This window comes from Oncorhynchus keta, chromosome 35 (genome assembly GCF_023373465.1).
Source record: "Oncorhynchus keta strain PuntledgeMale-10-30-2019 chromosome 35, Oket_V2, whole genome shotgun sequence".
NCBI lineage: Eukaryota > Metazoa > Chordata > Actinopteri > Salmoniformes > Salmonidae > Oncorhynchus > Oncorhynchus keta.
The window spans coordinates 27067480-27211658 of NC_068455.1; the positions used below are offsets into that span (position 1 = coordinate 27067480).

At 43.6% G+C, this 144179-nt stretch overlaps 3 protein-coding genes across 7 annotated transcripts; 2 read left to right on the forward strand and 1 right to left on the reverse strand.

The window, feature by feature from the left end:
* Positions 1–3386: 3386 nt before the first annotated feature.
* zfyve21 (zinc finger, FYVE domain containing 21) lies at positions 3387–13189 on the forward strand. 3 transcript variants are annotated; one of them, XM_035752122.2, is made up of 8 exons: positions 3400–3592; positions 6949–6999; positions 8339–8507; positions 9026–9101; positions 9294–9385; positions 9745–9798; positions 10951–11081; positions 11237–13189. In XM_035752122.2, exons 1-8 carry the CDS (start codon positions 3467–3469, stop codon positions 11270–11272), a joined length of 735 nt encoding a protein of 244 aa, XP_035608015.1. In that variant the 5' UTR covers positions 3400–3466; the 3' UTR covers positions 11273–13189. The 3 variants fall into 3 exon arrangements, with proteins under 3 accessions (XP_035608016.1, XP_035608015.1, XP_035608017.1); XM_035752123.2 differs by lacking the exon at positions 6949–6999 and having other exon boundaries at positions 3387–3592; XM_035752124.2 differs by lacking the exon at positions 9745–9798 and having other exon boundaries at positions 3403–3592.
* A 9521-nt stretch (positions 13190–22710) lies between these two features.
* On the forward strand, positions 22711–93941 carry brf1a (BRF1 RNA polymerase III transcription initiation factor subunit a). The gene is made up of 19 exons (XM_035752126.2): positions 22711–22933; positions 23553–23781; positions 29744–29824; positions 33906–34079; positions 39465–39496; positions 40429–40501; positions 46700–46849; positions 47769–47862; positions 47980–48106; positions 48233–48272; positions 48395–48487; positions 49233–49496; positions 66343–66404; positions 66534–66615; positions 71354–71409; positions 72288–72556; positions 89434–89485; positions 91860–92010; positions 92180–93941. Exons 2-19 carry the CDS (start codon positions 23598–23600, stop codon positions 92209–92211), a joined length of 2016 nt encoding a protein of 671 aa, XP_035608019.1. The 5' UTR covers positions 22711–22933; positions 23553–23597; the 3' UTR covers positions 92212–93941.
* Positions 39646–43985, reverse strand: LOC118368221 (BTB/POZ domain-containing protein 6-B-like). Of its 3 annotated transcripts, none has more exons than XM_035752129.2 (5): positions 43630–43984; positions 43108–43381; positions 42822–42912; positions 42606–42724; positions 39646–42196 (listed from the first exon to the last, which is right to left on the reverse strand). In XM_035752129.2, the coding sequence occupies exons 2-5, from the start codon at positions 43290–43292 to the stop codon at positions 41164–41166; spliced, it is 1428 nt and encodes a 475-aa protein (XP_035608022.1). In that variant the 5' UTR covers positions 43293–43381; positions 43630–43984; the 3' UTR covers positions 39646–41163. The 3 variants fall into 3 exon arrangements, with proteins under 3 accessions (XP_035608022.1, XP_035608021.1, XP_035608020.1); XM_035752128.2 differs by having other exon boundaries at positions 43603–43984; XM_035752127.2 differs by having other exon boundaries at positions 43108–43985.
* Positions 93942–144179: the final 50238 nt, after the last annotated feature.

Below are 144179 nucleotides of genomic sequence, written 5' to 3' on the forward strand. Positions count from 1 at the left end.
TTTTAAAAGATAGATTAGAAGTCATATAGGTGGAGAAATTGTTTGTTTGTTGCAATGTCATATCAAAATAATCTGTAGTGTTATCCATTGCAAATCAATGTTATTATTCCTACTTTTTCCTAAATGTAAGCAGGTTTCCATCCAACCTTTTTATGCGAGTAAGTGTCGGATAAAACATGTAATGACAGGCCGAATGGAAACAAATGTTTCGATAAACTTTAAAAATGTCGACAAAACTAAATTCGCTAGATGGACAATGTGGATCTACTTTTGTGTCGGTATATTGAATTATGCGGGAAATATCGGTGGAAACGCTTTTATGCGTAAATATTGATATAATAACCATATCGAAATAAACGTGGAGTCACGCGATGACGTGTGTGGTCCTCCCACTACGACACGTAGGGAAAGAATGCAGTTATTAGGCTACAGATGAAATAAATGAATGATAATGAATTTAACAGGAGATCGCGCTCTTGGTTAGAGTGCACGTGCTAATACCAGAGTGGGCACACTTGCTATTTGGTGAGAAAACCATTAGCTGAGTTGAAAATGCGATGGAAACCCATTTAACTTGTTTTTTTATTCGGTACATGAGAACTTAACATCAAAATGTATGTTAATGTAGTATGTCATCACTCACGTAAATTGAGTATATAGTTTGCTTATTGGTCATAGTATAGATATAGTTATTATGCCAAAGATTCTAACATCTTTGTTGTTGGTAGAGTATTTAATTGTATTAAAATAGTTACATTTATTTTTGTAAGGTAAGAAAATGTGGTGTTTTGTTTGTAAATGTACATTTTTTTAATATGAAATTTGGCCAAAATAATTAAATTATTTTCATAACATCGTTTCAACCTATTTCTATCGTAGGTAAATAATCCAAGCAGTACATCTCTCCATAATAGTGTAAAATCTTTATAAATGTGTTCAATTATAAATCTACTGATGTCTTGCCACAGATTCCTTACATGAAAACAATGACAAAAAAGATGCAACACCATTTCTGGGTGGTCATTACAAAAGGTACAATTTGAATGTATGTTTTTCTTAAAACTTCTTCATATAGTGGTTGGCAGGATAATAATAATAATAATTTTAAAAGACACTTCCTTAATTTTGTTAATAAGTAGGTATGTGTGTGGCAACATCCCAACTTTTTCCCCCAACAGATATCAATAAAACCGTTCCAGTAAGGCATGACATAAGGTATAGATAGATACAACATCCTGCTTAAATTGCTCTATTGTTGTTGAATGGACCTAAAGAAAAACACATTTTCCTTCTGATGAGTCAACAGGATTAATTGTAGGTATGTTCTAAGGGTCAGGTCTTGACACGTTCCTGAATAATAAATCAACACATGAGGGAATGGTATCTAAAACAATTGCAAAATATTTACGTGTAGTGATAAGAATTCCTTATAAAAAGTTGGCTCACCAATAGGATATTATTTCTGAACCAATATTCTTAAAAACAAAGAAGTGTCTAGATTATTCCATATATAATATGTGTGGAGAAAAAAACATGCTTATAATTGGAGATCCATGACAAGAAACCCTGCCGATTAAAGGCCAAAATACGAAGTATAAAAGAGGAGACTATTTCCGTGCTTTTAGGGCCGATAATGCAATTATTTCAGGAAATGGGCGTGGCTTCATAGCTTTGAAGAAAAAGGCGGAAAATATGCAGCTGAAGTCCAACGAAAGCGGATACAAATTCATTGCTTGAACTATTTATGACAAATGTTAAGCAATGTAATAAAGTCAGGACTTTTCAAATAAGTTACCTTACACGTTATGTTGTCTGACAATTTGTTAGCGACGCTATCCTTACGAACCACATACCTTATCATTACAGAAGTATGTACCGGTATGTTAGCTAGCTAACGTTACCTGGCTACTAATACATCAAAATTGCCAGTATATTAACTATATGTTTACTAACTATCCAACGTTTATTGACATTATTCCCGTCATTCTTAGCTAAGTGGTAAAGTGCCTTCTGCGTTGTCAATGGACATTTGGGTGGTTTCATAAATTCGCTCTGCTATCTACTCCGATTTCAGAACACTCGTCAATGTTCATTTATTTATTTCACCTTTATTTAACCAGGTAGGCAAGTTGAGAACAAGTTCTCATTTACAATTGCGACCTGAACTAATGTACCAGAGCGCAGAACAACTGATGGATTTACAAACCCGTTGAATATGGCCGGTGTCAGTAAACCTCGGCAAAATGAGTAATTAAGTTGTTGCCAGTAGTAGTTACAGTCACCAACGCTCTGGATAACATGAAAACTGCCAAACCAGCTCTGCCAGGGCGAGCAGAATGGTCAGAGTGGTGTTCTCATTTGTGTCTTCTGTAAGTAGCTAGCAAGTTAGCTTGGGTGCGTGACTGTGGTTTTAAGGTCAGAACGCTGGAATCAACCCTACTCCCCGGCCAGAGCGTCCAGCGTGCGCTCTGACACTCCAGATTGTATTTAAGAACACACCCGTCATAAAATGTCTAGCTAGTAATTTGTTATGCTAACAATCTAGGAAGAGGTTCCATATAAACAGTATCAACTTCCGGTTGACAGGCAAAGCGCTCAACTGAAAGGATACCGTTCGTTTACAGTGCACTAAAATGAACTAATAGTCTTCTTCTGTGAGGTTTAACGGCGGTTGGCATCCAATTTGTTGCATTACCGCCACCTACTAGACCGGAGTACAACTCCCTTATACTTTGCTTGATAAATAAAAATGTACTAAATAAATACCCTACCATCTAACACTACATTCACTAATTTCAAAATTATATAAAATTAACTCCACCAATTAAATGTATTTATTTCTACCTCATGCCATCATTCTGAAAGAATGGGACATCACCACACCCTTGAACTCTTCTGATGTCGAAGTCTCGCACACCCAAATACCTCTCTGCAGCTGCCACCGCAACCTCCATTTTCTGCGATTTCCGTTTCATCCCTGTAGTACAGCTGATAACCATTTCTATAAATGCTAAAAATCCAATTTTGCTGAAACGTATAACACTTTTTGGCCTATCCTTCTGTACGGGTATATCTATGCTACTCTCACCACTCCTACCCCTTAAACCCTTCTTCCTCTACCTTCTTCACTGCCTCAGCATATGACAGCTTCAGCACTACCCTAACCCTGGAAAACTCAACTTGCCTCTCTCGCACGGCTGAACTAATAGTATGTAGTATATACTATACAGTATGTTAGTATGGGTGTTCCAACACAGCTCTAGTTTGTGCTGATGTTTTTCCTAAAATGTCATGAAAAAATGTGGGTGGGATCAGAAAACCAAAACAACATTGCTTTTCGTTTGCTGCGGTTCATCACATGACATCAGTGATTATAATCCACGCATTTATATTGGACAACGGCTCTGTCCATCAAATACGATATGAATGTTTTTCAGTATGAGCTAAAAAAAGAGGTCCTGGAAAAATGTCTACAGTGCCTGATGGCAAGAAATTGGTCCGAAGCCCAAGTGGACTTCGAATGGTCCCGGAGAATGGAGCGTTTAACAGCCCTTTTTCGTTAGATGAACCCCAGTGGGTCCCGGACAAAGAGGTAAGAGACTATTGGAGAGGAAATTACAATAGGGCAACGCCGCTCGGACTTGATACTGGGACAGTAGCCAGCTAACGTTACTTATCCCACGATTGAATACCAAAAGGCGTATGATTATTAGTATAAAAAAAATATACGTGTGCTTTTTTAAAAAAAACATTGTTTTATAACTGCCTAGCTACTTCATTTGGTATGTGTTGGTTTTAACAATGTTCAGCAGTTTGCTAGCTGTAAATGTGATTCCCTAAAAACACGCCTCTTCCTTCGATACAACTACGTCGCGAAGTGACTTTTCACTAGGTTAGGAAAGCATTTTCACTAACCCTTTTCCTAAAGTACTAGGTTAGTTCTCATAACCTGTTACGAAAAAAATACATTCGGGTCGTAGTTGTATCGAAGTGGCGTGTTCAGCTATAAATGCCAAAGCTGCCTGTCGTGTTCTAGCTAGTGACGTGAAGTAAGTTAGACAACATGGAGCCGCCAATACAGTAACTAGTTAGTTAACTCCGTTGTCAAGTAGCTAACGTTAGCTGCTTTGCATCAGGTGCCACCAAAATACAGAACCAAAGTTGCCTCAGCAAGTCATTGCTGATAATTAGAAGTTGTTTTTTTCTCTCCGTCTCTTCGAGATGTTCACATGCATCATGATCTAGTCTGGGCAGCCACCATTGGGCTCGATGTGCACAACCGGATGAAACGCTTATGCCCACCGGCATCCGGTTCATACGTAAAACATTTTTCATTCAGGCTCCAAAGGCTTCGATTTCCTCCTTAACTAGATTTAATGAAGAGAAGGCAAAAAAACGTGGAAAATATGCACACTTTATTGACGTTCATCCATGACTGTGTGGCTATGCACATCTACTCAATCATCAAGTTTGCAGATGACACAACAGTGGTAGGCCTGATTACTGATGAGACTGCCAACAGGGAGGAGGTGAGGGCCCTGGCGGAGTGGTGTCAGGAAAGTAACCTCTCCCTCAACGTAAACAAAACGAAGGAGCTGATCGTGGACTTCAGGAGACAGCAGAGGGAGCACCCCCCATCCACATCAAAGGGGCTGTAGGGGAAAAGTTCCTTGGCGTGCACATCACTGACAACGTGAAATGGTCCATCCACACCGCCAACTTCAACTTCAGGAGGCTGAAGAAATTTGGCTTGGCCCCTAAGACCCTCTACGGATGCACCATTGAGAGCATTCTGTCGGGCTGTATCACCGCCTGGTACGGCAACTGCACCATCCGCAACCACAGGGGTGGTGCAGTCAGCCCATCACATCACCGGGGGCTGACTGCCTGTCCTTCAGGACATCTACAGCACCCGGTGTCACAGGAAGACCAAGAATATCATCAAGGACCTTCCCCACCTGAGCCATACTGTTTTACCCACTTCATATGTGTATATATTGTATTCTTGTCAAGGCTCATCCTATATAACTACTGCTTTTCTATATAGTATACAAATGTTTCTATTCATATAATATCAATAATGTTTATACACGTGATATACTTAGAACAAAAAATATAAACGCAATATGTGAAGTGTGGGTTTCATGAGCTGAAATAAAAGATCCCAGAAATGTTCCAAATGCACAAAAAGCTTATTTCTCTGAAATGTTGTGCACACATTTGTTTACCACTCTGTTAGTGAGCATTTCCAAGATAATCCATCCACCTGACATGTGTGGCATATCATGAAGCGGATATTACACAGGTGCAGCTTGTGCTGGGGACAATAAAAGGCCACTGAAATGTGCCATTTTTTTCACACAACACAATACCAAAGATGTCTCAAGTTTTGGAAGAGCATGCAATTGACATGCTGGAATGTCCAACATCGCTGTTTCAGATCATTAAATGTTCATTTCTCTACCATAAGCTGCCTCCAATGTAACTTTAGAGAATTTGTCAGTACTTCCAACTGGCCTCACCACCACAGACTATGTGTAACCATGCCAGCCCAGGACCTCCACAGGCCACAATCAACAGCCTGATCAACTCTATGCGAAGGAGATGTTGTGCTGCATTAGGCAAATAGTAGTCACACTAGATACTGACTGGTTTTCTGATCCACACCTCTACCTTTCTTTTTTAAGGTATCTGTGACCAACAGATGCATATCTATATTCTGAGTCATGAAGTCCATACATTTTCCTTATATGAACTGTGTTTAATTCAGTAAAATCTTTAAAATTGTTGCATTTTATATTTTTATTTAGTATACATATTTCATTTTTAATATTTGGGATTTGCATGTATTGTTAGGGATTACTGCACTTTTGGATCTAGGAGCATAAGCATTTCGTAACACTTGCGAAATATGTATGCGTGACCAATACATTTTTGGGGGGGGATTTGATTATCCACCACCATGCTAGTGTCTAATGCGTATGAATGCTACTTCTTGATGTTGCGCCCTGCATTCAGCCAGGGGTAAACAACAGACTGATGGCACCTTAATTGGGGAGGAAGGTCTCATGGTAAGGGCTGGAGTGGATTTAATTAAATGCTCCACTCCAGCCATTTATTATGAGCTGTCCTCCCCCAAGCAGCCTCCACTGGTCTGATGCAACCTGACTTGCCTAGTTAATGCAACATCAGAAAGTATCATTCCTATAATTCTAGTTATTAATTAGCCACTCTGGTATGGTGGTGGAAAATGTGTTTCATAAAGAAAGTACACTTTTTAATTTAAAAAAATCAAGTTGAGGTAATCAAAGCCTTTGCTGCCTTAATGGAGAATGTTTTATGTACAAACCGGTCGCTGTGCACATCAAGCCCAGACGATAGTCGAGATCCATAAAGACCACGAGCGGCTACCCAGGCTAATCATGATTATGACATGGGTCCACTTTGGAAAACACTTGAGTGGGGGATGGCCATGAGTCATAGCTGTGTGTGAACCTTACAGTAAACCTGTCCAGCAGCTTGTCACACCACTGCCTCTTCACCCATGTATTTGAATGGTACACTGATCTTTAAGATGCTGTGACATGTGGTGGCATTAAAACAGTCAGTGTTAGGCTAACTTTTACTTGGGTCTCTCTTTATGTAGCATCTCTCTTGTTGTGCTGTGTGTTGTCCTATATTTTTATTTTATATTTAATCCCAGCCCCTGTCCCCGCAAGTGGTCTTTTGCCTTCTGTTAGGCCGTCATTTGTAAATAAGAACTTGTTCTTAACTGACTTGCCTAGTTAAATAAATCAAGTCTGTGGGTATGTTACTGTAAGCCTTAGGTTTGTGATCATCTTAGTGTAAAGGAGAGGTCTTTTGGTAATCAATTTAAACTGTGAATCAAATTGTTGTGTCCATGTTTGAAATTGAGTGAACCAAAATTATGTCCTTTTCCTCTTTCAGTGCCCAAGCTGTATGCAGTGTGACAAAAAATATGACTTCCTTACAAGAAAGGTTTGATTTACTATGATCCCATAATATACATAAGTATGTGGACACTCCTTCAAATTAGTGTATTTGGCTAGTTCAGGCACACCTGTTGCTGACAGGTGTATAAAATTGAGCACACAGCCATGCAATCTCCGTAGACAAACATTGGCAGTAGAATGGACTTACTGAAGAGCTCAGTGACTTTCAAAGTGGCACGATTCATAGGATTGCCACCTTTCAAACAAGTCAGTTTGTGAAATCTCTGGCCTGCTAGAGCTGCCCCGTTCAACTATAAGTGCTGTTATTGTGAAGTGGAACCTCTAGGAGCAACAACTGCTCAGCCGTGAACTGGTAGGCCACATAAGCTCACAGAACGGGACCATCGAGTGCTGAAGCGCTTAGCGCATAAAAATAGTCTGTCCTTGGTTGCAACACTCACTACGGAGTTCCAAACTGCCTCTTGAAGCAACGTTAGCACAATAACTGTTCATCGGTAGCTTCATGAAATGTGTTTGCCAAGCAGCCGTACACAAGCCTAAGGTCACAATGCCAAGCGTCGGCTGGAATGGTGTAAAGCTCGCCGCCACTGGAGTCTGGAGCAGTGGAAAGCGTTCTCTGGAGTGATGAAGTCCAAAGAACAAATATGGGTTTGGTGGATGCCAAGAGAACGCTACCTGCCCGACTGCATAGTGCCAACTAAAGTTTGGTGGAGGAGGAATAGTGCTCTAGGGCTGTTTTTCGTAGTTCGGTCTAGGCCCCTTAGTTCCATTGAAGGGAAATCTTAGCGCACAGCATACAGTGACATTCTAGACAATTCTGTGCTTCCAATTGTGGCAAAAGTTTGGGAAAGGCCCTTTCCTGTTCCAGCATGACAATTCCCTTGTGCACAAAGTGAGGTCCATACAGAAATTGTTTTCTAAGATCGGTGTGGAAGAACTTGACTGGCCTGCACAGAGCCCTGACCTCAACTCCATCGAACACCTTTGGGATTAAGTTGAACACTGACTGTGAGCCAGGCTTAATCGCCCAACATCAGTGCCCCACCTCATTAATGCCGTTGTGGCTGAATGATGCGGGGTCTTGCTTCCAATCTTCCAACATCTAGTTTAAAGTATTTACAGAAGAATGGAGGCTGTTATAGAAGCAAAGGGGGGACCAACTCCATATTAATGCTCATCATTTTGGAATGAGATATTCGACACGCTGGTGTCCACATACTTTTGGTCATGTATTGTGTCAGATAACTGTATTTACATTTTTTTTTACTTGACTTTGAGCCAAAATGTTACTTTTGCCAATAGGATACATTGTTTTGCCTGTTATGATATTTTGCTTCCCTTCCTCTTGTTCTGTTGATGTTTAGCACCACTGTCGGCGGTGTGGCCGGTGTTTCTGTGATAAGTGCTGCAGTAAGAAGGTGGCTCTGCCCAGGATGTGCTTCGTCGACCCAGTCCGTCAATGCGGTGAGTGCAGCCTGGTCTCCCAGAAGGAAATGGAGTTCTACGACAAACAGCTCAAAGTGCTTATGGGAGGTGAGTTCAAAGGAATGAATTATTTATATTTATATATATATATATATATAAGGGCTGTTAGTGAGCAGGGCTAGGTCTGAGGTGATGCTGTCCTGCCCCGCTCTACCCCCTCCTGGCTAGTGAAGAGTGTTGGTGCAGACCAGTGTGGTTATAAATAGGCCCCTTCCACTCAGCCAGGCCCATAATTAAAAATCCATTTGCAGCATGGTGAGCTCCAGGGCAAGGGCCTGCTGCAGTGGCAGGGACCTGGAGAGAAAGCCTTGTAGCATTTTGGACTAATGGGGTCATGTTAGCCAGATAGCATGGTCAAACAATGCTGTATCATTTGTCTGTCCACGAGAGATTATACTATGTAAACAACCAAATTAAGATAGATTTTAGTGTTAACCAAGATGATCCTTTAGTACAACACCAGTGGACTGGGAGGTATCTACAGTTGTATGAATTTAAAGAGGGATTTTTGATTGGTATACTTTTTAAATTGTACTCACTGGTAATGACTTCTCTGTCATACTCAGGTGGTTCTTTTATTGTCACTTTGGGCACCTCAAAGACGTCTGAGACCATGATGTGTCGTCTCTCCAACAACCACAGGTATCGTGAGTGTTTTACATTTTACACAAAGGGAAAGTATCTAGAATGGAGTTATTTAGGTTAATGCTGGAAGTACATATACTGTATCTGTGCTTTGATAGAACCACTTTAGAAAATGTACATTTTCCAGTTGAATGACTTTCAGTACATCACTCTCACCTCTCTTGGTCTCTTATCTCCCTCTCCACTCAGGTATCTTTTCTTTGATGGGGAGAGCCATTTTGAGGTGGAACTGTCTCGGATCTCCAGTATGCAGGTGTTGACGGAGGAGTCCACTCCTGAAGGTAAAGCTCTGGATCAGATGTTCTCTGGCTGGATTGCTCTCAGTACAGAGGGCAGTATGACCGTACAGCAGCGATACTGTGCAGCTCCTTGAACACTTATTGATTTAAGAGACATGGATTCCTGTGGGTGGAGGAACTAGCTCCATCTCCGGAATGACCGGAAGTATAACCATAAATCCACAGTAAAATTCTGTTGACTGTCTTTTCATTGTATTGATTTGAAAACCCTTAACTGATCTAACAGCATGGTAAGTATACTGAGGTGGTGGTTGTGCCTGACTGTTTCCTCTCTGCTTCAATATTAAAACACTCTCTCCCTCTCTCCCTGGGCGGCCTGGCCTTTCTCCTTATGACTTTAGAGAATGACATTCACACTTACACAAGTCTGCTGGACAGTCAGTATATCTCTGAAGGTTAGCACTGTTATACTCCCTCGTCCCCCTCTCCCTTATTCCTCCCCATCTTAAATTCACCTGCCTCCAGAGTTTGTGGCCCTGCTTTTGATAAGGCTGCCTTTGTTATCATTGTACATGCATTTTATATCAGTGGTAGAACAAAGGCAACGTCCTTAAAATCCGTGTCCCATGCATGCTTCCATGGGGGGGGGTTGTGTCTAACTAAACACCCAGAGTGAGTCTCATTGCCCCTCTAACTGTGTCCAGGCTTGTGTTCATAAGGCAACACCAAAACACTTGATTTGACCGTTGCCATGTGGCACCTTCCTGTTTGGGCTGTTTTCTTCCGCTTTGTGCCTACTGAACACAACCCAGTTCACAGCTCAAGACATCCAAACATATTCCCTCATTCCTATCAACTTCTTCTGTGAACGTCTGATATTTTTATTTTTTCAAGTCTATAGATTTCTTAGTGATTTATGGCACATGCCAGTCGTTAACAAAGAAGCACTTGCATGTTTTCTTTAATCAATGTTTGTTATTGTGTCCTTTTGAGATATGTTGTAAGGTTACTTTTTTTTTTTCTTCTCACCAAGGTCATTAGTTTGAACACCAGCCAGATAGCCGTTTTGGTTTACAAAGTCTGAGCTGAAGCTTTTAGAGTACATCCCAAGATAGTGAGTGTCGTTACTGTACCTTACTTAACAACCTGGTCTTATAGCATTTTGTATTATTCTGTACGAAAATCCGAGACGCTCCATTTAGTGTTATATGTTGTGTTTCGTATGGTAAATATTTGTGGATGTCCATCACCCATTTCATATGATACGTTACGAATTATAATTTGTATTATATTTTACAAATTTGCAAAATGTGGAATATGTTACGAATTCTAGCTAGGTGGCGAATGTTAGCTAGGGGTTGGGGTTAAGTTCAGGAGATCGGTTAAAGGGTTAGCCAACATGCTAAAAAGTAGTCAGTAGTTGCTAAAATGCTAAAGTTGTACGTGATGAGATTTGGGTTGGTAGATGTTTGTGTTATATGCTCTCCCACCCCGACCAACCACCCTAAGTAACCATCTGTCTTATGTAACCATACATAACATATTTACATTTACTATGTTACGTATGGTCTGAGACCAGGCTGTGCTTAACTGTGTGTTGTGTCCAGGGGGAAACTCCAGGGCCAGTGGCATGTTGCTCCACTACAAACCCACTGGCTCTCAGGACCCTCAGCAGTTACGCATGGAGGCAGCAGACGACAAGAAGACTGCCTCCTCATGGCTGGCTGCCATGCACAAGGTACACCACATTAACATGCTGGCTTGTGTTTTAAAAGGAAAATTATATTTGATACTACTGGAATTTATGTTGTGATATCCAAGCTTCAGACCTGCCATTACGTACTGTGTATGTGGTTGAATAGTTCTGCCTGTACTATGTCTATTCTCTGACAGGCTGCCAAACTGCTGTATGAAGCTCGGGACCGGTGACTCATTGCTAAGATGCCCAGAGCCTGAGAGTGATGGCACAGACCAAGTGTTTTCTTTCCTACCCTTCCGTCTCACATTCTCTAAATGCTGACAGTGCATTTCAGTAACAATCCATTGAACTATTTGGCCAACCACCCATCTAATGCTGCTATTCTTAATGTTATCATAGACATAAGCCATTTGGCATAACCATTTCCCTTCACGTAATGCTTTTAAGGTCATTTTTTTATGTGATCTGTGACATAGCTAAGTTTCTTTGTTCATGCTGTCTATACTCTACTTTCAGTGCTGGCAGATTTGGATCCTTACCCCTTCCTTAGGGATCCGCAGATTAGTCACTGATTCTAGTGGTATATACACACACACACGTATGTGAACACCCCTTCAAATAAGTGGATTCGGCTATTACGTCCACACCCATTGCTGACAGGTGTATAAAATCGAGCGCACAGCCATACAATCGCCATAGACAAACATTGGCAGTAGAATGGCCTTACTAAAGCCCAGTAACTTTCAACGTGGCACTGTCATACGATTGCCACCTTTCCAAAAAGTCAGTTTGTCAAATTTCTGCCCTGCTAGAGCAGCCCCAGTCAACTGCAAGTGCTGTTGTGAAACGTCTAGGAGCAACAGCGGCTCAGCCACAAAGTGGTAGGCCACACAAGCTCACAGAACTGGACCGATGAGTGCTGAAGCGCATAAAAATCATCTGCCCTCTGTTGCAACATTCACTATCGAGTTCCAAACTGCCTCTGGAAGCAACGTCAGCACAACAACTGTTCGTCGGCAGCTTCATGAAATGGTTGTCCGAACAGATCACCATGCGCAATGCCAAGCGTTGGCTGGAGTGGTGTAAAGCTTGCTACCATTGAACTCTGGAGCAGTGGAAAGCGTTGTCTGGAATAATGAATCACGCTTCACCATCTGGCAGTCCGTTGGACAAATCTGGGTTTGGCAAATGCCAGGAGCACTCTACCTTCCCCAATGCATAGTGCCAACTGTGAAGTTTGGTTGAGGAGGAATAATGGTCTGGGGCTGTTTTTCATGGTTCTGGCTAGGCCCCTTAGTTCCAGTGAAGGGAAATCTTAACACGACAGCATACAAGGACATTCTAGACTATTCTGTGCTTCTGACTTTGTGGCAACAGTTTGGAGAAGGCCCTTTCCTGTTTCAGCATGACAATGCCCTCATGCACAAAGCGAGGTCCATACAGAAATGGTTTGTTGAGATCGGTGTGGAAGAACTTGACTGACTTGCAGAGAGCCCTGACCTCAACCCCATCGAACACCTTTGGGATGAATTGGAACGCCAACTGCGAGCCAGGCCAAATCGCCGAACTTCAGTGCCTGACATCGCTAATGCTTGTGGCTAAATGGAAACGAGTTCCCCCAGCAATGTTCCAACATCTAGTTGAAAGCCTTCCCAGAAGAGTAGAGGCTGTTATAGGAGCAAAGGGAGGACCAACTCCATATTAATGCCTGATTTTGGAATGAGATGTTTGACGAGCAGGTTTCCACATAAGTGTGTGTGTGTGTGTGTGTGTGTACACACAGTTTATTAAATTCTTTAAATGTAGTCCCATACATAGAATTTTTGTATAAACTATTTTGTTAAATATTCCTATTTTAACACAATGCGGTGTATGTACTTTTTACAGCTAAAATATTTAGTATAGTTTTTGTAGCACTTGTATAACAAAAAGTTTATTCCTACACTACAAGATGACTTAAGCATTTTGTTTTCATGTTGGGTTGCTTTAGTTTTTATAAATGAATTGCACAGCCACAACACCAACAATCTAACCCTTAACCTAAGGGTACAATATGCTGTTTAATGTAACACTTTTACTCTTCTGTTTTGTTGGCTTATATCCAACGTATTATGCTTCACATACCAAATAAAATACTTAAGACAGGTTTTCATTTTTGACCAAATATTATTTGTATTATCAAACCAGAGAATTGTGGACATTTAGCCGGAATCTAGAAGGTTGCTGATATTCCTTTTTATTATGTAAAAAAAAAAATCAGGACTGCTCCCAAGTAGGCTACACTCTAATCAATTGTATTAATATGGTAACAGGCATGTTGACATGGTGTTTGCGATGCATTGTGTCAAGAAAAATGCTTACTATGGCTATTCACTTTGAGGACCTTTTAATAGTCCTTGCTTAGTTCACAAGAATGTTGTCTAATGCCCGATGTCCAGAAGCGTTTTGTTTTTCCGGAAGTCTTGCCTGTATTTACCGTACTTATTAAAAAAAAAAAGTATTTTACCTTTATTTAACCAGGCAAGTCAGTTAAGAACAAATTCTTATTTTCAATGACGGCCTGGGAACAGTGGGTTAACTGCCTGTTCAGGGGCAGAACAACAGATTTGTACCTTGTCAGCTGGGGGGTTTGAACTCACAACCTTTCGGTTACTAGTCCAACGCTCTAACCACTAGGCTACTCTGCCGCCCCACACACATGTACTTTGCTTTTCACAGACTCTAACTATCTAGCTTTTATCTAGTTGTACTTCCGTTTGTACAACCGCACTGTAAAGCCACGAACGAGTTGAAAATATTAAACGCATGTGGTACACAGAACTCACCGCAGCCTAGTGTGGTACCCCCCAACGTAGCATTGGGGACTGCTCCGTTGACAATGAATCACTTCTGCCCGAACTCAGTAATGCATCTTATGCCTCATGTCCACTATCTGAATTCACTCAATTTTGTATATATCCTTGCCCTACGGTTCAGGCTTATTTTAATGCCCCGATGCTGGGCATATAAACTGTTTCTGCATGATGCATCAGTATTTGTGATGGCCAGACTCAATTATTTATGTTATCTACATTCAGTATTCACTCAAGTTGAAATTGGTAGTTTTGCACTAGATGGCATTGTCAAATTGACACATTTAGCAGCTATGGTAAGTATCACTGCTCTTTGTGGTCTCCCCTTTTACATCACTGTCCTAATAGTAATCATATTACAATATCTAATATGTGTCAAATGTCCATTATTTTAACTCATTAAATTGTAACTTTTCTCATAAATTGTATTTACAAATCATGACAATGATTGTTGCATTATTAAATGAAAGGTCAATAATAATTTTAACCCTAGGATGCACAGTAAACATGGCGGCCCAAGAATGCATAGGCTGGGTCAAAATGACCCCCTACTGTTATATCTGTTTTATTTATATGGCTCTGAAATATTATACATTTTGTGAGATGTTATTTTGAGTGTTTTTGACCTTTTTCAATAAGTATTTCGTTTGAAATGTTTTTAATCTCAATGGTTTGATACACATTTCAATCAAATGTATTGGTCACATACATGGTTAGCAGATGTTAATGCGAGTGTAGTGAAATACTACACTCGCATGAATGATAACATGAATTCATAACGGCTATTAAAATAAATAGCATTTTTCTTACAATCAATATTACAGTTTCACATTAAACCTTTGTGTGAACAACAAAATAAATCCACCTTAAGCATGTTTTATAATATTTAAAAACATTTTTGAAAATCCAAAGTTCATCATCAATATAAATGACAATGCTAACAATTGAGTTTGCCAAAACGCACCTAAAGGACTCTCACGACCATGAGAAACAAGATTCTCTGGTCTGATGAAACCAAGATTGAACTCCTTGGTCTGAATGGCAAGTGTCAGGTCCGTAGGAAAATCTGCTCATCCACTGTGACACAGTCGCTGGAAGGCTGCCAGGTGGTCTGTTGCCTTTCTGAACACTGGTCGTCTTGTCATCAAGCCTCAGGTAGCGATAGATATCTTCCGACCGACATGGTGTCCTTATATATTGAATGGACTGTAAGATGGCGCTGGCGAGGATGGCTGCCATTTCATGGGCTCTTAACCAACCGTGCTATTTAGTTGTTTTAAAGAATTTATTTTGTACATAATGTTGCTGCTACCGTCTCTTATCACCGAAAAGAGCTTCTGGAAATCATAACAGCGATTACTCACCTTGAACTGGATGAAGAATTTCTCTTTAATGAGTCGAAAGAGGGGGATTTACTCCAGACACCTGAACAGGCCCTCATCCCTGTCATTTGCAGGAGAAAAAGACGCAAGGGGTATTGCAGAAAGAGATCGGGTGCCTTTGTGAGGATCTGTCGATGAGTGGCTAATCTGCCCTTGCCATCCATACTACTGGCCAATGTACAATCGCTGGATAATAAATTGGACAAACTAAAAGCACGTATATCCTACCAACGGGGCATAAATTGTAATATCTTATGTTGCACCGAGTCGTGGCTGAACGACGGCATGAATAACATACAGCTGGCGGGTTATACACTGTATCACCAGGATGGAACAGCAGCCTCTGGTAAGACAAGGGGTGGCGGTCTATGTATATTTGTAAACACCAGCTAGTGAACGATATCTTAGGCAGTCTCAAGGTTTTGCTCGTCAGAGTGTGGTCTACAGCTTTTCATGAGATACTATATCTAGAGAGTTTTCATCTGTATTTTTCATAGCTGTCTACATATCACCACAGACCGATGCTGGCACTACGACTGCATTCAATGAGCTGCATACCACCATAAGCAAATGGGAAAACGCTCATTCAGAGGGAGGGAAACTTCTGTTTTACTGAATTTCTATCAGTATGTTAAATGTGCAACCAGAGGGATAAAAAAACTCGGGACCACCTTTACTCCACACACATATGCATACAAAGCTCTCCCTTCCCCCTCATTTGGCAAATCTGACCCTCATTTGGCAAATCTGACCCTCATTTTATCCTTCTGATTCCTGCTTACAAGCAAAAATTAAAGCAGGAAGCACCAGTGACTCGCTCAATAAAAAAGTGGTAAAATGAAGCAGATGCTAAGCTACAGGACTGTTTTGCTAGCACAGACTGGAATATGTTCCGCGATTCTTCCGATGGCATTGAGGAGTACACCACATCAGTCATTGGCTTCATCAATAAGTGCTTTGATTTTCTTTGAACATCCGCACTGAGCTAAAGGGTAGGGCTGCCGCTTTCAAGGAGTGGGACTCTAACCCGGAAGCTTATAAGAAATCCCGCTATGCCCTCCAACGAACCATCAAACAGGCAAAGCGCCAATATAGAACTAAGATCAAATCGTACAACACTGGCGCCGACGCTCGTCGGATGTGGCAGGGCTTGCAAACTATTATAGACTGCAAAGGGAAGCACAGCCGAGAGCTGCCCACTGACATGAGCCTACCAGACGAGCTAAATTACTTCTATGCTCGCTTCGAGGCAAGTAACACTGAAACATGTATGAGAGCACCAGCTGTTCTGGGTGACTGTGTATTCACGCTCTCCGCAGCTGATGCGAGTAAGACCTTTTAAACAGGCCAACATTCACAAGGCCGCAGGGCCAGACTGATTACCAGGAAGTGTACTCTCTGAGCTTGTGCTGACCAACTGGCAAGTGTCTACACTGACATTTTCAAACTCTCCCTGTCCGGGTCTGTAATAGCGTCATGTTTCAAGCAGACCACCATTGTCCCTGTGCTCAAGAACACTAAGGTAACCTGCCTAAATGACTACCGACCCGTAGCACTCACGTCTGTAGCCATGACAACCCTGATGTCCTTGCCGTGTCTGAATCCTGGCATAGAAAGGCCACCAAAAATTCTGAGATTTCCATACCCAACTAACATTTTCCATCAAGATAGAACTGCCAAAGGGGGCAGAGTTGCAGTCTACTGCAGAGATAGCCTGCAAAGTAATGTCATACTTTCCAGGTCCATACCCAAATAGTTCAAACTACTAATTTTTAGAAATAAGTCTCTCATGGTTGCCGCCTGCTTACCCCCCCAGCTCCCAGCTGTGCCCTGGACACCATTTGCGAATTGATCGCCCCCCCGTCTAGCTTCAGAGTTTGTTCTGTTAGGTGACCTAAACTGGGATATGCTTAACACCCCGGCAGTCCTACAATCTAAGATAGATGCCCTTAATCTCACACACATCGTCAAGGAACCCACCGGGTACAACCCTAAATCTGTAAACAAGGGCACCCTCATAGATGTTATCCTGACCAACTGGCCCTCCAAATACACCTCCGCTGTCTTCAATCAGGATCTCAGCGATCACTGCCTCATTGCCTGTATCCGCGTACGGGCCCGCAGTCAAACGACCACCCCTCATCACTGTCAAACGCTCCCTAAAACACTTCTGCGAGCAGGCCTTTCTAATCAACCTGGCCCGGGTATCCTGGAAGGATATTGACCTCATCCCGTCAGTTGAGGATGCCTGGTGAATCTTTTAAAAGTAACTTCCTCACCATCTTAGATAAGCATGCTCCGTTCAAAAAATGCAGAACTAAGAACAGATATAGCCCTTGGTTCACTCCAGACCTGACTGCCCTCGACCAGCGAATAGTCCCCGCGATATGCAACTGTTCAGGGAAGTCAGGAACCAATACACGCAGTCAGTCAGGAAAGCAAAGGCCAGCTTTTTCAAACAGAGATTTGCATCCTGTAGCTCTAACTCCAAAAAGTACTGGGACACTGTAAAGTCCATGGAGAACAAGAGCACCTCCTCCCAGCTGCCCACTGCACTGAGGCTAGGTAACACGGACACCACTGATAAATCCATGATAATCGAAAACTTCAACAAGCAATTCTCAACGGCTGGCCATGCCTTCCTCCTGGTCCTCTGTCTAACCAATGCTGGCTATCCTGTAAGCTCCAACCTCGGCCAACAGCTCCACCCCCCTCCCCCCCCGCAGCTACTCGCCCAAGCCTCCCCAGCTTCCCTTTACCCAAATCCAGGTAGCAGATGTTCTGAAAGAGCTGCAAAACCTGGACCTGTACAAATCAGCTGGTCTTGAAAATCTGGACCCTCTATTTCTGAAACTATCCACCGCCATTGTCGCAACCCCTATTGCCAGCCTGTTCAACCTTTCTTTCATATCGTCTGAGATCCCCAAGGATTGGAAAGCTGCCGCAGTCATCCCCCTCTTCAAAGTGGGAGACACCCTGGACTCAAACTGTTACAGACCTATATCCATCCTGCCCTGCCTATCTAAGGTCTTCGAAAGCCTAGTCAACAAGCAGATCACTGACCATCTCGAATCCCACCGTACCTTCTCTGCTGTGCAATCTGGTTTCCGAGCCGGTCACGGGTGCACCTCAGCCACGCTCAAGGTACTAAATGATATCATAACCGCCATCGATAAAAGACAGTACTGTGCAGCCGTCTTCATCGACCTGGCCAAGGCTTTCGACTGTCAATCACCATATTCTTATCGGCAGACTCAGTAACCTCGGTTTTTCTAATGACTGCCTTGCCTGGTTCACCAACTACTTTGCAGACAGAGTTCAGTGTGTCAAATCGGAGGGCATGTTGTCCGGTCCTCTGGCAGTCTCTATGGGGGTGCCACAGGGTTCAATTCTTAGGCCGACTCTTTTCTCTGTATATATCACTGATGTTGCTCTTGCTGTGGGTGATTCCCTGATCCACCTCTACGCAGAGGACATCATATCTGTTTACTTCTGGCCCTTCCTTGGACACTGCGCTATCTAACCTCCAAACGAGCTTCAATGCCATACAACACTCCTTCCGTGGCTTCTAACTGCTCTTAAACGCTAGTAAAACCAAATGCATGCTTTTCAACCGTTCGCTGCCTGCACCCGCACGCCCGACTAGCATCACCACCCTGGATGGTTCCGACCTAGAATATGTGGACATCTATAAGTGCTAGGTGTCTGGCTAGACTGTAAACTCTCCTTCCAGACTCATATCAAACATATCAAATCTAGAGTCTGCTTTCTATTTTGCATCAAAGCCTCCTTCACTCACGCTGCCAAACTTACCCTAGTAAAACTGACTATCCTACCGATCCCCGACTTCGGCGACGTCATCTACAAAATAGCTTCCAATACTCTACTCAGCAAACTGGATGCAGTTTATCACAGTGCCATCCTTTTTGTTACTAAAGCACCTTATACCACCCACCACTGCGACCTGTATGCTCTAGTCGGCTGGTCCTCGCTACATATTCGTCGCCAGACCCACAGGTTCCAGCTCATCTACAAGTCCATGCTAGGTAAAGTTCTGCCTTATCTCAGTTCACTGGTCACAATGGCAACACCCACCCGTAGCACGCGCTCCAGCAGATGTATCTCACTGATCATCCCTAAAGCCAACACCTCATTTGGCCGCCTATCCTTCCAGTTCTCTGCTGCCTGTGACTGGAACGAATTGCAAAAATTGCTGAAGTTGGAGACTTTTATCTCCCTCACCAACTTTAAACATCTGCTATCTGAGCAGCTAACTGATCGCTGCAGCAGTACATAGTCCATCTGTAAATAGCCCACCCATTTTTACCTCATCCCCATACTGTTTTTATTTATTTACTTTTCTGCTCTTTTGCACATCAGTATCTCTACCTGTACATGACCATCTGATCATTTATCACTCTAGTGTTAATCTGCTAAATTGTAATTATTCGCCTACCTCATGCCTTTTGCACACAATGTATATAGACTCTCTTTTTTTTTTCTTTTTTCTACTGTGTTATTGACTTGTTTATTGTTTACTCCATGTGTAACTCTGTGTTGCTGTCTGTTCACACTGCTATGCTTTATCTTGGCCAGGTCGCAGTTGTAAATGAGAACTGGTTAAATAAAATAAAATAATATAAACAATATTTAAAAAGGGAAGTGCTTTGAAAGGCTGGTCATGGCTCACATCAACACCATTATCCCAGAAATCCTAGACCCACTTCAATTTGCATACTACCCCAACAGATCCACAGATTATGCAATCTCTACACACTGCCCTTTCCCACCAGGACAAAAGGAACACCTATGTGAGAATGCTATTCATTGACTACAGCCCAGCATTCAACAACATAGTGCCCTCAAAGTTCATCACTAAGCTATGTACCCTGGGACTAAACACCTCCCTCTGCAACTGGATCCTGGACTTCCTGACGGGCCGCACCCCAGGTGGTAAGGGTAGGTAACAACACATCTGCCACTCTGATCCTCAATACGGGGGGCCCCTCAGGGATGCGTGCTCAGTCCCCTCCTGTACTCCCTGTTCACTCATGACTGCACGGCAAGGCATGACTCTAACACCATCACTAAGTTTGCCGATGACACAACAGTGGTAGGCCTGATCACCAACAACGATGAGACCGCATATAGGGAGGAGGTCAGGCACCTTGGCCGTGTGATGTTAGGACAACAACCTCTCCCTCAACATGATCAAGACAAAGGAGATGATTGTGGACTACAGGAAAAGGAGAACTGAGCACACCCCCATTCTCTTTGACGGGGCTGTAGTGGAGCAGATTGAGAGCTTCAAGTTTCTTGGTGTCCACATCACCAACAAACTAACATGGTCCAAACACACCAAACAGTTGTGAAGAGGGCACGGCAAAACCTATACCCCTCAGGAGACTGAAAAATTTGACATGGGTCTTCAGATCCTCAAAAGGTTTTACAGCTGCACCATCGAGAGCAGCCTGACTGGTTACATCAGTGCCTGGTATGGCAACTGCTTTGCTTCTGACCGCAAGGCACTACAGATGGTATTGCGTACGGCCTAGTACATCACTGAGGCCAAGATTCCTGCCATCCAGGACCTATATACCAGGTGGTGTCAGAGGAAGGCCCTAAAAATTGTCAAAGGCTCCAGTCTTTGACAATTCTACCCCCAAGCCATAAGACTACTGAACATCTAATCAAATGGCTACCCAGACTACTTGCAAATAGAAAGGTCAGTTTGACGATTGCAATGCAGTGAATTCCATAGGAAATACATACAGGTCATATTTGGCCCACATATGAAAACTTGGGGTAATGATGCCAAAACTAGTTTTTTAATGAATTATTTTTTAAGTTAAAAAAAAACTAGGATGATAACTTTAAAGACACATTATTTAAGGAATTGATGGAATATTAGATGCTGATATGTTTTTTTTGGGGAAACCAATACAGCATATGCATCCTATGGTTAAAACACCAATTTAAACAGCCCACAGGTAATTTGGACTACAGTTTGAAAGGTCAGAGCAATACAGAATTGTAAACCACACTTTGAACAAATAAATACATATTGGATTTTTTGGGATCCCATTAGCCGATGCCGACAGCAAGTTGTACTGGGGTCGACGCATAATGAAAAGACTACAGACAAAAGACTACAATTGACATACATTTAAAAATATGAACATGTAGTGTGTGTGCCTCTATCAGTTACAGTTACAGTATATACACACAACAAGTAGGTCACATGGAGGAGAGGCGTTGTGTCGTGAGGTGTTCCTTTATTTGTTTTTTGAAACTAGGTTTGCTGTTCACTTGTTATAAGATGGGAGTTCCATGCACTCATGGCTCTGTATAATACTGTACGTTTCCTTGAAATTGTTCTTATCCTGGGGACTGTGAAAAGACCCCAGGTGGCATGTCTGGTGGGGTAAGTGTGTGTGTCAGTGCTGTGTGCAAGTTGACTATGCAAACAATTTGGAATTTCCAACACATTAATGTTTCTCATTAAAACAAGAAGTGACGCAGTCAGTCTTTCCTCAACTCTTAGCAAAAGAGAGACTTGCATGCATAGTATTAAAATTAGCCCTCTGATTACAATGAAGTCAGATCAATACAGAAATATAAACCACACTTTGAACAAATAAATACATAGACTTGTGGCTCTGTTATGGGCCAGCCTCAGTTCTGAGCTCCTGAGTGGCGTAGCGGTCTAAGGCACTGCATTTCAGTGCTAGAGACAACTACAGACGTCACTACAGACAACCTGTTTCGAATCCAGGCTGTATCACAACCGGCTGTTATTGGGAGTCCCATAGGGCGGCGTACAATTGGCCCAGCGTCGTCCGGGTTTGACCAGGGTGGGCGGAATTCTAAATAAGAATTTGTTCTTTACTGACTTGCCTAATTAAAGAAAGGTTCATTTTTAAATAAATGTAAATACAAGATCATTATTTTCAGCACTTGTCCCTATGACTGGATAATAATCAATAAAAAAATATATAAAACTGGAGCCTGCAAGACTTGATTTGTGGAGTGTGGTGTCAAAAAAGTATATCTTATGTTTAGAATGAGGTTATGATGACACTGAAAAGAAAGATGTCAAGTCACAAGACAAGGATTTAGGGTCGTGTCTCTTTAAAAATGTCAGTCCATTGCATTCAGTGATATAACTGTGTACATGGGTCGCTATCATGTGGAGCTAAAAGGGTGTGTTTGTAGTAGCAGTTTGATATTTTTTTTAAAGATTTTGAGTATTTTTTTCTTCATATACTGGATCAACAAATATCATTACTAATCACGTACGAGGCAGGAACATTCTCTGGTGGCACATTTCTATTAAAAAGGGATAGAGAATTATCACTACTGGGCATATCACCCTCGAAAATCAGTTTGGACCAATCCATTTCCCAAGCATGAAAACGCACATGTGGGCTTGGCAATGCATGGTAGTCTGTCTATCTTGTTACCTCATTGCAGTAAATAATGTGTGGTTTAGAATCCAAATAACAGTACATTTAGGCTATATACATTGTCTATTCACTACAAAACATTTAAATAGATTTAGCTGACGCACTGGCTTGGAAATCTACTCGGGAGACTTGCTATCAGCTAAAGTTTGCTAGCCACATCGCTGTCAGCAGCATCGCCTTTGAATTGGCTGGTGCGTATTCATTATCCAGTATTTTCTCAACAATTCATCACCACCTTTTGGAAACCATGTTACCCATTAGGCTACACAGAATTATGTTTAAAACCAAAACCTAACCTAGTAGATTGTAGAAAGTTTGCGGTCAGTGATTCCAACCCTCACGGCTATTGAAGATTTAGGACGGGGTCGTTATTTCATTTATCTAGGTACGATATTAAACATGCGGAACAATCATTGACGGAAATGTCAAGCACATTAGACCAGTACAAGCGCATTTGACAGAATGACACTTAAATGTACAGCAAACTAGTTAGATAAATGATCACCACGCTTTGCCACGTAACGTTAGCTAAGGGTGTAGTGGCGCATTTATACCCCAAGCGTCCAGGGTCAGGTTACAGAGGATTTATGAAAGTGTTAGTTAGGCTATCATATTATTGTGATAGTAATTATTTCCAAACGTGATATGCAGTCACTCATGCAGTTTCAGTTGATTTAATTGTTGTTGGCAGTAGGTTATGCTTGTAGGCCACCACCTTTTGGTTGGAAGAATACATGACATGTGTAGATTTTTATGTAGCCAATAAATGCAACTCTTACAAAATGGGACTTCCACAAAAATGTGGCCCAGTTTCTTCTCTGTTCCCCAGGCTGAGCAGTGTGAGCAGACTTCACCATGAGTTCAAGAGTGTGTAAGAACTGTGGGGGCACAGACATCGATGTGGACCAGGCCAGAGGCGATGCGGTGTGCGTGGGCTGTGGCTCAGTCCTGGAGGACAACATTATCGTCTCCGAGGTCCAGTTCATGGAGACAGGAGGGGGCGGCTCCTCTGCTGTGGGACAGTTTGTAGCTGGAGATGGTATGTGCAGATGGATTGTAGGTTGGTTATAATGACAAGAGCTACATTATTCTGAGAGGTAGCCCATTCATAGATAACTACCTTTTAGTGCCTATTGATGACGGTATCTTATTTTTTTAAGAGCCCTGATGCTTGCTCTAGACGTTAACACGCATCACTCCTCGGTCCCTTTTGGAGGCATAAGGAACATGTCTTTCAAATCAGCACAAAATAATTACTACACACCTTTTATAGGGTTAGTGTTCCCACATGGCCAGATCTCCATGTTACAGCACTTGTTTATGAAAAACAGCCAGTGACCACCTGTGCTAATGCTCTGAACACCTGTGTGTTAGCTTGACTCTGGAGGAAGTGTAGTTTGTCAACTGGAGGCACACACAGCGTATGGATCTGTGCAAATCAGATACAGTTAGCATGTCTTTTTTTATTTCAAATAATATTTATTGCTGATATGAAAGAAGGGTTATGTTTCAAAAGCGTTTAGCAAGCAATGATTATTGAAGTTTCTAAACGTTAAAATACAGCATTGGAATTGTAGTTCACACAGAGCCAGCCGTGGAATCTTATGGAGAGAAGGGTTTTCGAGAGCTAAGAGACATTACTTATAAGAAGTATAAAAAACTTTTATATCACTTTATTCCTGCAGTTTTTCATGACATTAAGTTAGTCACTTGGATTGCAGAATGGTATTTTTGCAGAATACATGGCCCTGGCTAGTCTTTCCAGTAGCTGTGCGTGGGTGATATCTCTGAGGAAGCTAAGCCAGTAAGAAAGCCATATTACAACCGTTGTTGTCATATTTGCATTGTTTGCTCTAACCCATTCGTTCATACGCCACCGTGGTAAATTCAACTACATATTTGTTTAATCACAAAACCGAATAGCGATATCTGTCATGTGAAGTCCACAAAGCAAATATTGCATGTTCCAAACAGTTATGACCTGCAGCATGTTTAAGTTAATGTTTTCGACAGTTTACTAAACAACTACTGATTTAGAACCACTGAGTTGGCAAGTCGGCACAAAGACAACAGGAGCACTGCATCCGCTATTCCACCACTATTTCAACTTAAACATTTAAACATCATGAAAACAAAGCTATATATACTAAGTGTAATACACTGAAAACAAACTTAAAGATGCCAATTACCAAAAACAATTTATTCCAATCAATTTAGCTAAATATCATGTGGTTGTCCATGGTACTTATTTCTGTGTGCATGCGCAAAATGTTTTTGGACTCACCCTACGCCAATGCCATCCTCCTCTTTCATGTTGGCAAAACGGTCTATGCCTCATACGGTACACTTACATTTTTTTGTCATAGGCTACCTAGCTAAAATGCTTGCTAGCCTAACTTCCTCGCATGGGCAACAATGGACCAGCTGAGTTAGCTAGCTATACTGAACAAAAATATAAACAAAACATGTAATGTTGGTCTCATGAGCTGAAATAACAGATCCCAGAAATGTTCTATACGGATAGATTATTTATCTCAAATTTAGTGTACAAATTTGTCTACATCCCTGTTAGTGAGCAATTCTTCTTTGCCAAGATAATCCATCCACATGACAGGTGTAGCATATCAAGAAGCTGATATTATAGGTGCATCTTGTGCTGGAACAATATAAAGCCACTCTAAATTGTGCAGTTTTGTCACACAACACAATGCCACAGATGTCTCATGTTTTGAGGGAGTGTGCAATTGCCATGCTGACTGCAGGAATGTTCACCAGAGCTGTTGTCAGATAATTGAATGTTCATTTCTCTCCCATAAGCTGCCTCCAATGTCTTTTTAGAGAATTTGGCAGTACGTCCAACCGGCCTCACAACCCCAGACCACGTGTAACCACGCCAGCTCGGGATCACCTGTGGGATTGTCTGAGGGGGAAGGAGGTTTATTTCTGTCTGTAATAAAGCCATTTTGTGCGGAAAAACTAATTCTGATTGGCTGGGCCTGCCTCCCCAGTGGGTGGGCCTTCCCTCCCAGACCTACCCATGGCAGTGCCCCTGCCCAGTCATGTGAAATCCATAAATTGGAGCCTAATTTATTTCAATTGACTGATTTCCTTCCATGAACTGTAACTCAGAAAAATCTTTGAAATTGTTGCGCGTTGGGTTTATATTTTTGTTCAGTATAGTTAACGTGAGCCTACTAGACTAATTCTAGGCTAGATATTGAACTTCAATCATCTCAGGCCAGTTGTCATCAGATCAGATCAGATCAGAATCGTTGTCATAATCATTGGCCTGTACAGAGAATTAAGTAAAAACCAGAAGTCCGATCTCAATCCATGACTTGACTTTTTCCACATTTTGTTGTTACAGCCTGAATTTAAAATAGATTGGTGGCAAGGCCCTGCGATAGACTAGCGTCCTTTCCAGGTGGTGTACTTGTACATCAAGCTGCCTCGCACTGCAGAAACAGGCATCCTGCCCTATGAGCTGTTCTGGCTCTCGCAAGCCAATGCTCGAAGTCTACTTACTACACAGAATACCCTATAATGTCAAAGTGGAATTATGGTTTGCATTTTTTTTTTAATGAATAAAAAATTAAAAGCTTTAATGTCTTTAGTCAAGTATTCAACCCCTTTTGTTATGGTAAACCTAAATAAGTTCAGGAGTAAATATGTGCTTGAGTCACAAGTTCCATGGACTTGCTCTGTGTGCAATAATAGTGTTTAACGTGATTTCTTTAATGACCACCTCATATCTGTACCTCACACATACAATTATCTGTAAGGTCCCTTAGTCGAGCAGTGAATTTCAAGCACAGATTCAACCACAAAGACCAGGGATGTTTTCAAATGTTTCGCGAAGAAGGCACCTATTGGTAGATTGGGGGGATAATAAAAATAAAAAGCAGTCATTGAATATCCCTTTGAGTATTTTAGGCCGTCATTGTAAATAAGAATTTGTTTTTAAAACCTGTTAGGGATGTTGGTTCCTGCACAGGAACCAAATCAGCGGAAATTTCAGAGTGCCACCTATAGTTTTTTCGATAAAACTCAAACTTTCATTAAAACACACGCAAGATACTCAATTAAAGCTACACTCGTTGTGAATCTAGCCAACATGTCAGATTTGTAAAATGCTTTTCGGCGAAAGCATGAGAAGCTATTATCTGATAGCATGCACCCCCCAAAATACCCGAACGAGACCTAAACAAGATTTTGCGGTAGCCAGCGCTACACAAAACGCAGAAATAAAATATAAAACATTCATTATCTTTGACGAGCTTCTTTGTTGGCACTCCTATATGTCCCATAAACATCACAATTGGGTATTTTTCCCGATTAAATCTGTCATTGTATACCCAAAATGTCATTTTATGAAGGCCGGTCTGATCCAGGAAAATTCACCTTTACAAGACGCAACGTCACTTTTTAAAATTAAAAACGTTGCCTATAAACTTATACAAATCACTTCAAACTACTTTTCTAAACAAACTTTAGGTATTAATAAACGTTAATAATCTATCAAATTGATCACGGGGCGATCTGTATTCGATAGCAGCAAGTCTTGAAATCATCGTCCATGTTTTCATTTTCATAACTTCCTCCGGTGCGCCCCAAGACAGGAAGTGCCTATACTTCATCTCACCAAGGATAAACCAGCCATGAAATGCCAGTACTGGCGACATCGTGTGGAAGCTGTAGGCATTGTAATCGGATCCTCATCTATTTTCTATCGCCTTAGACAATACATTGACTGGCAGATGAATATTTTTTGTGTGTTTTTGGTGAACAGTTTTCCCAGGGATTTTTACTCCTAAACATGTTCTGTTATAGCCACAGACACGATTTAACCAGTTTTAGAGACTTCAGAGTGTTTTCTATACACACATACTTATCATATGCATATACTATATTCCTGGCATGAGTAGCAGGACTTTGAAATGTTGCATGATTTTTAACAAAAAGCTGCGAAAATTCGCAACATCCCTAACTGACTTGCCTAGTTTAATAAATATAAATAATGAAGTTATTAATTACACTTTGGATGGTGTATCAGTACAGCCAGTCACTACATAGATGCAGGCGTCCTTCCTTACTCAGTTGCCGGAGAGGAAGGAAACTGAAATTTCACCATGAGGCCAATGGTGACTTTAAAACAGCATTTTAATGGCTGCAATAGAGAATTGAGTATGGGTCAACAGCATTATAGTTACTCCACAATACTAACCCAATTAACAGAAGGAAGCCTGTATATAACAAAAAGATTTGAAAACCTGCATCTTGTTTGCAACAAGGCACACGAGTAATACTGCAAAAAATGTGGCAAAGCAATGCTTTGTCCTGAATACAACGTGGTAAGTTTGGGGCAAATACAACACATTACTGTGTACACAAGCATTGTGGTGGCTGCATCATGTTATGTGTGTGCTTGTAATTGTTAACTATTGGAGTTTTTCAGGATAAGATTAATTTGACCTTTATTTTACTAGGCAAGTCAGTTAAGAACATTAAGAACAAATTCTTATTTTCAATGATGGCCTAGGAACAGTGAATCAAATTGATCACGAGGCGAAGTATATTCTTTAGCTGTCCGTCTGGAAATAATGTCCGGGTAAATCTCAACCAAAATATCCGGTCGGAGGCTTGAACAAATGGCTTGTCTCTTCTTCGTTTGACCAAGAAACAAAGCCTAGGCAAATGACAAGACTGTTGACATCGTGTGGAAGCTGTAGGTATTGCAACCTCAGTCCCATTTATTGTGGTTCGCCTTTATCAATGGGTTGAAGTGGCGGATGGATATATTTCCATTTTCAGTGATCAGATTTTCCTGCGCTTTTCGATGAAACGCACGTTCTGTTATAGTCACAGCCGTGATTTAACCAGTTTTATAAACGTCTGAGTGTTTTCTATCCACACATACTAATCATATGCATATACTATATTCCTGGCATGAGCAGCAGGGCGCTGAAATGTTGCGCGATTTTTAACAGAATGTTCGAAAAAATAGGGGGTAGGAGTAACAGGTTAACTGCCTGTTCAGGGGCAGAACGACAGATTGTGTACCTTGTCAGCTCGGGGATTTGAACTTACAACCTTTCGGTTACTAGTCCAATGCTCTAACCACTAGGCTACCCTGCCGCCCCGGAGCTAAGCACGGGAAAAATCCTAGAGGAATGACTGGTTGTCTGCTTTCCACCAGTCATTGGGAGAGGAAATTCAGCTTTCAGCAGGACAATAACCTAAAATACAAGGCCAAATCTACACTGGAGTAGCTTACCAAGAAGCCAGTGAATGTTCCTGAGTGGCCGAGTGACAATTTTGACTTAAATCTGGTTGAAAATCTATGGCAAGACCTGAACGTGGTTGTTTAGCAAGGATCAACAACCAATTTGACAGAGCTTGAAAAATGTTAAATGGAATAATGGGCAAATGTTGCACAATCCAGGAGTGAAGAACTCTTTGAGATTTACCTAGAAAAACTCACAGCTGTAATCGCTGCCAAAGGTGACTCTAACATGTATTGACTCAGAGGGTTGAATAGTTATCTAATCAAGATATTAGTGTTTAATTTTTCATACCCTTTTAACACATTTTTGAATTTATTTTCTATAAATCGTTGACAAAAAAAAGACCATTAAATCCATTTTAATCACAACAAAATGTGGAAAAGGCAAAGGGTTGTGAATACTTTGAAGGCACTGTAAGCATTTTGCTGGACCTGCTATAAGATCTGCTAAATTGTGTGATACCAGTATCGTGAAACTCGCTAGTACCGTGGAAAAGAAACAAAACATGAAGCAGATTTAACTTATTTAGGAAAACAACCCTAATGTCATTATGTCATCCAGTCTCATATGTATTTATTTTCCAAGCTATAGCATACTATCTTACATACAGCAGGATTTTAAAGGAAGTATCATCACAGCCCTACTGTTTTGTAAATGTTAAAGATTGCACTCCTGGTGTCGTGATGTAACGCTTCTCTCTTTCTCCTGTATTTATAGCCTCTGGAAGGAACCCCACTTTTGGGGAAGGGCTCTATACGGGCGTTGGAAGGGAGTCCCGGGCCCAGACCCTGCAGAACGGTGAGTTAACATTAGGGGTCACCACTTGCATTCCTAAAGCATTGGCGTGCATGCATCATAAGAGCTCATTACACTTACAGCAGGCCTAATCCTCAAATGTGGGTGTGCTAGGATATTAACCTTTGTTTTTAATGCTGTGTTTCATGATGTCTTGAAAGTAAAGCATTTAGTCTTATACTAGACAGATTAAACTGATGCCATCTGCTTTACATGGTCCTCATCCCCTCGTAAAGTGGCATCTGTATCGGGACCTTATTTCAGAAGCACAACAAACTTGGTAGGGACAACCCATTTCCTTTAATGTCCAATGAGAGATTAACAGGGTGTGTCTACAGCATTGCTTGGTTGGCACAAGCAAACATCCATCGCATGCTTGAATGCCTCAGGAAAGGGCTGATGTCATACGTTTCCTTTGTCTGGTCGGACACATTCAGTCTGTGTTGCCTAGTTTTGATGATTTCCTGTTTGTTTAGTCACGTTTATTTGGAAGTTACTTTTACTCGGCCGTAAAATGTCCGTTATCTCCCAGTAATCTAATGTGAGTAGTAGTCTGTGGCTCCTGCTACTCCCATGGTACTGATGATCAATATAGTGCTGGCTAACTGCTAAGCAGGTGTGTGTGTGGCTTGCAAACATAGCACTGTCAGTGTGTCTGTAGGGATGAGACAGACGTTAGTCAGACTTTGTGGACGATGACTAATCGATGACTAATATATGTGTGTGAGAAGAACAGACATATAGATACAGCCGGGTGTGAGTTTGTATGGGGTAATAGGTCTGTCATGCTGCGGGGAGATATATAGTGTCTATGGAGCTCTGAGAGAACAAGAGTGGTGCTGTGAGGGAATGCTCTCCTCCATAAACATCCCAAGTGTCTGGCCAGACCACCCTCTGCTCTCCCACCCACCCACACTCTGATTAATGCAATCATCCTTCCCCACCGGCACGGCTCCCGCCTCCCCCGTCCCTACCCCCACTCGAACTCATCACGTCTCCTCACAATGACCAACACAGGTTCCTTTTCCCATTACTGGAGAAATCTCATATGTCCTGCATTTGACCGAAACTGCCTCAATATATCGCTAGTGTGGGGCTTACCAATTGTATCCAGCTGTCACAATAAATGTACCGGATGATGATGATGCTGGTTGGGGTTTGGAAGATGCATAGACAAAGCTGTATAGAAATCAGGATATTTAGTTTGTCACCACTTGAGGAGGAGAGGGGAACGAGGAGGGAGTGGTATGAGTAGGGTTGCAAAGGGTCGGAAACTTTCTGGTAAATTTCTGGACTTTTTCCGGAAATTTGCCATGGGAAGTGAAGGGAATTTTGCTTAAATTTATCAAAGTTAGCTTATAACAGTGAACCTTTGTTGGATACACAAGGCAATTCTAGGTCTTGTGGCATATTTTGGTCAAACTATCCCTAATTCACTGGAATTGCAATCCTCTACATGCACAGTGCATTCTTCCATCACAGCTGATTCTCAAGATCTTTTACACAAATGATATGTTATTGAGCCCACACTACTACACTGTCTGAGCCAAGGACTACATGCTTTCTGGTAAGTTTTGTTTACAATACTGGGTGGGGTTAATATATTTTATGACATGCATGAGTTTTTGTTAACTAGTAAATAGTAGCCTACAGCAAAGTATGTTTAAATCATATCTAACTTGTTAACAATTTCTGCTAGTTAGTTTTGGCTACCATGTGGGTTTTTAGCTTGCTTGAGCCTGCTAACTGAGTGTTAATTCACCTGTTTCCATACATGTTTAATTTTAAAACAGTTATCTTACAAAGGAGTTGTTTAATCTAACTACTTAAAATATAAATAGTTTTCTAATCTTTACAGGAAAATGCCACAGACCCTATCTGATGTGTGGATGCATTTCACTGCAGCTAATGTAGGAGGAAAAGCTGTGTACATTTGAAAATACTTTGCCAAATCATATGTGAAGAATGCAACAAAGATGCAGAATCATCTGGCCAAATGCATAAAGTTCCCTCAGCACTCACAACAAGCAACCTCTGACAAAAGTCACCCAACTTCTATTCGAGGTGAAAAAGATGATTCAGACACCTTATCCATAGCAACAACTCATGATCCTCCTGGTAACAAGTTTTTTTTTTTTTTTTACTCAATGGCGGAACGTAGTCAGAGAAATGCTGATGAATGTCTTGCTCGAGCTGTGTATGCAACTGGTTCACCTCAATGTGTATTGGAAGAGATTTCTGAATGTTCTTCACCCAGCATACACCCCTCCAACCAGACATGCTTGACCTACTCATTTGCTGAATGCAGAGTTGAAGGTGTGAAGGTCAAGCAAATCATAGAGAAAGCAGACAGGATTGCAGTCATCTCTGATGGGTGGTCAATTGTTCTTGGGGAAGAGAAAATTAACTACTATTATCTCCACCCTTCAACCAGTATTCTACAAGGGACAACCGACACACGGGTCTCTACATTGCAGATGAGCTGAATGCAGTCATCAATGACGTTGGACCACAGAAGGTATTAGCACTGGTGACAGACAATGCTGTGAACATGAAGGATGCTCGGTCTAAAGTGGAGTCCTACCCTCACATCACACCCATTGGCTGTGCTGCTCATGCATTGAATCTGTTGTTCAAGGACATCATGGCATTGAAAACAATGGACACACTCTTACAAGAGAGCCTTGGAAATGGTTAGGTATGTGAAGGGTCATCAAGTTATAGCAGCAATCTACCTCACCAAGCAAAGTGAGAAGAATAAGAGCACCACATTGAAGCTGCCCAGCAACACCCATTGGGGTGTTGGAGGGGAAGGAGTCTCTTGGGGGGAAGGAGTCTCTCCAAGAAATGGCCATATCACAGTCTGCCGATATGGACAAGAGGATCCTCCTGGATGATGCATTTCAGGAGGGAGTGGTAAGCAGCCTGAAACTCCTGAAACCATCCTGTCTGATGTTCAGACTCTGCTTGCAGATGTAAGAGAAGACATCCGTACTGCCCACTTCACTGTTGCTCCAAGTAGAGGAAACTGCAGTTCTGAAATGCATCAAAAAGCGTGAAGACTTCTGCCTGACTTCTGCCCTCAGAGAGCAACTGGTCCTTGTTTGGGAACACACACACCAAAGAACACAACAGGCTGACCAATACAAGGGTTGAAAAATTGGTGGCCATCTGGGCAAATTTGAGGCTTTTTGAGCCTGACAACGAGCCATCCTCAAGGTTGGAAAGTGACAGTGAAGATGAAGCCTCAGAGTCTGATGTTCAAGAGGTGGACATTGAGGAGATCCAGGGAGAAGACATGGAAGCCTGAGTGGAAGACAACCAAAGCTTTAGTTTCTAGACTATCATTTTACAGATGTATGTTGAAAACGTTTTTGGGAGATGGGTCATTTGGGATCATTCAATATTCCCTTTTGTTGTTCAGTGAAATCCTCCCATGTGACTTAAATGTAATGTAAATGAAGTCAACTCATTTAAGTTCAGTTTGTAACTAAACATTTTTTATTTCTATTGGCAGGATTTAATCATTTGAAATTGTCTACTTATTAGGTAAATGGTTTATGTTTCTGTCTCCATGTTATATGGTAAATATATCCAATGCAAAAAAAATCTACACTTTAAATGGTAGTAATATTAATTTGCATATATTCCTACAGAAAGTTTCCACCTCTGAATATTCCCCAAAATGTGCAACCCTAGGTATGAGTAATGCTGGTGATGTGCGGCTGCCCTATAATCTGAAGCAATCTGTTTAGCAAAGCAGGGGGAATATTTAATCACTAAGATGTTGCATTACCTCAGCAGCAGTAGTTTGCCACACACATCTTACGAGTACCTGTGTGTATTCACTGGGACATCTGATTGTGTATAATGTCTGAGTGTTTTCATGCAAAGTTAATCAGGAGAGCAAAGGACACACTGATTTCGAAACACCTGAACTGAATGTCAGGGTAATTGCAATCCCTGTCGTGTGTGTGGATCTTTGTCTACTCTGTTTATTATATGTCTTAAGTGCATATGATTGTGCGTCTGAGTGTGTACCACTTCGAACTGTGTGTAATAACATGTCTGTGTTTGTCTCCAGGGAGACGTCAGATCAACACACTGGGCCACCAGCTGCAGCTGAATCAGCACTGCCTGGACACAGCCTTCAACTTCTACAAGATGGCAGTGTGTAAACGCCTGACACGGGGTCGTAGGGTGGCCCACGTGGTGGCCGCATGCCTCTACCTGGTCTGCAGGACGGAAGGAACACCTCGTATCCTTACACACTGCAGAGAGGGGTGGTGGAGTAACAGAGGAAGGAGGGAAGGGGTTGATTTGAAAAAAGGGGAATGCAAAATGTTTATTCTACAACCAAATAGTTGTTACCATTACACACTATACGACCAAAAGTATGTGGACACCTGCTCGTCAAACATTTCATTCCAAACTCATGGGCATTAATATGGAGTTGGTCCCCCCCCCCTTTGCTGGTATAACAGCCTCCACTCTTCTGGGAAGGCTTTCCACTAGATGTTGGAACATTTGCTGTGGAGACTTGCTTCCATTCAGCCACAAGACAATTAGTGAGGTCGGGCACTGATGTTGTTGATTAGTTGGCGTTCCAATTAATCCCAATGGGGTTGAGGTCAGGGCTCTGTGCAGGCCAGTCAAGTTCTTCCACATCAATCTCGACAAACCATTTCTGTATGCACCTTGCTTTGTGCATGGGGCGGGGTATCGTCATGCTGATACAGGAAAGGGCCGTTCCCAAACTGTTGCCACACAGTTGGAAGCATAGAGTTGTCTAGAATGTAATTGTATGCTGTAGCATTAAGAGTTCCCTTCACTGGAACTAAGGGGCTTAGCCCGAACCATGAAAAACAGCCCCAGACTACTATTCCTCCTCCACCAAACTTTACAGTTGTCACTATGCATTCGAACAGGTAGCGTTCTCCTGGCATCTGCCAAACCCAGAATCATTTGTCGGCCTGCCAGATGATTAAGCGTGATTCATCACTCCAGAGAACGCGTTTCCACTGCTCCAATGTCATCGAGCTTTACACTACTCCAGCCAACACTTGGCATTGCACATGGTGATCTTAGGCTTGTGTGCAGCTGCTCACTCATGGAAACCTATTTCATTAAGCTCCCGATGAACAGTTATTTTGCTGACGTTGCTTCCAGAGGCAGTTTGGAACTCTGTAGTGAGGACAGACCATTTTTACACGCTACGTGTTTCAGCGGTCCAGTTTTGTGAGCTTGTGTGGCCTACCACTTATCGGCTGTGCCGTTGATGCTCCTAGATGTTTCCACTTCACAATAACAGCACTTACAGTTGACCGGGACAGAAATTTGACGAGCTGACTTGTTGGAAAGGTGGCATCCTATGACCGTGCCACGTCGAAAGTCACTGAGCTCTTCGGTAAGGCCATTCTACTACCTATGTTTGTCTTTGGAGATGGCATGGCTGTTTGCTCAATTTTATACACCTGTCCGCAAATGGTGTGGCTGAAATAGCCAAATCCACTTATTTGAAGGGGTGTCCACATACTTCTTGTCAGCATACTTCTTGTCCAGAGTGCATTTGAAAACTATTCAGACTCCTTCCCTTTTTGCCCATTTTTGTTACGTTACAGCCTTACTCTAAAATATATATTTTCTTATTTTTAAATGAAACTGTTTTTGCTTTGTCATTATGGGGTGTTGTGTGTAGATTGAGGGGGGGGGGAACAATTGAATCCATTTTAGAATCGGGCTGTAACGTAACAAAATGTGGAAAAAGGGAAGGGGTCTGAATACTTTCCGAATGTACTAGGGCTGACCCCAGTGCATTCAAACGTATTTAGTCGAGCAGGAGCAAAAATAAATATATATTCTCTCATGGTGTACAAGATATGTCTGATTCGCGCTGTTGACTGATCCATTGTGGAGGTCGTGGGAATGGAACAGTCCAGTCTAAGATGGGCTACTGAAATTGTATATGGTTATATTACAAAAGAACAATGGTGCAACACTAATAAAATTAAAGATTATTTTATAACATGCGCTTTCGTTGGATAGAGTTCGATGTCCACGGTTCTGAAACACATCAGTGCGCTGTTGAATTGGCGCCTAGACCATGTTGCTTTGTGCATAATAGCAAAGTTAACCAGCATATTGGTGTTGAGAACAATGCCGGAGGCAGCTGCAGAGTGAGGAGATGGTTTGGTATGATTTAGAAACTTGGGAACCAAGCTTGAGTTATCAGTGTGGCCCTATCACCTTGACATGTTGAAATACTGTATCTTCACGCCTAGAATAAAAACCTCCAGAAAAGAAAGAATTACAGGGGGCAGTTTGGGAAAAAAAGAATCCCATACGAATCATCCTCTGGAATAACTGACAATTTTGAGTAATAATTCCATAACCAACGTTCTAGTAATACTAGTCCTGTGTGAATAGGTCTTTGGACACGTGCATGCAATGTATACGTGTCACAGAAAGAGCAAGGGTTGAGAGAATAGAGTTTTTCCTAAACAAATTAGGAATTTCGGTAACAGAACCTTTTAGTCAGAAATGGCCGTAATGATATTGCATCTTCAGCAACAAGGACAGCACGATAAACACTTTGGTCTTTGGTGGTCGCTGCAGCAGGGAGGGGAGCGAGACAACGGGTGCCAGTCAGTCTTCTTTTTCTTTTCTTTTTTACAACGCAGCAAGTCTGAGCCCGGCCCAGCACAATCAAATCAATTAATCAAACCGTATGCTTAAAGCATCAGACAATATAGTGAATGTGAATATAGTTGATTTGATTAACCTGTCTAGCGGAACCCCTCGCCAACAGCCAGTGAAAGTGCAGGGCGCCAAATTCAAAACAACAAAAATCTCATAATTAAAATTCCTCAAACATACAAGTATGTTACACCATTTTAAAGATAAAATTCTCGTTAATCCAACCACAGTCTCTGATTTCAAAAAGGCTTTACAGCGAAAGCAACACAAATTATTATGTTAGGTCACCACCAAGCCACAGATAAACACAGCCATTTTTCTAGCCAAAGAGAGGAGTCACAAAAAGCAGAAATAGAGATAAAAATGAATCACTAACCTTTTGATGATCTTCATCAGATGACACCCATAGGACTTCATGTTACACAATACATGTATGTTTTGTTTGATAAAGTTCATATTTATATAAAAACATCTGAGTTTACATTGGCGCGTTACTTTCAGTAGGTCTAAAACATGCAGTGATTGTGCAGAGAGCCACATCAAATTAGAGAAATACTCATAATAAATATTGATAAAGATACGACTGTTATACATGGAACTTTAGATAAACTTCTCCTTAATGCAACTGCTGTGTCAGATTTTTTTAAAACTTTACGGAGAAAGCAAACCATGCAATAATCAGAGTACAGCCTTTAGACAACAAAGTAGCCAAAAAGATATCTGCCATATTGGGTAGTCAACATTACTCAGAAATAGCATTTTAAATATTCACTTACCTTTTTTGATCTTCGTCAGAATGCACTCCCAGGAATCCCCGTTCCACCATAAATGTTTGATTTGTTCGATAATGTCCATTTATGTCCAAATAGCTTCTTTTGTTAGGGCGTTTGGTACACAAATCCAAAAGCGGGTTCAGGTCGCGCCGAACGTCGGATGAAAAGTTCAAAAAGTTCCGTTACAACCCGTAGAAACATGCCAAACTAAGTATGGAATCCATTTTTAGGATGTTTTTAACATAAAACATCAATGTTCCAACCGGAGAATTCCTGTCTGTTGAAATGCAATGGAACGAGAGCTCTCTCGTGACCGCGCGTCATGAGACCGAGGCTCTCTGCCAGACCACTTACTCAAACTGCTTTTATGAGCCCCTCCTTTATAGTAGAATCCTCATTCAAGTTTCTAAAGACGGTTGACATCTAGTGGAAGCCTTAGGAAGTGCAACATAACCAATATCTCGCTGTGTCTGCAATAGGGGCTCAGTTTTTTTTTTAAACTACAAGCCTCAGATTTCCCACTTCCTGGTTGGATTTGTCTCAGGTTTTCGCCTGCCATATGACTTCTGTTATACTCACAGACCTCATTCAAACAGTTTTAGAAACTTCAGTGTTTTCTATCCAATACTACTAATAATATTCATATGTTAGCATCTGGGACAGAGTAGCAAGCAGTTTACTCTGGGCACCTTATTCATCCAAGCTACTCAATACTGCCCCCATGTCACCAAGAAGTTAAAACACAGGATGTGTCAATATATGGAAAAATACACATTTTAAAAATATCAACCAATCAATTGGTTGAAAGAACAGACGACTCTTGGTCGACTAAGATTTATTTTTTTAGTCGGGGACAGCCCTAAAATGCACTGTATATAGTGTATATATGTAGCTGTAGCATCAATCTCCAGGAGTTGTAGTCATTTTCGACATGACTTGTGATCATGTGTTTCACTCAATACCCAATTCTGTACTGTCCTAATGTTAAGCAGATCAGCTTTTTATATCCCATTTGTACGGCTGTTGGTTTATCGTTTCCTGTCATTGACTGAGTATGATGTGGTTATGTAACAGCCGGTGGTTTCACAGGAAGGGCAGGGGACAGTTTTATCTGCTAGAACAAGAGGATGGAGGGAGCAGAGCAAAGCCTTTCCCATTACATTGTTTACGTGGGTCGTGGGTGAGGGTTGGATAAAGTAACCATGGCTCCACTCCACTTCCTTTTCCACAGTTGGGGAAAACGATCTGTAGAACTTTCACAGAGGACTGGAATGAGGAGTAGAGAAAAAGGAATCAAGAGGCAAACATTGTTCAGTGTCTATCAGCTGAAATGGCATGGCGCTCAGTGAAGGGACATCTGGATATTTGCAATGATTGCTCAGGGGCCCCTCAATTAAATGCTAGTTAATACATTTAATGGGATCATTCCCACAGGTGCTGTTGTTGGGAAGGGCCAGGTTATGGTCACATTCATGACCTTGATGAATTACAGCCAAGTATTCACGTCAAAATGAAAACTCCACACATTTTACATGCAGGGCTAGGAAGTAACCTCCCTCCTTCCCCATACTACTGAAATGGTAAAACAGGATTCTTGTGGCAACTGTTATCTCAGAGAAAATCAGCTGCATAGAGGGACTTGTTTTCATTATTATGATGACTTGTCTGTAATCTCATATCGAGACTGTATGATTATCTTTTCCATTTCAGTGGTGACCATAATCCCATTGTGAGGCTTTTTAAAAAGGATTGTCGCTAATCCACTTTACCCGCCCCTGGACACGTGCACCTGTCGCCACAGAGACTGATGCAGGGGCTGTGTTGGTCACCAGGAGACAAGTGTCTCCAGAGGCTGATTGGTGGGGGGTTCAGAGGTTAAAGGGGGTGGCTGATTCTCCAGAAGCTGTTGCTCAGTATATGTAGAAATGCGGCTGGCCTGAGGTGACACGTTAAATTAATGTACACTGTTGGCTGCACCAGAAATGATCCTGAAAATGTATTTCATTTTCTAACGTCTAATATTGTATTAATGAATGCTGGTTAGGAAGTTTGAAATACTTTTTATTGAAAATAACAAACACACTTGGCTGTACCATTTGCAGAGAATGGAAACCCAAATTATGTAATTGTGTACTATCCTGTGGTTTTGATTTAACCCCCCCCCCCCTTTACAGACATGCTGCTTGACCTCAGTGACCTCCTGCAGGTGAGTTTCCAATGAGTAGGCCTACACTAATTTTTCTCCATCTTTTTTTCAACTCGCTGAGTGTTTGCATCACGACGTTGACATTTAGCCCTTTTTTAAATATGTTTTATTAATACAAACCTCTTCTGAAATATAATTGAACAGTCCGATACATCAAGGATGTTTCTTTTTATTTTTTAAGTATACACAATCCCACACTGACCATGATATAACATCCAACAAGATGGAAGTTGGCTTATGCAGTATGTTGAGCTTTTTAACTAAAGCCAAGGACTGTATAAATATAGGCCCACATTTTTTTCTGTGTATAAAGTCAGTGTTGGGGTGGAAGGACATTTCTCAGACACAGCTGGTCAGTTGTATTTTTATGCTCTCAGCTGTCCTTGGAAGAGCTGACCCTACCCCCTGGTATTTGAAGGGTAGGAGTGTGCTATCCGGTCAATGATCAGTGTGCTATGGGTAGATATTCCACAAATCCAGTTTGTGGTGCCCCACCCAGGCCTAGTGATCACTGCCCTCCTCTCCCACGGGAAGGCATTGTGACTCACCTCCCATCAACTCATCAAGCTATGAATCTGCTGTGTAGTGCTAGGGTTAAGAACCAAAACCTGCACCCAGGGTGGGCCCCAGGTCTTGTTTGGGAAACGCTGCCCGAAGGTCTGGAGCGTTAGCCGGAAAGAATGAGATGGTCGGAGATCAAACTAGAGCTTTAGTCTGCCCCTGTTCTGGAGAATCGGTGGGCTTTCTAGATAGTGTACGCCAGTTTAGCATTGAGTTACACTTACTAGACCAGATTTGATCACGAGCTACTCAATTGTTAAGTAACTCTGGATCATGTTATGAGGACATTGTGGACTTGACAGGGTGGGTTTCAGTGAAAGTTGCACTACCCTCCTGTATTTCTGCTCTTAATTCTCTTTTCCCTCCCTCAGGTAAATGTTTACGTCCTGGGTAGAACCTTCTTAGTCCTGGCCAGAGAGCTCTGCATCAATGCCCCCGCCATAGGTACCTACCGTCTCCCTGCAATACTCCCTGTGTTATTGTAAACAAAGAACCATACTGTTGAATGTCTTTTTTGGAGAAATGCTGTTGTTTTAAGTGTTGTCTTGCTACTGAGAACCAAACTTATTTACCACTTATTAAAAGTGGTCAAATTAGTGACTTTGCTCCAACAAAGGCGTCATGAAGGTTTGACCACATCACTTTTACCAACCTGCCTGTAGCACTCATCTGTGTACCTAGAGGGTGCTCTAACAACAAAATAACCCCTCAAAAATTTTTTACACATGCAAGCGAGTTATATAATGATGAGCAGCAACATCTGTGGCTTATCTCGCATAACTTTTATGATTTTCTGCAGGTTCATAAGCTCTCGCACAGAACATCAGGATTGATCAGCATCAAGCTGCAAACCATATAACCGTACTTTATGTACAAAAAAAACATTGCAGAGGCTGTCCACAAGTGCAATACGACTTTTTACAAGGGACTGCTTTTTGCAGTTAATAATTAAAATACGTTTAAAATAAATAACAGCATTCCTTCACTTAAAAATAGTATTTTGTTTAGTGACATACCGTTGTCTTAATGCTACATTATTTAGAAGGCTTAAACACATGGATGTACGGTCCATATGTCCTCTACTTGTCCGTTATGACCAGTTCAGTTTATGCATAGAATACCAGCTCTGGGATCTGTCCTCCCTGCACCCCAGTCCCGTTGGTACTGTCCGAGGAGCACTGGAACTGAAATGTCACTTTTCCACACTGTACCTCTGTCATGCCCTCCTGGCCGAAATAGCTCAGCTCATTCCCGTCCAGCACGGCACTCACCGTATAGAAGACATCCTGCTCCACCTGAACCGGGTTTTCAAACCATACAGAAAATGTACTGCTTGATCCGTCCGATACAAACTTGGTCAGGTTCTGTGCTAGGGTCACCCGTTGACGCTTCAGTTCAATCTTGACACTGTACTCTGCCTTCCCACCACTTGACCCGTACAGGCCCAGTCCAGCAATAAAGATCCGCTTGTCCACTGCGAACTGGATGCTGTCACAGCGGCCCCTGTAGCGCCACTGGTTGCTCCGGTAGGCTGACGACTGGAAGCGGTGGCACTTCTGGGGTGCCAGGCCCTGCCTCTGTGCCAGTGGGAAGTCCAATTTGGGCTTGGTGGCCGCTGTGTACCACAGGAAGACGTCATGCGTCTCCTCCAGTGTCAGGATGTCTGATTGGGCTGCCCCATCAGCAAACTCTTCCAGGGTCATAGTGGGGATGCGCACCAGGTAGAGTGCCTTACCCAGGACAGATCTCTTGTTGCGGGTGGTTTCTCCCAATCCTTGCCTCTTACACTCTGCTGTGGCCCAACTCATGACAGCATCAAAGACCACCACCTCCTTGGTGTTGAGGGTCTCTCTCTGCAGAATGATCTCCAGGGTCTGCAGGTCAATCTCACAGAAGCCCTCTGAGCCCAGGGCCAGCTCTGCCTGCGCATCAATCACCTCCCAGCAGCGCCGTGTCAGCTCAGGCTCCTCAAACAGACGGCTCTGGGACAGCAGCACACAGGCGTTCTTGGCCTCCAGGCTAGTCTCCAGGAAGCTGACGCAGGCCTTGGCCAGGGCGGGTACAATGTACTTCTTGGCAGCGTACAGGGTGGCCAGCACGGTGTCAGCCTCCAGGTCTATTGCATCACTGTACATGTACCTGAAGGGGACAAATTGGAGGAATAGAATGAGATTCTAGTTTAGTAAAGAAGGCAAATCAGCACGTGGAGAATTCATGACGGCTATTCCTTCTAGGAAATCCACTATCCACTATTCTCCCAAGTGGATAAAAAGCAGCAACGTTTCATTGCATTGGCGTGGATGACGAATTGTTATAGTATCAACAAAAAAGTAATTATCCTCTAGACTGCTTATTCCTTCTGGGTAAATCATTGGCTTTGAATGAGAAATGTTTCAAGATGAACAAAGAGCAAAGAAACAAGCAATTACAGTTCTCTACAGTGCTCCCCGTGCCCTTTGATCTAGCATTTTGGCACTTGTCTTGCTTTGAATTTATTTTGAAATGACATTGTGCTGGTCATGTTTAATATGAGGAGTGAGTGGCTTACTTCAGCAGAATTAGAAAAGCAGCAGGTTCTACATCTGGGATATGGATTTCGGACGATTCCTCTGCAAGATCCCCGTAAAACATGGCACAGAAGACCGAGCTACCCACTGCCAGCACATACTGGAGGGAAAGAAAACGGACACATGATTAGTCACTCATCATAGGCGTGATGGTTCAGAAAAGTCAACTTATTTCTCCAAATAGAGAGGGAGCTTACCTTGTGCGCTGGCACTTTCTTAGATTCACCGAAGGGACCAACAATGAAATGGATATCGGCCATGAGTTCATTGTTGAACATCAAGGCGTTCCTAGAAGGGAGGAAATGTGTCAATAAGATATGACAACTTGGGCTATTCCATAAAAGGCTTTTGCAAGACATTATAACCTGCCCTACACAATGGAGCATTATAAAGTGTGATTCCAATTATGGACATTGACTTGGTTTACAATAGCCATATTTGAACTAAATCGAAATAATTTGATATAAGTAAGAAACTGAGTACCTCTCCCGTAGCGTGGGGTGCGAGGACTGCCAGCTTGGAGGTTCGACGTTGTTGTTGTTTATGTTTTGCTGGGTGGTTGGTGTTGTTGCAGTGGTTGTTGACTGGGTGACCTGCACATTGCTTTTCTTGTCAGTGCCGGTCACCGTAGTACCGTTGTTGGTCGCAGGGTACAGTTCTGCAGCCATCTTCTTCTTCAAGGACAGGGTTAGAATCTCATAGCATACTGGTAACCTGCTTGTGTGTTTCCCAGTCGTTTTAGACTTTTTCAGTGTTTCTGGAAGTAAGAGTAAAAAAGTCAGACACTTCATGATCCGACCATGATGGAGCAACCTGCAATCTGCCGTTGGCATCGGCACACAAAGCGTTGGCCCTTTCCCTAAAAATAAACCACGAACTCCAGGATCTACTATTAATCTGCGTTGACAATTGATACACAAATCGTGACCTTTCGATGCAAATATTGCATAAATTCAGCGATTAAAGAGTCTTACGAACCCCGAATCAATTGTAAGAGAAACATACAAAATATCCGTCCAGTGATTGAGGTTGTATAACAAGATCAAGCAGTATACTCCTTTCTCATTTCATCCTCTATTGCCACTGAGCTCTCCCCGAAACGTATTGTTTCCCTTTTTTGTGCTGATGGTAAATACAGATCATCGTTGCTCGCTTGGAGTTCGCTGTTTTCCTGCGCAAATCCTGGCAGATGTTTTTCTCCAAAAGCTACTTATCAACGAGGAAAATGCGCGGGTTCCTCCTTAGCTGATGTGTGGATACGATGTGAATTGTAATTTGTCGGGTCTGGCGTTTTAGTTGCAGTGAATTTTTATTTATTTATTTGATATAATCATCTCGGACGCCCAGCTCGCTGCCAACAACAAATCAGATTTACGCATACCGTCAACGTCAGAAGCGCCTCCTCCAAACCTCTGACCAGCTCTCGCTAATGCTGCGTTTGTAACTAAGTGGGAGGTGGTAATTTACCAGTTGTGAAGTCGTAAATACCAGTTGGATGCATTCACGTGCTATGAAGTAATTGAGAAACGCCAATTGGCTAATGGCCAACAAGCAATATAAACCATGAACTGAAAGTACACCTATCGTGTTTGTAAACAAATTAGAGTTAAAATACCATATTAATAGATTGGTTTGTATAAATGTTTTGTTGTATTTAACTGCTGAAAATGCTGTTATCAAGCTCAAATTTGATTTGTCACAGCAGATGTTAATGCGAGTGTAGCGAAATGCTTGTGCTTCTAGTTCCGACAATGCAGTAATAACCAACGAGTAATCTAACCTAACAATTCCACAACTACTACCTTATACACACAAGTTTAAAGGGATAAAGAATATGTACATAAAGATGTATGAATGAGTGATGGTACAGAACGGCATATGCAAGATGCAGTAGATGGTATCGAGTACAGTATATACATATGAGATGAGTAATATAGGGTATGTAAACATTATATTAAGTGGAATTGTTTAAAGTGGCGAGGGATACATTTTTTACATCAATTTCCATTATTAAAGTGGCTGGTGTTGTATGTCAGTATGTTGGCAGCAGCCACTCAATGTTATTGGTGGCTGTTTAACAGTCTAATGGCCTTGAGATAGAAGCTGTTTTTCAGTCTCTCGGTCCCTGCTTTGATGCACCTGTACTGACCTCGCCTTCTGGATGATAGCGGGGTGAACAGGCAGTGGCTCGGGTGGTTGTTGTCCTTGATGATCTTTATGGCCTTCCTGTGACATCGGGTGGTGTCGGTGTCCTGGAGGGCAGGTAGTTTGCCCCCGGTGATGCGTTGTGCAGACCTCACTATCCTCTGGAGAGCCTTACGGTTGTGGGCGGAGCAGTTGCCGTACCAGGCGGTGATATAGCCCGACAGGATGCTCTCGATTGTGCATCTGTAGAAGTTTGTGAGTGTTTTTGGTGACAAGCCAAACTTCTTCAGCCTCCTACTGAGGTTGAAGAGGCGCTGCTGCGCCTTCTTCACAACGCTGTCTGTGTGGGTGGACCAATTCAGTTTGTCCATGATGTGTACGCCGAGGAACTTAAAACTTACTACCCTCTCCACTACTGTCCCGTCGATGTGGATAGGGGGGTGCTCCCTCTGCTGTTGCCTGAAGTCTACAATCATTTCCTTTGTTTTGTTGACGTTGAGTGTGAGGTTATTTTCCTGACACCACGCTCTGAGGGTCCCTGTAGGCCGTCTCGTCGTTGTTGGTAATCAAACCTACCACTGTAGTGTCGTCCGCAAACTTGATGATTGAGTTGGAGGCGTGCAAGCTAATTTCCTTAGTAGGTGATGTTAGCATGTAGGAGAAGTGGGAGCTCAGGATGATAGACGAGTTCTCAACTAGTAATTACCAGTTGGAGGATTTTTCTATTGAAATGTTACTGTCCTATATGGTCAATTCCCACTTGGTTACGAATGCAGCATTAATTCAATGCGAAGTACAAATATGGACATTAAGCATCGGACTGAGATCGCACAAACTCTTAGTTGAAAATATTGTTTCTATTTCCAACTCAAAAAAATATATATCCACGTCCTTGTTTCTGATGTAAATGATACATGTATTTAAATGACCGATTTATAGCCTATGCGTAATCACTGCTTAATTTGGATTTAAACCATTCGTAATTTAATGTCCGATTGGTTTACTTTTGTAATATCTCCACTCATCAGAAATGAGAAAGTTTGATGCAGAATTAGTTGAGCTTTGTTTGATCCTGTTTTGCATCGTTTAAGTAACATCAGCCGCACCACTTTATTTCCTCTGGATGCAAGCCACGAGCAAAAGCTTTGACAGCAGAAGACCGCACTTCTGTTTACCTTGGCTGAATGTTGGCGCGTTAGATTAGAGGGGACCGTTCCTGAAGGTTGCTTTGTAGAGACTTGACTAGAGCCAGCCCAGGAGACATGTTAGATTTGGAGATGGGGGTTGGGCTCCTACCATATCCTATTACCAGCAGCCTGCTCTACCCGGAGTGCATTCAGCAGGATGCAACGTTTTGGAACGTTCAGATATAGCCTATTTCTTTGTAGAGAAAAATATCCCTCCCTGACAAGTAGAATAAGGAATCATGTCAGCTCTATTCATGGCATTTTTATATGCAACGTCTGGCAACTGAATGTATTCCAGCTTTCCAACAGAAGGCTCTGCCACTGCCAAATGGGTCATTTGATTCTACAGTAATAATCTTAACTTGTATAGTGCTTTTCATTACAGAAAATAATCACAAAGTGCATAAAAAGGAGAAACGACACATTTAAATTGACATGATGGAGATTGAATGTCACTAGTTTGCTTCGGATGATGGAAAGACAGGAGTTAAGGTAGTTTGGATTGCAAATGCAGTGTAGAAGTATTCATCCTTATTGGTCACAATGTGTTCCACTGGGAATAATATGAGTATATCCAATAATATTGACTTTTTCATTAAAGAAGACACATCTCTTTCTGATCAATGTCTACAGAGTTGTAAACAGTGCCCTGCTGTACACCATTTAGACATCTGCAATTAATATATTAGCATAATAATGTTGCTTGTCTGGTTGGATCTCAGTTTCTCAATCTCCCATTCCAGACCCCTGCCTGTACATCCCTCGCTTTGCCCACATGCTGGAGTTTGGAGAGAAGAACCATGAGGTGTCCATGACAGCACTGCGACTGCTGCAGAGGATGAAAAGGGACTGGATGCACACGGGACGGAGACCCTCAGGACTGTGTGGCGCAGGTAACAATGAGCTCAGGTAAACCACACCACAGGTTACCACCACAATCGCAGGTAGGCTAGTCCTTATCATGAATAACAGAAACTACAGGTAACCATGTCAACTGGTATCGCTGACCACAGGGATCTGTAATCATAGCTCAGATCATGCGAACTTCGATCATAGGTGACCCCCTAATCACAGGTAACACTCATAAGTAACCACAGAGGCTCCAATTAGTGACAATGTACAATGTCTGTTCCCTACTTACTTGACCTGAACAGAACACTCCCTGCTTAGATGTATTATTGGCAGGACGTCCTGAAACTGAAGAACCAACTTCCCCAGGCATGTGGACATTTATGTTCCTGGTTCCACTTTTCTGCCTTTCTTGCTTTTCCTCAGCTGCAATATCAGATGAATGAATTGCTTATCATTAATCATGTAGAGGATTCACTTGCATAGAGGAAAGAGAATTTTAGAACTTGTTACTCAATATTAAGTGAATGTGTGTGAGAGACCATGGGATTTCTAAAAGCAGGCTACTGAAACAACGAAGACCATTCAAACTACTTGCGTAAGAACAGAACCTTACATCCATCTTCAAACAGACCTTGCTACTGTCAGTTACATAAAACATGGGTTACAGTACTACTGAATTGATGATTTATCTAATGGCTTAGATTATTTACATTTTAGTAATTTAGAAGACGCTCGTATCCAGAGTGAGTGCATTCATTTTCACACTGTTCCCTCGTGGGAATTGAAACGACAAATCTGGCATTGCAAGCGCTACATGTTCTACCAACATTAATAGATTATTATAACGTGAATATTACAACAATTGGTAGGTAAATTGGAAAATATATGTGGATATTAAACTTGTCGGCAAGGTTTGTTTCTGTGACGGAGTATTTCACCTGTGTGTGTTTTTGTTCTCAGCCCTGTTGGTCGCTGCTCGCATGCACGAGTTCCGCCGTACCATCAAAGAAATCATTAGTGTCGTGAAGGTGTGCGAGGCCACACTACGAAAGAGGTGAGCGCTGCTTGAAAAGCACATTACAGCATCTTCCAAATGAAATAGGATTAGCCTGGCATGTTCTCCGTCATCTATATGAAGAGTATGCTGAATCTTTTCCTTCTCATGGTTCAGATTGAATGAGTTTGAGGACACGCCCACCAGCCAGCTGACCATTGAGGAATTTATGAAAGTGGATCTTGACCAGGAGTGTGACCCGCCCTCTTTCATCGCTGGCCAGAGGAAGAAAAGAATGAAGCTGGTGAGGAACTGCAGGAAGGATACCACCTTATTTATCTTGTCCTATGTTTTAACTGGTGATTTGTCTCAATATGGCACTGCTGTGTTTTACATTCACACCCTGATATTTAGTTTTTTTTCCTTCTAGCTTGAGGAAGAATTGGAGAAGAAGATTGATGATGTTCAAGGTACGGTTATGAAAAATTTCTAGTCAAGTGCCAACCAACTCTTTAAAAAAATAATAAAAAATGTACAAAGATTGCCGACTCCACTCTGACTTTACAGAGTTTTCTGGATTTTATCTCAACAGGTGAAATCCATGAGTACCAAGATGAGATTGAGATGGAGCTGGAGCAGAGCCGGCCCAAGTTGAGAGGGATGTACGCCTCCTGTGCAAAACCTGGTACGACACAGGGGTCGCGCTCAGCAGCCATGCAAGTTCTCTAGTTACATCCCCCCCCAGGGGGTCCTATCTCACTATGCTGCCAGTCTGTCGCTAGAGCCTGAAACTTCCATTTATCTAAATACTCAGGGGAAAAAATACATTTGTTCACTCAGTGCAAATGAGAATGTTATGATGACGCACATTTGCCATCTAACTGTGATGCGCTAAACCCCCTCCAACCATCTGTGCCCCCCTAGCTGATTGTGTTGCATTTCATTCTTAATCTCTGCACGCCCTCTGTAGAGGGGCCGCTGGCTGGCTGTCTGTCAGCGTGATGTAGGCCTGTTGCTCTTCTGCCTGGCCTGGGAATCACAATTATAACACACACACACACACTGGGCTTTTATCAACACTAAGAGGGCTGTCGTCATGATGATACTTTGACAGCTTGATGGTACCGTAGAATTAAACCAGGTGCTTCTTTTATAAGGTGCTTTGTCTCATTAGCCGGGTTGATAGATTCACCCATAACTACATGAAGGACTCTTGACTTAATTGAAAACACAGATGTCATACAGTTTGAATTATTCTCATAATCAGCCACAACAGTGACTAAATCAATCTGACTTGAAATGCAATGTCAGTCTCTTTACTTGTTCTCTGCATCATTTCGTTTTTATCAGTTTAATTAAGAAATGTCATTGCATGTAGGATTTATAGAATTTTATTTGGATGTCTTGCTCTTTCTCTCCACCTCTCCTAGGCCCCCAGGAGGAAGAGGACGATGAAATATCTCTTCCTGATGGGGAGGAGAGGGAGGACGAGGAGCTAAAGGCTGTGGCTCAGCACCTCAATAAGGAGCTGTGTGACCAGGTGATCTCTGGAGAGGAGGATGGAGAGGGGCAGGAGGAGAGACCTCCACGCAGAGGCCCATCACTGGCCTCCCTTCTGGGGCCCATGCCCACCGCAGCCAGCCTCGGCCTCCCAGAGTCTATCAGCAAGTGCATCGGAGAGGAGAAGGAGAACGGTTAGCAAACCTGTTGCTTGTCTAGATGCTTTTTGTCCTGCTGTTAGTTTGCATCGGAAATATTCCTTACTGCTCCTTCCTAATTTTGATATTCCACTGTCTCTCACTTCTCCCTCTACTCCATATCTAGAAATGTCAAGGTGTGGGGGGATGGGGAGAATGTTGACTTTCTGTCCTGATGTGGTGAAGCAGATTGGTTTTCATGGTAGTGGGCATCTGGGGAGTGTAGAGAGAAGGTGAAGAAAATCTAGTCATAGACGGGAATGAGTTTCAAAACAAACCGAGTCAATCTCTATGGAAGGATCAGTGTAGCCACTAAGGACAAAACATAATCTATTGTCAGAAGAATAGATTATTAGATGGGGTTGGTTTTAAGACTCAACATTATGTGATTTAAAATGAGTCATCGGCTTGAATCATAAACTCATCAAAAAAAGAAACGTCCTCTCACTGTCAATTGCATTTATTTTCAGCAAATTTAACGTGTAAATATTTGTATGAACATAAGATTCAACAACTGAGACATAAACTGAACAAGTTCCACAGACATGTGACTAACAGAAATTGAATAATGTGTCCCTGAACAAACGGGGGTTTGAAAATCAAGTCAGTCAGTATCTGGTGTGGCCACCAGCTGCATTAAGTACTGCAGTGCATCTCCTCCTCATGGATTGCACCAGATTTGCCAGTTCTTGCTGTGAGATGTTACCCCACTCTTCCACCAAGGCACCTGCAAGTTTCCGGACATTTCTGGCTGTAATGGCCCTAGCCCTCACCCTCCTATCCAACAGGTCCCAGACGTGCTCAATAGGATTGAGATCTGGGCTCTTCACTGGCCATGGCAGAACACTGACATTCCTGTCTTGCAGGAAATCACGCGCAGAATGGCTGGTGGCATTGTCATGCTGGAGGGTCATGTAAGGATCATCCTGCCGGAAGGGTACCACATGAGGGAGGAGGATATCTTCCCTGTAACACGTATCGTTGAGATTGCCTGCAATGACGACAAGCTCAGTCCGACGATGCTGTGACACACCGCGCCAGACCATGACGGACCCTCAGCCTCAAAATCGATCCCGCTCCAGAGTACAGGCCTCGGGTGTAACGCTCATTCCTTTGACGATAAATGCAAATCCAACCATCACCCCTGGTGAAACGACAACGCGACTCGTCAGTAAGGAGCATTTTTTGCCAGTCCTGTCTGGTCCTGCGACGTTGGGTTTGTGCCCACAGGAGACGTTGTTGCCGGTGATGTCTGGTGAGGACCTGCCTTTACAACAGGCCTACAAGCCCTCAGTCCAGCCTCTCTCAGCCTATTGTGGACAGTCTGAGCACTGATGGAGGGATTGTGCGTTCCTGGTGTGACTTGGGCAGTTGTTGTTGCCATCCTGTACCTGTCCCGCAGGTGTGGTGTACAAAATAGCCTCCAACACTCTACTCAACAAATTGGATGCAGTCTATCACAGTGCAATCAGTTTAGTCACCAAAGCCCCATATACTACCCACCACTGCGACCTGTATGCTTTCGTTGGCTGGCCCTAGCTTCATACTCGGCGTCAAACCCACTGGCTCCTGGTCATCTACAAGTCTCTGTTAGGTAAAACCCCACCTTATTGCAGCTCACTGGTCACCATAGCAGGACCCACCCTTAGCACGCGCTCCAGAAGGTATATTTCACTGGTCACCCCCAAAGCCAATTCTCTGCTGCCAATGACTGGAACAAGCTGCAAAAATCTCTGAAGCTGGAGACTCTTACCTCCCTCCCTCACTAACTTTAAGCACCAGCTGTCAAAGCAGCTTACAGATCACTGCACCTGTACATAGCTCATCTGTAAATAGCCCATCCAATCTACCTCATCCCCATTCTGTATTTATTTATTTATTTATTTACCTTGCTCCTTTGCACCCCAGTATCTCTACTTGCACATTCATCTTCTGCACATCCTACCATTCCAGTGTTTAATTGCTATATTGTAATTATTTCACCATGGCCTATTTATTGCCTCTCTTATCCTACCTCATTTGCACATGCTGTATATAGATTTTTCTACTGTATTATTGATTGTTTGTTTAACTCCAAGTGTAACTGTGTCGAACTGCTTTGCTTTATCTTGGCCAGGTCGCAGTTGCAAACGAGAACTTGTTCTCAACTAGCCTACCTGGTTAAATAGAGGTGAAATAAAAATATGTCCGGATGTACCGATCCTGTGCAGGTGTTATTACACATGGTCTGCCACTGTGAGGACGATCAGCTGTCCGTCCTGTAGAGGCGTCTCACAGTACGGACATTGCAATTTATTGCCCTGGCCACATTTGCAGTCCTCATGCCCCATTGCAACATGCCTAAGGCACGTTCACGCAGATGAGCAGGGACCCTGGGCATCTTTCTTTTGGTGTTTTTCAGAGTCAGTAGAAAGGCCTCTTTAGTGTCCTAAGTTTTCATAACTGTGATCTTAATTGCCTACCGTCTGTAAGATGTTAGTGTCTTAACGACAGTTCCACAGGTTCATGTTCATTAATTGTTTATGGTTCATTGAACAAACATGGGAAACAGTGTTTAAACCCTTTACAATGAAGATCTGTGAAGTTATTTAGATTTTTACGAATTATCTTTGAAAGATGGATCCTCAAAAAGGGACGTTTCTTTTTTTTGCTGAGTTCATAATGCTTCTCAAATGAATGTATCAAAAGGCTTTATTGACTGATCAAATCAAATGTATTTATATAGACCTTCGTACATCAGCTGATATCTCAAAGTGCTGTACAGAAACCCAGCCTAAAACCCCAAACAGCAAGCAATGCAGGTGTAGAAGCACGGTGGCTAGGAAAAACTCCCAAGAAAGGCCAAAACCTAGGAAGAAACCAAGAGAGGAACCAGGCTATGTTTTATTTTTATTTTTATTTCACCTTTATTTAACCAGGTAGGCTAGTTGAGAACAAGTTCTCATTTGCAACTGCGACCTGGCCAAGATAAAGCATAGCAGTGTGAACAGACAACACAGAGTTACACATGGAGTAAACAATTAGCAAGTCAATAACACAGTAGAAAAAAATGGGCAGTCTATATACAATGTGTGCAAAAGGCATGAGGAGGTAGGCGAATAATACAATTTTGCAGATTAACACTGGAGTGATAAATGATCAGATGGGCATGTACAGGTAGAGATATTGGTGTGCAAAAGAGCAGAAAAGTAAATAAATAAAAACAGTATAAAAACAGTATGGGAATGAGGTAGGTGAAAAAGGGTGAGCTATTTACCTATAGACTATGTACAGCTGCAGCGATCGGTTAGCTGCTCGGATAGCTGATGTTTGAAGTTGGAGAGGGAGATAAAAGTCTCCAACTTCAGCGATTTTTGCAATTGCTCCAGTCACAGGCAGCAGAGTACTGGAACGAAAGGCGGCCAAATGAGGTGTTGGCTTTAGGGATGATCAGTGAGATACACCTGCTGGAGCGCGTGCTACGGATGGGTGTTGCCATCGTGACCAGTGAACTGAGATAAGGCGGAGCTTTACCTAGCATGGACTTGTAGATGACCTGAGCCAGTGGGTCTGGCGACGAATATGTAGTGAGGGCCAGCCGACTAGAGCATACAAGTCGCAGTGGTGGGTGGTATAAGGTGCTTTAGTGACAAAACGGATGGCACTGTGATAGACTGCATCCAGTTTGCTGAGTAGAGTGTTGGAAGCCATTTTGTAGATGACATCGCCGAAGTCGGATCGGTAGGATAGTCAGTTTTACTAGGGTAAGCTTGGCAGCGTGAGTGAAGGAGGCTTTGTTGCGGAATAGAAAGCCGACTCTGGATTTGATTTTTGATTGGAGATGTTTGATGTGAGTCTGGAAGGAGAGTTTGCAGTCTAGCCAGACACCTAGGTACTTATAGATGTCCACATATTCAAGGTTGGAACCATCCAGGGTGGTGATGCTAGTCGGGCATGCGGGTGCAGGCAGCGATCGGTTGAAAAGCATGCATTTGGTTTTACTCGCGTTTAAGAGCAGTTGGAGGCCACGGAAGGAGTGCTGTATGGCATTGAAGCTCGTTTGGAGGTTGGATAGCACAGTGTCCAATGACGGGCCGAAAGTATATAGAATGGTGTCGTCTGCGTAGAGGTGGATCAGGGAATCGCCCGCAGCAAGAGCAACATCATTGATATATACAGAGAAAAGAGTCGGCCCGAGAATTGAACCCTGTGGCACCCCCATAGAGACTGCCAGAGGACCGGACAGCATGCCCTCTGATTTGACACACTGAACTCTGTCTGCAAAGTAATTGGTGAACCAGGCAAGGCAGTCATCCGAAAAACCGAGGCTGTTGAGTCTGCCGATAAGAATATGGTGATTGACAGAGTCGAAAGCCTTGGCGAGGTCGATGAAGACGGCTGCACAGTACTGTCTTTTATCGATGGCGGTTATGATATCATTTAGTACCTTGAGTGTGGCTGAGGTGCACCCGTGACCGGCTCGGAAACCAGATTGCACAGCGGAGAAGGTACGGTGGGATTCGAGATGGTCAGTGACCTGTTTGTTGACTTGGCTTTCAAGACCTTAGATAGGCAGGGCAGGATGGATATAGGTCTATAGCAGTTTGGGTCCAGGGTGTCTCCCCCTTTGAAGAGGGGGATGACTGCGGCAGCTTTCCAATCCTTGGGGATCTCAGACGATATGAAAGAGAGGTTGAACAGGCTGGTAATAGGGGTTGCGACAATGGCGGCAGATAGTTTCAGAAATAGCGGGTCCAGATTGTCAAGCCCAGCTGATTTGTACGGGTCCAGGTTTTGCAGCTCTTTCAGAACATCTGCTATCTGGATTTGGGTAAAGGAGAACCTGGAGAGGCTTGGGTGAGGAACTACGGGGGGCGGAGCTGTTGGCCGAGGTTGGAGTAGCCAGGCGGAAGGCATGGCCAGCCGTTGAGAAGTGCTTATTGAAGTTTTCGATAATCATGGATTTATCGGTGGAGACCGTGTTTCCTAGCCTCAGTGCAGTGGGCAGCTGGGAGGAGGTGCTCTTGTTCTCCATGGACTTCACAGTGTCCCAGAACTTTTTGGAGTTGGAGCTACAGGATGCAAACTTCTGCCTGAAGAAGCTGGCCTTAGCTTTCCTGACTGACTGCGTGTATTGGTTCCTGACTTCCTGAACAGTTGCATATCACGGGGCTATTCGATGCTATTGCAGTCCGCCACAGGATGTTTTTGTGCTGGTCGAGGGCAGTCAGGTCTGGAGTGAACCAAGGGCTGTATCTGTTCTTGGTTCTGCATTTTTTGAACGGAGCATGCTTATCTAAAATGGTGAGGAAGTTACTTTTAAAGAATGACCAGGCATCCTCAACTGACGGGATGAGGTCAATGTCCTTCCAGGATACACGGGCCAGGTCGATTAGAAAGGCCTGCTCACAGAAGTGTTTTAGGGAGCGTTTGACAGTGATGAGGGGTGGTCGTTTGACTGCGGCTCCGTGGCGGATACAGGCGATGAGGCAGTGATCGCTGAGATCCTGGTTGAAGACAGTGGAGGTATATTTGGAGGGCCAGTTGGTCAGGATGACGTCTATCAGGGTGCCCTTGTTTACAGAGTTAGGGTTGTACCTGGTGGGTTCCTTGATGATTTGAGTGAGATTGAGGGCATCTAGCTTAGATTGTAGGACTGCCGGGGTGTTAAGCATATCCCAGTTTAGGTCACCTAACAGAACAAACTCTGAAGCTAGATGGGGGCGATCAATTCACAAATGGTGTCCAGGGCGCAGCTGGGAGCTGACGGGGGTCGGTAGCAGGCGGCAACAGTGATAGACTTGTTTCTGGAGAGAGTAATTTTCAAAATTAGTAGTTCAAACTGTTTGGGTATGGACCTGGAAAGTATGACATTACTTTGCAGGCTATCTCTGCAGTAGACTGCGACTCCGCCCCCTTTGGCAGTTCTATCTTGACGGAAGATGTTATAGTTGGGTATGGAAATCTCTGAATTTTTGGTGGCCTTCCTGAGCCAGGATTCAGACACGGCAAGGACATCAGGGTTAGCAGAGTGTGCTAAAGCAGTGAGTAAAACAAACTTAGGGAGGAGGCTTCTGATGTTGACATGCATAAAACCAATACTTTTTCGATCACAGAAGTCAACAAATGAGGGTACCTGGGGGCATGCAGGGCCTGGGTTTACCTCCACATCACCCGCGGAACAGAGAAGGAGTAGTATGAGGGTGCGGCTAAAGGCTATCAAAACTGGTCGCCTAGAGCGTTGGGGGCAGAGGATAAGAGGAGCAGGTTTCTGGGCATGGTAGAATATATTCAGGGCATAATGCGCAGACAGGGGTATGGTGGGGTGCGGGTACAGCGGAGGTAAGCCCAGGCACTGGGTGATGATGAGAGAGGTTGTATCTCTGGACATGCTGGTTGTAATGGGTGAGGTCACCGCATGTGTGGGGGGTGGGACAAAGGAGGTAACAGGGGTATGCAGAGTGGATCTAGGGGCTCCATTGTGAACTAAAACAATGATAACTAACCTGAACAACAGTATACAAGGCATATTGACATTTGGGAGAGACATACAGCGAGGCATACAGTAATCACAGGTGTTGAATTGGGAAAGCTAGCTAAAAACAGTAGGTGAGGCTAATCAGCTAGCACAACAAACAGCAGGTAAAATGGCGTTGACTAGGCAACTGGGCCGACAGATAAACAAACAAGCAGAATGGGGTACCGTGATTAATGGACAGTCCAGCGTGCGTCAGCTATGTAGCCAAGAGATCAGTGTCCAGGGGGCAGCGGTGGATGGGCAGGGAAGCTGGGCTGGCGAGTGTTATCCAGGTTTTAAAAAAAAAAACTAACAATGACTAAATAGCTTGTGGGGTGGCCCGTCCTCTTCTGGCTGTGCCGGGTGGAGATTATAACAGAACATGGCCAAAATGTTCATAAATGACCAGCATGGTCGAATAATAATAATAAGGCAGAACAGTTGAAACTGGAGCAGCAGCACGGCCAGGTGGACTGGGGACAGCAAGGAGTCATCATGTCAGGTAGTCCTGGGGCATGGTCCTAGGGCTCAGGTCCTCCGAGAGAGAGAAAGAAAAAGAGAAGGAGAGAATTAGAGAACGCACACTTAGAATCACACAGGACACCGAATAGGACAGGAGAAGTACTCCAGATATAACAAACTGACCCTAGCCCCCCGACACATAAACTACTGCAGCATATAAATACTGGAGGCTGAGACAGGAGGGGTCAGGAGACACTGTGGCCCCATCTGAGGACACCCCCGGACAGGGCCAAACAGGAAGGATATAACCCCACCCACTGTGCCGAAGCACAGCCCCCCCACACCTAGAAGAATATCTTCAACCACCAACTTACCATCCTGAGACAAGGCTGAGTATAGCCCACAAAGACCTCCGCCTTGGCACAACCCAAGGGGGGGGCGCCAACCCAGACAGGACGACCACATCAGTGAATCAACCCACTCAGGTGGCGCACCCCTTCCAGGGACGGCATGAGAGAGCCCCAGTAAGCCAGTGACTCAGCCCCTGTAATAGGGTTAGAGGCAGAGAATCCCATGTGGAAAGAGGGGAACCGGCCAGGCAGAGACAGCAAGGGCGGTTCGTTGCTCCAGAGCCTTTCCGTTCACCTTCCCACTCCTGGGCCAGACTACACTCAATCATATGACCCACTGAAGAGATGAGTCTTCAGTAAAGACTTAAAGGTTGAGACTGAGTTTGCATCTCTGACATGGGTAGGCAGACCGTTCCATAAAAATTGAGCTCTATGGGAGAAAGCCCTGCCTCCAGCTGTTTGCTTAGAAATTCTAGGGACAATTAGGAGGCCTGCGTCTTGTGACCGTAGCATACGTGTAGGTATGTACGGCAGGACCAAATCAGAGAGATAGGTACGAGGAAGCCCAATTAATGCTTTGTAGGTTAGCAGTAAAACCTTGAAATCAGCCCTCGCTTTGACAGGAAGCCAGTGTAGAGAGGCTAGCACTGGAGTAATATGATCAAATCTTTTGGTTCTAGTCAGGATTCCAGCAGCCGTATTTAGCACCAACTGAAGTTTATTTAGTGCTCTATCCGGGTAGCCGGAATGTAGAGCATTGCAGTAGTCTAACCTAAAGTGACAAAAGCATGGATTAATTTTTCTGCATCATTTTTGGACAGAAGGTTTCTGATTTTTGCAATGTTACGTAGATGGGAAAAAAGCTGTCCTTGACATGGTCTTGATATGTTCTTCAAAAGAGAGACCAGGGTCCAGAGTAACGCCGAGGTCCTTCACAGTTTTATTTGAGACGACTGTACAACCATTAAGATGAATTGTTAGATTCAACAGAAGATCTCTTTGTTTCTTGGGACCAAGAACAAGCATCTCTGTTTTGTCTGAGTTTAAAAGTAGAAAGTTTGCAGCCATCCACTTCCTTATGTCTGAAACACATGCTTCTAGCAAGGGCAATTTTGGGGCTTCACCATGTTTCATTGAAATGTACAGCTGTGTGTCATCCGCATAGCAGTGAAAGTTAACATTGTGTTTTCGAATAACATCCCCAAGAGGTAAAATATATATTGAAAACAATAGTGGTCCTAAAACGGAACCTTGAGGAACACCGAAATTTACAGTTGATTTGTCAGAGGACAAACCATTCACAGAGACAAACTGATATCTTTCCGACAGATAAGATCTAAACCAGGCCAGAACTTGTCTGTGTAGACCAATTTGGGTTTCCAATCTCTCCAAAAGAATGTGGTGATCGATGGTATCAAAAGCAGCACTAACGTCTAGGAGCATGAGGACAGATGCAGAGCCTCGGTCCGATGCCATTCAAATGTCATTTACCGCCTTCACAAGTGCCGTCTCAGTGCTATGATGGGGTCTAAAACCAGACTGAAGCATTCCGTATACATTGTTTGTCTTCAGGAAGGCAGTAAGTTGCTGCGCAACAGCCTTTTCAAAATGTTTTGAGAGGAATGGAAGATTCGATATAGGCCGATTTTAGTTTTTTTATATTTTCTGGGTCAAGGTTTGGCTATTTCAAGAGAGGCTTTATTACTGCCACTTTTAGTGAGTTTGTTACACATCCGTTGGATAGAGAGCCGTTTATTATGTTCAACATAGGAGGGCCAAGCACAGGAAGCAGCCCTTTCAGTAGTTTAGTTGGAATAGGTTCTAGTATGCAGCTTGAAGGTTTAGAGGCCATGATTATTTTCATCATTGTGTCAAGAGATATAGTACTAAAACACTTGAGCGTCTCTCTTGATCCTAGGTCCTGGGAGAGTTGTGCAGACTCAGGACAACTGAGCTTTGAAGGAATACGCAGATTTAAAGAGGAGTCCGTAATTTGCTTTCTAATAATCATAATCTTTTCCTCAAAGAAGTTCATGAATTTATCACTGCTAAAGTGAATGTCATCCTCTCTTGGGGAATGCTGCTTTTTAGTTAGCTTTGCAACAGTATCAAAAAGGATTTTCGGACTGATGTGAGTTTGAGTTATCTCAATGTACATTTGTCATGTGGATCTCATCCTCCATGTCCGTGAAAGGGAAAGATATAGAGTACCAGTCAAAAGTTTGGACACGCCTACTCCTTCAAGGGTTTTTCTTTATGTTTGGTATTTTCTACATTGTAGAATATTAGTGAAGACAAACAATGAAATTACACATATAATCTAGTAACCAAAAAAGTGTTGAATGAATATATATTTTAGATTCTTCAAAGTAGCCACCCTTTGCCTTATACAACTTTGCACACTCTTGGCATTCTCTCAACCAGTGTCATGAGGTAGTCACCTGGAATGCATTTCAATTAACAGGTTTGCCTTTTTAAAAGTTCATTTGTGGAATTTCTTTCCTTTATGAGTTTGAGACAATCAGTTGTGTTGTGACAAAGTAGAGGTGGTATATAGAAGATAGCCCTATTTGGTAAAAGACCAAGTCCATATTTTGGCAAGAACAGCTCAAATAAGCAACTAAACCACCAATAAGAGAAGAGACTTGCTTGGGCCAAGAAACACGAGCAATGGACATTAGACCGGTGGAAATCTGTCCTTTGATCTGATGAGTCTGAATTTGAGATTTTTTTGTTCCAACCTCCTTGTCTTTGTGAGATGCAGAGTTGGTGAACGGATTATCTCCGCATGTGTGGTTCTCACCGTGAAGCTTGGAGGAGGAGATGTGATGGTGCTTTGCTGGTGACACTGTAGGTGATTTATTTAGAATTCAAAGCACACTTAACCAGCATGGCTACCACAGCATTCTGCAGCGATACGCCATCCTATCTGGGTTGCGCTTAGACCCACTGGCATTTATTTTTCAACATGACAATGATCCAACACTGTCATTGCTGTGTAATGGCTATTTGACCAAGAAGGAGAGTGATGGAGTGCTGCATCATATGACCTGTCCTCCACAATCACCCAATCTCAACCCAACTGAGATGGTTTGGGATGAGTTGGACCACGGAGTTAAAGAAAAACAGCCAACAAGTGCTCAGCATATGTGGGAACTCCTTCAAGACTGTTGGAAAAGCATTCCTGGTGAAGCTGGTTGAGAGAATGCCTATAGTGTGTAAAGTTGTCAAAAAGGTGAAGGGTGGCTACTTTGTAAATCTCAAATATAAAATATATTTTGATTTGTATAACCCTTTTTTTTGGTTACTACATGATTACATGTTAGTTTTTGTGTTTTTAATATTATTCTACAACATAGAAATAATAGTGAACCCTTGAATTGACTTTGACTGGTACTGTACATTGGCTGACCTTTCGACTCATTCTAATAGAATACTTTTTAATATGTGGCTGATTTAGTGAGATGATAATTTAAAGCAAGTCAGTGTTGGTGTGTGTACCTCTTGGGGCTGCTTTCATGGAGCTGTGTGTCTGCAATTGTTGTGTCATGGATGCAGTCTGCCAGTGGTGTCTCAGGCCTGGCTAATTGCAGTGTTGGAGTAGTGAACTACCTGTAGTTCAACTAATATTTGAATTACATATTGCATTATCTTGGTGGTATTTGAAATTAATTAAATTCTTGGTAGTTTCTTTCAGTAGTTAATCATTTATTTAATGCCACATTGGTGTAGCTAACTGCTGGAATTAGGTCTGCCGAGTGGCGCGGAGGTCTAAGGCGCTGCATATTAGGCGTCACTGCAGTCCCTGGTTCGAATCCAGGCTGCATCACATCCAGCCGTGATTGGGAGTACGGCGGCGCACAATTGGCCCAGCGTCGTCCGGGTTTGGCGTGGGTAGGCCGTCATTGTAAACAAGAATTAGTTCTTATTAACTGACTTGCCTAGTTAAATAAAGGTTAAATGAAATAATAAAACTACAATCACTTTTTCTTGCTAAAAATGTGCGACGTAGGCAAGAATTTCCTTTTTTGGCATCAGACCCAATTCACACTTAACCTAATGCTCGCTTTGTGTTTTAATTGGCTAAATCACACATTCTGTTAACATCTGACTACAGAGCGATGGTTCTTTTGAAGTCTGACATTTCAGATTTTGATATTTTTTCCACAATGTAGTTTGGAAGTAGTGAACTATTTTTCTAATTAACTTTAGTTAACTAGGTGCCTCCCGGGTGGAGCAGTGGTTAAGGGCGCTGTACTGCAGCGCCAGCTGTGCCACCAGAGACTCTGGGTTTGCGCCCAGGCTCTGTCGTGTCCGTGGGGCGACGCACAATTGGCCTAGCGTCATCCGGGTTAGGGAGGGTTTAGCCGGTAGGGAAATCCTTGTCTCATCGCGCACCAGCGACTCCTGTGGCGGGCCGGGCGCAGTGCGCGCTAACCAAGGTTGCCAGGTGTACTGTGTTTCCTCCGACACATTGGTGCGGCTGGCTTCCGGGTTGTATGGCGCTGTGTTAAGAAGCAGTGCAGCTTGGTTGGGTTGTGTATCGGAGGACGTATGACTTTCAACCTTTGTCTCTCCCGAGCCCGTACGGGAGTTGTAGCGAAGAGACGAGATAGTAGCTACTAAACAATTGGATACCACGAAATTGGGGAGAAAAGGGGTAAAAAAAACTATTTTTAAATAACATTTTTTTTTTTTTAACTAAACTATATTTTTCTAATTAACTTTACTTAAGTAAACTATATTTTTCGTAAGGGTAGCTTTAGTGTAGCTTAACTTCTTCCGGTGTGAAGTAATTGGTAACTTGGTAAACTATATTTTCAGAGTAGCTTCTCCAAAACTGGCGGGTTTGGGAGGGGCGGAGGTTCAACGGTCCCCAGCTCAATGTTTGAAGCATTAAGTGGACAGAGTAGGACCTTGTCATTAGTACGGTCTTTCATCTGTGTGTGTGTGATCAGTTATGTTTTTGTGCACTGTTGGTTTGGGCACGGCTTAAGAGGAAAGGGAGGAGGGGTCCTTTTGAGTCTGTTCATGTGTTTAAGATACTAAAGATAGAGTTGAGTAGACTAAACCAATCTGTCATCCATCCCTAACGCCTGTATTGAAGGTAGAGAGGATCTTCATGAGTCCAAAATGTTGGACCCGTTTCGAAATGGACCTGGGGCTTTGCCACCCGGACCTGATATGCATAAATGAATTCTTAAAACATAGAGACAGCTAGAGTGTGGGGAAAGTAATTTATGCTACTTTATTAACTGGAGCTGATAAAGGGAGAGAGGGGTGCTGCTCTAGCAGGCAGGGAGGGGCCATACTGTGAGCAGATGAGAGATGAGACCGCAACCAAACAAGCAGACTCGTGCTATAGTAGACTAATAGTTGCCATAGTTAGGTTATTTATCATCCAATATGATTATGTAATACCTGTCTTGACAGCATTAACCCGGGAGTTTAACTACCTAGGCTAATTGAGGCTGCAGTGAATATGCCTTCTCATCCTACAGTTACCTCTGTTCAGAATATTAAGTAGCAGCCTACCTGTTGTGGTTCTTGGTCATTGGTGCCCATCCTTCTCCAATAACTTTTTAATTCTGTAATTTATTCCATCTTCCATTGATTAAATATCTTCTAACTTTTGCCACACACACAGGTTTTATACCTGTCGCCTTGTGCCACTTTGATTCATGATTGGCCAACATGCTACATGCGCCATGCTCCACTCATGAAAAGCAAGAGCAGCAGCATGAATGATAAAATGTCTCTTTCGCTATACTGCAGCAGTTGCGTTTGGATCTGTATGGGCCCTTCCGGACAAGTCAGTTAAGATTGCACATACCTGAGACCCGTGACAATCATATTGGATCCGACCCAGACCCGTGGTTTTATTTAGAAATCTCGATTGGAACCCTCTGCTCCCAGATCCAGTCACTGGTACAGATGACTTCTAATTGAAGGGTGGAAACCAGAGGCATGACTAGAGATTGTTACAATAGGTGTGCTGTAGTTTAGATGCTCTAGTCTCTGAGTAATGGCATATTCATTTACACTTGAGTCAGGGAGAGAGCAGCCAGTCTTGGCAAAGCTTTGCGACTCGGCAACCACATGATAACTCTGTCGCAAACGTCTATATAGTTTTGTCTTCAGGGAGCACTGTCCTTTACCATTAGAGCAGGCATTGATTGAAGGCCTGTGTTTTCATCCAGGCACTTAGTCCAATCAATGACTTTGGGCCTGACCTTAACAGCATCACTGAGCACAGTCAGCCTCGGGCACTTCTTAAACGGCTCTGCTTTTATGGGCTGAGAATGTCAGCACTCAGCAAGGGCCATTTAAAGGCGTTGGGCCTCTGGATTTAGGTGAATCTTGGCACTTCCCTGAACCATTTCCGAACTTGTGCCTTATTTCCCCCCACATACCAGATTTTGATTTGAAAGTCAATCAATCATTGGACAACCAAGCGCTCAAGGACTGGAGTTGTCCACTGCCAGTGCTTAAAGTCATTGGTAAATAAGTAGGCTCCTGACTCTCCAATTCTAAGACTACAGTTACTACTCTGTAAACTTGAAGCTAAACATAATATAATTCAGAGAGCATAACGACCTCTGGTGTGTGAGTGTCTTAAGGCAGATCCAAGTGAACAGTGATAACATCTCTAGTTGCTCATTTTGGGCTGTTTAAAGGTCTATTTAGAAGCTATTCAAGGTGGAATAGAATGAAATGTTCACTGAGTCAGCAGCAGCACCACTCTACCCATCTGACCTACCTACCTGGGCTAGCCTTTAAACTGTGGTGTTTATCTTCCTTCCCATTTCACAAAAAGGCAATCATAGAGGTCAGATGAAGCTACACACACACACAAAGGTCCTCCGCTCTGTCATTTACATTCTCTGCCTGACATCTGGAGATGCCTCAATTCCACAGTGAGGAGGCGGAGATGTGGGGTGTTTTACAATGCCTAGGGGCAGTACAGTCTGTAGGGCCAGGGCCAGCATGACAGATGGCCGGATGGCCAGCCCCTCGGAGGAAGGTGGGGTAAGGTGACTACCGATGACATCATAGAGATATGCATATGTCGAAAGTGGGAAGATTAGGATAAAAACATTCTAGTATGTATTTTAATCTCTGCAGGCCTATTACACTTTGTCAGGAAGTCTCACAAAGCCCCTTTGTGATTTCAAATGTAAAACCAGGCTGATTACGTGTTTCTCAAGAGCTGCAGTAGTGTCTCCTAGGCTTGGTGAGATGCTGCATCATAGTCTGTGACACATGTCATATGAGCGATTCGTGACTGGACATGATCCGTCTCCGTGGACTGGGGAGGAAAAGGAGATGCTCTGTCTGTAGCTCCCAGCCTGAGTGGAGATGACAGCTGCCGTTTACCACGGAGGAGCAGGAAGTCCTGTGCCTCAGGCTGTTACTTTCTCTCACTCACACACACACACACACACACACACACACACACACACACACACACACACACACACAGGGTTTTAACTCGCTGTGCGTGCATCAGGGCTAAAACCTGTTTATTGATTTAGCATGGTGGAAACCAGGGAGCACAAACACAGGATTATGTCATAAGGACTGTCAAGTCACCATGATAACATATCTGAATGCTGTTTGATGTATGTGGTAGGGTTGGAACAGATAATGAAGTGGGCTGTAATGCTTGGTGGGTCCCTTTCCCAAGGTTAGTGCTAGAGATGTGCTCAACATGGTGAACCAGCACACAGCTCAGTCCCCAGCAGCACTATGAAATCTATCACAAAAGTGAAGCTCTGCGGTGTAGCATCTAATCTCTGACGTCACATCAGATTTGGGTGTTTTTAGCTTGTGGACAGCCCCCACAGTTGATGATCTCACAGTGGTCTACCCTTCATTCCTCCCCTCTGTGGTGGATTTGGAGTGCGTTCTAGAGTGCTCCAGGGGGAGGGGGATCTACTGGTAAAGAAGTGTTCATTGGGAAAGGAAAGGCCTAAGGAATCCTGGGGCTCGTGGCATTGATACGCAGGGTGTGCTGTGCAAGAGTGTGTGAACAAAAACTGTAGAAGCCCATCTCCCACCATGATGTCATTTTTAAGAGGGCTTTATTAAAGGAGAATAGAATGTAAATTGCACTGCCTTTTTATCCTGCTGCAAACAACACTTTAATTCATTTGCAGCTAGTCTTGATTTACTGCCTATTTTACATTTTTTATACTCTCCGGTACATGATTATTTTCTTAGTTTTTTTCCACATCACATCGAGTATCATTATTTACTTGAATAATTTGTTTTGATAAAAGCAATGTAATTCTCATAGTTTAAGGAAATGAATTGAACTTGTCACCAGCCCTGTTCTCATGCTCCTTTGGATGAATAGCGTGTTCTCTGTCCGTCTCCTGTCTGGCGCAGCTGTTTAAGGCACTGCATCTCAGTGCTTGAGGCGTCACTACAGACACCATGGTTAGAATCCAGGCTATATCACAACCGGCTGTGATTGGAAGTCCCATAGGGTGGCTCATAATTGGCCAAGCATCGCCCGGGTTTGGCCGGTGTAGGCCGTCATTGTAAATAAGAATTTGTTCTTAACTGAATCACCGAGTTAAATTGAAAAAATTCCCCTCACACTTCACTGAAGGGGTGTTTTGAGAGGGCTGGGCCAGACCTATAATATTGTAATATTGCAGGTGTGTGTGTTTGTGTGTGTCCTGTGCACCGGTCTCTCCTTAATTATCTGGGAAGCCTGTCTGGATGTGTGTGGCACGGCTTTGAAATGTGCTTCTGTGGTGAGTGTGTTAACCTAGGGAAGCATGGCTCTCTGAACACGTCAAACAGAGAGGTGACAGAAGTTAAACGACTCCCATAAACCTGTCACATGTTGCCTCTTAAGACGCGATTCTCCTCCCTTTGACTGAGACTGTCTGTGTGAAGGCAGGCGAAGGAGTCTCACTTTATTAGAAAATGGCTAATCAAGGAGATTCATCTGTGTGTGAAAGCTGTTGTATTTTTTTCTTGCCGAAGTCAAACCCTCAATCATATTGTCTCTGTTATCAAAGGTAATCAGACTTTTTTTCCCAGTCCATTATTAAAGTGTTGAGTTCCCTGGGATTTGAGAACACTCCTGTCTTGTCTCGGCATAAAGGTGGCTGTTTCTTCTCAGACAACCTGAACAATCACCAGAGGAAGGAGGGTATGGAAATGAGGCTTAGAAATCCATTGTCTCGCATCAAAATGCAAATTGACGTTTCAGCAACTCCATGAAAGTAAAGCGTACCACAATCTTGAAAGCGTATTGTAATTGAAAAGACAATCTGTACAGGCAGATCTGCTTAAATCTGGCTTGAACCTATTCCTTATTGTTTTTTTTATTTTTTATTTGTGGTGCTTATTATTTACTGAAACTCCAGGCACAATTGTTTTTGCAGAAACACACTGGATGAATTTTGTAAAGTGTTACCTGCTGTGGAATTGATATCTTTCTCCCAGAGTGGGTTGGCGTACCTGAGAACCTACAATACTTAACATTTATAATAATAATGTTGAATTTATTTTTCAGATGAGGATGCTGAAAATGGAGAGCTGGACTTGAATGGTATTGATGATGATGAGATTGAGCTGGTATGTACTGTATTTTAATTTACGTTGCACCTAATATTGAACCATCTATTCATTCTGACTTTACAGGATTGCCAGCAAATAAAGCCTGGAAATGCATAACTAAGGTAATTTATGTACCCTTCTCTGCAGTATCTCCTGAATGACAAAGAGGTGAAAATCAAGACTGAGCTTTGGCTGAAACAGAATGAAGACTACTTGAAAGAGCAGAAAGGTACAGCCACACCCAGGGGGTCTCTGTATTGCAAAATTCATGTGCCTAGTAATAGATGTCATTTGAACTGTACATTACCTTTTAATGTGGCAGGAATACAACTAGTCATGATATTTTTATCTGTCAAATAAATCACGTCAAAGTAGGCTACCTGTGCTTGTTCGCCCACTCAAATAATTCCAACATCCAAACTGCATGTACAGCCTACTCACTCTATTTGATTAATGGAAATAAACATCTGTTACAAAACACCAAAATGTGTGCCTAATGACATTCAGCGATTGCCATTGATTAGGCCTAAATTAATTGATGTGTCTTGCTGACAAATGTATCCTTTTTTGTTGCCTGAAATTTCGGGACAGTTGAAATGGGGCTGAAACTGTCCCGGGAAAAACGGGACCGTCACCCTAACACACGGTCAACTTTCTAGACTAGGCTACAATGTGTATTACCATAATCTTCAAATAGGCCTTACCGGTAGCCAGTGTGTAGTAGTAAAAAAATATATAGGTCATAAATGGTAAAAAAAAGTCATGCTCCGGTAATTTCAATGCATTTTTCTGAAAAAGGGTGGGTAAACTGCATTTATTTGAGTTTACCCTCACTAGGCCTACACTACTGCCAGTAGCCTACCCTCTGTCAAGGCAATTTTAAACTCATGAACACACGCTGAATAGGAAGCATTCAATATAATACATAAGTTGAATATATATATATATATTTTTTTTTACATAGCACTACCTTTTCTTACATCAATGACATGACAGTTATTTGTCATTATTAAGCATTTAACAATTGAATTAGAACAATGAACTTAAACCCTGTACAAATCATGGATCTTGGAGATCTTGGAAAATGCGCTGTAAGTGTAACTGTCAATGTAACTTTTCATTATGTGAAATTGATGGCCACCATTGTTCCTGTACCCTAGAATGCAAAGGTAACTGAACTAAATTACTATTTCCCCATAGCATTCACTTCTGTCATCATGAAGTGCTTTGAGAGACTAGTCAAGGGTCATATTACCTCCAACTTACCTGTCACCCAGACCCACTTCAATTTGCTTACCACCCCAATAGGTCCACATACGATGCAATCGCCATCACACTGCACACTGCCCTATCCCATCTGGACAAGAGGAATACCTATGTAAGAATGCTGTTAATTGACTATAGCTTAGCATTCAACACCATAGTACCCTCCAAGCTCATCATTAAGCTCTGGGCCCCGGTTCTGAACTCCGCTCTGTGCAACTGAGTCATGGACTTCCTGAAGGGCCACCCCCAGGTGGTGAGGGTAGGAAACAACATCTCCACTTTGCTGATCCTCATTACTGGGGCCCCACAAAGGTGCGTGCTCAGCCCCCTCCTGTACTTCCTGTTCACCCATGACTGCATGGCCATTCACGCCTCCAACTCACTTATCAAGTACACACGAGACAGTAGTAGGCTTGATTACCAACAACGACGAGACCGCCTACATGAGGAGGTGAGGGCTCTGGGAGTGTGGTGTCAGGAAAATAAGCTCAATCAACGCCAACAAAACAAAGGACATGATCGTGGACTTCAGGAAACACCAGAGGGAGCACCCCCTATCCACATCAATAGGACAGCAGTGGAGAAGGTGGAAAGATGTTTTTACGTTTCTCTGCGTACATATCATTGACAAACTGAAATGGTCCAGCCACACAGTGTGGTGAAGGCACAACAACGCCTCTTCAACCTCAGCAGGCTGAAGAATTTTGTCTTGTCACATAAAACCCTCAAACTTTTACAGATGCACAATTGAGAGTATCACCGCCTGGTACGGCAACTGCACTACCTACAACCGCAGGGCTCTCTAGAGGGTGGTGCGGTCTACGCAACGCGTCACTGGGGGCAAACTACTTGCCCTCCAGGACACCTACAGCACCCAATATCACAGGAAGGCCAAAAAGATCATCAAGGACAACAACCACCCGAGCCACTGCCTGTTCACCCTGAGAGGTCAGTACAGGTGCATCAAAGTTGGGACCGAGAGACTGAAAACAGCTTCTATCTCAGGGCCATCAGACTGTTAAATGGCCATCACTAGCACAGAGAGGCTGCTGCCTACACACAGACTTGAAATCATTGGCCACTTTAATAAATGGAACACTCGTCACTTTAATGTTTACATATCTTGAATTACTCATCTCACATGTACAGTTGAAGTTGGAAATGTACATAGACTTAGGTTGGAGTCATTAACTTGTTTTTCAACCACTCCACACATTTCTTGTTAACAAACTATAGTTTTGACAAGTCTGTTAGGACATCTACTTTGAATGACACAAGTCATTTTTCCAACAATTTACAGACAGATTACAGACAGATTATTTCACTTATAATTCACTGTATCACAATTCCAGTGGGTCAGAAGTTTACATATACTAAGTTGACTGTGCCTTTAAACAGCTTGTAACATTCCAGAAAAAGATGTCATGGCTTTAGATGCTTCTGATAGGCTAATTGACATCATTTGAGTCAATTTGAGGTGTACCTGTGGATGTATTTCAAGGCCTACCTTTAAACTCAGTGCCTCTTTGCTTGACAATCATGGGAAAATCAAAAGAAATCAGCCAAGACCTCAGAAAAGAATTGTAGAACTACACAAGTCTGGTTCATCCTTGGTTGCAATTTCCAAACGCCTGAAGGTACCACGTTCATCTGTACAAGCAATTGTACGCAAGTATAAACACCATGGGAACACGCAGCCGTCATAAGCCGTCATACTGCTCAGGAAGGATACGTGTTCCGTCTCCTCTACTTTGCGAAAAGTGCAAATCAATCCGAGAACAACAGCAAAGGACCTTGTGAAGATGCTGGAGGAAACGGGTACAAAATTGTCTATATCCACAGTAAAACGAGTCCTATATCAACATAACCTGAAAGACCACTCAGCAAGGAAGAAGCCACTGCTCCAAAACTACCATAAAAAGCCAGACTACGGTTTGAAACTGCACATGGGGACAAAGATCGTACTTTTTTGAGAAATGTTCTCTGGTCTGATGAAACAAGAATAGAACTGTTTGGCCGTAATTACCATCGTTATGTTTGGAGGAAAAAGGGGGAGGCTTGCAAGCCCAAGAACACACCCCAACTGTGAAGCATGGGGTTGGCAGCATCATATTGTGGGGGTCCTTTGCTGCAGGAGGGACTGGTGCACTTTGTGGTGAAAATTACATGGATATATTGAAGCAATATCTCAAGACATCAGTCAGGAAGTTAAAGCTTGGTCGCAAATGGGTCTTCCAAATGGACAATGTCCCCAAGTATACTTCCAAAGTTGAGGCAAAATGGCTTATGGACAACAAAGTCAAGGTATTGGAGTGGCCATCACAAAGCCCTGACCTCAATCCTATTGAAAATTGGTGTGCAGAACTGAAAAAGCGTGTGCGAGCAAGGAGGCCTACAAACCTGACTCAGTTACACCAGCTCTGTCAGGAGGAATGGGCCAAAATTCACCCAACTTATTGTGGGAAGAATGTGGAAGTCTACCCAACGTGTTTGACTCAAGTTAAGCAATTTAAAGGCAATGCTACCAAATACTAATTGTGTGTATGTAAACTTCTGACCCACTGGGAATGTGATGAAAGAGATAAAAGCTGAAATAAATCATTCTAATATTATTCTGACATTTCACATTCTTAAAATAAAGTGGTGAACCTAACTGACCTAAGACAGGGAATTTTTACTAGGACTAAATGTCAGGAATTGTGAAACTGAGTTTAAATGTATTTGGCTGAAGTGTATGTAAACTTCCGACTTTGTAAACTTCCGCAACTGTATATACTGTATTCTATACTATCTACTGTATCTTAGTCTATGCTGCTCTGACATTGCTCATCCATATATTTATATTTTCTTGATTTCATTACATTTACTTAGATGTGTATTAGGTATTTGTTGTGAAATTGTTTTATATATTACTTGTTAGATATTGCTGCACTGTCGGAACTAGAAGCATGCCCGCAATAACATCTGCTAAACATGTATATGTGACCAATAAGATTGGATTTGTTTCGCCGTGGAAACAGTTCCCATGGGCACACAAATCCCAGACAATGTAATCTTATGTCATTGCAAAATCAAATGCTTCTAAACCGAAACTATAGGCACAGTATCATTAGCATATACTTATTGGATGCACATTGGTGTCTAGCTCTAGGTTAGTGATATCGTCGACCGTCAGCTGATCCAGGAAAGAAAACAAATATTGATAGACAATAATAAAGCAAAATAAATGGCCTACTTCTGGCCCCGGAAGATACGGAGAACATCAGTATCTGCACGCACCTGAAAAACAAAGCAGTGTGCGCTCTGAACAGCTGACTGACAAAAGCAAACGATGATAAATTAAATGCATTGGAATAAAGGCTATTTTAATCACAAACGCATGGTGAAAATGAGGAAGTGCAAAGAAAAATCTATGCATGAAGGAGCTCAGCTGAGGTCAAAATTCAGCACAACTGAGTGGACAGTGCCACCACATAGAAATAAATCATGACAGGTGGGGATGTTAATTTCATTGGAAGCTTTTATTTTCATATTTACCACTGCATTTTAAACAACTAGAAGAATGGTTAAATTAGCATTTATTTCAAGAGCCCCTGTGGCCACAACACACCAGGCACATATTGTAATAAACTGTTTTGTATTGACTCTTTACAAATAACTATATTTCCAATTGAATTCCCCCAATCCATTTATACTTTCAGAAAAGGAAGAGAGGATAGCGAAAGAGAAAGAGCTGGGGATTTACAAGGACAAGAAGGTAAATCCTGCCAATCTAAAGCAGTGATTCTCAACTGGTGGGTTGAAACCCAAATTTGGGTCTTGGGAGGTTTTGAATGTGTTGCGAGTGTCTGGCAAAATAAACCAGTCTGAACATAAACTACTAAAATCAGGTAGAAAGTGTGTATAAATGATAATGAACCTTTTTTTTTTTTTTTCAGTTCTCAATTTAGAATTATTAGCATTGCCTTTAGTGGATTTGGTTTTAAAAAATCTCACACCAGTGAGTTTAACATTCTTCATCAAGAATATGGGCAAAGTGGAATTATTGGCAATGGAAAAAGATGGGACTGTTGTTCCTTTGTCATATAATTGGTGCATTTACTGTCATTTTCCAGATTGTATTTTGGCAACAACAAAAAAATCGTGACACGATTATTGGATCGCGATAGACAACCTGGTTCAATTTGGGTCCCGAGACTAAACCAGTTGAGAACCACTGGTATAAAGAAGCAGTGATCTTGGGGTGGCCTGGATATATGCTAAGCTGTGGTGTGTCAATGTGTGTGCATGTTTTCCACTCTAGTGGGTTTATCATTTCACGACAGTATTTGGCAAGGTCCAGCCTCCTTGTTAGGTCCAACATCTGCTCTCTGGTTTTCACTAGCTGGATTAACTGCAGCGCAATAGATGCCTAATGAGGTGTGGAGTCTTTGACTGCACTGATCCAAACACCTTATGCAATGTTGTCCAAATTAACAATCAGCCCCCTCCCATAATACTGCCGCATAGCTAGAGCATCTCTTTGTTGTGCAAAGTATAGTTACAAATGTACATTAAGCTAAAGCACTAATTTGCATAAGTAATTGCATTTGACTGGATACTGAGTGATTTGAAACCCAACTATGTGCCCTGCAGCCCAAGACGTCCAAGAAGCGGGCTCCGATCCATGCTAGCACAGCCGACGAGGCCATAGAGAAGATGCTGGAGCAGAAGAAGATCTCCACTAAGATCAACTACGATATCCTGAAGGAGCTGAATGTCAAGCCATGCGCCAGTCCAGCCCGCCAGACAGCAGAGTCTCCGAAAGGAGCCACCCCTGGAGCCCAGAGGCTGACTGGACGATACCGCAAACCCACCAATGTCCCTCTGAGCCTGGGCACACCACTCAGCAGCCTGGGCAAGAGGTGGGTGAATCAGAACCACAGGGTGACTCAGTCTATCTAATAATACCACTGCTGTTCACTGTCATATATTGTTCAATATATTCAGTATTGGCTGATTAAGCTTCAAGACTGACTGACGGCAGCAGTGTTGAATAAATGGGGGATGAATGGAAATGTGAGTGATGCAACAGTATCTTAGTCCTTTTCTGAGCCTCCTGTCTGTCACTAGGGGCAACATGCCCACTTCCCAGCCGGTTGAAGCGATGTTGCTGCTCTTCTCAATAATGATGAGGCTGCACTTTTCCTCTAGCCTGGAATAATCACCAGCGACAACCAGACAGATGCTTGCGTTCCTTTTTTAGTTTTTCTGGAAGGCTGTGGACTCACTCAGACCGCCACTCACTCCCATGTGCTTCCCTGAGATTTACCTTTTCTGCCAGGATTTGCTTGATCTCATTCTCTTTCTTTCCCGCTTTCTCAACACACACATTCAGTATGTTATGATCCACTGTGAGGCTTTCTTCTGAAGTTAATCAGTTTCTTCAGTTTTGAGTTTTGACTTTTCTGTTTGCTTGGTATTACTGAATTTGGTTTTCCAACTTTCCATTAAAAAAACCTCCCCAAAAACACTCAATAAATCAAATTTGTGTGGAACCGTCTTGCAGGTGTACAAGTCTTAGACCCAGCTCAGCCTAGAGCCAGCCTTTTAGTGACATCCAGGAGAGCCCCCCTCTTCCTAGTGCAGTAAGTGTTACTGGAGTCATCTGGTTGCAGCTCCTCCCTTCATCCTACCCTCTCAACCCATTTTCATGAGCTGAAATAAAAGATTGCAGAAATATTCCATACACACAAAAAGCTTACATATACACACAAAAAGTTGTGCACAAATTTGTTTACATCCCTGTTAGTGAGCATTTTTCTGTTGTCAAGAGCTGTTTCCAGAAAGTTTTATCTTTATTTCTCTACCATAAGCCACCTCCATTGTCATTTTTGAGAATTTGTTAGTACGTCCAACCGGCCTCACAACTGCAGATCACATGTAACCACACCAGCCCAGGACCTCCCCATCTTAATACTTCACCTGCGGGATCATCTGAGACCAGCAACCTGATTCGTATTTCTGTCTGTAATAAAGCCCTTTTGGGGGGGAAAACTCATTCTGATTGGCTGGGCCTGGCTCCTCAGTGGGTGGGCCTTTATGAACTGTAACTCAGTAGAAGTGTTGAAATATAGTATGTTGCGTTTTATATTTTTGTTCAGTATAATTGCACCAGTCAGAGTAGCCTAGCACTTCTTTAGAAAGCTGACGTTTACTGTAGCTTACACACTCAAGACATCTCCAGTTACGTTTTTTTTTCTCCTGTTGAAGAGGGCTTCATGAACCTTTCCCCCCTTTAAGAATTACAATTTTCCCTCCAACTGTCCACCCGTACATTTAAAAAAAAAAATGCATTCATGTCAGTAAATGATTCATGTACATTATGGTTATTGAATCATTCATTGTACACTTTCAACACTTGTTTTTCCTGAATGGAACAGTGCTTTTGCTAGCAGGTAGCTTTTAAGAAACGGAACTTTGCACTTTAGTTTTGCTTGCTCAACAAAAATAGTTTTAACCACAGGACGGAATCACACCATGGTTTATCCAAACAGTTACTTTTTCTATATCACTATGTTGATAATTTGGCATCTTTGCTGTACCTCAGAAATGGTGACATTCAAATGAAAACATGACTTTCCCATTGACTGCAGAAAGAGTCCTTTCACTGGTTGTTTGACGAGTACACCATTACTGGGGCTCTGAAAAGGTTGCTGTATGGTTATTTAAAAGGCGAGTCAGGGAGAACTAGAAAAGTGGAGGAGAGCGGTGGCTGACAGTAAGTCCATTGTGCTGCCTGCTTCCAGACCTTACTGACTGCTACACTGAAGCATTGTGCTCCTTCTCACCTTCCTCCAACCACTGCTCTGCTCCCCCATACTCCACTCCACTTAAAGGTTCTTCCCTGTAGGAACCGACCCCTGGCCCTGCACAGTCTCAAGCCTGCTTTATACAAGGTCTCCCATCCTCAGTCATGGCCAGCCTGGCCTCCAGGGAAGGCCTCTGAGCTCCCCCTTTCCCCAGCCCTTCACCCGGTCACAGGCCTGTACTTTACAGGACTCCCACCCGCCAGTCCTTCAATCCCTCCATCCCTCTCCCTCCACGCCTCTCCAGCCAGCTGCCAAACAGGGCCTCCCTGTTCCCTTCATTCCGACTGGAGGCTGGAAAAGCACTCTTCCAGAAATAGCCCAGATAATTGCCCTCCAGTGCTTTTTTTTCTTCCCTCCCTCCTTAATCTGTTCCCATTCAAAGCTGTTTTTCTTTCTTCTCTCTTTTTAAAGCCCTTTTCCCCATTCAACTTTTTAGGGAGGAATACTTGACTCCATATTTCACCAAGGGGAGGGGGGGTTGTATGGTTTTGGTCTGTGTTGGGTTTCAGAAGTGTAAATCTAACCCTAAAGTTCTAGTGGAAGCTCTGATCCACAGTCTGGTCTAATGGAGAGGGTTGTGGCAAGAGTTTTTGACCATCGATTTTCTCTGCTGCCTGTGAAGAATTAACAACTTTCTCTGCATTTCTATTCAGCCTCTCAGAGCAGGTGTCATCAGCAGAGTAGTGACATCAGATCATCCCCACATGGACCAATATGTTTCACACTTTATTTTCAGTCCACTCTAAAGAATTGTTTTTCTACTAATAGTAGCAGCTCTATTGGGAGAGTATAATCTCCCTCTGGTTTCCAGCCCTTCCCTGGCCTCTCTCTGATCTCCCCCACTGCCCTGAAACCCCTGACTGACTGTGACCGCTAAGTATTTCCATGGGATTTCTCTTGATTTGCTTCTCACAGGAACCAACTCTTTGGGTGCCACTGCCAGGCAGTCTCCACCCGTTACAATGCTACAGACCAGAGGGCATCCCATCCTACGTGAGGCATACGTTGGGCTGGACAGGAGGACAATAGACTGCTGGGAAACGGCATATTTTTCTCTGTTGGAAATCCAGCTCCGCTAGCAGTAGCTTTCTCTCTTCTAGATTTTCAAACAGTTGTCTACAGCCAAACCTTTGTTCTACTAACGCTTTACCACAACTAATGGGCCAATGAAGGTTGGACGTTTTCGGACTAGAGCTCCAAAGTGGGCCGTTTGGACTCCATCCCACAGTTTATCCATCCACAGCCCAAGAAGCACCACGGGAACCGTTGAGATGGGCAGAGTTTATATTCGTCGTAGATCATTGTTCCACAGCCTGAACCAGTCAAATAGTCTCTTGAGTAGTAACGCATGGACTGACGGATGCACTGAGTGCCTTTCTCACTATACATTGTTTTATACTCACCACTCATGTATTAGCACCTGCCTTGGTGACAAAGGGAGCCATCTTGTATCAAAGCACTCAGACAATTATTCTTTCAGTTCTGTGAGCCCAGGGGCATACTAAACAGTGAAAGTGTCTGAACCAGAGTGGTCTGTCTGGACATCCCAGAGGAGAAGGACTGACTGTTGGCACCAGCCAAATCCTTTTCTCACTACTGCTGGTTTCTCACCCTCTGCCAGTGTGAAGTGCTCATCATCACATGGTGAAACAATCAAATGTTATTTGTCACATGCGCTGAATACAACCGGTGTAGACCTTACCGTGAAATGCTTACTTACAAACGCTTAACCAACAATGGAGTGTTAAGAAGAAAAAAAAGGACAACAATAAAATAACAATAACAAGGCTATTTACAGGTGGTACCAGTCCTGAGTCAATGTGCGGGGGTACAGGTTAGTCAAGGTAATTGAGGAAATATGTACATGTAGGTAGGGGTAAATTGACTATGCATAGATAAACGGCGAGTAGCAGCAGTATATATTTTTTTAAAGGTGGGGGGGTAGAAGCTGTTCAGAAGCCTTTTGGACCTAGACTTGGCACTCCGGTACTGCTTGCTGTGCGGTAACTGAGGGAACAGTCTATGACTAGCGTGGCTGGAGTCTTTGTTTGGGAATGCAGCCCAAAGTGTGTGGTAAACTCCATCTAAGGATAAAAACCGGCACAAGACCGATAGTCGACAAGTACCGTAAGGGAAAGTTGAAAATAACTTTGACACCACCTGGTATAGAGGTCCTGGATGGCAGGAAGCTTGGCCACAGTGATGTACTGGGCCGTACACAAACATCTGATTATACATTCATATGTAGGGTAAATGCTTTCTTTGTTTCTCATTCACTGTAATCATCTCCCCATTTAATTTGTTATATTACTGATGTAACCTTAATATTATCCTCAAGGGTTCCATCTCTTTTAGTCTCGCTCCTCTCACTCTTGGCTTTAACGATTTTCTTCTAATTATATAGTTGCCATCCCCCAGCTCTAACCAGTTACCAGCCACTGGCTAGACGCTCTCCGTCAATCGCCTTTTCAGCTCCGGCTTAGTCTCATTGGCAGTAAGCTGATTAGAAATGTGTTAAGCCCAGCAGAGACTAATAGTCTAACAGAGAGAGAGTCGGAGATGGACAGCAGTGGTGGGGGGAAGACTGAGGCAGTAAGAAAGAAAGAGAGGGAGTGAGAGTGTTGGAGTCTCCCCAAGTGTCTCCTGTCTGACCTTTTTAGAAAGGTGGAGGGGGGCGTCACGCCAATAGAGGAGTGCTTCATATGTCCCATTGTCTTTGGAGAGGTGATTTATACATGTCACATCTCCTCTGTCCAAGGAGCCACTCCCCACTGCTGATATCAATGTTCAGAGAGAAAGGGCTCCCTAGGAGGCTGTCGTCATTGGCAGCCGGCTCAATTTCGAACACCAGTTTGACCTCTGAACTTTAAGACAAGATCTGTCCCCTTGCAGGAGGAGGAGCTGGGATCTAGGATAGTGCCTGCATATTTTGGGTTAGTGAGGCTTAAAGTGATCACTGCTTAATCAGAATGAAGCTGTTCTATTTGGGATGTAGAATAACTACAGACGGTTACTATGGAAATATTGACACACTGGGGACCAACAAGTCGATAAGTAGTTTGTCTTTGGATGTAAGCTTTTATGGAACATCTGTAGCCTTAGATTTTAGCCAGACAGATGTATTTTTCTGGAAGGTTTAGAAGCCACAGCTAATGTTGATGTCCTCTGGGCTTTCTCAAAGGCTATGTATAGTTTGTCACTGTGACATCTGACAGTATGGAGGTGTGTGGTGGTGGTGGTGGTGTGGTACAGCTCCCTAATGAAAGAGCAGTGTTACTGTGTGTCTCCCCAAAATGAGCTGAGCTGTGTCCATGCTTCCTCCAGTCCAAGGTGTGAGCTCATGGGGGATGAGATGTGAGAGGGGACATGCTATGGGAGGAAGGATGGAGCGGGTCTGGTCTGTGCAGGCATCTCTGTCACTCCTGTCACACCTACACCACCCCTGCCCTCATTAGAGAGGAGACGTCAGACATGTTTTCTTCTGTGTAGGGGAAGTAGATTTTTAGAACATGTTCACTGTTCTAGCTGAGGTGGTGTTGCAATAATGAGTAGTGTTGTCACGATACCAGAATTTTGACTTAGATACCAGGTTGTTTACATTTACATTTACATTTAAGTCATTTAGCAGACGCTCTTATCCAGAGCGACTTACAAATTGGTGCATTCACCTTATGACATCCAGTGGAACAGCCACTTTACAATAGTGCATCTAAATCTTTTAAAGGGGGGTGAGAAGGATTACTTTATCCTATCCTAGGTATTCCTTAAAGAGGTGGGGTTTCAGGTGTCTCCGGAAGGTGGTGATTGACTCCGCTGTCCTGGCGTCGTGAGGGAGTTTGTTCCACCATTGGGGGGCCAGAGCAGCGAATCGTTTTGACTGGGCTGAGCGGGAACTGTACTTCCTCAGTGGTAGGGAGGCGAGCAGGCCAGAGGTGGATGAACGCAGTGCCCTTGTTTGGGTGTAGGGCCTGATAAGAGCCTGGAGGTACTGAGGTGCCGTTCCCCTCACAGCTCCGTAGGCAAGCACCATGGTCTTGTAGCGGATGCGAGCTTCAACTGGAAGCCAGTGGAGAAAGCGGAGGAGCGGGGTGACGTGAGAGAACTTGGGAAGGTTGAACACCAGACGGGCTGCGGCGTTCTGGATGAGTTGTAGGGGTTTAATGGCACAGGCAGGGAGCCCAGCCAACAGCGAGTTGCAGTAATCCAGACGGGAGATGACAAGTGCCTGGAAAAGGACCTGCGCCGCTTCCTGTGTGAGGCAGGGTCGTACTCTGCGGATGTTGTAGAGCATGAACCTACAGGAACGGGCCACCGCCTTGATGTTAGTTGAGAACTACAGGGTGTTGTCCAGGATCACGCCAAGGTTCTTAGCGCTCTGGGAGGAGGACACAATGGAGTTGTCAACCGTGATGGCGAGATCATGGAACGGGCAGTCCTTCCCCGGGAGGAAGAGCAGCTCCGTCTTGCCGAGGTTCAGCTTGAGGTGGTGATCCGTCATCCACACTGATATGTCTGCCAGACATGCAGAGATGCGATTCGCCACCTGGTCATCAGAAGGGGGAAAGGAGAAGATTAATTGTGTGTCGTCTGCATAGCAATGATAGGAGAGACCATGTGAGATTATGACAGAGCCAAGTGACTTGGTGTATAGCGAGAATAGGAGAGGGCCTAGAACAGAGCCCTGGGGGACACCAGTGGTGAGAGCGCGTGGTGAGGAGACAGATTCTCGCCACGCCACCTGGTAGGAGCGACCTGTCAGGTAGGACGCAATCCAAGCGTGGGCCGCGCCGGAGATGCCCAACTCGGAGAGGGTGGAGAGGAGGATCTGATGGTTCACAGTATCGAAGGCAGCCGATAGGTCTAGAAGGATGAGAGCAGAGGAGAGAGTTAGCTTTAGCAGTGCGGAGCGCCTCCGTGATACAGAGAAGAGCAGTCTCAGTTGAATGACTAGTCTTGAAACCTGACTGATTTGGATCAAGAAGGTCATTCTGAGAGAGATAGCGGGAGAGCTGGCCAAGGACGGCACAATCAAGAGTTTTGGAGAGAAAAGAAAGAAGGGATACTGGTCTGTAGTTGTTGACATCGGAGGGATCGAGTGTAGGTTTTTTCAGAAGGGGTGCAACTCTCGCTCTCTTGAAGACGGAAGGGACGTAGCCAGCGGTCAGGGATGAGTTGATGAGCGAGGTAAGGGAGAAGGTCTCCGGAAATGGTCTGGAGAAGAGAGGAGGAGATAGGGTCAAGCGGGCAGGTTGTTGGGCGGCCGGCCGTCACAAGACGCGAGATTTCATCTGGAGAGAGAGGGGAGAAAGAGGTCAGAGCACAGGGTAGGGCAGTGTGAGCAGAACCAGCGGTGTCGTTTGACTTAGCAAACGAGGATCGGATGTCGTCGACCTTCTTTTCAAAATGGTTGACGAAGTCATCTGCAGAGAGGGGGAGGGGGAGGAGGATTCAGGAGGGAGGAGAAGGTGGCAAAGAGCTTCCTAGGGTTAGAGGCAGATGCTTGGAATTTAGAGTGGTAGAAAGTGGCTTTAGCAGCAGAGACAGAGGAGGAAAATGTAGAGAGGAGGGAGTGAAAGGATGCCAGGTCCGCAGGGAGGCGAGTTTTCCTCCATTTCCGCTCGGCTGCCCGGAGCCCTGTTCTGTGAGCTCGCAATGAGTCGTCGAGCCACGGAGCGGGAGGGGAGGACCGAGCCGGCCTGGAGGATAGGGGACATAGAGAGTCAAAGGATGCAGAAAGGGAGGAGAGGAGGGTTGAGGAGGCAGAATCAGGAGATAGGTTTGAGCAGAGGGAAGAGATGATAGGATGGAAGAGGAGAGAGTAGCGGGGGAGAGAGAGCGAAGGTTGGGACGGCGCGATACCATCCGAGTGTGGGAAGTGTTGGATGAGAGCGAGAGGGAAAAGGATACAAGGTAGTGGTCGGAGACTTGGAGGGGAGTTGCAATGAGGTTAGTGGAAGAACAGCATCTAGTAAAGATGAGGTCGAGCGTATTGCCTGCCTTGTGAGTAGGGGGGGAAGGTGAGAGGGTGAGGTCAAAAGAGGAGAGGAGTGGAAAGAAGGAGGCAGAGAGGAATGAGTCAAAGGTAGACGTGGGGAGGTTAAAGTCGCCCAGAACTGTGAGAGGTGAGCCGTCCTCAGGAAAGGAGCTTATCAAGGCATCAAGCTCATTGATGAACTCTCCGAGGGGACCTGGAGGGCGATAAATGATAAGGATGTTAAGCTTGAAAGGGCTGGTAACTGTGACAGCATGGAATTCAAAGGAGGCTATCATTATTATTGATACTCAATAACAAAACAATCCCACGGCAAAAAAACCCACATATTAGCCAAAGTCACAGAATGGCTCTTGATCCAGACAGTGAGACTCAGCTACTGCTCTGTTCAATCGTTGGGCATCTTTGAGTTCAATATTATTACATTATAATTGTTTTATCTCAAACATTTTCAGAGACAAACATATATGCATTAATGAATCAATTATACAATCAATTTGACTTTGGTAAAAACAATCTATCTACATCTGAATGGTAATCTCTATTGATAAACTGGGTAAATCTAGATGTAGCCAAGGCCTATTCACAAATCAGGTTGATGTATATTCAACAGTGTGCATGCATTGAGTTATTGAGCTTGTTTGGCTGATTTCATGGGATGGGGCTACATAAAACAATTTGTTTCCCTTATTTGTACTTGCAGTGCATTCGGAAAGTATTCAGACCCCTTGATTTTTCCACATTTTGTTATGTTACAGACTTATTCTAAAATTGATTACATTTATTTTTCCTCATCGATCTACACACAATACACCATAATGACAGATTTTTGCAAATTCATAAAAAAATGTAACTGAAATATCACTTACAGTACCAGTCAAAAGTTTGGACACCTCATTCAAAGATTTCTTTATTTTTAGTATTTTCTACATTGTAGAATAATATTGAAGACAAAAAAATATGAAATGTAAATTAACTAACACATATGGAATCATGTCGTCACCAAAAAAGTGTTAAACAAATCAAAATATATTTTAGGTTCTTCAAAGAAGCCAACCTTTGCACATTCTTGGAATTCTCTCAACCAGCTTCACCTGGAATGCTTTTCCAAAAGTGTTGAAGGAGTTCCCACATATGCTGAGCAATTGTTGGCTGCTTTTCCTTCACTCTGCGGTCCAAATCATCCCAAACCATTTCAATTGGGTTGAGGTCAGGAAATTGTGGTGGCCAGGTCAGCTGATGCAGCACTCCATCACCTGCCTTCTTGCTCAAATAGCTCTTACACAGCCTGGAAGTGTTTTGGGTCATTATACTGTTGAAAAACAAATCATTGTCCCACTAAGCGCTTACCAGATGGGATGGCGTATTGCTGCAGAATGCTGTTGTAGCCATGCTGGTTAAGTGTGCCTTGAATTCTAAATAAATCACTGACAATGTCACCAGCAAAGCACCATCACACCTCATCCTCCATGCTTTACGGTGGGAACCACACATGCGGAGATCATCCGTTCGTCTACTCTGTCTCACAAAGACAAGGCGGTTGGAACAAAAAATCTCAAATTTGGACTCTGTCTAATGTCTTTTGCTTGTGTTTCTTGGCCCAAGCAAGTCTTCTTCTTATTGGTGTCCTTTAGTAGTGGTTTATTTGCAGCAATTCAACCATGAAGGCCTGATTCACCTCAAGCTGATTTTGAGATGTGTCTGTTACTTGAAGTCTGTGAAGCATTTATTTGGGCTACAATTTCTGAGGCGGGTAACTCTAATGAACTTATCTTCTGCAGCAGAGGTAACTCTGGGTTTTCCTTTCCTGTGGTGGTCCTTTTATGAGAGCCAGTTTCATCATAGCGCTTGATGTTGTGTACGACTGCATTTGAAGAAACTTTCAAAGTTCTTGATATTTTCCAGATTGACTGACCTTAATGTCTTAAAGTAATGGACTGTCATTTCTCTTCACTTATTTGAGCTGTTCTTGCCATAGTATGGACTTAGCCCTATTTGGTAAAAGGGCATCTTCTGTATACCACCCCTACCATGTCACAAGTGATTGGCTCAAATGCATTAAGAAAGAAGGAAATTCCACAAATTAACTTTAAACAAGGCTCACCTCTTAATTGAAATGCATTCCAGGTGACTACCTCATGAAGCTGGTTGAGAGAATGCCAAGAGTGTGCAAAGCTGTCAAAATATATTTAGGTTTGTTTAACCCTTTTTGTTGTTGGTTACTACATGATTCCATATGTTATTTAATAGTTTTGATGTCTCCACTGTATTCTACAATGTATAATATTGTATAAAATAAAGAACAACCTTGGAATGAGTTGGTGGGTCTGAACTTTTGACTGGTACTGTAAGTATTCATACCCTTTCATACCCTCAGTACTTTGTTGAAGCACCTTTTGGCAGTGATTACAGCCTTGATTCTTCTTGGGTATGATGCTACAAGCTTGGCACACCTGTATTTGGGGTGTTTCTCATGTTCTTCTCTGCAGATCCTCTCAAGCTCTGTCAGGTTTGATGGGGAGCGTTGCTGCACAGCTATTTTCAGGTCTCTCCAGAAATGTTAGGTCGAGTTCAAGTCCAGGCTCGTCAAGGACATTCGGCGACTTGTCCCAAAGCCACTCCTGCGTTGTCTTGGCTGTGTGCTTAGGGTCGGGTAGCCTGTTGGTTAGAGCATTGGACTAGTAACCAAAAAGGTTTCTAGATCGAATCCCCGAGCTGACAAGGTAAGAATCTTGCCCCTGAACAAGGTAGTTAACCCGTTGTTCCTAGGCCGTCATTGTAAATAAGAATTTGTTCTTAACTGACTTGCCTAGTTAAATGAAATGTAACCAATGAAGCTACTGGTATCTTCTTGCCTTGTAAAGTGTTCTAGCCTGTATTGACATTGTTTTGCAACATGGTTTCAACATTTCTAAATGCCGTGTCACATTATTCAAGTATGCAGCATGAGTGAGGAGCTAACATGATGCAGCCCAGACTCCCAGTGCTGGGCTAAGTGGAATAGGCAGTGTGGGCTGGCATTATTAGGGGGACATCACCTTCACTGATACAGGCTTTTGATCCGTGGGACACATTTTGGGTACCGAAAGCAACAAAAATTCTAATATCAAATCGTTTTTTTATGTTGTAGTATTTAAAAAGTAGCGATGTTTCGGTATACCCTTCGTCACTAATAATGAGTACATGGACTGTTTGGTATTTCTGACATTGTCTCTGCCTGCCTTTTGGTGTGAGACAGTCTGCTCATCTTTTTTGACCGCATTGTCTGTGTTTCGTGTGATCCTCCTTGTCAGCGTGGTAGTAGTGTCCCTGTAGTGTGTTATTAGTATGATATTAATACAGTAGTAGTGTGTGTTTGCTCCTCCCAGGCTGTCTGTGATCATACTGAGCCTGTGATACTCCAAGCCAGGATGGTAGTAGTGAACCTGTAGTACAGTAGTAGCATTTTGATCCTGTCTGTGTGATCAGCGATCCTCCCCCTGGTGGGCATGGTCAGACAGATGCCGTCACTCTACTCTACCACCATCATGAACACCGACCACATCCCTCTCTTTGTTGTGTGTGTGTGTGTGTGTGTGTGTGTGTGTGTGTGTGTGTGTGTGTGTGTGTGTGTGTGTGTGTGTGTGTGTGTGTGTGTGTGTGTGTGTGTGTGTGTGTGTGTGTGTGTGTGTGTGTGTGTGTGTGTGTGTGTGTGTGTAGCCCAGACCCAGAGGCACATGGGAACGCAGGGCCAATCTCCAGGCCACACATGACTTTTAAAAAAGGCCACATATGACCCAATATGTCTCCAACATCCTCTTTAGAGGTCAGAATTCCCCAGGGCCACGCAGAATGATCTCCCTTTCATAAAGCCCATGATCTCCCTTTCATAAATGCCATGTCTGTTTTGTAACAAACAAGTCTGGTCTTCTAGCCTAACAATCATAAACATTGGACCCTCATACACTGTATGAGTTTGTGTTCTTACTCAAGCAGGTATTTTGGTGTGTGGTAGATGTTTCTGTTTGAGTGTGTTGTAGTGAGATGCTAGAGTAGAGTATGAATGGTGTCAGTGCCATGTGGAGCTACTTTTGGCCCTATCAGTGTCTCATGCTGCCAAGCTCTGCTGTCTGTCCCAGAATCCACTTTAGGGTGAATGGACTGCGCTCAGCCTGCCCTGCCAAAGTAGAAACTGGGAGAATAAGTGTGTGTATACTGGAAACGGGCGAGTGGGCACCACAGTTTTTTTTGTGGGTAGTTTATCTTTATGCATAGTTTGATGGTGAGGAGGGAGGAACTTTGCCTCAGACTTCAGGCCCAGCCTGGAAAATGTAGTTTGAAGCCCTGATTTTATTTTTTAAATATTTTTATCATATTTATCATATTTTTATCATATTTTTATCATTTATCATTTATCATCATTTATCACTATTATCATAGTCCATATATTTATACCATAGCTTCCTCATACTACTAATTTAACTAATGCATTTTCCATCTCACAACAGTGAATCGGTTACCTTATGTGTATAACTGTATGTGCTGGTGCCTCTAAGATCCTGTGTTTGTGGAAGGGACCTATTGGGGAACCCTGCTCACCCAGTCCTGTCTAGTACAAGGTCTGTAGGCTAGCACCACTAAGCCCAGAATAGGCTGGTGCTGCTGGATGCTTTTCTAATAAGCTCTGACAAAGGGAGTGAAGATGCCATGCTTGCTGAACAGTGAACACACACACCCTCTCCTCCACCCTCCTCCTTGTAAAGCAGATTAATTAAAAGTGCTCTCTCTCCACTCTTATCAGTGTGAGTAAGGCACTTACAGTAAGCCCCCAGGGGAGTGGGTCTCACCAGGGGGGGCAGAGGGTGGGCAGGCAGGGGGGGCAGAGAGCGTCCAAGAGATTCTAATTTCATCCACTGGAGATATTATTCCCCAGCAATTACTGCTGCTGTTGGCACCCTTCTGCCTGTTAGTCTCTTGCCCTCTTGGAATTTAAGTCAATTCATAGGGCTTTATTGGAATGGGATATGTGTACGAAGTGCAGCTCAGTTTCCACCTAATTTTGTGGGCGGTGTGCACAGCCTGTCTTGAGAGCCAGGTCTGCCTACGGCGGCCTCTCTCAATAGCAAGGCTATGGTCACGGAGTCTGTACATAGTCAAAGCTTATCTTAATTTTGGGTTTGTCACGGTGGTCAGGTATTCTGCCTCTGTACTCTCGGTTTAGGGCCAAATAGCATTCTAATCTTCTCTGTTTTTGTTAATTCTTTCCAATGTGTTAAGTAATTATATTTTGTTTCTGCTTGTGTCTGCCTGTCTGTTAGAATATACAGTTGAAGTTGGAAGTTTAAATACACCTTAGCCAAATACATTTAAACTCCGTTTTTCACAATTCCTGACATTTAATCCTAGTAAAAATTCCCTGTTTTAGGTCAGTTAGGATCACCACTTTATTTTAAGAAGGTGAAATGTCAGAATAATAACAGAGAATGATTGCTTCATTTCAGCTTTTATTTCTTTTATCACATTCCCAGTGGGTCAAAGGTTTACATATACACTCAATTAGTATTTGGTAGCATTGCCTTTAAATTGTTTACTTGGGTCAAACGTTGCGGGTAGCTTCCACAAGTTTCCCACAATAAGTTGGGTGAATTTTGGCCCATTCCTCCTGACAGAGTGGGTGTGACTGAGTCAGGTTTGTAGGCTTCCTTGCTCGCACACGCTTTTTCAGTTCTGCCCACAAATGTTCTATAGGATTGAGGTCAGGGATTTGTGATGGCCACTACAATATCTTGACTTTGTTGTACTTAAGCCATTTTGCCACAACTTTGGAAGTATGCTTGGGGTCATTGTTCCATTTGCGATCAAGCTTTAACTTCCTGACTGATGTCTTGATGTTGCTTCAATATATCCACATAATTTTCCTGCACCATGATGCCATCTATTTTGTGATGTGCACCAGTGCCCCCTGCAGCAAAGCACTCCCTCAACATGATGCTGCCACCCCCATGCTTCACGGTTGGGATGGTGTTCGTCAGCTTCCAAGCCTCCCCCTTTTCCTCCAAACATAATGATGGTAATTATGGCCAAACAGTTCTATTTTTGTTTCATCAGACCAGGGGACTTTTCTCCAATGTACAAACTTTGTCCCCATGTGCAGTTGCAAACCGTAGTCTGGCTTTTTATGGCGGTTTTGGAGCAGTGGCTTCTTCCTTCAGGTTGTGTCGATTTAGGACTCGTTTTACTGTTGATATTAGAGGTTGACCGATTAATCGGAATCGCCGATTAATTAGGGCCGATTTCAGGTTTTCATAATCGGAAATCTGTATTTTTGGACACCGATTTGGCAGATTTAAATTTGTTTTTTTACACCTTTTATTTAACTAGGTAAGTCGGTTAAAAACACATTCTTATTTTCAACGACTGCCTAGGAACGGTGGGTTAACTGCCTCGTTCAGGGGCAGAATGACAGATTTTTACCCTGTCAGCTCGGGGATTCAACCTTACAGTTAACTAGTCCAACGCTCTAACCGCCTGATTACATTGCACTCCACGAGGAGACTGCCTGTTACGCGAATGCAGTAAGCCACGGTAAGTTGCTAGCTAGCATTAAACTTATCTTATAAAAAACTATCAATCAATCATAATCACTAGTTAACTACACATGGTTGATATTATTACTAGTTTATCTAGCGTGTCGTGCGTTGCATATAATCGATGTGGTGCGTATCGTTGCTCCAATGTGTACCTAACCATAAACATCAATGCCTTTCTTAATATCAATACACAGAAGTATACATTTTTAAACCTGCATATTTAGCTAAAAGAAATCCAGGTTAGCAGGCAATATTAACCAGGTGAAATTGTCACTTCTCTTGCGTTCATTGCACGCAGAGTCAGGGTATATGCAACAGTGTGGGCTGCCTAATTTGCCATAATTTTACGTAATTATGACATAACATTGAAGGTTGTGCAATGTAACAGGAATATTTAGATTTATGGATGCCACCCGTGAGATAAAATACGGAGCGGTTCCGTATTTCACTGAAAGAATAAACGTCTTGTTTTAGAGAGTTTCCGGATTCGACCATATTAATGACCTACGGCTCGTATTTCTGTGTGTTATCATGTTATAACTAAGTCTATGATTTGATAGAGCAGTCTGACTGAGCGATGGTAGGCAGCAGCAGGCTCGTAAGCATTCATTCAAACAGCACTTTCGTGCGTTTGCCAGCAGCTGTTTATGACTTCAAGCCTATCAACTCCTGAGATTAGGCTGGTGTAACCGATGTGAAATGGCTAGCTAGTTAGCGGGGTGCGCACTAATAGCATTTAAAACGTCACTCGCTCTGAGACTTGCAGTGGTTGTTCCTCTTGCTCTGCATGGGTAACGCTGCTTCGAGGGTGGCTGTTGTGTTCCTGGTTCGAGCCCAGGTAGGAGCGAGGAGAGGGAAGGAAGCTATACTGGCAATACTAAAGTGCCTATAAGAACACCCAATAGTCAAAGGTTAATGAAATACAAATGGTATAGCGAGATATAGTCCTATAATTCCTATAATAACTACAACCTAAAACTTTTTACCTGGGAATATTGAAGACTCATGTTAAAAGGAACCAACAGCTTTCATATGTTCTCATGTTCTGAGCAAGGAACTTAAACCTTAGCTTTTTTACATGGCACATATTGCACTTTTACTTTTTTGTCCAACACTTTTTGTTTTTGCATTATTTAAACCATATTGAACATGTTTCATTATTCACTTGAGGCTAAATTGATTTTGATGTATTATATTAAGTTAAAATAAGTGTTCATTCAGTATTGTTGTAATTGTCATTATTACAAATACATTTTAAAAATTGTCTGATTAATCGGTATCGGCTTTTTTTTTGGATCCTCCAATAATCGGTATCGGTGTTGAAAAATCATAATCGGTCGACCTCTAGTGGATATAGATACTATTTCATTTTACCTCATTTAACTAGGCAAGTCAGTTAAGAACAAATTCTTATTTTCAATGACGGCTTAGGAACAGTGGGTTAACTGCCTTGTTCAGGGGCAGAACAACAGATTTTTTTACCTTGTGAGCTCGGGGACTCAATCTTGCAACCTTTCAGTTACAAGTCCAACGCTCTAACCACTAGGTTACCTGCTGCCCCCACTTTTGTACTTGTTTCCTCCAGCATCTTCACATGGTCCTTTGCTGTTGTTCTGGGATGGATTTGCACTTTTCACACAAGTACTTTAACCTCTAGGAAACAGGACACGTCTCCTTCCTGAGCGATATGAAGGCTGCGTGCTCCCATGGTGTTTATACTTGCGTATTATTGTTTGTACAGATGAATGTGGTACCTTCAGGCGTTTGGAAATAACTCCCAAGGATGAACCAGACTTGTGTAGGTCCACAATTTTTTTTTTTAAGTCTTGGCTGATTTCTTTTGATTTTTCTCATGATGTCAAGCAAAGAGGCACTGAGTTTGAAGGTAGGCCTTGAAATACATCCACAGATACACCTCCAATTGACTCAAATTATGTCAATTAGCCTCTCAGAAGCTTCTAAAGCCATGACATCTTTTTCTGGAATTTTCCAAGCTGTTTAAAGGCAGTCAACTTAGTGTATGTACACTTCTGACCCACTGGAATTTTGATACAATGAAATAATCTCTCCGTAAACAATTGTTGGAAAAATTACGTGTCATGCACAAAGTAGATGTCCTAACCGACTTGCCAAAACTATAGTTTAACAAGAAATTTGTGGAGTGGTTGAAAAACAAGTTTTAATGACTCCAACCTAAGTGTATGTAAACTTCCGACTTCAACTGCATCTCTCTCTGTGTTCTGTCAGAATATCTCTCTCTCTCCCTCTGTGTCGGTCTGTCGCTCCAGCCTTTATGTCCTTTTTCTGAACGGTCATCTCTGCCATTCATTGCAGCCACGTCTGTTCTTCAAAGTTTTTGTTTCTCTCAGGTTACGGCCCTTCATATCAGGACTCCCCCCTAAGAAGCTGGCTCTAGACCAGGTAAGATGTTACACATGCTTTTGTCTCTTACACACACACACACACACACACTTTTACTATCGCTAAGGGTACACACAAGGGGTGCTATTGAAAAATATATAAATGTAAAAAAGTCACTTACCAGAATGCTAAGAAGTACTAAGAAGTTCTCATAGCAGATGCTAGGTAAATGGTAACGAGCACTTGCAAACATTTACTACTAGGACAGACAACCCAGCTCCTAAAGTTATGCAAGTATCTCAAAACGCAGTTTGCAGCACACACAAAACATATATTAGGCAGCAGGAATCTTAATCCAGGAGGGGATTGCCTCTGCTGCTGTTACCAAGAAGCTTGATCTTGCAAGTTAGCAACGTTAGCAAAACCCAGTTAGAGATAATTTATTTGGCACATCTTAGTTTATTTATAAGTGATATAGCACAATTGGCCTCGGGAAGGTTTGGCTGGTAGGGATATCCTTGTCTCATCGCGCACCAGCGACTCCTGTGGCGGTCCGGGTGCAGTGCACGCTAACCAAGGTAGCCAGGTGCACGGTGTTTCCTCCGACACATTGGTGCGGCTGGCTTCCGGGTTGGATGCGCGCGGTGTTAAGTTGTGTTTCGGAGGACGCATGGCTTTAGACCTTTGTCTCTCCCGAGTCCGTATGGGAGTTGTAGCGATGAGACAAGATAGTAATTACTAACAACTGGATACCATAAAATTGGGGAAGAAAACAATGGGGTAAAATTTTAAAGAAAGAAGCTGTATAAAAAATAGTTTTGCCTGTATTGAAAAACCATTCCGTAGCTTTTTCGAAAGGCTATATACGGTATACCGCCCAAGCCTACTATCGCTAACACTATATCTTGAGAAAAAAGGGGGGGAAAGGAATCATGACCTATGGTTTTCACCCATTTTGAATGTTATATCTTCATAGGATGCAAAACTCATCTTACGGGCTGTATTTCTGCCTGCTTGCGCGATGATGGCTCAGATACACATGAAATGACCCCGGGAATCGATAGAACATTGCTCAGAGATGCACTAATACGATATAATATTCAAATTGGGTGAGTCTTTTCTTTGACCAACCCTTTAGTCTCCTATGGACCGGGGGGGAAGAGACTTTCTTCAGCAGCAGGCTCACTAATGGGAGAGGACTGCGGCCATGTCCCGCTGTGGTTCACATGCATTCAAGCGGTGTGGGCTGGAAAGTACAGGAGGGAGCCTCACTTTCTCCTGCACCCACTCTTCATCCGTCTGCTGCTGTGTCTCGCTCCATTCCCTTCTTTTGCTCGCTCTCTCTCACTCATGTGGTGTTGGCAGCCATGAATGGAATCTCCCAGTGCAGGCTACAGCAACCAGGAAGAAAACATTTGCCACGAGGGGCTGGGTCAACAAAGCTTGTTACTAAGCAACCCCTCACCACCCCCTGGGAACTGGCATCAAATGGCTTCTCTGATTGGTTGGGGCCGGGTTTGCTTGGAATTCATGTTATGTAAGGAAAGGAAAAGGAGCACAGAAGAGAGAAAGGAGATGTGTGCTTTGCTGTTGCCTGGCAGTTTTTCTGGTTCTCTTTGTATTTCCAAAACAAATGTCCTAGGAGTAAATGGCACTTTGAGTTACCCAGTGCAGTGCTTCTGCCTGACAGTCTTGGCAATAAATGTCTGTTTCAACGTCAAGCTCAGAGAAACCGGCAGGCTCCTGTGATAAACCTCTGCAATAGAATAGAGACTAGCCTAACTTCACTGTTCCTGGCTTTAAAGCTGAGAGGCTAGTCAAGTTCATCAAGTGTAAGCTATGGCAGAGAACCACTGACTCGTCACACTGTTATGACTGACCTGATTCCACCAAGGTCACCCAGTTTTCTCACCTTTAAAACTGTCCGGGGTCAAGATTGTTGAATCAGTATGTCTTCTCATTCCCTCTGAAAGGGTCTTTCAACACTCCCTGCCTATCCTATAGCTCTTTCCCAGGATTGAGACACTTCCTCACCACCCAGTGGCCACCCACCCACTGATTAGTCTGGAGAATAATTTATATAATTTTTTTCTTCCTCCTTTTGATGATAATTAATGAGACTTCCAGCTCCTATTATGAGGAGACATTTTCTGCACTGGGAGGCCCAGCAGGGTGACCATGGAGAGAGGGAGGGAAGAGAGCTCAGCAGGAGCTTAAACGCACTGCTGCAGAGGGAGCTGAAATGGGTCTCCGTCACACTGTGGATCCCCCACCTGCCTCGCCCACACCCACATGCAGTAGGACTCGGATGGGGGGGGAATCAGGCTAGCTATAACCTCCGTATTGAACATCTATTCAGGCTTTCAGGCTCAGTGTGCAGAATCATATTACTAGTTGGACTGATTTAGTGGATTTTTCCTTATTGTTTCCTTAGATAGCCATCCCCCTGCCAGTGGCCTCTGAGGTGTCGCCCCACTCTGTGCTGGTCGAGAGTGGGCCTGTGGTCTATGACGATGTGGCAGATGAGGAAGAGGAGGATGAGGAGGAGCCCTGCGTCAGCGCCATGGAGCTGCTGGGAGGCAACGGTCAGTAAGATAGATACTTCAAACTAGCCTGTTAGCCAGATCGGCATTATCCAACTCATCTTGCATTGGTTGGGTTGCCATGTTGTCTGGCTACCAGTGTGTCTACATATGTTTGAAAACATGTATTTTTAGAGCAGTTGAGTAATCATTTGGTCTTCTTTTACTCCAGAGTATGGATGTGATGATGATGATGGTTTCTAGCACTACTGGGTTTGGCCTGTTTGTCTGGACCGTTGTGCTACTCCAACCCCCTGTCCCATTTGGAGAAAGTGACTCATTGATTGAGACGGCGGGGACAGCTTTCATGCTCGCAGAATGGTGAAGAGGATGGAGATGATGACAGGATCCATTTCTTCTCAGGATATCTCCTTTATCGAGGAAAGAGATTATGGATAGTATTGAGCTGGATCGAACAAAGAGACTAACCGCAATGTCTCATCCTACATTTCACGTCACTCAAGTATACTCTACCATTCAAAAGTTTGGTCACTTCGAAATGTCCTTGTTTTTGAAAGAAAAGCACTTTTTTCCCCCTATTAAAATAACATCAAATTGATCAGAAATACAGTGTAGGCATTATTGTTGTAAATGACTATTGTAGATAGTGGCCCCAAACTTCTGAACGGTAGTGTATGTTGACTTTGCCTTAGCTTGTTGACCCCCCCCCTCTCTATCATGGATAACTATGTCTGTAATTACATGAAAGTGAAGTACCCTACCTAATGTGTTGGGAACAGTCATAACAGATAGGTATTAGTCCAATCAGTATTTCAAAAATCATGTATGAAAGAAGCTGTATGCAAGCTTGCGTCTGAAGCCAAAGTATTGCTATAATCATGCCTTGAATATGTAAAATCATATGGAGTATGTTTCAGTTTAAATGCTCATGTTAATCGAGGTGATGAAGTTGCATTCAGCCAATGAAGTCTTGAAACCTGTATTATAGGATTAGGTCAATTTGAACTGGTAGCATTTTGATTTGGTTTTGGATTTCTTTTTCAACAGCTGCTATTTATTTAATGTGGTATGATTTCTCATTATTTGTTTTATGGAGAAGAATTCTGCATACTATTTTGGACTGGATTATCACTAAAGTGTTAAAGCTGGAATCCATAGCGGTGATACTGCCACGTCCGTTTGGGGTATTACAACAACAGACATTACGTCAAACAACACTTTTTTTTCTTCTCGTAAATCATTGCACGTACGATAGAACAGCATAGTATGTACTACGATTTGTTTTCTTTAATTAATTGTACAAAAAGCTGCCAAATATATTCATTGTTGATGATCAACTATGCAATGTTATCCATTCCAAATGAATGACATTGCGTTATGGATTTATTTTGTAAATGCGCTTTTAGAATTTTATTTGGAAAATGTTGACTGGGAGGATCACTGGTGGTTTGTTCACTGTGCTGAAACAACTGTATTTAAGGAGAAGTTAGGATGTGGCTAATGTTCACAGCCTCTCCTTCCACTTTGCTGCTACTGTATATAGACGGGTTGGTTGATTAGCAACAAAACCGACACGTGCAAAACTGGGGGAAAACAAGGTTGGCTTAGATTGTTGACAAACTATATTTTGTCTACAGTGTTATTGAAAACATAAATACATTTGCACAATGATCACTACGTCGTTGGTTAGCTTGCTAGCACATTTTTGGCCATATTAGCATAGATGTGACATCAGTGAAAACCTAAAAACAAGACATGGTATCAGGAATGAAATATAACTAGCTGAACAAGCCACCGACAGTTCCCCACATGGCAGTTTCTTGTCATTGTTGCTAGCTATCTGGCCATCCAGAATCACAACAGACTTCTGCCCCATTTTGAAGTGTGCACATCCTTTTCGTGACGTCAACTAACCCGTCTGTGTTGAAGGTTACTTGTTTTGCATTGACTGTCTCAGTAAAGCTCCTACCAACAGGAAACTTTTGTTCTTATTCTCTTTTCTAATTTGTCTACTATCATCTTTTCGTCGTGTATTGATATGTGTTAGAACTGCTTTTGACATGAATACGTGAAACAACAGGGTTTTAGTGACCATTCTCCTCTAATTGTGACATCAACAGAGTTAAATGGTACAGTAACTTAGCTGCTGGCTAAAAGGCATTCTCATCCTAGCATCTCCAAATGGATAAAGCAAGGTTTAGAGAAGGTAAGGTGTCTTATTCCATTTTTTTCTGTCCTTTTTATAGTGGTGTTGGTTTTCAAGGCTATCAGATATCACCCTTGGCAGAGGTGTACAGTTAACTTTATGGAGAGGTCTGGGTCTCCTCGCCCCCGCCCATCAAACCCTGTCACTGAGAGGGTCTGGCTGGACTGACATGTTAGAACATTACCACACCTCACCTCAGAGGCACGTCATCCTCTTCTCTCTTCATTGCCAGCTGAACCCAACCTCCCACTCAGATGGGGGCTTTACAGCACCATTGTGTGTAGATATCACATTTAACTCCTCCAGAGCCATCAAAGCCTGGAGCGTAGGCTATTTTTCAGCTTTCTTCAGTATAATTTTACGACCTCGTCTGATATACTGTTTTATGATATGTAAAATGGCCGCCCTGTCAAGTAATCTTTGTGAAACAGGTTTAGGATTAATATCACCCACTCGCCTTCTTACAGTGGCCCTAAGGGGCAAACCAGCTTTCAAAATAATAGGCTGCGAAGTTTGGTAAAAGGCTTCGAAATATGTCCGGTTCTGAAGTTTGGCGTGAATTAGCCCCAGTTCAGGTCATTGTTTTTTAAATCCATATGGTTGTTTTTTCCCCTATTTGGTAAAGTTTCACGTAACCACTTTGCTGGAAACAGGCAGGGAGCAGGTCTCGAACCCTCGGCCTTCTAGCCCGAAGTCCAGAGCACTATCGACTGCCCCAACAGCATGCTCAAGCGGCAGAGTAGATATCAGCACTTACAACTCCGGTAACTACCGGTTTATAACTCCAGTTCTATGAGTGGAGCGGAGCCCCATAGGGGAGCTCTGCTCCTAGTGGATTACCCCGCTGCCTAGGCAGCGAACAGACTGAGAGATGATGCACACACCTGCAGCTAATAGGAGTACAGGTGTCCCAATATAAGGGGATGCTTCCCCACAAACAGCCTCCTGAAAAATTATCTTCAGCGAGAATGGGGGTTGGTAGGGCCTTAAGTCCTATGGGGCTCCGCTCCACTCATAGAACTAATAGGTCTAATCCACCCTACTCAGTCCAGAGACACCGCCAATGACTAGTGGGCAGATAAAACAGAATGAGCTATACTAATCTGTACAAGCAGATCGATGAACTCAAACTCTTAAGTATTAAAGATTGGTCTAATAGTACTGTAACACCAGTTACAGAAACTATATCCCTAGTCATTCTGCCCAAACACAGTCATAGACTTGTGGGTAAGATACAACACATGAACCCTCAGCCAGGAGTCATGTCATGTAGTCATTCTAATAAGAGAAAGCAGACCTGATGGAAACCCTGTCCATTGATCCTACGTTTCCCGCCTTAGTTCTAGCCTTCCCATCAGAAAATATGAGTACAGGCTGAACCAGTTTAGAAGACCTACTCACTGATTTCTCAGTGTAACCCGCCACACTCAATCCATAGGCAAAGCCAATGATTTGTGGGCAGATAATAGAATATAGGCCAACTACTCTGCCTAAGCAGATAGATGATACCTCGATATTCCATACATTTCAGTGACCAGTTTAATAGTAAAGTAATACTAGTTACAGCGCTATTTCCCTCATCACTCCGCCCCTACACAGTGATACACTGGTGGGCAGTCTAAACATTCCCTGCTGTACTGACAGTGTCAGACAAAGGTCATGTCGCACGTGTCTCACTCCCTGACAAAAAAGAGTGGACCTAATGGGAACCCTGCCCAATCGTCCTGCATCTTTTCTTAACTGAAGTTCTCCCTTCAGCCATGCTGAGCACAGAACGAGCTAGATAGCTAGACGACATGTCTAACCGGTAGAGTTGGGTAAAAGGAGACTGTGACGACCCCGACGCCGCTGCTCAAATATCCTCTACCGCGGTTCCTCTGAAAAGGGCCGTAGACCCCGTTACTCCATGAGTGGAGTGGGCTCTGACGCCCTGAGGCAGTGCCCACCCTGTCGCCTCATAAGCCATCTCAATGCCTTCGCAAAGCAAATGAGACAACCGCTGTTTTGAAAGTGGTCTACCAAGTATACTAGCACCGTGACACAAACAGCTGAGGCGATGACCTAATTATCACCGTGTACTGCACGCGAAGGCGCACACCGGGCACAGGTGATGAAGCCTCTCCTCTCTGCTCCGGGGGGGGGGCCCCATCATAACTCAACGGACTGTGACCTATATGGGCTCTTAATAATCTTCAGCATAAATCCCGGGTTAGGATGTGACACCGTTCTGCTCAAGTCGCCATTGATGGCAAGGCAGTCATGTCTCGTCAAAAGAGCACACAAATCACTGACACCCTTGGCTGTAGTCAAGGCAAGCAACAGTGCTGTCTTCAGAGACAACATCATGAGGGGGATTTGATTCAATGGCTCGAACGGCATCTCGCGGAGCGCCTCGAGTACCAAAGTTAAATCCCACTGGAGCAGCGTGGCTCTAGCTGCTGGCCTAAGCCGCCGCGTTCCCAATAGAAACCGTTTCACTAGAGGGTGGCTGAAGACTGTCTCTGCCAAACCCCTCATGACAAGCTGAAATCACTGCCATGAACACCTTAATGGTGTCGGGTGAGCGCTGCTTGTCAAACATGAACTGTAGGAAAGAGAGCATGCTCTCGACCTGACCGCACACGGGATCTACATTCTCTGTGGCACACCATTGTGAAAACACGTTCCATCTGCTGGCATACATCATGGATGTGGAACTGGCACCTGAGCCCTGTATGGTTCTGATTACTGAATCTGATACCCCACGGCGCTCTAACCTGGCCCTCTCAGGGGCCAGAGCCTCAGTGGTTGGCCAATGTTTTTTATCATGGCCTCTGCCTGAGACAGCACGTCCTTTCTGTGGAAGAGGCCATGATGGCGCAATCAATATTTGAGTCATCTCCGCGTACCACGGAGCACCTGGGCGATTGAGAGCTGTCAATATGATTGACAGCCCTGCTGTTCTCATGCGGGCTAGCAGTGGGAGAATGCAGGACAGCGGTGGAAATGTGTACAGGAGAACATCTGGCCATGGTTGGTGCGCAAAAAAAAATCTTAGTGGTGGTTCGTCCTGGGCTCGTAGGGAAAACCATAGGGGACACTGCGCGTTCACACGTGACGTGAACAGGTTGACCTAGACTCTCCCGAGCCGTTCCCATATTTAGAGAATAATGTCGGGGTGCAGCTGCCAATCGCCGTCTCGGGGACCCCCTCAAGACATAAGGTCTGCTCCGACGTTCTGAATGTGTGCTGCTGTCAACGAGCGAAGGTGCTCGTGAACCCACAGCCACAATTTCTCCGCCAGCCGGTTTAGTGCAGGAGACCTGACTCCTCCTCAGCGATTTATGTAGGATACTGTGGTTCGGTTGTCTGACCAGACCAGCACGTCCTGACCCCATAGGGTAGACACGAAGTGGGTCAGAACCAGTAAAACGGTCTCCAACTCCAGGAGGTTGTGGCATCACGAGCCAGACATGTCCCTCCCCATCCAGTCAGACAAGCTTCTGTAAACACTGGAATGTACAGTGAGGGAAAAAAGTATTTGATCCCCTGCTGATTTTGTATGTTTGCCCACAGACAAAGAAATTATCAGTCTATAATTTTAAAGGTAGGTTTATTTGAACCTTGAGAGACAGAATAACAACAAAGAAATCCAGAAAAAACACATGTCAAAAAAATGTATACATTTAATTTGCATTTTAACAAGGGCAATAAGTATCAACTTAACTCACCGTGTTTGGAGGAGGAGGAATGCTGCCTATGACCCCAAGAACACCATCCCCACCGTCAAACATGGAGGTGGAAACATTATGCTTTGGGGGTGTTTTTCTGCTAAGGGGACAGGACAACTTCACCGCATCAAAGAGACAATGGACGGGGCCATGTACCGTCAAATCTTGGGTGAGAACCTCCTTCCCTCAGCCAGGGCATTAAAAATGGGTCGTGGATGGGTTTTCCAGCATGACAATGACCCAAAACACACGGCCAAGGCAACAAAGGAGTGGCTCAAGTGGCCTAGCCAGTCTCCAGACCTTAATTCCATAGAATATCTGTGGAGGGAGCTGAAGGTTTGAGTTGCCAAACGTCAGCCTTGAAACCTTAATGACTTGCAAAGAGGAGTGGGACAAAATCCCTCCTGAGATGTGTGCAAACCTGGTGGCCAACTACAAGAAATGTCTGACCTCTGTGATTGCCAACAAGGGTTTTGCCACCAAGTACTAAGTCATGTTTTGCAGAGGGGTCAAATACTTATTTCCCTCATTAAAATGCAAATCAATTTATATCAATTTTGACATGCGTTTTTCTGGATGTTTTTGTTATTCTGTTCAAATAAACCTACCATTAAAATTATAGACGGATAATTTCTTTGTCAGTGGGCAAACGTACAAAATCAGTAGGGGATCAAATGCTTTTTTCCCTCACTGTAGGAGGACACTGCCTATTGGGACCCCTTATGTCAGGATGCACGACGAAAGTGCTTCACTGTGTCCAGTCGTATTTGGGCAAACCATCTCTGTGCTCTGTGCATGTGCAGAAGTCCCCGCGGAACCACAGAGTGGGCAGACGACATGGGGGTGTCATGACGGAATGCGTCATCACCATATGATTCGGATAAACCTTTGTGGGGCTTGCAACAAGACGTCCCGTAGAGGATCCGAAATTTGAGCCTTCATAGTCAGTGTCTAGCTGTAATCCCAGGTAGACAATCTGATGACTGGGCCAAGGCGTGCTCTTTTTCCTATTCACAGCGAATCCCAGACGTGTGGTCACTGTCTGTCGTGTGTGCGATCTCCAGCTCTGCTGACGGGGCGAGAACCAGTAGGTTGTCTAGGTAGGCTAGTAGCCTTATCCGTTGACGAAGCAGCGGTTCCAATGCCGCCTCCATGCATTTGGAAAAGGTATGAGGTGCCGTGGCGTACCTCTAAAGGCATACTCGCGCGGCACCCCTTGGAAGGCGCAACGCAGAAACTTCCTGTGACGCGAATGCACCGGCACATAAAAATATGCGTCCTTTAGATCTATGCTTATACAAAAGTATTGGTGTGGATACGTCCTGCAGACGTTTTGTCGTAAACATTAGAAAGGGCCGTTTGGCCTCGTTCTCCCCCAGTCTTTTTTGGCACCTGGAAGTAGAGTGAATATAACCCGCTGTTCCTTTGCTCTTGGGGAACTACTGTGACTGCCTCCTTCACCAAAAGTTCCGTAAACTCTTTTACAAGAGCGGCTACTTTCTCTGGCGTCTTCATCACCGCCTCCAGCACGCCCAAAAACGGGGGAGAAGTTCGGTGGAATTGGATGGCGCAACCCTTCTGCAGGGTCCGACTTAGCCAGGGGGGGAGGGTGCAGCTTCGCTGCCACTCCGAGTAATGCTCTGAGAGCGTGAAACTGTGGTACAGACAGTAGGAAGGATCTGTATTCCTCTATGGCCCAAGCCACCGCTGTCCCTCGACACTGAAGTGGTGGGATAACCCAGGGTGGGCCCCCCTCGAAAGGGGAAGGAAATATTGGAGCGTTCTGTGAGAAACGGGGGTGCCGACACTTTGGTTATCCTTTTGGGACTAGCAATCCCGTATCCGGGAGCGTAATCATAGCCACAAACGAAGTAGCATAACGCAGCGGACACAAATACCCCTAGTAACTTTACCTATTCATGAAAATCGCATATGAAATGAAATAAATATATTCAAACACAAGCTTAGCCTTTTGTTAACAACACTGTCATCTCAGATTTTCAAAATTTGCGTTACAGCCAACGCTAGACATGCATTTGTGTAAGTTTATCATGGCATAATGCTATGCTAGGCTCTGCTGGCAGCAGGCAACATTTTCACGAAAATAAGAATGCAACCAAATTAAATAATTTACCTTTGAAGAACTTTGGATGCTTTCACTCAGGAGACTCCCAGTTAGATAGCAAATGTTCCTTTTTTCCAAAAATATTATTTTTGTAGGGGAAATTGCTCCCTTTTGTTCATCATGCTTGGCTGAGAAATCGACCGGAAAATGCTACCATTACAACGGCAAACTTTTTTCAAAATTAACTCCACAATATCGACAGAAACACGGCAAACGTTGTTTAGGATCCATCCTCAAGGTGGCTACCTCAGTATTTTACGCAATATTTTCTGCAGGAGACACCATGTGACCACTTGCTGTATATGGTCCCTTATCAATGGGGATCTGTGAGGCTGCCCCTAGCATGCTGTGAACCCAAACACATAAGTCGTGTGCCGAAGCGGCAGCCACCATTGTGGAGCAGCAACACAGAGCTCTTGGGGGTGGAGTGCTCATGAAGGACACCGTCGAGACCAGGATATCGACAGCAGGTTCAATCCTGAGTCTTCTCTCTTCACTTCTTCAGTCCAGTCTTGTTGCTGAAGATAATGGGGGGCTGATTGTGTACTCCTATTGGCTGCAGGTGTGTGCATAATTCACTCTCAGGCTGTTCGCTGCCTAGGGAGCTCCTCGTTATAGAACCAGGGTTGTTACACAACTCCCTCCTTTTAAAGAGCGCTAACTTACGACTCAACATCGTATAGGAACGCACTCACCGGCCAAGCAAGGTCCAATCACTTCTGACACCAGTGTAATGAAACAGGCAGGGAAGGGAGCAGGTCTCGAACCCTCGGCCTTCTAGCCCGAAGTCCAGCTCGCTATCGACTGTGCTCCACAAGCATGCTCAAGCGGCAGAGTCGATATACACTCGTATAAACCCAGGGTCGTTACACTATCATTGCTCAACAAACTGGACTCCATATATCGTGATAATAAAAAAATCCTGGATATCTCCCTGAAATGCGGTACATTTTAAAGTAAACTTTGATCGTCTTATGGTTACAGCATTTATTACAAATACATTTTATGGACCAGTGTGCTTTTTATTCAAGCACTACCCGCATAGCTTCAACATGGGCTCAGGTGGGGTTTACTTCCCCACTAAATTCAAGTTTGCAATTATGCCTGCTTCATAATGTATATGACATTAACAAAATTGCCCCTCAATTTTGTTAACAGTTAGTTATGCTGTAGCAAACTCGCTAACGCTGTAACTAACTAGCTAGCGTTGCTAATGACCTAGCTAACTAGATAGGTCTGCTAACGTCGTAGCTAACTTGTTAGCACTGCTAACGATGAAGCTAACTAGCTAGCGTTGTTAGCTAGCATTGTTAATGATGTAGCTAACTAGCTATTGTTGATAACATCAAAGCTAACTTGTTACCGTTGCTAACTAGATAGCGCTGATAATGATGTAGCTAGCAATGGTAACATCGTAGCTAACATGTTATCACTGCTAATGACTTAGCTAGCTTCGGTTACTAACGACATAGCATTTTACCAAACTTCAAAGACTAAAATATTTATCAGCTTTTTAACTAAATTTGCAGCCTGAAATATCTGCAGGCCTTTGAAGTATTTTGATGGTTTTTACCAAATTACCAAGCTAATTTGCACCCTAGGGCCACCGTACCTTTTCCCATGTCATCTAAATCTTAATCTTCTACACAAAAGTTTGACATTAGTATGTTACTGTAGAGAAGTTCATTCTTTGTCTGGTAACTCCAGTCACCTTTAATGTCTGTGGAAGGAAAAATGTGTTGGTTGTGTAGTTTTGTGGTATTATGCGACCTTAATGCGCTTTCACAGTGCTAACAGACAAGAAGGCTGTGTGGATTCATTCTTCAGCATGTTTTTATGCTAGTTGACTAAACTGCAATTTTCCTAATGCCGATGAGACTTTTGGAGAGGACCTCTGGCATTGATGTGAGGTAGATTCAGCGAGGTGAAGAGAGAAAGCCCACACCTCCTTTCCTCCCCCTATTCCCCCTTGTTTCCTGCTCTCCATACTCTCGGCCCAGGCAGATGAACATACAGTACATGAAGGCAGCCGATGCATGACCCCCTCTCCTCCTTCCTGGTTGGTTCTCTCTCTCTGACAGCTGCAGTTTAGCGGCGGCGCTAACTTTACCCAATAGCAGCCAGCTCAAAGGCATCTTGCTAGGCTCGGCCCTCCACTGCCTGCCTGCTCAGACTCTGCTGCTGCTCTGCCAGAATAATTTCCCTAATAATCCCACCTGCCTTGAACTCCCTCCACTTCACTCTGCCTTTCTCTGCATCAGCACTTTGATTCTCCCTCCTGGCTCCCTCACCCCAATTATTTCCTAGGACCTTAGCTTAAAGGGATTCCTTTACCCTCTCTCTTTGTAATCTCATTGTACACCAACCTCCCTGCTGTAGGCTATGCTGTCCACTGTGGAATATAGATGTGGGTGTATTCTGTTGCTCTGAATACCTATTATAGGCATTATCATCTGAGAAGATAAAGATTGTCATAGACAGAGGCTGTCATCTTTTGTCAGATTTTTGCTGACATCATACAGGTATGACTGACATTGGATGGGAGTGACCTTTTGAAGCACAGGAAAGTGTTAAGAGTAGCCTTACATTATGTTATGAGTTTAACACCAAGTTATGTTTTTATATTTACAGTCACATGTCTTGTTTCACTTCTGTAATACCAGTGGCATAGTTAAGGGAGTAGAGAACTGCTGCTTGGCTCTCGAGCCATTCAGCCTAACTTAGTTTTGGGCGGTATAGCAGAGTCCAAGCATCAGCTACAGCAAGCGCTTCTAATTCACAAACATAAATCCTTTGGCCTCTTCATCTCTGTAAACATGTGGAGCTGGAGGAGGAGGGCTAAATTGTTTCTCTGTGGCAACAGATGAGTTTGCCTTCAGCTCTGGGCTCAGTTGATTTATGGTCCCATCTCTGTAATTGAATTCATTAAGGGATTACTGAACCCCATCTGTGGAGACCACTCCCATGGCAGACCCTCGCTATCACACACACACACACCAAACTCCCTCTGTCAGAAACCCCCCATCACAGAGAGAAATTAGATCTAACTCTCTCCCCATACCTCCAGCTGTGTGTGTACGTGCATATACTGTATGAGTGTGTACCTGTCTGTTCCAACATACAGCTCCCTCTGATCTGTGAGCCCACTAATGCCTCCTCTGCCCTCTCCACCTCCCCTTGAGTGCACCCACACAACAGGGTCTCACTGTGGGATCAGAGCCTGGTGCCCTTGGCCTTGACTCCCCTGTGCTCCTCTGTTCTGTTGTGTTGCAGCTACCCTAGCAGCCTTATAATGATCTCAAGTCAGATCTGATTCGATGGCGCAGGTGGATGATACTGTTTAATTACAGGGTTAGAGCCATGCACAAACCCACCTGTGAGAGGGAGCAATGGGAGGAGGAGAGAAAAAAAGATGCTGAGACGGATTGAAAGAGACAGAGAGATGGCAAGGGAACTGACTATAGCGCATGTTGAACACCTGGCTCTTGATTAGAGGGCTGGAACAGAGGGAGGGAGAGCGAGAGGGATGATTCTGATTAAACAGACCATGTGGGCTCTGTCCTCTCTCAGTAGGAGTTTCATCAATCTCTCGCCCGCTCGTGGGCGCGGAGGGGTCTATATAACCCAGTTATTTCCAGAGGTAGTGTCGCCTCTTGTCTACAGAGCATCCTCGTTTATTTGTGTGCAGTGTCCCGGACACTGGTACATGGGCAGGTGTTGACTGTGGATCATTCAGCAGGGTTTGGCTCATGAGACTGCAGTGTGAGGGCTAGAGATAGACCGACCTCTGTACAGCTGCCAGACTCCAGCCCGCCCTCTCCTCCCTTCTCCTCCCTCCATCCAGGCCAGACCAGGCTTCATCAGGGTGCCCTTGGGAACCAAGCCAGGAAACATCCAGCCTCACACAGCTGCGTGTCCACACACTCTAATACAAACGCGCACACACACATTGTCTGGTGGATCTGGGCTGAGAGCCACCCAGACAGACAGGCCCTGAGACCTCGGAAGAGGATAGGAGCTGAGAGCCCTGGTCCCTGCCAGACCCCAGGTTCTCCTCATCACAGCTGCATCAGGCACGTGCCCGCCCATCCCTGACATCCACAGCAGATTCATAATTTATCCCAGACCAGGCAGTGAACAACAATGATCTATAATTTGTATGACTGTTCACACACAGCATTATATTACATACATATTCACTGACTATGTACAAATGTATCCATATTACCTTATTTTTCCTGTCTTTTGTGGAGCATTTAGTTTTTTTCAGTCTGAATGGCTACACGGATATGATGATACCTGATGTTCTGTTACTTTGACATCCAGTGAGGATCTCAGTTCCCTGGATAATTTCTTGTCATCTGGGCCACCTGTTATGTGAAGTACTGGGATTTGTCCTCTGGCATGATGCCTACATGCGCACAGTGAGAAAGTGGACATTAGCCAACCAGCTGTGGTCTTGTCTCTCAGCCAGCTCTGCTCTGCCTTGGCTGGTCTCTCTGGCCAGTGTACCTCCTGCCCTGTGTCTGTGTCTAACCAGCCTCATCTCCATCCACCTCTCCCACCAGTCTCCAGTCCTCTCCTAGGATCACCCACCACTGTGCTCCATCCTGGAGTGGCATGGTGATGGCTCCACAGCCTGGCTATTCCAAGATGGGAGCTGAGCTAGAGATGATGAACAGGCTGGCTGCTATATGAGCTTTGACTGCCTGACTGGGAGAGCAACAGAGCTTTTCCAAGCACACTGTTACCCTGCTCCAGTGACCCAAGCTGAGGAACCACTGTGAAAACCCTGGGGTGTCCATGGCTCCATGCTGGGGTGTCATCTCTCAGCTGGGTGGTGGGGGGTAAGAGTAGATGCCCTAACTCCATAACTCGACACACCATTTCATCTTCTTTGTTCTAAATCTCGCTCACTGGATTGGTCCTCACATGCCTCAGTGCTACTGTGGACTTACTATATGTAATGTATCTATGGGTCTATAGTGGTGTGTTTAGTGTAGCTCTGTTGTTTTGCTACACTGCAGTGGAGATCAGGTGCCTATTCAGCCCCCTGATTCTCTGTTCCATAAGCCCCTGCCTTGTCACGACATGTCCCTGAGAGGAGGGAGGAAGATGAGATGAGATGGTTGTAGGAGGACGTTTGTGCCTGTGGACTTTACTCTAATTGCCTATTTGGGTGTGTGTTTATTAAGTGTTTTCCTACAGACTGGGATGGACTTATGCTGTAATAGCCAGTACAGAAGAAGAGAGGAGTCAGAGAGAGTAATGATTAGCCTTCCACAAAACCTCAACCCCCCAAAACACCTCTAAGTGGCAATCAGGGAAGATGAGTCATCTGTGAAACAATGAGAAAAGGACTCTCACTGGATACACTAAGGGCCCAGAATGAACCAGAAGAACGCCCATGCTCCAGTTGACATGATAATGATATCCATCAAGGGAGCATACTGATTAGCCATGGAGAACGATATAGCATTGCACTGGTGTTTTTATATCTCCCACCTACAGACATGCTGTAAGCACTTTGTTGATTATGGCACCTTTCAGTGAAAAAACAACACAGCAAGACACTCTAAATGAAGTCCCATTCCCTGCACAGATATGACCTACTCTAACACTCATCTAGACACTCACAACAAGACCAGCCAAGATAACAATAGAAACCTCCTTCAGAGGAATGTAGCATGTAAGACAATCTTCTAAATCCTCCATGTTCTGCTTTGAAATTTAAAGAACACAACGTAATCAGAACACCATGACATGTTTCTCAGGCAGACTGAATATCGGCCAAATCAACACTCTGTGCTGATTCTAAAGGACTAATATAATGATATACTATTCTCTATTGTTATTCCCAATCATCCTGTTCTCTCTGGTTGCAAAACTGCCTAAATGCATTTTTTTCTAGTCAGTGATCCAGATTCTGACTATTTCAATATTGACAGCCTGGAAATACTGTAGCAGAGGAACCTGAGTGTCTTAGTGGTCTAAGGCACTGCATATCAGTGCTATAGGCATCAGTACACACCCTGGTTCGATCCTGGGCTGTATCACAACCAGCCGTGATCGGAAGTTCCATAGGGCGGCGTACAATTGGCCCAGCGTCGTCCGGGTTAGGGGAGGGTTTCACCAGGGTAGGTCCTCATTGTAAAATAAGAATTTGTTTAACTGACTTGCCTAGTTAAATAAAGGTTAAATTAAAATCAGATAAACCAATCATTCCTCTGCTATTGGTGTCTACTGGAATACAGTTTAATAGGCTACAGTAATCATTTTCATCTTCTTGTAGGATGGCTTTTCCTCAAGGACATGCTCATAAACCCACACTAAGCTCAACATCACATTAATCCATATCAGCCATAATAAATAATGATCTCTATTTATAGCATCTAATTAGCAGGTATCCCAAGTTGGTCCCACACACTGCTAGAATGATGGTAATATTTAAATAAGACTTATTGGGGATAATCCCACACGCCCTATTTGATTTGAATGTTTGCATACTGTATACGCAGTCACCGTGTTGCTTATTGCATTTCATACCATTAATCAAGCTCATCAGTAGGGGCCAATCAAATGGGTTGAAATCATCAAAGCGTGGATATGTTTACAGTGCCTTCAGAAAGTATTCACACCACTTGACTTTTTCTACATTTTGTGTTTTGTCTCACTGATCTACACACAGTACCCCATAATGGCAAAGTGTAATTATGTTTTTAGAAAAAAAAAGAAATATGTAAAAAAATGAAAAGCTGAAATATCTTGGGTCTAAGTATTCGACCCTTTTTTTGTGGTAAACCTAAATAAGTCCAGGAGAAAAAATGGGTTGCATGGACTCACTCTGTGCAATAATAGTGATTAATATGATTTTTTATGACTACCTCATCTCTGTACCTTACACATAAACTCAGCAAAACAAGAAATGTCATCTCACTGTCAACTGCGTTTATTTTCAGCAAACTTAACGTGTATATATTTGTATGAACAGAAGATTCAACAACTGAGACATAAACTGGACAAGTTCCACAGACAAGGTGACTAACAGAAATGGAATAATGTGTCCCTAAACAAAGTGGAGGTCAAAATCAAAAGTAACAGTCAGTATCTGGTGTGGCCACCAGCTGCATTAAGTACTGCAGTGCATCTCATGGACTGCACCAGATTTGCCAGTTACCCCACTCTTCCACCAAGGCACCTGCAAGTTCCCGGACATTTCTGGGGGGAATGGCCCTAGCCCCACCCTCCGACCCAAAAGGTCCCAGACGTACTCGATGGGATTTAGATCCAGGCTCTTTGCTGGCCATGGCAGAACACTGACATTCCTGTTTTGCAGGAAATCACGCACAGAACGAGCAGTATGGCTGGTGGCATTGTCATGCTGGAGGGTCATGTCAGGATGAGCCTGCAGGAAGGGTACCACATGAGGGAGGAGGATGTCTTCCCTGTAAAGCACAGCCTTGAGTTTGCCTGCAATGACAACAAGCTCAGTCCGATGATGCTGTGACACCATGACGGACCCTCCATCTCCAAATTGATACCGCTCCAGAGTACAGGCTTCGGTGTAACGCTAATTCCTTCAACGATACACGCGAATCCGACCATCACCCCTGGTGAGACAACCACGACTCATCAGAGAATAGCAATTTTGCCAGTCCTGTCTGGTCCAGTGACGGTGGGATTGTGCCCATAGGCGAGATTGTTGCCGGTGATGACTGATGAGGACCTGCCTTACAGTCCAGCCTCTCTCAGCCTATTGTGGACAGTCTGAGCACTGATGGAGGGATTGTGCGTTCCTGGTGTAACTCGGGCATTTGTTGTTGCCATCCTGTACCTGTCCCGCAGGTGTGATGTTCGGATGTACCGATCATGTGCAGGTGTTGTTTCACGCGGTCTGTTGTTTCACGTGGTCTGCCACTGCGAGGATGATCAGCTGTCCGTCCTGTCTCCCTGTAGCGCTGTCTTAGGCGTCTCACAGTATGGACATTGCAATATTTTGCCCTGGCCACATCTGCAGTCCTCATGCCTCCTTGCAGCAAGCCTAAGGCATGTTCACGCAGATGAATAGGGACGCTGGGCATCTTTCTTTTGGTGTTTTTCCAGAGTCAGTCGAAAGGCCTCTTTATAGTGTCCTAAGTTTTCATAACTGTGACCTTAATTCTCTACTGTCTTTAACCTCTCTGCACACAACATACGTTAGTGTCTTAACAATCGTTCCACAAGAGCATGTTCATTAATTGTTTATGGTTCATTGAACAAGCATGAAAAACATTATTTAAATCCTTTACAAAGATCTGTGAAGTTATTTGGATTTTTACGAATTATCTTTGAAAGACGGGGTCCTGAAAATGGGACGTTTATTTTTTATTTTTTTGCTGAGTTTACAATTATCTGTAAGGTCCCTCAGTTGAGCAGTGAATTTCAAGCACAGATTCAATAACAAAGACTAGGGAGGTTTTCAAATGCCTCGTGAAGAAGGGCACCTATTGGTAGATGGGTAAAACAGTGATTTTTAAAACAGTTAGATTTTAATGGCTGTGATAAGATGACTGAGGATGGATCAACAACATTGTAGTTACTCCACCATACTAACATAAATGACACAGTGAAAAGAAGGAAGCCTGTACAAAATAAAAATATTCCATATTCCTGTTTGCAATAAGGCACTAAAGTAATAATGCAAAATTGAATACAAATGTTATGTTTGGGGGAAAATCAAGCACAGCACATAACTAAGTACCACTCTTAGGTGGCAGGTGCCTCGCAAAGTAGGGTAGGAACGTTGGGCCAGTAACCGAAAGGTTGCTGGATCGAGTCCCTGAGCTGACAAGGTAAAAATATGCAGTTTTTGTTCCCTGGGCGCTGACGACGTGGATGTCGATTAAGGCAACCCTCCGCACCTCTCTGATTCAGAAGGGTTGGGTTAAATGCGGAAAGACACATTTCACTTTAAATACATTCAGTTGTACAACTGACTAGGTATCCCCTTCATATTTTCAAGCATGGTGGTGGCTGCATCATGTTATGGGTATGCTCGGTAAGGACTAGGGAGTCGGGCCTCCCGGGTGACACAGTGGTCGAGTGCACTGCATCGCAGTGCTAGGTGTGCCACGAGAGACTCTGGGTTCGAGCCCAGGCTCTGCTGCAGCCGGCAGCGACCGGGAGGTCCATGGGGCGACGCACAATTGGCCTAGCGTTGTCAGGGTTAGGGAGGGCTTGGCCGGTAGGCACAGTCGCGCACTAGCGACTCCTGTGGCGGGCCGGGTACAGTGCATGCTCACCAGGTTGCCAGATGCACGGTGTTTCCTCCAACACATTGGTGTGGCTGGCTTCCGGGTTGTATTTCGGAGGACACATGGCTTTCGACCTTCATCTCTCCCGAGCCCATATGGGAGTTGTAGCGATGGAGTTGCTCACCAAGACAACATTGAATGTTCCGGAGTTTTGACTTAAACCGGTTTGAAAATATATGGCAAGACTTAAATGTCAGTCCAGCAACGATCAAAAACCAACTTCACGGTTTTTGAATAATTTTTTAAAGAATAACACTGTACAATCCAGGTGTGCATAGCTTTTAGAGACTTTTAGAGAGGCATTTAGAAAGACAGCTTTCATTAATAAAACTATGACATTGCAGAGTATTTTGTGTAGATCAAATAAAAATAAAAGACAAATCCATTTTAATTTCACTTGGTAACACAACAAAATGTGGAAAATTCAAGGGGTGTGAGTACTTTCTGAAGGCACTGTAGGCCTGTGGGAAGGGTGTGTGTGTGGGTATGCTTGTGGGAATGCCTGTTCAATCTCTGCAGTGAGGGACTAGGTAAGGGTCAATACTGTCTTAATTCCACTGCCATCCACTTTCCGCTGTTCTCCCATCAGCTCAGCTCCGTTTCATTATTAACACCATTATTGTGGAGACACATGCAGGCATCTGTTAATTTTGTTGGGAACCGTGTGGAAGTAAACACATTTGCTTGTGACCATCTGTCCAAGCCCAGATCTGCATGGGAGCTGGCATACATAACATTGCAGAGAGAAAGTAAGAGAGAAAGGGGAAGACAGAAAGCAGAGGGAAAGATAAACAAAAAGAGGAAAGACCGAGACGGGAGAGAATAATGTGAACTGGGCGAGACACACAGAGCCTGTCCAACACAATGTCTGCCAGGGCTGTATATTGCCTTGTCTGTTTATATAATCTGTCTGTCTGTCTGCATACTTGCTTATGTGATTGTTTATTCGTTCGGTCTAGCCATGCGCTGGCATGTGAGGATGTGAGTCTGAGCTGAATCATGGTCTCTCTGTGGTTGGATCAAACTCAGTCGTCCCAGCTGTAGTTCTCCTCAGTGAATCCACAGTAGCCTGCAGCACCATGTTTTACCACGGGAGGGGCGTGGCACAAACATCTGCTCTAAGAGTCTCCTTATGTAAATACTCAGGTACTCTTTTTTTAATCTTCATTGGAAGAGGCAGTAATTAATTAGAACACACTGGATTTGGCTGGGTAAATGTTATTCTCTGTGTGCACAGCTGCTGGAACCGGGAGGGTGTGTGTCTGCACACGCTACTCCTCTGAGATGGAACGTCTGATTTCTGAATCTGTCTGCTTGGTCGGGTCTCTGTCAGGCACACATCTTCAGTACCAGTCAACCCAATACCTCACAACCCCTGTTATGTATGTCACAGCAGAATGAAAACCTTACACAAGCCTCACCAAATGTGATACAGTATCTCTGCTTTGCTGTTTTGGAAAGAGATCGTTGTCTTGTTCTATTTCCAAGTGAAATCCTCCCCTCCAACTACTCCTTATAGTCAGTTTCTATTACTGTTCAGGGAATCTCTACATACTTAATCCTTCACCCTCACACACGGGATCCTGGGAGCTGGGGATGGCTGGAAATATGTTTGTTTCCTTAATGTGGATTAAATTCAACTGGAAGCTACTTTCATCAACATTCCCTCTACTAAGTGTTTTCCCAGCTAACTAACGGTACAGCTCCATTAGGGTCAACAATCAGTTATGCCCTGGGCACAGGATCTTACTGTATCTTACTGGTCATTATCTTGTTGTATTGCACAGTTATTAGGCAGGTAGGATATATTCTCTTGGGTTATGTTTATGTGATAAGGTAGGAACCAATGTTTTGATCAGTGTTTCCCAGGGAACCCTAAATAGTGTTGGACATGTAGAAAGTATAAACAGAGAGATCAAAATCTGTCCAAGCAGACAAGGTGGGTATTTTTTGTATGGACCTTTATGAGAGAGTGTTGAATTTGGTCAACATGTTTATTTTATTGCTAATTTGCTAATATAGGCTTATTTGATCTAATATAAGTTCCGTAATGATTAGGTTGTTATGAATATATTGATATAAGTGGACGCTCGTTGCATCTTAGTTTTTCTCAAAGTTGCCACTTCAAATCGGAATTGTCTGTCGTTCATGTGCGTATCTGCCCTCTCATTGGCTAGAATGTTCCCACCTGATCTTGTTTCCTCCCGCCTGCCTTTATGACAATGACTCCCATTGTTAGTACGGAGACAATACCAGTCATTACATAGAGTATTTCTGGTATTAAAAACATCTTAGGGCTGCAATCCCGTTAACGGGATGATATGACAACAGCCAGTGAAAGTGCATAATTAAAATTCCTCAAACATACATGTATCTTATACCGTTTTAAAGGTAATCTTGTTGTTAATTCCACCACAGTGTCCGTTTCCAAATAGACTTTACAGTGAAAGCACCACAAACGATTATGTTAGGTCACCACCAAGCCACAGAAAAACACAGACATTTTTCCAGCCAAAGAGAGGAGTCACAAAAAGCACAAATAGAGAGAACATTAATCACTAACCTTTGATGATCTTCATCCGATGACACTCATAGGACTTCATGTTACACAATACCTGTATGTTTTGTTTGATAAAGTTCATATTTATATAAAAAAATCTGAGTTTACATTGGCGCGTTACTTTCACTCGTTCCAAAAACATCCAGTGATTTTGCATAGCCACATCGATTCAACATAAATACTCATCATAAATGTAGATGATAATACAAGTTATACACATGGAATTATAGATATACCTTTCCTTAACTTCTTGACGCTACCCATCCCTTAAGCAGGATAATTGTCATCAGCAACTGCTGAATAGCATAGCGCCACAGTCAAATAATATTACAAAAAAATATTAATATTCATGAAATCACAAGTGCAATATTGCAAAACACAGCTTAGCCTTTTGTTAATCTACCTGTCGTCTCAGATTTTGAAATTATGCTTTACAGCGAAAGCAATCCAAGCGTTTGTGTAAACTTATCAATAGCATAACAAAACATAATGTACACTAAGCATTAAGTAGCTAGGTCACGAAAATCAGAAAAGCAATCAAATTAATAGTTTACCTTTGATGATCTTCGGATGTTTTCACTCACGAGACTACCAGTTACACAAAAATGTTCCTTTTGTTCCATAAAGATTATTTTTTTATCCAAATACCTCCGTTTGTTTGTCGCGTTGTGTTCAGAAATCCACAAGAAAGAGCGGTGACGACAACGCAAACGAAAATTCCAAATAGTATCCATAATGTCCACAGAAACATGTCAAACGTTTTTTATAATCAATCCTCAGGTTGTTTTTAAAATATATAATCAATAATATATCAACCGCAAATGTCTTTCAGAGTAGGAGAGGGAAAAACACTAGCTGTCCAAATTCTGTTGCGCGAGCAAAACTCATGTGACCACTTGACGTGATGTTATTGTTTAGGCTCATTTTTCTAAATAAAAGCCTGAAATTATGTCTGAAGACTTGACACCTTGAGGAAGCGATAGGAAAGGGAATCTGGTTGATATCCCTTTAAATGGAGCAATGGGAGGCTATGGAACATGGAGTTTTCAAAATAGAAGCCACTTCCTGGTTTGATTTTTCTCAGGGTTTCGCCTGCAATATCAGTTCTGTTATACTCACAGACAATATTTTGACAGTTTTGGAAACTTTAGAGTGTTTTCTATCATAATCTGTCAATTATATGCATATTCTAGCATCTGGTCCTGAGAAATACACCGTTTGCTTTGGAAACATTATTTTTCCAAATATAAAAATAGTGCCCCCTAGCTTCAAGAGGTTAACCGCTGTGTCAGATTTTTCAAAAACTTTACGGAAAAAGCAAACCATGCAATAATCTTTGACGGCGCTCAGAAAATAAATAAAACTTCAAAAAGTCATATTACAGGTCGAAGAAACATTTAAAACTAAGTATAGAATCAATCTTTAGGGTGTAGTTATCATAAATCAACAAAAAAGTTCCAACCGGAGAATTCCTTTGTGTCTAGAGAAGCCATAGAATGCAGGTCGATATCAGGTGAAATGCAGGTGACCAGGAAAAGGCTCTCTGCCAGTAACCTGACTCATTCAGCTCTTATTCAGGCCCACAACACAGTAGAAGCCCCATTCAAGGTTCTAAAGACGGGTGACATCTAGTGGAAGCCCTAGGAAGTGCAACTTCATCCATATCCCACTGTGAATTCAATAGGGCCTGGGTTGAAAATCGACCAACCTCAGATTTCTCACTCCCTGTTTGGATTTCTTCTCAGGTTTTTGCTTGCCATATGAGTTCTGTTATACTCACAGACATCCTTCAAACAGTTTTAGAAACTTTAGAGTGTTTTCTATCCAATACTAATAATAATATGCATACATTAGCAACTGAGACTGAGGAGCAGGCCGTTTACTCTGGGCACCTCTGGGCACCTTTCATCCAAACTACTCAATACTGCCCCTGCAGCCATACGAAGTTAAGCACCCTTCAATTCTCTTCAGGTGAGAGGTGTAGAGATTTTGTAGCGTTGTTTCTGTGCACTCGTGTTTGTTTGAAGACAACCATTATAGGGAACAAGCTGTCTTGAGCAATTGTTTGGGGTGTGGTCAAATCTGTTCAGAAGGTATGTTTGTTTCACTGTATCAAGGTTTGTTTATTGAAATTTGACAATATTGCTGGTTGTAACATTGGAGGATGGGAGATGTGTTTCAAAAGTCATTATTTGAACCTAAAGCATTTAATAAGGACATTTATAGTACAATATTATTGGGAATGAGAGGATTACTTACACAGTGTTTGGAAGGGATCACAGCAGTGATTGAATGAGGGCATGAGTTGAGGTGTTCAGAGGCTTGACTTCAGTGCAGGACAGGATTTGTCTGGGAAGACAAAAAACCGTAACGCAACACACTACACAGGTAGACCAAAGAGCTAAGAATGAGTTAGTCCAAGCAAGGAGTAAAATCATCGATGTGTAATAATGTAATTGTGTTTGTGTATGTGATTGACTCTACATAGAGTAATGAGATAAAATTGATAGGGGTACTCATTGTGCTTGGAGAGGAAACATTCAATGTGCCAGTGGATGAGCGGACACATGAGACGTGGCTTTAGTTCATGTCAGGACAGAGTTGACAATGGTAGTAGAGTGGACTGGTCATCACCTCTTAAAAACGTATTCAAATCAAATCAAATCAAATCCAATTTTATTTGTCACATACACATGGTTAGCAGATGTTAATGCGAGTGTAGCGAAATGCTTGTGCTTCTAGTTCCGACAATGCAGTAATAACCAACAAGTAATCTAACTAACAATTCCTAAACTACTGTCTTATACACAGTGTAAGGGGATAAAGAATATGTACATAAGGATATATGAATGAGTGATGGTACAGAGCAGCATAGGCAAGATACAGTAGATGGTATTGAGTACAGTATATACGTATAAGATGAGTATGTAAACAAAGTGGCATAGTTAAAGTGGCTAGTGATACATGTATTACATAAGGATGCAGTCGATGATATAGAGTACAGTATATACGTATGCATATGAGATGAATAATGTAGGGTAAGTAACATTATATAAGGTAGCATTGTTTAACCTCTTGCTCCTTCCTACCTGACACGCAGGCGTCCCATCTAGACATCTAGAAATACAAATGCACTACGCTAAATGCTAATAGTACTAGTTAAAACTCAAACGTTCATTAAAATACACATGCAGGGTATTGAATTAAAGCTACACTCGTTGTGAATCCAGGCAACAAGTCCGATTTTTAAAATGCTTTTCGGCGAAAGCATGAGAAGCTATTATCTGATAGCATGTAACACCCCAAAAGACCCACAGGGGACGTAAACAAAATAATTAGCATAGTCGGCGCTACACAAACCGCACAAATAAAATATAAAACATTCATTACCTTTGACCATCTTCTTTGTTGGCACTCCTAGATGTCCCATAATCACTATTGGGTCTTTTTTCCGATTAAATCGGTCCATATATAGCCTAGATATCGATCTATGAAGACTGTGTGATAAACTAAAAAAAAGCGTCTTATAACGTAACGTCATTTTAAAAAAGTCGACGATAAACTTTCACAAAACACTTCGAAATACTTTTGTAATGCAACTTTAGGTATTAGTAAACGTTAATAAGCGATCAAATTGATCACGAGGCGATGTATATTCTATAGGGGTACGTCTGGAAATAATGTCCGGGTAAATCTCAACCAAAATATCCGGTCCGAGACCTGAAGAAATCGGCTGTCTCTTCTTCGTTTGACCAAGAAACAAAGCCTAGGCAAATGACAAGACTGTTGACATCGTGTGGAAGCTGTAGGAATTGCAATCTCGGCTCCAGGTAATTTGCTTTCCCATAGACAATTCGTGCAAGTGGCGCATTGATATATTTTCCAATTTTCAGTGATCAGATTTTCCTGCGCTTTTCGATGAAACGCACGTTCTGTTATAGTCACAGCCGTGATTTAACCAGTTTTATAAACGTCTGAGTGTTTTCTATCCACACGTACTAATCATATGCATATACTATATTCCTGGCATGAGCAGCAGGGCGCTGAAATGTTGCGCGATTTTTAACAGAATGTTCGTAGGGGGTAGGAGTAACAGGTTAAAGTGGCTAGTGATATATTTACATCATTCCCATCAATTCCCATTATTAAAGTGGCTGGAGTTGAGTCATTGTCAGTGTGTTGGCAGCGGCCACTCAATGTTAGTGGTGGCTGTTTAACAGTCTGATGGCCTTGAGTTAGAAGCTGTTTTTCAGTCTCTCGGTCCCAGCTTTGATGCACCTGTACTGACTCGGGTGGTTGATGTCCTTGATGATCTTTATTGCCTTCCTGTAACATCGGGTGGTGTAGGTGTCCTGGAGGGCAGGTAGTTTGCCCCGGTGATGCGTTGTGCAGACCTCACTACCCTCTGGAGACCCTTACGGTTGAGGGCGGAGCAGTTGCCGTACCAGGCGGTGATACAGCCCGCCAGGATGCTCTCGATTGTGCATCTGTAGAAGTTTGTGAGTGCTTTTGGTGACAAGCCGAATTTCTTCAGCCTCCTGAGGTTGAAGAGGCGCTGCTGCGCCTTCTTCACGATGCTGTCTGTGTGAGTGGACTAATTCAGTTTGTCTGTGATGTGTATGCCGAGGAACTTAAGACTTGCTACCCTCTCCACTACTGTTCCATTGATGTGGACAGGGGGTGTTCCCTCTGCTGTTTCCTGAAGTCCACAATCATCTCCTTAGTTTTGTTGACGTTGAGTGTGAGGTTATTTTCCTGACACCACACTCCGAGGGCCCTCACCTCCTCCCTGTAGGCCGTCTCGTCGTTGTTGGTAATCAAGCCTACCACTGTTGTGTCATCCGCAAACTTGATGATTGAGTTGGAGGCGTGCGTGGCCACGCAGTCGTGGGTGAACAGTGAGTACAGGAGAGGGCTCAGAACGCACCCTTGTGGGGCCCCAGTGTTGAGGATCAGAGGGGAGGAGATGTTGTTACCTACCCTCACCACCTGGGGGCGGCCCGTCAGGAAGTCCAGTACCCAGTTGCACAGGGCGGGGCCGAGACCCTGGGTCTCGAGCTTGATGACGAGCTTGGAGGGTACTATGGTGTTGAATGCCGAGCTGTAGTCGATGAACAGCATTCTCACATAGGTATTCCTCTTGTCCAGATGGGTTAGGGCATTGTGCAGTGTGGTTGAGATTGCATCGTCTGTGGACCTATTTGGGCGGTAAGCAAATTGGAGTGGGTCTAGGGTGTCAGGTAGGGTGGAGGTGATATGGTCCTTGACTAGTCTCTCAAAGCACTTCATGATGACGGAAGTGAGTGCTACGGGCGGTAGTCGTTTAGCTCAGTTACCTTAGCTTTCTTGGGAACAGGAACAATGTTGGCCCTCTTGAAGCATGTGGGAACAGCAGACTGGTATAGGGATTGATTGAATATGTCCGTAAACACACTGGCCAGCTGGTCTGCGCATGCTCTGAGGGCGCGGCTGGGGATGCCGTCTGGGCCTGCAGCCTTGCGAGGGTTAACACGTTTAAATGTCTTACTCACCTCGGCTGCAGTGAAGGAGAGACCGCATGTTTTCGTTGCAGGCCGTGTCAGTGGCACTGTATTGTCCTCAAAGCGGGCAAAAAAGTTATTTAGTCTGCCTGGGAGCAAGACATCCTGGTCCGTGACTGGGCTGGATTTCTTCCTGTAGTCCGTGATTGACTGTAGACCCTGCCACATGCCTCTTGTGTCGGAGCCGTTGAATTGAGATTCTACTTTGTCTCTGTACTGACGCTTAGCTTGTTTGATAGCCTTGCGGAGGGAATAGCTGCACTGTTTGTATTCGGTCATGTTACCAGACACCTTGCCCTGATTAAAAGCAGTGGTTCGCTCTTTCAGTTTCACGCGAATGCTGCCATCAATCCACGGTTTCTGGTTAGGGAATGTTTTAACCGTTGCTATGGGAACGACATCTTCAACGCACGTTCTAATGAACTCGCACACCGAATCAGCGTATTCGTCAATGTTGTTATCTGACGCAATAAGAAACATATCCCAGTCCACGTGATGTAAGCAGTCTTGGAGTATGGAGTCAGCTTGGTCGGACCAGCGTTGGACAGACCTCAGCGTGGGAGCCTCTAGTTTTAGTTTCTGTCTGTAGGCAGGGATCAGCAAAATGGAGTCGTGGTCAGCTTTTCCGAAAGGGGGGCAGGGCAGGTCCTTATATGCGTTGCGGAAGTTAGAGTAACAATGATCCAAGGTTTTTCCACCCCTGGTTGCGCAATCGATATGCTGATAAAATTTATGGAGTCTTGTTTTCAGATTAGCCTTTTTAAAATCCCCTGCTACAATGAATGCAGCCTCCGGATAAATTGTTTCCAGTTTGCAAAGAGTTAAATAAAGTTCGTTCAGAGCCATCGATGTGTCTGCTTGGGGGGGGATATATACGGCTGTGATTATAATCGAAGATAATTCTCTTGGTAGATAATGCAGTCTACATTTGATTGTGAGGAATTCTAAATCAGGATCGGTGGGTCCCTTTCGGGACGGTTGAGCTAATGTAGGCTAATGCGAATAGCATGAGGATGTAAGTAACAAGAATATTTCCCAGGACGTAGACATCTGATATTTGCAGAAAGCTTAAATTCTTGTTAATCTAACTGCACTGTCCAATTTACAGTAGCTATTACAGTGGGAAAATACCATTCTATTGTTTGAGGAGAGTGCACATTTTTGAACATGAAAAGTTGTTAATAAACAAATTGGGCACATTTGGACAGTCTTGATACACAATTTTGAACAGAAATGCAACTGCAAGCAGACTGGTGACACCATAGGTCCCAGAGCGGGGGGCAATTTTTTCCTTATCTGTTGACCTAACCAGGAAAATTCTGGATCCTATAAGATATGACAGTGATTAATCAAAAGGTTATATAGGGGCTATGATGGGACCAGTTTCCCCTAATCAGGTCACATGGTTTTAAAATTGGGAGAAAAATAATTCTGACCCTGGGGGGGATGAAAACCCTGTCAAACTGCAGTTACCTCATATTTATTGTTCATATTAATTATATTTAGACTAGATTATATGCTGCCTGCTGAGCAATCGATGTTCTTCGGGTCACTGTACCCACCTTTCGACCAAGGCTCAGACTTTCCAAAAAGCAGGCAAGGCCAGCAATAGAGGAGGCTTGATGAAATGCTCCTGTTAACCAGCTATACTTTTGATACCAGTTGGTATTGAACGCCCTCACCTTTTCATCCTTCTTCATGAAACTGATCTCAGGCAGAGGTCGACCCTCACTTTTAATTCGCACCGTGTATTCCAGAGAAGGGGTTCTTCAACGGAAAATCCACAACATTTTCGGCAGCGTCGGCCATTCTACCATTCTGGTGGAGAAAACTGCACACTCGCGCTGGTAGCTAGCTAGCTACTGAAGTTAGCAAGGCAAATATAAATACATTGCACTAACTGGACACAAAAATAAAGTTCTACAAGCAAGAAAACAATTTAGAATATACTTCCTCTGTCTCTTGTTAATTGAAAAAAACTAATTTGAATTGAATATTATAAAAACAATGCTCAACTATCACTTTTCACTCTTAATCTCTATCCAACAATGTCACCAAGTTTCTCAACACAGAACGCTCACAATGTTCTGTGGCACAATCACAATACAAATCACTAGGTTCATTCTCTGATCCTAATTCTACGATTGGATGGACAACATGTCAGTTCATACTGCAAAAGTTTTGTTTGGTTGGAGGACGTCCTCTGGAAGTGGTCATAATAAATGGAAGGGATGGGGGGTGGGTGGGTGAGGCCTACGAGCCTCCTAGGTGTTTATTGAAGTCAATGTGTCCAGAGGAGGATGGAAGGTAGCTGTTCTCCGGCTACACCATGGTGCTACCCCAGACAGTGCTTTTGAAGTTACTGTAGACCTTAATTGCAAAACAGTGTATTTTAATAAATTATTTGGTGACAAATTAATATATTTAATACAGTTTTATCTAAAAAAGATAACTTTTTTCATGTTTCACTTTTAATTTTTATGAAATTTCACTGAGTGGTCCTCCTCTTCCTCCTCCGAGGAGCCTCCACTGGTTCCTACCCTGTCAGATTGAACTGTATAATGTAGAATAGGTGGTATTCTCTTCAGTTATGTTTGGTTGGATGAATGGTTTGTACTCACAGGCAGGGAGAATGATGGAAATTGCCTCTGTAACAGTAATGTGATGGCCAGCCTGTCTGGTACAGGTTGGAGAGAGGGATGTAAGGGAGGGGTATAAGGGGGAGTGATCCAGCCTCAGGGGGACATCTGGGAGTGGGGCTGCGCTCCATACCGATCAGCCCAGCTTCCCAGAGCTCCCAGGGATCGTGAGAAAGGTGGCGTGGCTTGAGCTCACCCATCCAGAGTGTGGGCTAATTGATTTTAGCTGTTTCTGTGGGGGATTTACCTTTGTACTAATTAGCCATGATTCCTACAGTGTTCTAGCTCTGTAGTCTAAGCTGCTATCAGAGCAGACAGGAGCAGGTTGACTGTGAATACACACAGCCAGGCTTCGGTGAGAGGGATGCTTTTGTGGTGCTACTCAGCTACCTACAATAGAATGCCATTGTTATCCATGTTAATAGCATGTGGAGGTATTCTCTGGTGGCCAAATTGCCAGTTACAGCGCTGTTAAATGAAGCTTGTTACTTTCAACAGGTGGATCAATGTGTCAGCCTGTGTGGATGTGTGGGAATGTGTTGTCAGCTGTTAAATGGCGCTCTCAAAAGCATCTGTGTCACAGTCACCCTTTCCTCCTCTCACCCTCCAGTACCATGATCAGTGTTGGCATGCCATACCAGCCTAGGGCTGCATGCATAGGCTCACAAACTTTCCCATGAACACAAGACGCAAATGTTAAATCCACCCACCTCTAATGCCCATGACCTCTTATCTCTTATAGAACAGAGAGTGAAATATAATAAGTGACAAAAAGTGAATTCAGTGTGTTAAGTGTTAAGCGTAATTCAGTCCACAGATGCAGTGACACGATAGTCCGGTGTCCCATTGTGACTAAGCTATGCTGCTCTGAGACCACTATCTGAGAGGGAAGCACAGCCTGAATGTGTACTTTGCCAAAATTCTCAAATGCAGAATGCCACAGGTTGTTTTTGTGCTGGTCAAGGGCAGTCAGGTCTGGAGAGAACCAAGGGCTATATCTGTTCCTGGTTCTACATTTTTTGAACGGGGCATGCTTATTTAAGATGGTGAGGAAGGCACTTTTAAAGAATAACCAGGCATCCTCTACTGGCGGGATGAGGTCAATATCCTTCCAGGATACCCGGGCCAGGTCCATTAGAAAGGCCTTTTCGCTGAAATGTTTGACAGTGATGAGGGGTGGTCGTTTGACCGCAGACCCATTATGGATGCAGGCAATGAGGCAGTGGTCGCTGACATCTTGGTTGAAAACAGCAGAGGTGTATTTGGAGGGCAAGTTGGTTAGGATGATATCTATGAGGGTGCCCATGTTTATGGATTTGGGGTTGTACCTGGTGGGTTCATTGATAATTTGTGTGAGATTGAGGGCATCAAGCTTAGATTGTAGGATGGCCGGGGTGTTAAGCATGACCCAGTTTAGGTCACCTAGCAGCACGAGCTCTGAAGATAGATGGGGGAGATCAATTCACAAATGGTGTCCAGGGCACAGCTGGGGGCAGAGGATTGTCTTTTGCAAGCAGCTACGGTGAGAGACTTGTTTCTGGAAAGGTGGGTTTTTAAAAGTAGAAGCTCGAATTGTTTGGGTACAGACCTGGATAGTAAGACAGAACTCTGCAGGCTATCTCTGCAGTAGATTGCAACAGCGCCGCCCTTTGGCAGTTCTATCTTGTTGGAAGATGTTGTAGATAGAGATGGAAATTTCAGGATTCAGACACGGATGGGACATCCGGGTTGGCAGAGTGCGCTAAAGCAGTGAATAAAACAAACTTAGGGAGGAGGCTTCTAATGTTAACATGCATGAAACCAAGGCTTTTACAGTTACAGAAGTCAACAAAGGAGGAGGAGTAGGATAAGGGTACGGCTAAAGGCTGTCAGAACTGGTCGTCTAGTACGTTCGGAACAGAGAGTAAAAGGAGCAGGTTTCTGGGCTCGATAGAATGGGTTCAAGGCAAAATGTACAGACAAGGGTATGGTAGGATGTGAGTAGGCATTGAGTAATGATGAGAGAGATATTGTCTCTAGAGATGTTTAAACCAGGTGATGTCACAGCATATGTGGGAGGTGGAACTAAATGGTTGTTAAAGGCATATTGAGCAGGGCTAGAGGCTCTACAGTGAAATAATACAATAATCACTAACCAGGACAGTAATGGACAAGGCATATTGATATTAGGGAGAGGAATGCGTAGCCAAGTGATCAGTGAGTGGTTGGGCTGGCTGGAGACACGGCGATTCAGACAGCTAGCAGGCCGGGGCTAGCAAGCTAGCAGAAGGGCCTTTGAGGGACATCGCGATGGAGGAAAGTCTGTTTTAGCCTCCTCGTGCTGTGACGTCGATAGACCAGTCGTGATGGATTAGTAGGGTTCCGAGTAGCAGAGGGGTCCAAGTCCAATTGGCAAAATAGGTATAGTGGCCCAAGAAATTGGCCGATGGATCTATTCAGCTAACAGTCCAATATGCTCTAGACAGCTAGCCGGCCACGGCGCAGAGGCCCGTTGGGTACCCCCTCGAGCAGGTTACGTCGGTAGTCCAGTCCTGAAGGATCGGAGGGGTTCCGTTCCCTGTACCGGCAGTAGAAGGGGTCCGGGTGTTGTAGACCAGGAGTGGCTGATGGGCCTCTTCAGCTAGCCGGGACAATGGTCCTATCATGGGCTAGCTTCTGGCTAATGGGTGCTTGCTTCGGGACAGACGTTTGCCAGGAGTAGTTACTTGAGTTGCAGCTAGCTAGCTGCGATGATCCGGTGAAAAGGTTCGGAGCTTGCGGTAGGAATCTGAGGATATGGAGAGAAAATAGGTCCGGTTTGAGTCGCGTTGTACAAACTGGCGTGAGCTTTCTGAGCTAAAGGTTAGCTGATGACTGCTAGCAGTTGTTAGCTCACTACTAGCTAGTAGCTAGTGAGCTGGCTAGCTTCTGTTGGGGGATTCCGGTTCCGAGGTAAATAAAAATACTTTAGAAAAAACAGATCCACACCACATTGGGTGAGGCGGGTTGCAGGAGAGTATTTTGAAGTTGAGGTTTAGAACAATATAAATAAAGATATGCGAAGAAAAATATTTTAAAAGATATATATACATGTGACACGACAAGACGAAGGACAAAGACGTTTGACTGCTACGCCATCTTGGATCAATGACCATTTCCTGGTCTGTGGTGTGTGACGCTGCATTTGATGACGCTGCATTTCATGTATTTATGAAACTACTTATTCCAGTTACTAATAAGCACGCACCCATTAAGAAAATGACTGTAAGAACTGCTAAATCCCCTTGTAATGATAAGGAATTGAAAAATTGTATGGTTGAGGGGGATGAGGCAAAAGGTATGGCATTTAAGTCTGACAGCCCAACCGATTGGCAAACGTACTGCAAATTAAGAAATCATGTGACTAAACTAAATAAAAATAAACTACTCTATGAAACAAAGGTAAATTACATAAATAATGATAGTAAAAAGCTTTGGGGCACCTTAAATTACATTTTGGGAAAAAAAGACACTCGGCTCCTTCATTCATTGAATCAGATGGCTCAGTCATCACAAAACCCATTGGTATTGCAAACTACTTTAATTACTTTTTCATTGGTAAGATAAGCAAACTTAGGGAAGACATGCCAGCAACAATCGCTGACACTACACATCCAAGTATATCGGACCGAATTATGAAAGACAAGAATTTTACTTTTGAATTCCGTAAAGTCATTGTGGAAGAGGTGAAAACATTATTGTTGTCGATCAACAATGACAAGCCACCGGGGTCTGACAATCTGGATGGAAAATGACTGAGGATAATAGTAGACGATATTGCCACTCCTATTTGCCTCATCTTCAATTTAAGCCTACTAGAGAGCGTGTGCCCTCTGGCTTGGAGGGAAGCTAATGTCATTCCGCTACCCAAGAATAGTAAAGCCCCCTTTACTGGCTCAAAGAGCCAACCAATGAGCCTGTTACCAACTCTTAGTAAACATCTGGAAAAAATTGTGTTTGACCAGATACAATGCTATTTCACAGTAAACACAGCCAACTTCCCTCTGAGATACGGAAGACAGACAAGGCAGAACAAGATGGTTGTGGACGGAATTGCAGAATCTCCACATGAGACTGAGGACAAAGTGAGGGAAATATTCTCAGAGAAACTGAAGATGGACCACAGGAAGATTGAGGTTGAGTGCACCCACAGAACTGGAAAACACACCACCGGCCCAGGTGACAGGCCCATGCCAATAGTGGTCAAGTTCCTGAGGTTCAAGGACAAGGTAGCTGTTCTGGAACGAGCCAAGAACTTGAGGGGAACGTATCTTCTTTAATGAAGACTATCCTGAAGATATGCACCAGAAGAGGAAAAACTTATCCCAGTGCAACCTTTGATATTATTGACCATGACCTGTTGTTAAGAACTTACTGTATGTGTTAGGGCTTTTCAACCTATGCCATAACGTGGATTCAGAGCTATCTATCTAATAGAACTCGGAGGGTTTGCTTTAATAGAAGCTTCTCTAATGTCAAACGCAAAGTGTGGTGTACTGCAGCTCTCTAGGCCCTCTAATCTTTTCTATTTTAATCAATGACCTACCCTGGCATTAAACAAAGCGTGTGTGTCCATGTATGCTGATGATTCAACAATACACGCATCAGCAACTATAGCTAATGAAGTCACTGAAACCCTTTACAAAGAGTTGCGGTCTGTTTTGGAATGGGTGGCCAGTAATACACTGGTCTTGAACATCTCTAAAAGTAAGAGCATTGTTTTTGGTACAAATCATTCCCTAAGTTCTAGATCTCAGCTGAATCTGGTAATGAATGGTGTGGCTGTTGAGCAAGTTGAGGAGATAAAAATGACTTGGTGTTACCTTAGATTGTTAACTGTTATGGTCAAAACATATAGATTCAATGGTTGTAAAGATGAGGAGAGGTCTGTCCGTAATAAAGAGATGCTCTACTTTTTTGACACCACGCTCTAAAATGCAAGTCCTGGAGGCTCTAGTTTTGTCTTATCTTAATTATTGTCCAGTCATGTGGTCAAGTGTTGAAAATAAAGACCGAGTTAAGCTGCAGCTGGCCCAGAACAGAGTGACACGTCTTGCTTCTCATTGTAATCAGAGGGCTGGTAAACATACTACTTGAGGAGAGACAGACTGTATCACTTGTTCTTTTTATAAGAAACATTGTGTTGAAAATTCCAAATTGTTTACATAGTCAACTTACACACAGCTCTGACACACATACTTATCCCACCAGACATTCCACCAGGGGTATTTTCACAGTCCCCAAATCCAGAACAAATTCAAGAAAGCGTACAGTATTATATAGAGCCATTATTGCATGGAGCTCCTTTCCATCTGATATGCTGAAATGAACAGCAAAGCTAGTTTCAAAAGACAGATAAAGCAACACCTTATGGCACAATGCTTCTCCCGTATTTGACCTAGATAGTTTGTGTGTATGTATTGATATGTAGGCTACGTGTGCCTTTTTTAAATGTATGTTGTTCTGTCATTGAGCTGTTCTTGTCTATTTATGTTCTGTATTATGTAATGTTTTTGTAGACCCCAGGAAGAGCAGAAGTGTCACACCCTGATCTGTTTCACCTGTCCTCGTTATTGTCTCCACCCCCTCCAGGTTTCGCTTGTTTTCTCCAGTGTATTTAACCTTGTGTTTCCTGTCTCTCTGTGCCAGTTTGTCTTGTATGTCCATACCTACCAGCGGTTTTTCCCATTTTTCCTGCTTTGCCTTTTCTCCTTTTTCTAGTCCTCCCAGTTTTGACCCTTACCTGTTCTGGACTCTGTACCCGCCTGCCTAACCATTCTGCCTGCCCTGACCTCGAGCCTGCCTGCCACTCTGTACCTCCTGGACTCTGAACCCGCCTCCCTAACCATTCTGCCTGCCCTGACCTCGAGCCTGCCTGCCACTCTGTACCTCCTGGACTCTGAACCCGCCTCCCTAACCATTCTGCCTGCCCTGACATCGAGCCTGCCAGCCACTCTGTACCTCCTGGACTCTGAACCCGCCTCCCTAACCATTCTGCCTGCCCTGACATCGAGCCTGCCTGCCACTCTGTACCTCCTGGACTCTGAACCCGCCTCCCTAACCATTCTGCCTGCCCTGACCTCGAGCCTGCCTGCCACTCTGTACCTCCTGGACTCTGAACCCGCCTCCCTAACCATTCTGCCTGCCCTGACCTCGAGCCTGCCTGCCACTCTGTACCTCCTGGACTCTGATCTGGTTATGACCTTTTGCCTGTCCACGACCATTTTCTTGCCTATTCCCTTTGGATTTATTAAACATCTTAAACTCCAAACATCTAAAACTCCAACCATCTGCAACCTGTGTCTGCATTTGGGTCTCGCCTAGTGTCATGATAAATCAAATCAAATCAACAGCTAGTGGGGATCTTAATAAAATTCCAACATCTATCCCACAGTAGGAGAGTGAGAACATTGTCTGGAAAGATCGCTGGCAAAAAGCCAATTTAACCACCCAAACCAGACTGCTTAACTCTTAACTCCCCCCGTCGTTGATATGAAATATTCATATCAGGCTTATTTTAATGTAAACGTGTGTAGAGAAATCTTTTGAATATCCCCCATTACGGCAAAACAAAACACATCAACCCCCCGATTCACATAAGACAAAGAATATATTCTGTAAAGGTTCCTGCTGAATTTTGCCAATCGCCAAGGAGACTCTCCCCTGTGTGCTGTTTTCATGAATACTTTGATGGGATTCAATATCCATCTTGTCTTTTTCCTGTCTGTTATGGGTGACAAACTACCAATCCTGGCTCATGTTTCAATGTAGCAAAGTCTGCGTTAGGCTGCAAACAGTTTCAGGCTGATGTTTCTGACATGTTCATTTGTCTCGGCCCGCTCACTCTCACACCCGAGGGGGACTCAGTATGCCCCATTCCCTGTGTGCAGTAGTGCCCAGAGGTTCTGAGTCTCTATGTGAACAATGCAGCTGCAGCATGTCTGCAGACAGTGCACAACGATCCAAAAGTTCACACTCAGAATGTGTGAACAATTAAGGATGGCGGATGTTAATTTCTCCCTCTTTCCGCATTGTAACCTTTCTACTAAATTGGAGGTGCCCTCATGCTGGTTGACTACAGGAAGTTGCATACAAAACTTCCTGTGGATTTTATGACTCACACAAACAACAACAACCATGGTGAAAAACACATTGAGCAACTTCTTGTGGGTCCAGTGTCTCTGTGAGAGGGAGTGATGTCTCTGGAGACACTAGGTAAACTGCTGCACATATATCTGCATTGTCTCGCTCCCCCAGGGGACGGCACATTGGGACTATCTGATGTTGTGCCAACACTGCGTTGATGTCTTCTCCATCATCCTGCTTGTTTCCCCCTCATCCCAGTTACAGGAAGTGAGGAAGTCTCCAGGAGAACCATGGTGAAAACAGGGGGGATGTAGGTCATCATATTTCACAGCCACCTGGGACACAGTCATTGTGTTTGATTGATTCCTCTATAATAACACAACCTGTTTCTGTCCCATAGCTGTCATAGCAGCTATTCTAATGTTAATGTGATCTGAGGTTCTCTGCTCTCATGGGGGTTGCAGCATTATTCTGAGATGTGATTTTGCTGCTGAATAACAGATTGAAAATTGATAAAGTAACCCATGTTACGGAATGTGTGTGTTGAAGTCTTTCAGCGTAGTGCTTTCGGCCGATGAGAGCTGGAGTGGGAGCCGGGCATGCTCCCTGTACTTGCCTTGGATCAGTGCAGTATGATTCTGTAGATCAGAGAAGTGAAACTACTGCCTACTAGCTAACAATTGTTTTTTGTTTGTAATGCTTTTAAAAAATATTTTTGTTTATTGAACCTTTATTTAACTAGACATGTCAATTAAGAACAAATTATTATTTACAAACCCGGACGACGCTGAGACAATTGTGCGCCGCCCTATGGGACACCCAATCATGGCCGGTTGTGATACAACATACGCTCTCTCAATTACAGTCTCCCCTTTCAGAAACAAACAATATTTGCCCCAACTAATTAAGACATTGGCACTGGGAAATTGAGACCTCTGAAAATGTTTTCATTCTTATTCTGTGTGCAAATGTTTCTTGTAGAGAAACAAGACAGATACAGTAGACGGGCAGCAAGCAAATACACGCCTCTGTCAGGTTCTACACTAGATGTGCTACAGGGCGGGTGATATCATGCAAGAGAGACGGAATTAATTATTAATGTGTGTTACTTCACCAGGCTGGATAAATAATTCAATGGTTGTGGAGAGTACAGGTGATCAGGCTGGATGAGTGTAGGCCTACTGTATATTACACATTATTGTCATTGTGAATTGTGTTCTCGATGATCTACCTGGCTAAATATAGGTTAGATAAAACACAGAGACACTGTCTATAGCCCACTCATACACAATCCTGTGTTTTAGGACACACACCACAGAACTGGTGGGCCAAAGGTCGGATGATCAGACATGTCTGGTATGTCTGGTATAAATGAGTAGGTGTTGAGCATTGCAAATATGCATGTAAGAGCATTATGATGTTGCTTCAGACAATTAACTCTAATCGGCTGACTAAATCCCAAAGTGAGTGTCTGGACTAGTGTGGGTTTAGGATATGGAAGGTTGAAATCTAATTTTGACAGTGGAACATCCCAGGTCAGAAGTTTAGTGGGAATTTCACCCTTCCTTTGATTACACATGCCCATATCATAAATATTCTACCCCCCTTCCAACAGCCCCCATACTAATCCCTAACCCCCAAATCAAAATATCCAGCCTGGTCGTAATATCTTACGAATTGTAATTCGTAACATATCATACTAAATTAACACAAATATAAATGGAACATGTAAAACTGTTGGTCCCATGTTTCAAGAGCTGAAATAATAGATCCCAGAAATGTTACATCCCTGTTAGTGAGAATTTCTCCTTTGCCAAGATAATCCATACACCTGAAAGGTGTGGCATATCAAGAATCTGGTTAAAAAGCATGATCATTACACAGGTGCACCTTGTGCTGGGGACAATAAAAGGGCACTCTAAAATGAGCAGTTTTGTCACACAACACACTGCCACAGATGTCTCAAGTTGAGGGAATGTGTAATTGGCATGCTGACTGTAGGAATGTCCACCAGAGCTGTTACCAAATTCGAGGCTTATGGTAGAGAAATTAACAATCAATTCTCTACCATAAGCCGCCTCCAACGTCGATTTAGGGAATTTTGCAGTACGTCTTACCGGCCTCAAAACCGCGGACCACGTGTAACCATGCCAGCCCAGAACCTCCACCTCCGGCTTTTTTACGTCTGAGACCAGCCACCCGGACAGCTGATGAAACTGTGGGTTTGTGCAGCAGAAACATTTCTGCACAAACTGTCAGAAATCGTCTCGGGGCAGCCCATATGTATGCTTGTCGTCTTCACCAGGGTCTTGACCTGACTGCAGTTCGAGGTTGTAACCGACTTCAGTGGGCAAATGTTCACCTTCGATGGCGTATGGCGTTGTGTGGGCGAGCAATTATCTGATGTCAACGTTGTGAACAGAGTGCCCCATGGTGGCGGGGGATTTATGGTATCGGCAGGCAAAAGCTATGAAAAAAATGTTTAAAAAAATAAAATGGACAACGAACACAATTGCATTTTATCGATAGCAATTTGAATGCAAAAAGATACTGTGACGAGATCCTGAGGCCCATTGTCGTGCCATTCATTCACTGCCATCACCTCATGTTTCAGCATGATAATACACGGCCCCAAGCTGAAATGGTCCCAGTTCTTCCATGGCCTGCATATTCACCAGACCATTTGGAATGCTCTGGATCAATGTGTATGACAGCGTGTTCCAGTTCCTGCCAATATCCAGAAATGACGGCCTACCAGGGAATAGTGGGTTAACTGCCTTGTTCAGGGGCAGAACAACATATTTTTACATTGTCAGTTCAGGAATTAGATCCAGCAACCGTTCAGTTACTGGCCCAATGCTCTAGCCACTAGGCTACCTGCCACCCCAAGGTGATGCACGTCAACCAATTTTGTGCCATAACACTCACCACACAATTAGGGGGATGATTAGGTGGCCATGATGGAATGGGGCCAGGTGGTGAATTTAGCCATGACACCGGGGTTAACACCCCTACTCTTACAAGAAGTGCCATGGGTTTTTTAATGATCACAGAGAGTCAGGCCAACCGTTTAACGTCCATCCGCAAGACAGCACCCTACACAGGGCAATGTCCCATTCACTGCCCTGGGGCATTGGGATCTCCTTAGACCAGAGGGAAGAATGCCCCCTTCTGGCCCTCTAGCAGCACTTCCAGCAGAATCTGGTTTCCCATCCAGGGACTGACCAGGACCGACCCTGTTCAGCATCAGAAGCAAGCCAGCAGTGGGATGCAGTGTGGTATGCTGCTGGCGCTATGGAACAGCTGTCTCCCATCACTGTCAACAGGGAGGAAATGTAATCTCCATACAACACCCTCATCCTTCAAACCTGTCCACAAAAACACTCATCAGCACATCCTGATTTTACACCTCTTTCTTTTTCTCTCTCTCTCATTCTCCCATCCATGAAGGTCGTGTGAAGATTAATGAGCAGATCCACACAGGGAAATGTGTCTGACACACCATGTTCCTCCTCGCCCACTCTTCACCTGACACCTTCAGTAATGACCAGACTGTTGTTATCTACAGAACCATACTGGAACCCCCCACCCCAACATCCCATCCCAGAGTGTCTATCTCAGCCTGGAGAAGAAGGACGCTTCCTCCCCATGTAACCCTTCTCTTATCTGCTCCGGGCAACTCCTCTTCTCCTCTAAATTAGCATTCCGCATCCAGAGGTGAGGGCATGGTCATGTTGTTGTCTATGTTTGGGTTAGGATGGGGAGAGGTGTTGTGTTGTGGGGTTAGATGGAAGAGTTGTAACTGTAACAGCATTCTGTATTGTCCTGGTCCATGTCCACAGCCCACACAAGAGGTTGACACGTGAGTAAAATTAATGAATTCCTGTCCTGTCCTGTTAATTGTTGTTGTGTACTGTCCCAATCCCGCAACAGTTCTATAACCCCGACAACTTTCCTGTCCTATCCCAATAAAAATCACTCTGACAGGAGTTCTGTTCCCATGTCAACCTCTAGCCCACACTCTGTCAAAACTTACTAATGTCTCCCACAGACACAGATACAGACAGACACAAACACAGATGCGTAAACACACATGTGTGCAGAAACACACACACACACAGAGAGTGAGAACAACGTCTACTACAACAACAACACAGACAACAACATCGCTGCAGGTAACATTTCATGTCCCAGATCATTAGTGACTTGTGAATTTGCATCACAAACAGCTATGTTGAAATCCTCCCATCTGCTCTGCTCTGCCTCCATCCAGCCCATCCTCTTTATCTACGGTTCCCATTGATAACAGTCTGCTTTTAAAGGCTGAATAAATTATTCAGTAATTGAGATTTATTTGCTGGGTTTATGTGGGACACTGTGCTGGGAAACAAACCTGGCCACCTTCTCTGTAGACTAGAGTCTACATGCATTTGGAAAAGACTGCGGTCCTCCATGGACAGCATTGCTGCAAAGGGGATGTACAAATGTAAAACAGATACATATGGAAAAAATATTGGCGACGCTTGGCCTCAGCTTGGCCTCATTGAGCTCTCCATTCCCCCTCTGGCTCTCCATATCTATCCCTGTGTGCACTGCAACAGAAAACACTGACATAAATATGACTGAGCTTCTCTCTCTCCCCCCTTTTTTAGGGCAGTATCCTCTCTCCCTCTCCCCCTCTCACCCCACCATAGCTGTGATCAGTACTGACAGTGATAGCTGAGCTGGGGTTAGCCTCTAAGCAGAGGTTTCTCCCATAGTGGGGAGTGGGATGAGAGCTTTAACCCCTGTGGCAGAGCCTGGTCATCACCCTGCCTGCTTCCGTACACTGAATCAGGATGACGCGAGAGGTGTGGAGGGGGGGGAGAGGGCTGTTCCCTAGAGTGAATGTTATGTAACCTGTTTGTGCAGTCAGTGATGTGATGCATGCGGAAGTGTTTAGACCGTCATGCTGCTCAGCCTAGCCCCCTCTGAGGCTGAGGAGAGGCAGCTTGTGTTAAAACAAACATGCATACATACCAACATGCATGTATGGGCACCAACACACGCACATACATATTTGTGGGGGGTGTCTTACACTTGTAGGAGTAGGACAGCAATTCCAATCTCTTATTGGAATTGAGAGATGCTAGAAATGAAAAGGGGTTGCCAGACAGCCCCCTTCCGCCCTCACTCCCTGACAAAGAGCAAACATTGGAAACCATGACTGTCTGCTCTGGTACCATATGCCTGTTCTCCACCAGTAATGAGCCTATTAGTTATGTAGAAACAGACTGTGAGTGATTACCAGCAACTCAACTGTACAGACCTCTCTGGAAAAGGAGGAGGGTGAAGAGGAGGGGAGGGGGTGGCTAAGTTGGGTCCCAGAATTGTACTAATTGGTCTGTTGAGAAAGGTTAATTAAGTAATTAAGACTGAACAAACTGACAGCACAATGTATTTCAGCCTGCTCATAATAATCTAAATACAATCAGCTCAATGTATGTATTTATAAAGGGACAATGCAGGTAGTCTGTTAGGGGCAGCGGGTAAAGAACCTTATTTGTAACATCAGAGCAACACATGAAAGTAGATCCATCTTACACACAGAGGGAATAGAGGGGGCTATCCCTGCTATGTATACCTTATCAAAATAAGGTATCATTAAGGTATCCATAGCAACTGTGTGTGTGTACCTGCAGCTGTTCCTGGGGTACAATGGAGACTCTTGAGGTCGTTAATTGTCCTTAATTAGTTAATTACATTTATTAAAATATTTTCCGCTTCAGAAAGGTCAAAGCTGTGGGCCTTCCGATTGGCGCAGCGGTCTAAGGCGTTACTACAGACCCGGGTTCATTCCTGGGCTGTGGCACAACTGGCCGTGGCCAGGAGTCCATTGGCCCAGCGTCGTCCTGGTTAGGGGAGGGTTTGGCCGGGGGGACTTTACTTGGTTCATTGCGCTCTAGCAACCCTTTTCCCCCTGTTGAACAATGTTTCATCTGACACATTGGTGCGTCTGGCTTCCAGGTTAAGCTGGTGGGTGTTAAGGAGGAAGTGGTTAGGCGGGTCATGTTTCGGAGGATGCATGACTCCACCTTCACCTCTCCCGAGCCCGTTGGGGAGCGAGTTGCCCTCAATCTAAAATGTGGCTTTTTAAATGAATTTCCAAATGGCAACTTGACAGAGAAATGTGCAGTCTCATACTGAGGCAATAAGTGAGAGCGAGAGGTCTGATAAACATAATGATGATAATAATGATAATGGTAATTCCCTGTGTTGACGTTGGGACCACTCTAGAGCATCCTGTTTGTTTTCTGATCCCTTTTCACAGGACTCATTTGGTTTAATGGCCAACATTAAAACAAACCTCCTGTGCGTTCTCTCTCTAATTATCTCTCTATTTCCCTCTCTCTCTCTGTGCTAATACTAAAAGGGATAGTAGAAGTGGTTGTTAGAGTGTATAAAAGCCCCGTTAAGGGGTAAGAGGGTAATTGAGTGGTTGAGATTAGAGAGTCATCTGTCTCAGTCACACTATTTACACTTTAATTATGATAATGCACGTGTTTTCCTGTCTGTTTTTGATTTATTTTTGCATAAACACTTAGAAGATTCCATTTCTGCTCAATATCACGTGCCTAATATATGTTGCAAGTTCTACGTTGTTGTAACTTTAATGTGTTACAGAGTTAATGTTTAATTTGTTCATTGAGCTGTATCTAAACATATTTCTTTACAGTTATTTGCATATGTAATTGTATTGGTTTGTGTTGAATTACGCTTTTTGACTGCAAGTTCCAGAATACCTTGCTAGAGGAATGAGAGAGATAACGTGCCAATTATGTGCAGGTGCAGTGATTGTGGCTGACTTTCCGATAGCATCTTACCTGCATTGCTCTGTACCAAAACAAAGTTGTTAAATGTAACAAGTATTCTTACTAAAAGAAGCTTTCGTATCAAACCCGACGTCCCAAGTCATTACTTTGAAGTTAGCAAATCTAAGGCTAAGCTACCGTGCTGTTATCTCAATGTGTATAATGTGAAATGTATAGTGCAGTGCAGAGAACAGGCAAAAAGCTGGGCAACATGCATGATGGGCAATTTGAAGTCGGGGTCCTGCTGGACAAGTTCACTTTTGTATCAAAGTTGACTTGACCAAGTGTGATTTGATGAAATAAGGTCAACCAGTTTATAACCATATAATACCCCAAACAAATAGATCCTTGGTGTCTGAGACTCTGAGCTGGCCCACAGAGGCCAGTGGTCTGGCAGCATGATTCACTCCTGCCTCTGGAGGAAAGCCACCTCTGTCTAATTGAATCCTCCCTCATAATTTGTTTCTCTTCCTCTTTATCTCTCTGTCTGTTTCGCTGAGCCTGCAATACACCCTGGGTCTCAGTCTTGCCATGGGAACTGCGAAAATGGCACAGCTTTGTCACAAATGGAACAGCGGGCACATTTGAGAACATCATGGTCTACTGAGGAAGCGGAAAATTGAATTTTCTGAGAAAAAAACAGGTGCTTTGTGGGAAATTGTGCATCAGAATCGCCTGGGCTTCAATCTCGTCACACGCACAGACAACGTTAAACCAAAGGCAGTACAGTTTGAAGATAGACAGAAACTGCTTCTCCAATAGAAATCCCTGATCACACTTGTAGGCGATATCAATGGCGATGTTGGCTAGCTAACCTCATCCGCAGAAACAAGTCATCAGGTCTAACGGCCGTCTCACGCCAAACTGCACATGTGCTGGTTGTCAAGTCAAATGTACTCCTTCAATATGAATCAGTTTTTGACGAAAATCAAAATGTGTCAGTTTGTCACTTTCACAAGGTTGGAGTAATAATATGTTTAACTACTTTAGACATTGGCTTGAATCTAGGCTGTGTCTTTAGATATCTCAAACCCCACACCCCGGCCTTTGTCTGCTTGGTCTGCTTCGCAAGCGTTCCTGGAAGTCTCGCGATGTTGCACATCTGGGACTAGAAACTCTGTGGCTAAACCAAGAAAGCTAATAATAAACTCTATTAAAGTCACTAAAACTCATACATAACTTTTATTTACCCCCATGATTTGACATATCAGCCTGAACCTCATTTATCTAAATGTTTCTTAAAATATATACATTTTTTTATGTTGCATTACTAGACAAGTTAGTATCCCCCAAACAGTACCGATATGAATCTACTCCCCAATCCCTTTTAAGTCTTCTCAAACACATTCCCAACAGCTTTGCACACACCTCCTTTTAATATGGGGATAAACGTCAAATTTCAACGGTTAAGTTTAGGCATTCATTAATACGTTTATGGGTTAAAGCAAGACATTATTAGGAAGTTGTCTATATATACACTACCGTTCAAAAGTTTGGGGCCACTTAGAAATGTCCTTGTATTTGAAAAAAAAGCTATTTAAAAAAAGAATCAGCCTTTTCCAGCTACAATAGTCATTTACAACATTAACAATGTTTACACTGTATTTCTGATCAATTTGATATTATTTTAATGGACAAAAAAAGTGCTTTTCTATAAAACATAAAAGGACATTTCTAAGTGACCCCAAACTTTTGAACGGTAGTGTATATTTATTTGTTAACCTTTATTTAAACAGGGGAAACAAGCTGAGACTGTCACGTTCTGACCTTTATTTCCTTTGTTTTGTCATTATTTAGTATGGTCAGGGCGTGAGTTGGGGTGGGCAGTCTATGTTTGTTTTTCTATGATTTGGGTATTTCTATGTTTCGGGCCTAGTATGGTTCTCAATCAGAGGCAGGTGTCATTAGTTGCTACTTAGGTAGCCTGGGTTTCACTGTGTGTTTGTGGGTGATTGTTCCTGTCTCTGTGTTTGCACCAGATAGGACTGTTTTGGGTTTTCACGTTTCTTGTTTTTGTTAGTTTGTTCATGTGAAGTGCTTTATTAAACATGAATCAAAATAACCACGCTGCGCATTGGTCCGCCTCTCCTTCAAGTCAAGAAAACCGTTACAGAGACAGTCTCTTTTACAGTTGTGCCATGTGATACAACAATAAAAACAACACAGCAATTAAGAAGAATTTAAAACCAAACAAAACAAAATGGCTAGTGTGCGATGAGACAAGTATATCCCTACCACTGCGCCACCCGGAAGGCCCCTAAATTGTATTTATTTTATTTATTTCACCTTCATTTAACCAGGTAGGCTAGTTGAGAAGAAGCTCTCATTTACAACTGCAACCTGGTCAAGATAGATCAAAGCAGTTCTACACATACAACAACACAGAGTTACACATGGAATAAGTAAACATACAGTCAATAATACAGTAGAAAAGTCTATATACAGTGTGTGCAAATGTGGTAGGATAAGGGAGGTAAGGCAATAAATAGGCCATGGTGGTGAAGTAATTACAATATTGCAATTAAACACTGGAATGGTAGATGTGCAGAATATGAATGTGCAAGTAGAGATACTAGGGTTCAAAGGAGCAAGATAAATACATGCGGATGAGGTAGTTGGATGGGCTATTTACAGATGGGCTATGTACAGGTGCAGTGATATGTGAGCTGCTCTGACAGCTGGTGCTTAAAGCTAGTGAGGGAGATATGAGTCTCCAGCTTCAGTGATTTTTTGCAGTTCGTTGGCAGCAGAGAACTGTAAGGAAAGGCGGCCCAAGGAAGAATTGGCTTCGGGGGTGACCAGTGAGATATACCTTGCTGGAGCGTGTGCTACGGGTGGGTGCTGCTATGGTGACCAGTGAGCTGAGATAAGGCGGGGCTTTACCTAGCAGAGACTTGTAGATGACCTGGAGCCAGTGGGTTTGGCAATGAGTATGAAGCGAGGGCCAGCCAACGAGAACGTACAGGTCGCAGTGGTGGGTAGTATATGGGGCTTTGGTGACAAAACGGATGGCACTGTGATAGACTGCATCCAATTTGTTGAGTAGAGTGTTGGAGGCTATTTTGTAAATTGTCACGTTCTGACCTTAGTTCCTTTTTTTATGTCTCTATTTTTGGTTTGGTCAGGGCGTGAGTTGGGGTGGGCATTCTATGTTTTTGTTCTATGTTTTGTATTTCTGTGTTTGGCCTGCTATGGTTCCCAATCAGAGGTAGCCTGTTCCCACCTGTGTTTGTGGATAGTTGTTTCCTGTTTTGTGTTTTGTCACCTGATAGCACTGTTTTTGTTTTTTTGTTGTTTCACCTTTGTTATTTTGTGTTCAGATTAATAAAGTTAACATGGACACGTACCACGCTGCATTTTGGTCCGATCTGTCATATTCCTCATCAGATGAGGACGAGATATTATGTGCCGAAGTCGAGCATTGGTAGGATGGTCAGTTTTACGAGGGTATGTTTGGCAGCATGAGTTAAGGATGCTTTGTTGCGAAATAGTAAGCCGATTCTAGATTTCATTTTGGATTGGAGATGCTTAACCTCTTGCTCCTACCTGACACGCAGGCGTCCCATCTAGACATCTGGAAATGCAAATGCGCTACGCTAAATGCTAATAGTACTAGTTAAAACTCAAACGTTCATTAAAATACACATGCAGGGTATTGAATTAAAGCTACACTCGTTGTGAATCCAGGCAACAAGTCAGATTTTTAAAATGCTTTTCGGCGAAAGCATGAGAAGCTATTATCTGATAGCATGTAACACCCCAAAAGACCCGCAGGGGACGTAAACAAAATAATTAGCATAGTCGTCGCTACACAAACCGCACAAATAAAATATAAAACATTCATTACCTTTGACCATCTTCTTTGTTGGCACTCAATGATGTCCCATAATCACGATTGGGTCTTTTTTTTCCGATTAAATCGGTCCATATATAGCCTAGATATCGACCTATGAAGAGTGTGTGATAAACGGAAAAAAATAGCGTCTTATAACGTAACGTCATTTTTTTAAATTAAAAAAGTCGATGATAAAACTTCACAAAACAATTCGAAATACTTTTGTAATGCAACTTTAGGTATTAGTACACGTTAATAAGCAATCAAATTGATCACAAGGCGATGTATATTCTTTAGCTGTCCGTCTGGAAATAATGTCCGGGTAAATCTCAACCAAAATATCCGGTCGGAGACCTGAACAAATGGCTTGTCTCTTCTTCGTTTGACCAAGAAACGAAGCCTAGGCAAACGACAAGACTGTTGACATCGTGTGGAAGCTGTAGGTATTGCAACCTCAGCCCCATTTATTGTGGTTCGCCTTTATCAATGGGTTGAAGTGGCGGATGGATATATATTTCCATTTTCAGTGATCAGATTTTCCTGCGCTTTTCGATGAAACGCACGTTCTGTTATAGTCACAGCCGTGATTTAACCAGTTCTATAAACGTCTGAGTGTTTTCTATCCACACATACTAATCATATGCATATACTATATTCCTGGCATGAGCAGCAGGGCGCTGAAATGTTGCGCGATTTCTAACAGAATGTTCGAAAAAGTAGGGGGTAGGAGTAACAGGTTAATTTGAGTCCTGAAGGAGAGTTTACAGGCAGGTGCGGGCAGTGATCGGTCAAAGAGCATGCATTTAGTTTTATTTGCATTTAAGAGCAGTTGGAGGCCACAGAAGGAGAGTTGTATGGCATTGAAGCTCATCTGGAGGTTAGTTAGCACAGTGTCCAAAGAAGGGCCAGAGGTATACAGAATGGTGTCTGTGTAGAAGTGGATCAGAGTATCACGAGCAGCAAGAGTGACGGCCCGAGAATTGAACCCTGTGGCACCCCGATAGAGACTGCCAGAGGTCCGGACAACAGGCCCTTCGATTTGACACACTGAACTCTATCAGAGAAGTAGTTGGTTTACCAGGCAAGGCAATCATTTGAGAAACCAAGGCTGTTGAGTCTGCCGATAAGAATGTGGTGATTGACAGAGTCGAAAGCCTTGGCCGGGTCGATGAATACGGCTGCACAGTATTGTCTCTTATCGATGGCGGTTATGATATCATTTAGGACCTTGAGCGTAGCTGAGGTGCACCCATGACCAGCTCTGAAACCAGATTGCATAGCGGAGAAGGTACGGTGGGATTGGAAATGGTCGGTAATCTGTTTGTTAACTTTGCTTTCGAAGACCTTAGAAAGGCAGGGTAGGATAGAAGGGTCTGCAGCAGTTTGGGTCTAGAGTGTCTCCCCCTTTGAAGAGGGGGATGACAGAGGCAGCTTTCCAAACATTGTGAATCTCAGACGATACAAAAGATAGGTTGAACAGGCTAGTAATAGGGGTTGCAACAATTTCGGCAGATAATTTTAGAAAGAAAAGGTTGAGATTGTCTAGCCAGGCTGATTTGTAGGGGTTCAAATTTTGCAGCTCTTTCAGAACATGGAAAGCATGGCCAGCCGTAGAAAAATGTTTATTGAAATTCTCAATTATGGTGGATTTATCGGTGGTGACAATGTTTCCTAGCCTCAGTGCAGTGGGCAGCTGGGAGGAGGTGCTCTTATTCTTCATGGCCTTTACAGTGTCCCAGAACTTTTTGGAGTTTGTGCTACAGAATGCATATTTCTGCTTGAAAAAGCTGGCCTTAGCTTTCCTAACTGCCTGTATATATTGTTTCCCAACTTCCCTGAAAAGGTGCATATCACAGGTGATATTTTCGATGCTAATGCAGAATGCCACAGGATGTTTTTGTGCTGGTCAAGGGCAGTCAGGTCTGGAGACAACCTGGATCTACATTTTTGGAACGGGGCATGCTTATTTAAGATGGTGAGGAAGGCACTTTTAAAGAATAACCAGGCAATTTCTACTGACGGAATGAGGGCAATATCCTTACAGGATACCCGGGCCAGGTCGATTAGAAAGGCCTGCTCGCTGTAGTGTTTTAGGGAGCGTTTGACAGTGATGAGGGGTGGTCGTTTGACCGCAGACACATTACGGATGCAGGCAATAAGGCAGTGATCGCTGAGATCTTGGTTGAAAACAGCAGAGGTGTATTAGGAGGGCAAGTTGGTTAAGATGATATCTATGAGGGTGGTTTTGGGGTTGTACCTGGTGGGTTCATTGATAATTTGTGTGAGATTGAGGGCATCAAGCTTAGATTGTAGGATGGCCGGGGTGTTAAGCATGTCCCAGTTTAAGTCACCTAGTAGCACGAACTCTGAAGATAGATGTGGGGCAATCAATTCACATATGGTGTCCAGGGCACAGCTGGGGGCAGAGGAAGCGGCAATGGTGAGAGACTTGTTTCTGGAAAGGTGGATTTTTTTGAAAAGTAGAAGCTTGAATTGTTTGGGTACAGACCTGGATAGTAAGACAGAACTCTGCAGGCTATCTCTGTAGTAGATTGCAACACCGTCCCCCTTTGGCAGTTCTATCTTTTCGGAAAATGTTATAGTTAGGGATGGACATTTCAGGGTTTTTGGTGATCTTCCTAAGCCAGTATTCAGACATGGGTGGGACATCCGGGGTTGGCAGAGTGTGCTAAAGCAGTGAATAAAACAAACTTAGGGAGGAGGCTTCTATTGTTAACATGCATGAAACCAAGGCTTTTACGGTTACAGAAGTCAACAAATGAGAGCACCTGGGGAGTAGGAGTGGAGCTAGGCACTGCAGGGTCTTGATTAAGCTTTACATCACCAGAGGATCAGAGGAGGAGTAGGATAAGGGTATGGCTAAAGGCTATCAGAACTGGTCGTCTAGTACCTTCATTCACGGCATAATGTACAGACAAAGGTATGGTAGGATGTGAGTACATTGGAGGTTAGGCATTGAGTAATGATGAGAGAGATATTGTCTCTAGAGATGTTTAAACCAGGTGATGTCACCGCATATGTGGGAGGTGGAACTAAATGGTTAATGCATATTGATCAGGGCTAGAGGCTCTACAGTGAAATAAGACAATAATCACTAACCAGGACAGTAATGGACAAGCAGGGCAGGGCTTCGTTGAGTAAAAGGGGCCCAGGCCAATTGTCAAAATAGGTATAGTGGCCAGAGAAATTCGCCGATGGGCCTATTAGCTAAAAGTCCGATATTCTCTAGACAGCTAGTGGGCCGCGGCTAGCAGGCTAGCAGATGGACATTCAGGGGATGTTGCGACGTAGGGGCCTGTTGATTACACCCTCGAGCACATTACGTCGGTAGTCCAGTCGTGAAGGATCGGCGGGGTTCCGTGCCCCGTACCAGCAGTAGAAGGGGTTCGGGTATTGTAGCCCAGGAGTGGCTGATGGGCCTCTTCAGCTAGCCAGGAGACTAGCTTAGCATGGGCTAGCTCCAGGCTAATTGGTGCTTGCTTTGGGACAGACGTTAGCCAGGAGTAGTCACTCGGATTGCAGCTAGCTAGCTGCGATGATCCAGGTGAAAAGGTTCAGAGCTTGCTCTGGTTTGAATCGCGTTGCACAAACTGGTGAGAGCTTTCTGAGCTAAAGGTTAGCTACTAGCTAGTAGCTAGTGAGCTGGCTAGCTTCTGATGGGGGATTCCGGTTCCGAGGTAAATAAAAAAACAGATCCACACCACATTGGGTGACGCGGGCTGCAGGAGAGTATTTTGAAGTTGAGGTTTAGAAAAATATAAAAAGACATGCGAAGAAAAATATATAAAAAGATATATACATGGGACACGACAAGACGAAGGACAAAGATGTCTGACTGCTACGCCATCTTGGATACATTTAAGTCAATGATGTGTGCAAAAGTTTGCACCAGTAACAATGCGCAACGCTGTATGATACACTGCATCCAATTTCTTCAGTACTAATGCTGATCCATGCGTATATAAAACATCACCATAATCAAGCACTGACATAAGTGGCCAAAACAATGTCCCTTATGTGCTGTGATAGACTAGATTTATTTCTATAAAAAAAATAAGTTCTCAATTTCAGCTTCTTTACCAGCTTAGTTATAAACTCAGCAAAAAAAGAATCGTCCCTTTTTCAGGACCCTGTCTTACAAAGATCATTTGTAAAAATCCAAATATCTTCACAGATCTTCATTTTAAAGGGTTTAAACACTGTTTTCCATGCTTGTTCAATGAACCATAAACAATTAATGAACATGCACCTGTGGAACGGTCGTTAAGATACTAACAGCTTACAGACGGTAGGCAATTAAGGTCACAGTTATGACAACTTAGGACACTAAAGAGGCCTTTCTACTGACTCTGAAAAACACCAAAAGAAAGATGCCCAGGGTACCTGCTCATCTGCGTGAATGTGCGTTAGGCATGCTGCAAGGAGGCATGAGGACTGCAGATGTGGCCAGGGCAATAAATTGCAATGTCTGTACTGTGAGATGCCTAAGACAGCGCTACAGGGAGACAGAACGGACAGCTGATCGTCCTCGCAGTGGCAGACCACGTGTAACAACACCTGCACAGGATCCGTACATCTGAACATCACACCTGTGGGACAGGTACAGGATGTCAACAACAACTGCCCGAGTTACACCAGGAATGGACAATTCCTCCGTCAGTAACAAGACTGTCCACAATAGGCTGAGAGAGGCTGGACTGAGGGCTTGTAGGACTGTTATAAGGCAGATCCTCACCAGACATCACTGGCAACAACGTTGTCAATGTGCACAAACCCACCGTTGCTTGACCAGACAGGACTGGCAAAAAGTGCTCTTCGCTGATGAGTCACGGTTTTGTCTCACCAGGGGTGATGGTCGGATTTGATGATTATCGTCGAAGGAATGAGCGTTACACCGAGGCCTGTACCCTGGAGCGGTATCGATTTGGAGGTGGAGGGTCCATCATGGTCTGGGGCTATATATCACTGCATCATCGGACTAAGCTTGTTGTCATTGCAGGCAATCTCAAACCTGCGCGTTACAGGGAAGACATCCTCCTCTCTCATGTGGTACCCTTCCTGCAGGCTCATCCTGACATGACCCTCCAGCATGACAATGCTGCTCGTTGTGTGCGTGATTTCCTGCAAGACAGGAATGTCAGTATTCTGCCATGGCCAGCGAAGAGCTCGGATCTCAATCCCATTGAGCACGTCTGGGACCTGTTGGATCGGAGGGTAAGGGCTAGGGCAATTCCCCCAGAAATGTCCGCGAACTTGCAGGTGCATTGGTGGAAGAGTGGGGTAACACCTCACAGCAAGAACTGGCAAATCTGGTGCAGTCCATGAGGAGGAGATGCACTGCAGTACTTAATGCAGCTGGTGGCCACACCAGATACTGACTGTTACTTTTGAGGGATCTATAACTTTCTCCTCTGTGAAGAGGCTTTGTGAGAACTTGACCATCAGCATTCTCATGCATAATCCCTTCATATATATATTTTCTTCCTTCATTTGTGGTCAACATTTTCTGCTGCAATTAAGTGATTGTTGAAGGAATTAGCAATGTTATTGTTATATACTGAACAAAAATATAAATGCAACATGTGAAGTGTTGGTCCCATGTTTCATGGGGTGAAATAAAAAATCTCAGAAATGTTCCATATGCACAAAAGCTTATTTCTCCCAAACGTTTGCCCAAATTTGTTTACATCCCTGATTGTTAGTGTTTCTCCTTTGCCAAGATAATCAATCCACCTGACAGGTGTGGCATATCAAGAAGCTGATTAAACGGCATGCTCATTACACAGGTGTACCTTGTGCTGGAGACAATAAAGGCCATTCTAAAATGTGTCGTTTTGTCAGACAATACAATGCCACATATGGCTGAAGTTTTGAGGGAGCGTGCAATTGGCATGCTGCCTGCAGGAATGTCCATGAGCTATTGCCAGAGAATTTAATGTTAATTTTTCTACCATAAGCCGACTCCAACTTTGTTTTAGAGAATATGGCAGTACATCCAACTGGCCTCAACTGTAGACCATGTATATGGCGTCGTGTGGGTGAGCGGTTTTCTGATGTCAACATTGTGAACAGAGTGCCACATGATGGCGGTGGGGTTATGGTATGGGCAGGCATAAGCTACGGACAATGAACACAATTGCATTTTATCGATGGCAATTTGAGTGCACAGAGATACCGTGACAAGATCCTACTGCCCATTGTTGTTCTATTCATCTGCCACCATCACCTCATGTTTCAGCATGATAATGCACTGTCCCATGTCGCAAGGATCTGTACACAATTCCTTGAAGCTGAAAATGTCCCAGTTCTTCCATGGCCTGCATACAC

Excerpts from the sequence above, each read along its gene's own strand:
- zfyve21 (XM_035752122.2), top strand. The coding sequence starts at position 3,467 with ATGTCTACAGTGCCTGATGGCAAGAAATTGGTCCGAAGCCCAAGTGGA. Across the intron at positions 8,508-9,025 it reads GCTCAAAGTGCTTATGGGAG|GTGGTTCTTTTATTGTCACT; the intron begins GTGAGTTCAAAG and ends TGTCATACTCAG. Across the intron at positions 9,386-9,744 it reads GGAGGAGTCCACTCCTGAAG|AGAATGACATTCACACTTAC; the intron begins GTAAAGCTCTGG and ends TTATGACTTTAG.
- LOC118368221 (XM_035752127.2), bottom strand. The coding sequence starts at position 43,457 with ATGCCAACGGCAGATTGCAGGTTGCTCCATCATGGTCGGATCATGAAG. Across the intron at positions 42,913-43,107 it reads CACCCCACGCTACGGGAGAG|GAACGCCTTGATGTTCAACA; the intron begins GTACTCAGTTTC and ends CCTCCCTTCTAG. Across the intron at positions 42,725-42,821 it reads AGAAAGTGCCAGCGCACAAG|TATGTGCTGGCAGTGGGTAG; the intron begins GTAAGCTCCCTC and ends CTTTCCCTCCAG.
- brf1a (XM_035752126.2), top strand. The coding sequence starts at position 23,598 with ATGAGTTCAAGAGTGTGTAAGAACTGTGGGGGCACAGACATCGATGTG. Across the intron at positions 48,107-48,232 it reads GGAAGAAAAGAATGAAGCTG|CTTGAGGAAGAATTGGAGAA; the intron begins GTGAGGAACTGC and ends TTTTCCTTCTAG. Across the intron at positions 92,011-92,179 it reads GGAGCTGCTGGGAGGCAACG|AGTATGGATGTGATGATGAT; the intron begins GTCAGTAAGATA and ends CTTTTACTCCAG.